The sequence below is a fragment of the Thamnophis elegans genome, chromosome 15 (genome assembly GCF_009769535.1).
Source record: "Thamnophis elegans isolate rThaEle1 chromosome 15, rThaEle1.pri, whole genome shotgun sequence".
In the NCBI taxonomy this organism is placed as follows: Eukaryota; Metazoa; Chordata; class Lepidosauria; order Squamata; family Colubridae; genus Thamnophis; species Thamnophis elegans.
In genome coordinates, this window is record NC_045555.1 from 42,505,667 (window position 1) to 42,648,209 (window position 142,543).

At 42.1% G+C, this 142,543-nt stretch overlaps 1 protein-coding gene across 2 annotated transcripts; it reads left to right on the forward strand.

The window, feature by feature from the left end:
* Nucleotides 1-58,066: 58,066 nt before the first annotated feature.
* On the forward strand, nt 58,067-121,683 carry A1CF (APOBEC1 complementation factor). Of its 2 annotated transcripts, none has more exons than XM_032232115.1 (12): nt 58,067-58,151; nt 78,338-78,481; nt 79,926-80,060; nt 84,618-84,748; nt 87,889-88,127; nt 92,913-93,077; nt 100,016-100,113; nt 102,098-102,368; nt 109,231-109,439; nt 113,368-113,504; nt 115,937-116,070; nt 121,457-121,683. In XM_032232115.1, the coding sequence occupies exons 2-12, from the start codon at nt 78,383-78,385 to the stop codon at nt 121,603-121,605; spliced, it is 1,767 nt and encodes a 588-aa protein (XP_032088006.1). In that variant the 5' UTR covers nt 58,067-58,151; nt 78,338-78,382; the 3' UTR covers nt 121,606-121,683. The 2 variants fall into 2 exon arrangements, with proteins under 2 accessions (XP_032088006.1, XP_032088007.1); XM_032232116.1 differs by having other exon boundaries at nt 109,255-109,439; nt 121,457-121,605.
* Nucleotides 121,684-142,543: the final 20,860 nt, after the last annotated feature.

A 142,543-nucleotide genomic window follows, 5' to 3' on the forward strand; every position in this document is an offset into this window, starting at 1 on the left:
CTGTTGCCTAGAGTCAGTGTCAAGCTGGACGGCCTTATAAATTTAAAGTAGGCAAATAAGTGGCATAATTTGGATCTATATGAATTAAGTTATGGTTATTTTTGCTTCAGAGCCTCATGCATCACTATGCACTTATATTTGGCTTTGACCATTTCATGGAGTTTGCAAAGATCTTTCCATGCCACTTTACAATCTAAATTTGGATTTTATAAGAACTTGGTGTCATCCAGAAACATAGCAACTCCCATTATTTACTCAGGGTGTACTAAGGTCACTTTTCTGAATCCCTGGCCTTTAAAGGACTTCTGACATTCAGAAACTACACTGTCTCCCCAAAAATAAGACCCCCTTGGGTAATAAGCCCAATCGGGCTTTTGAGCGCATGCGCTAAAATAAGCCCTCCCCTGAAAATAAGCCCTCTCTGAAAATATTGTAACACAGCAGCAGCCATGAGGTGACCACGTTTGCCACCTCCTGCACCTCAAAAATAATAAGACCTTCCCCCAAAATAAAGCCAAGCACTTGTTTTGTGGGGGGGGGGGTCAAAAGAAAATAAGACCCTATCTTATTTTCGGGGAAACACGGTACCAATGCAGATTTTCCCAACCTGTTTACTCATCGTTAAGTTCAGACCATAACTCTCCCTTTAATGACAAGGAATTCTGGGAACTGTAGTCCTAGTACTTTTGGATGGCAGCAGATTGTGTAATACTGAACTATAACATGGATGAAAGTAATGGGAAACCGCTTCCATATGATTAGAGTCAGGATGGACTTGAGGAAGACTTTCTTTTCAATAATGAGTAGCACCGTGACCTGACAAAAGGGCGAATGACAAACCGCGCCCGACTAAACTGCGTCGCTAAAACTGTGACGTCATTAACACGCCAACAACAGCGCACCGACAACAGCGTGGAGACAGAAGGGTGCTTTACAACAGCATGTCGACAGAAAGCCAATTTAACTTAAGGTAAGGATTAGGTTTCGGGTTAGGTTTCAGGTTAGGTTTCGGGTTAGGTTTCGGGTTAGGTTTCGGGTTAGGTTTCGGGTTAGGTTTAGGTTTCGGGTTAGGTTTAGGGTTAGGTTTAGGGTTAGGTTTAGCGTTAGGTTTAGTGTTACGTTTAGGGTTAGGGTTAGGGTTAGCGTTACATTTAGGGTTAGGGTTAGCGTTACGTTTAGGGTTAGGGTTAGGGTTAGCGTTACGTTTAGGGTTAGGGTTAGCGTTACGTTTAGGGTTAGGGTTAGGTTTAGTTTTACAGCGCGCTTCTGTTGCCGCGCTGTTGTTGGCGCGATTCAGCGCTCATTTGTTGGAGCGCTTTAGAACATGTGGTTTTGTCACTGTGGTTTAGTCGGGCGCGGTTTTGTCGTTCGCCCTTTTGTCGGTGAACCAAGTAGCACGTGTTCTATTGAGAGTGTTCATGTATTTGGCTTCATAATAGTCATTAAGTAAGAAGAATTCTGTTTCTGATGTATGTTAATTAATAGTATGCTTACCAAGTGGGGAAGATAAACAAGCAGGCATCTGCAGCATGGACCCATAATGAATTTAATACTCCATCTGAGATATATTTATTCAGAAGAAAAGTCCAGTGTGTTAAAAGAGGACTAATTCCCAAGCACGTTTGCAAAATTAGTAATCCTGACTAGATCATCGCCACAAAGGATTTCTATCTCCATTCAGAATATTCAAAATGAAGCCTCTTTTCCTCCCCCAAAAGATGTTTAAGTCTGTAATTTCTGTAGTTATGAACGTATAAGGATATACAGATTGTATGATTTCCAATTGTCCAGGAAAGAGTAGTCACAATTAAAATGCTGAAATGCACAATAACTCCACTTATGTAATTCTGAAGTGTTTTCTCTCTTTTAAATCCAATTAGATGGTCGATACACCACTGGGTCATGGTTCTGGAGATATTTCCTAAATAGAGAAGCAGAATAATCTTGGGTGGCCAGAAATAACAATGGGGGCGGGAGCGCCTTCCGACTTCCTGCCAGCTTCCCCATTGAGTTCCCTTGTGGGAAGCTGGCAGGGTGAGTCAGAAATCTTCCCTCATGCCTGCCTTCTTGCCCACCTTCTCTCACTCCCTCTTCTTTCCTTACTTCCTCACTTCCTTCCTACTTTCTTCTTTCCCTCCCTCCCTTCTTTGCTGTTTGTCTCTCTTCTCCCCTCCCTCCCTTCCACTCTCCCTTTCACCCTTCTATTCTTTCTTCTCCCCTCTCCTTCCATCTCTAGCTCCTTCCCTTCTCCTTTTCCTCTCTCTTCCTCCCTCCCTTCCTTACTGTTCCTCCTTCCTTTCTCCCTCTCATTCCACTCTTCCTTTCTTTTACCCCCCTATCTGTTTTCCTTCCTCCCTCCCTCTCTCCCTCTCTTTCTTCTTGCCCTCTGTCTCCTTCCTTCCTTTCCTGCTTCCATCCCTCTTTTCCTCTTTCCCTCCCTTCCCTGTCCTTTATTCCCTCCCTCTCTCTCCCTTTCATTCTGTGATTATTTTCCTTCCTTTTTTTTTCCTCCCTCTCTCCCTCCCTAAAAGCTTCTACCTTTATTTTGCTTGTGGGAAGCTTGCAGAGAGAAATCAATGGGGATCTGCGAGACCATCTTCTTCCACATACTTCCCAACGACAGATAAGATTGCACAGGGAGGGCCTTCTCCGGGTGCCGTCAGCCAGACAATGTCGGCTGGCAACTACCCGGGTGAGAGCCTTCTCTGTAGCCGCTCCGACCCTCTGGAATAAACTGCCCCCAGAGAACCGGACCCTACCCACTCTCATGGCCTTCCAAAAGGCTATTAAGACCTGGCTATTCCGGCAGGCCCCGGGCTGTTGAACTCACGATTGAGTTCCAGCCCCAATCAGACTGGGTGTATGTTGTGGTCTTTTTAATCTGTGTTTTTGTGCTTTTAACTTCTATTTTTAAATGTATTGTTGTAAGCCGCCCGGAGTCCTTCGGGATTGGGCGGCCTATAAATTTATTAAACATCAACATCAAACATCAAGCCATCTAGAAGTTGCAAATCCAAGACCTGCTTCCAAGTGGAGGAGAAGCCAGGGAGTCATAGGAGGGCAAATAAGGAATTGTGTGGGTTGGGGAATGTACGTGGGTAACAGTGGTGGGTTCCGGATCCCATTGCAACTGGTACGGTGTAATGGGGACGAGCGTCCACCACATGGGACATGCGTACTTACTGCCTGCAACGCTCCAGCTATTCAACGGAGCGTCACGCAGGCGCCATACGCTCTGTGTGCGTGCGCGGAAGCCTTGATCGGCTCAAATACAGGTGAGGGCATGTGTGCGGGTGGGCCCTCCGGAGTACCGGAACAGAATGGTACCTGGTGCACCCAGTAGGCACCTACCCATCAGTGGCGGTACACCCCAGTCATATCCCACCACTAATGGATAGGTAGAGCAGGAAGAGTGCCTATGTTTGCACAAGTGGTGCTATAAGAGTCAGGTAGGGTGCCGGGTGGGGTGGCACAGGTCAAGAAAGGTGTATGGAAGTCACAGGGTTGTGCAATAGGTGCCACGTAGGTCAGGTAAGGAGCACAGGGGGGATATTTAACATCTACATGAAGCCGCTGGGTGAGATCATACGACGGCACGGGATAAAGTACCATCAATATGCAGATGATACTCAATTGTATTTATCTGCCCCGTGCCAGCTCATTCAATTGTTGGTTATTATCTTTAAAGCCTTTCATGGCTTAGGACCAGCCTATCTGCGAGACCGCCTACTGCCATACACCTCCCAACGGCCAATAAGATCCCATAGGGTGGGCCTCCTTCGGATACCATCAGCGGGTCAGTGTCGGCTGGCGGGCCCCCGGAGGAGAGCCTTCTCTGTGGCTGCTCCAACCCTTTGGAATCAGCTACCCCCAGAGGTCCGGACCTTACCCACTCTCATGGCCTTCAGGAAAGCCGTTAAAACCTGGCTGTTCCGGCAGGCCTGGGGCTGTTGACCTTAATGTTAAGGTCCAGCCCCGATTAGAACGTATGTGTGTTGTGTATTTTAAACTATTTTTTTTTTACTTATTCTGCTTTTATTTTTTTCTTCTTTCATTGTAAGCCGCACGGAGTCCTCCGGGATTGGGCGGCCTATACATTTAATAAATGAAATGAAATGAAGGATATGCAGGCCAAGAAAAATGCATGGGGTTTCCAGGGTCATGGAATGTTGAAAAAGAAGATCATGTGACTGCAGCAGCCAGTTGAATTTAAGCTGCCATAACGTCCCCAAATTTCATTCCCCATGGATCTCGGATTTTGTACACATTCTTAAGAGTTAGTTCATTTGAGGTACTTTGGGTCAAAAATTATTGCCGTTCGATGCACCATTTCGCCCAGTTAAAAGTCATGACAATGAGAGTGTTAGCAGTTATATAGCTACCCTAACCTTGGCAATCTGCCTGGTTTATAAATACATTTAACCTAGAAATAAGTTTCACCAACTTATAGGCTCCATTCAAAATAACTGTGTTTAAATGCAGCATTTCTCTAAGCTGGAATTTTTACAGGAATAACCTGGATCCTTTAAATGTCACAGAAGGGTGTTGAAGCAAATTTAAATCAACACTGATCCATGCCTGTTCAGTTTTGAGTGTTTGTCTGTTTAAAACAGTTCTATATCTTACAACCGATTCCCAATCACAAATGAAGATAAATCTGATTTCATCCACACACTGCGCTAAATGATATAGTTTACTTTACTTTGGAATGATGTGGCGTTTTATATCTGATTTTGCAATTGTATCAAGTTGCTTTTCCTTATTTAAGAAACTTGAATGTAATGGTTGCATTTTGCAGAAAACCTGTTATTAAATAATTCTAACCTTTTAAAAAAATAAAGATGCAATTTTCACAGATGGCTAGAATCATATATATGGAGGCAACAGTTCAAATTTAATAGAAATGGCTATATGTTTTTAAAATCTGTTTTTTAAAAGTGGCTGTAGTTTTTCCCCCTCCATGCTTTCAAAGATTCCAAGAAAAGAAAACCAAAATTAAGGAATAAATTATGCCTATTTATCATCAAAATCAGTATGCAATTTTAAAATTATGCCATTTTCGCTTGTGAGTGTATTTAAGTATATTTGGTTTTGAGACAGAATGTAATGAAATTTCTGGTGAACATGACAATAATAAAATATGAGTTGCAAATTGGAGAAAAGGGATTTGGATTTTTCTTCCTGTTAACTGGTTTGTTTATTTATTATTTCATAATATAAAATACAAAAATACAAAAGAAAATAGGAGAAAGTTTGATGTGGGTTAAAGAATGGATAACATTAAGGAACACTAGATTATTGACTGGTGAAGGACATGATCTATTGCAGGGATGGCATGCCTTTTTATGGTACAAGGGAATCAAATCACAGGGGTATTTTAGAAGACATTATCTACTGGAGGCTTTGCTACTAAATTGGGAGAAGGTTAAAAGACAATACTATCTAAAAATTCCAGTCTGGCTATCAACCATTGAAGCTTTTTCATATTCAATAATATACAAAAAGGAACAAACAGTTAGATATGGTGAAATATTGAATGCAGAGGGTGAACTTAAATCTATGCAAGAGTTGGAACAAGAAGGAATAAAGATGAACTGGTTTTCTTATGTGCAATCTAGGTATGAGAAAGATCGTAAAGAGGAAGGTTTTTATGATAAAATGGTTCAGCTAGATAAAATTTTGACGGGTACTGATGAAAAAGTAATTTAAAAACTTTATGGACACTTATTAAAAGGAAGAAGAAGAACAAGTTAAAGGATCTATGATAGCTTGTGGGGGCAATTTTGGGCATGGGATTGAATTAGAGAAGTGGCAGAAATTGTGGTCCCAAAATTATAAAATGACAATGTCAACAGCATATAAAGAAAATTTGTATAAGATGTTTTACAGGTGGCATCTACCCCCGACAAGATAGCAAGAATGTTCAAGAATAAATCAGAAAAGTGTTGGTAATGTCATCAGACACCGGGTTTATATTACCATATGTGGTGGACTTGCGCAGAAGCTAAAAGATATTGGACTAAGATTCACACTTGGTTGGAGAAAATGACACAAAAACATATAGACTTAAAGCCAGATATTTTTTATTGGGAATTATACTAGAAATATATAATAGAGATTTCAAATATTTGATTGTAAATGTTTTAACAGCAGCTAGAATTGTATTTGCAAAAAGTTGGAAAAATGAGAAAATACCAACGCCGGAGGAAATTATTCAAAAATTATGGAATGTGCGGAAATGAGTTAAATTGACATTTGAAATTAGAGAACAAGAAGATGAAAAAAATTACAAGGTTTGGGACTTGTTCTATCAATGGTTAGATAAAAAAAATCATGGTAATGGAAAATGTTGGAGAACTTTTTATATTTTAAGAATGATATATGCAATACTTTAAGGGTTTAGCATTGTTAAACAGATTAGAACGATGTAATGGAATGATGTTGTATGATCTCAATATATAGAATATTCTGTTTAAAATGTAGAAATACTAACTGGAGATGAACCATTGATGCAAAATAATGTTGTATATATGAATTCAATACTTAGAAGAACTCATTTAAAATTAAGGGATAATAATTACAGTTGAATAATTGATATATAATGATAATAATGTACTTATATTTTCTCATTTTTCCAAATGAATAATTTGTGATTCGATACATAATGGTAAGTGGTGACCATGGAAAGGACGCACAAAATCTTGTATATGAAATGGAAGAAGGTTGTATGTGATTCATGTCTTTGTTTCTTTTTGTTTGTTTAAAAATTAAAAAAAATACAAAAATACAAAAGAAAATAGTAAGAAAATAAGGGAGGTTATAGGAAGGGAAAAGTGTAGGACAAAGGGAAAAAAGAAAGAAAAGGCATTCACTTCCAACTCCTTTTGGCGTAGCAGAATAAAATAATAGCTTCAAACCTCAACTTTTTACTTTTACATAATAATATAAACTAGCCATTTCTAGAAAAAGGGTTTTTTGAATTTTTTTTTCAATGCAAAGAGAATAAGTTGCGGCAAGGAATAAATGTGTTTTTTAAAAAATGTAGTGGAGCTGAGTATAAGCGAGGGGCAGGGGCTGAGGAGATGTGAAGAGAATAATACACTCATTTCCCCATAAGAATAGATAAGATAGACTAGATAATAGCAGTTAGACTTATATACCGCTTCACAGGGCTTTCAGCCCTCTCTAAGCGGTTTACAGAGTCAGCATATTGCCCCCAACAACAATCCGGGTCCTCATTTTACCCACCTCGGAAGGATGGAAGGCTGAGTCAACCTTGAGCCAGTGAGATTAGAACCGCTGAACTGCAGATAACAGTCAGCTGAAGTGGCCTGCAGTACTGCACCCTAACCACTGGCCACCTCGGCTCTATAAGTAGATAAGTAGATAAGTAGAATTCTTTATTGGTCAAGTGTGATTGGACACACAAGGAATTTGTCTTCGGTGCATATGCTCTCTTAGTGATAGTCATAGGATACTAAATAAGAACCTAAACCAAACAATATAAATTGTAAAGTTGTAAGCAACAATGTTAAAGGGACACAGTGGCTCAGTGGCTAAGATGCTGAGCTTATCAATCAGAAAGATCAGCAGTTCAGCGGTTTGAATCCCTAGCGCTGTGTAATAGAGTGAGCTCCCATTACTTGTCCCAGCATCTGCCAAACAGTTTGAAAACATGTAAAAACGCAAGTAGAAAAATAGGAACCACCTTTGGTGGGAAGATAACAGAGTTCCGTTAGCCTTCGGTGTTTAGTCATGATGGCCACATGACCACGGAGACGTCTTCGGACAGCGCTGGCTCTTCAGCTTTGAAACGGAGATGAGCACCGCTTCCTAGAGTCGGGAACAACTAGCACATATATGCAAGGGGAACTTTTACCTTTACCTAAGCAACAAAGTTATAGTCATAAGTAGAAAAGGATATAGGTAATAGGAAAGATGAGAAGAATAATCGTAATACAGCCTTACTGAAGAGTTTGACAGTGTTGCGGGAAATAGTTGTTTAGCAGAATGATGGGAAGTGTCCTCGTGCCTAGCTGTTCAGGTGTGCAATGTCCTATAGTGTCATTTTGAGGGCAGAAGTTGAAACAATTTATGCCCAAGATATGAGAGGTCTAAATATTTCCACATCCCTCTTTTTGACTCATGCAGTATACAGGTCCTCAATGGAAGGCAGGTTGGTAGCAATTTTCTTTTCTGCAGTTCTAATTATACTTTGAAGTCTGTGTCTGTCTTGTTTGGTTCCAGAGCCAAACCATCCAGTTATAGTTAGGAAGTTATATAGTTATTATGTCAGGAAAATAAAATAAAATAAGAAGAAATACATTGCATTGGCATCCTTCAGTTTCAAAAGACTATGGTATCGTGCTCTGGAAAGAGGTCAAAGCTGTTGTCCTCTCCAGCACAAGACCTGGGTAGAATAATAAGGAGGGTAGACTGTTACCCAAGCACCAGATTCCCCCTCTCCACATCGCTGAAATAGTCCAATGGAACGGCAGAGCTGATACGATTGGCTCCAGCAGTGTCTCAGGAGTTACCAGAACGTGGATATACACAGTCACGAACTGCTCCGGATTTTGCCTTGAGGTTGACTCAAGGCAATAGCCACAAGGCAATGGAGGTTTGTAATAAGAGTTTCCCTTCTCCTAGAAGACGGTTCTGCTGCTTTATCTGCCGTTGGGGCAAAGAGCCCTCTTCTGCCTTCAAAACCGTTGACCATCTTCTCCTGTAACCCTGGAAAAGGGCCCTTACGAGGTGCTAACAGCCGGGCCAGCTGGACCAAGGTTTTTTTTTAAGGAGGCGTTACAAAGAAATAAAATACTCACAAAACATATTTCCAAATTTAAAGACAGATTGTGAGAGTAAGCGAATAAGGAATTTTATTCTAAGGAATTTTTCAGGAATTTGATTACACGATATTGCATGTTCAAGGTGTGATTGGAACAACTGATGTTTGTCTGCAGGTCAACTTTGGTATGACGACACATCTGTCAGTCATCAAATATATGTTAGCTTGCTAGCAAATAGCAGAAAACATTTTTTTTAAAGAAAATCATCTATTTTGGCACATAAGACCATCTCCATCTCACTTCAAGTCAATTAGAATCCACACTAAGTTGTCCTCTTTTATTCTGGTTGCCAAGTCAAGGCACAATCTCGACAAGAAATAATTGGTCTCCTATTCAGAAATCAGTAACTGAAAAATTCAAGTAACATCCACAGAGCAATTAAGTTGATTAAGCATTTAACACCGCTTCAAATGAATCCAATTAGGTTGATTAAGCAAAGAGAAACTGGTAACACTATGCCTCTATCAGGCCCAGCATGAGGGTTGAGTCACTCTGTCACTGATCCTTTCATTTCACTCACCTGGTGTGTCTGTGTAAGAGGGGGGTGGGTTCTGCCCCTGCCCTCCCCACGTGCCCTTGATTTTAATCTTTGGTTTTAATTTATTTATGGCTTAATGTAGATATATATTTTTATGACTGTAAGCCGCCCAGAGTTACCTTATGGTAAGATGGGCGTCCAATAAATTTTATAAATATATACAGTTAGCTGCCAGTTTGTATTTGTATCAATGGTGGGTTTCAAAAATTGTTCAAACCTACTCTGTGGGTGTGGCCTCCTTTGTGGGAGTGGCTTGCCACCCATGTGACCGGATAGGAGTGGCTTGCCGCCCATGTGACCGGATGGGAGTGGCTTGCCGCCCATGTGACCGGATATGAAGATGCTGACGACACTTGTCAGAACCACCTTAAATTACCTCACACACAGCACTGGAATGCATAAGAATATGATGTAAACTTGTTTTTTAAAAGGCATCTTTGGTTTGCGTTAAAACAACTTCAACACACGCAATGTTCTGATCGCACCACAAACGCAGTAGTCATCCTTACCTTTCACAGAGGCACTGAGCTTTATAAATATGAGCATGATAGTGTAGAATAATCATATCCAAGGACCAGTGGTGGGTTTCAAAAACTTTTGGAACCTCTTCTGTAGGTGTGGCCTGCTTTCCGGGTCCACCGGTGGAACCTCTTCTAACCGGTTCGGTAGATTTGACGAACCGGTTCTACCGAATAGGTACGAACTGGTAGGGACCCACCTCTGATTTGTATGTAAGCTGGAACAATATCATTATATAACACAGTATATTCCTATCTTCCCATCTTTTAGTTCTAACCTTTACTTTTATTATGATTTTATATTTATTATGTATGGTTTTACTTTGATGTTGTAAGCCTTGGTCACCTTGCAGCGAGATGGATGGCAAACAAATTTGATCAATAAATAAACAAACAAAAAAACAGTGTTGTATAATGAGTAATAATTGTGTAATAATTACTGGGACGCAGTTGCTCAGAGGCTAAGACGCTCAGCTTGTCGATCAGAAAGGTCGGCAGTTCGAATCCCCAGTGCCGGGTAATGGAGTGAGCTCCCGTTACTTGTCCCAGGTTCTGCTAACCTAGCAGTTTTAAAGCATGTAAAAATGTAGAGTAGAAAAATAGGAGCCAGCTTGGTGGGGAGGTAACAGCGTTCTGTGCACCTTCGGCATTTAGTCATGCCGGCCACATGACCACGGAGATGTCTTCAGAGAGTGCTGGCTCTTTGGCTTTGAAACGGAAATGAGCACCACCCCCTAGAGTCAGGAATGACTAGCACATATGTGCGAGGGGAACCTTTACCTTTACCTTAATAAACTCAAACCATTGTGTATTTAACTTGAATAATTGTATATTTAATTCAGATTTTGCTATAAAAGGCTCTCTTCTTAACTGTGGGTCATCCTTAAGCCAGGATGTTCTTAACCCAAGGACTTGCTGTATTGACATTCAACATTTATTTTTCATAATCCAATGAGGATGAGCAAAGTGCTAGATTGCCACTGTCTTATATTTCACATCCAAATGAAAACAATGGTTTTACTGGCTCATTTATCATAATTATCTGGGGAAACGATTCATACATTGTTGTCATATAACTCCTTGTGTAGGTGTGGCGGTCACCCATGGCCCAGTGCATAACAGGGCATGTGCAGCCACGCTGAACCACACAGGAAAAAACAAGTTCCAAAAGATAAAACATCCTGACCAGGATATGACCATATATAGACAGAACTTCCCTGAGGAGTAGATTAGCAATTGTTGTTTGACAGGCTGTTTTAAATCACATACTGATTGCTCCTCCTGCCTTTGTCCTATCTCAATAAAAGGGGCTCCCAGACCCAAACCTGGGTCGCCTCATCCCGAGAAAGCTCGTGTCCGTGTCTTTTCTCAACATTGGCCTCATGAGCGAACCACGGGTACTTCACAATACATAACACTCTAATGGAAAAGCTAAAAAGGAGAAGACACCTTGATTAGCAGAGCATGAAATGCATAACTCTGGCGCAGTGAATACACTTTGGACTGGAGTAGAACTGGCTCCAGATGGAAATGTAGAATTTTGGAGTAGGTCATCTAAGAATATAGCCAGAAAGCTATATTTCACTAGTGAATTTACAATTAACTGATAAGGAATAGGGGACAGGGATAATTTCACATTGAGCAAATCCACAGAGATCCTTAGAAGGACAGTGCATTAACCATCTCCAAGGGAGGTGTCTACATACCACCAATTGTCTTTCATTTTGGCCTACAGCTACAGCAGTTTTTGAGATGTTCCATTTATCTGGAGTTGTAAAAGTAGTGTGTTTCTTTTACCCGACCTCCAGATGAATGTGGGCAGACAATTAAGGGCCTGAAGTTATCAGAATTCTATATTTAAAAAAGTTAAGTAACCAACGGTTTAGTAGAAAAGGGGGAAAAACCAATGTATGGAGGAACCACAACCCTGGGCATGCCAATTGGAAGAAATTTTCACAGGAGACAGGTGGAATTTCTGCCAACGCAACTGCCAATCGTGGCCCTTAAGGAGTTGCACACTGCTAGTGTATGGATACAATCAGGGGTGGGTTTCAACCGGTTCGCGGCGGTCCCCGCGAACCGGTTGGTCGGCAAACCCGAAAGTAAGTAACTTCCGGGAACGGCGAAGGGCCCAGCCACCCGCCCGCGCTCCTTACCCGGTTTTGACGAGTTCTGCGCTTCCACGCATGCGCAGGACACATACAGCACCTGCGCGATCCTCCAGGAGCAGCTGGAGCATCGCACAGACACTAGTACGCATGCGTGCACCGCGCGCGTGCACGAGGACGCCGCCGGCCCCGTTCCAACCGAACCGGTTGGAACGGGGCGAGGAACCCACCCCTGGATACAATACACAACTATTAGGGATACAACAGTAAGAATGGAGTGGATTTAGGGCAGGGGTCAGCAACCTTAAACACTCAAAGAGACACAAAGGTCCTTACCAGAAGCTCCCTGTACAATTCTGGAGCCAACCAGAAGCCCAGTTCCCCTACCATAGAGTCTCCTCCTAGCGTGGCGTCCTTTTTCCTCTACCTGTCCTAACCAAAATATCAATTGTGGAGCCGACTGGTGACAGGGAGCCACAGCAGAGGGATGAAAGAGCCACATGCGGCTCCAGAGCCACAGGTTGCTGACCCCTGATTTAGGATAACATGATTTCCTGCCAGTTCCAGGAGGAGAAGGAAAGCAGCTATGAGACAATGAGGCCAAAGTCAGATAGAAAAGTGATTTTCAACATTGGCAATTTGAATATGTGTGGACTTCAACTCTCCGAATTTCCCAGCCATCATGCTGGTTGGGGAATTCTGAGAGTGTTGAAAGCCACACATCTTCAAGCTGCCAAGGTTGAGAAACATGGAGATAGATAGCTTTGGCTGGACAATAATTTTTCTTTCCCATTTTTCTAAAAGGTAAAGGTAAAGATTCCCCTCAAACATATGTGCTAATTGTTCCCGACTCTACGGACGGTGCTCATCTCCGTTCCAAAGCCAAAGAGTCAGTGCTGTCCAAAGACATCTCCGTGGTCATGTGGCCAGCATGACTAAATACCAAAAGTGCACAGACGCTCTTACCTTCGCACCAAAGGTAATAGGGGAAAAAAAGGTTCCCTATTTTTCTATTTGCATTGTTTACATGCTTTCGAACTGCTAGGTTGACAACAGCTGGGACAAGTAACAGGAGCTCACCCCGTTACGTGGTGCTAGGGATTTGAACCACCAAACTACCGACCTTTCTGATCAACAAGCTCAGCATCTTAGCCACTGAGCCACCGCGGCTCCATTTCACTACTTCTTCCCAAATTCTGGGAACTGTAAAAGCATAGAGCGTTACCTCCATAAAATATATAAGGCTCTTCAAGAACCTATAATTATTTATGAAGCTTATGTAAATAGAAAGAGATTCTATTCCCTTTTTATTCTGATCATTGAGGTTCACAATAAAGTACAAATTCTTACCAAAGGACACAAAAACCAAAATATTGTAGACATGTGATAGGTATGCATTATGCAAGTACATCCGGCCTTGACTTACGACCATAATTCTGTTGCTGAGACATTTGTTAAGTGAGTTTTGCCCCATTTTACGTTTCTTGCTGCATTTGTTAAGTGAATCACTGCAGTTATTAAATGGGTAACATTGGTTATACAATGAATCTGTCTTCCCCATTGATTTGCTTGTCAAAAGGTCATAAAAGGTGATCACGTGACCCTGGGACACTCCAACCGTCATAAATCTGAATCAGTTGCCCTGCGCCTGAATTTTGATCATGTGACCGTGGGGATGCCACAGTGGTCGTAAGTGTGAAAAACGGTCATGTCACTTTTTTCAGTGCCACTCAGAGGTGGGTTCCTACCAGTTCACACCTATTCGGTAGAACCGGTTCGTCAAACCTACCGAACCGGTTAGAAGAGGTTCCACCAGTGGACCCGGAAAGCAGGCCACACCTACAGAAGAGGGTCCAAAATTGTTTGAAACCCACCACTGGTCCTTGGATATGATTATTCTACACTATCATGCTCCTATTTATAAAACTCAGAGCCTCTGTGAAAGGTAAGGATGACTACTGCGTTTGTGGTGCAATCAGAACATTGCGTGTGTTGAAGTTGTTTTAACGCAAACCAAAGATGCCTTTTAAAGAACAAGTTTACATCATATTCTTATGCACGCCAGTGCTGTGTGTGAGGTAATTTAAGGTGGTTCTGACAAGTGTCGTCGGCATCTTCATAGCCGGTCACATGGGCGGCAAGCCACTCCCATCCAGTCACATGGGCAGCAAGCCACTCCCACAAAGGAGGCCACACCCACAGAGTAGGTTTGAACAATTTTTGAAACCCACCACTGGTGCCACTGTAACTTGTAAAGTGTAGTAAGCCGAGAGCTACCTGTATTAAGAGAAAACAACTTTGACTCATATATTCCAAGTACACCTTTTGGAAAAAGCAGCAATGAAGATACGCAGGAAGCCCTTCTTAAAAGAGAATTTGGAAGAATTCTAGATGAAATCCATAGGAAGGAAATTCCCCAGTTACGGAGCCACTACTGAGAAAACCTTATTCTCTCTGCATACATATTTCCTATTTTTATTATACCAAGCAACTCTTTGAGTTTTGGTTAATTATATACAGTATGAGAGGGGGTATTTTTCCCTGGGTTTGTGTTGCTTTGGGGACATATGTCAATTTTCATTTTAAAGAGCAGAGACACCATGAAGTCAAAATAGCTCAGAGTCCCAGGAGGAAAGCCTAGGAGTAGTCAGAGTTTCTAAGTACTTTCTTTTTCTCTTTGGGATGCAAATTGAAGCACCACTTTGATGCAGTCCACCCAGAAGAAGGGAGGTGATCAAACCCAGATACAATAACAAAGATCTTTCAAGTTTGTCACTAATTTTCATCCTGGTCACTGCACAGCCTCAAAGTAACAGATGAACAGAATTGAAAGGGACCTTGGAGGTCTTCTAGTTTAACCCTCTGCTCAAGAAGGAGACTCTACATCTGTGGTGTCAAACCTATGGCACATGTGCCACAGGTGGCACATGGAGTCCTTTCTGTGGGCATGCGAGTTGTAGCCTCAGCTCAGCTCCACCTGCATTTATTTATTTATTTATTTATTTATTTATTCATTTATTTATTTATTTATTTATTTATTTGACTTATATACCGCTTCATAGGGCTTTCAGCCCTCTCTAAGCGGTTTACAAATTTTTTAGCAAATTGAGTCAGCAACTTGCCCCCACAGTCCAGGTCCTCATTTCACCCACCTCGGAAGGACGGAAGGCTGAGTCGACCTTGAGCTGGTGAGATTTGAACCGCTGAACTGCAGATAGCAGTCAGCTGAAGTGGCCTTCAGTACTGCACCCTAACCACTGCGCCACCTCGGCTCTTTGCGCGCACCTCCCACCAGCCAGCTGACCTTTGGGTCTCTGCTGTTCATGCATGGGCATGGAGTGGATGTAGAAGATACACACGCATGCACGGGGGGGGTTGTCACACACATATGCAGGGGAGCACGGGGGAGGGGGGGAAGCTGGGGTTTCAGTGTGTCCCCCCGCGGCCCATTTTTGGTCCCAAGAGGCTTCAGGAAGGCCTGCTAGGCCAAAAACAGCACATGCGTGTGTGGGGTGTGTGCGCATTGCATTATAAATGTGGGCATGCACACACTGCTGTGCACATGGATACACTTTCAGCGCACGGTGACAAAAAGGTTACCCACCACTGTTGTCCCGTCTCTTCTTAAAAGCCTCCAGTGGTGAAGCTCCCACAACTTCTGAAGGCAAGTTGGTTCATTTGTTAATTGTTCTCATTGTTAGGAAATTTCTCCTGAGTTCTAGGTTGCTTCTTTCCTTGATTAATCTCCATCCCATTGAAGGAGCCGAGGTGGCGCAGTGGTTAGGGTGCAGTACTGCAGGCCACTTCAGCTGACTGCTATCTGCAGTTCGGCGGTTCTAATCTCACCGGCTCAAGGTTGACTCAGCCTTCCATCCTTCCGAGGTGGGTGAAATGAGGACCCAGACTGTGGGGGCGATATGCTGACTCTGTAAACCGCTTAGAGAGGGCTGAAAGCCCTATGAAGCGGTATATAAGTCTAACTGCTATTGCTATTGCTATTGCTTTTTTTTGCCCTCTGCTACTTTGGAAAACAGGTTAATAAATCAAGGAAAGAAAGGAATCCTGCATTTAGTTGTTTGGAGGAAATAAGAAAGAATATAAATAAATATGCACATCAAAGGAGAGTTAGGAAGAGGGGAGAAAAGGATTTTAATTTGAAATAAAGATTATAAAACTGCTTATTATAAGAAGGCTGCTTCCCCCAAAGTTTCAGATTTAGTTTATGGTGCAGACTGCAGGGGCTAACATTCAGTGATATTATTACAGTGATTTTTCCTTACCAATATTTAAAACTGTTAAGGAGGCTGAAGGCTTCTCCAGAACCTAATCCTTCTATATTTATGCACTACAGGTAGTCATTTCATTTATTTCATTTCATTTATTAAATTTATAGGCCGCCCAATCCCGGAGGACTCCGGGCGGCTTACAACGAAAGAAGAAAAAAAGAAAAGCAAAATAAGCAAAAAAAATAGTTTAAAATACACAACACACATACGTTCTAATCGGGGCTGGACCTTAACACTAAGGTCAACCGTGGCATGACAAAACCACGCTCGACTAAGCCATGCCCGATTAAACCGCGTCGCTGATGTCATCAACAGGGCGACAACAGCCAGCGCGGAGAAAGAAGGGCGCTTTAAATAGCGCTTTGAAAGCAAGCCGATTCAACTTAAGGTAAGGGTTAGGTTTAGGGTTAGCTTTAGGGTTACCTTTAGGGTTAGGTTAAGGGTTAGGGTTAGGTTTAGGGTTAGGTTAAGGGTTAGGATTAGGGTTAGGGTTAGGTTTAGGGGGGTTAGGTTTAGGGGTTAATTTTAGGTTTAGTGTTTACAGCGTGCTTCTGTCTCCGCACTGTTGTCGCGCTGTTGATGATGTCAGCTACGTGGTTTCGTCGAGCGCGGTTTAGTCGAACGCGGTTTTGTGGTGGAACCAAGGTCAACAACCCCAGGCCTGCCGGAACAGCCAGGTTTTAACGGCTTTCCTGAAGGCCATGAGAGTGGGTAAGGTCCGGACCTCTGGGGGTAGCTGATTCCACAGGGTTGGAGCAGCCACAGAGAAGGGTCTCCTCCGGGGGCCCGCCAGCCGACACTGACCGGCTGACGGTATCCGAAGGAGGCCCACCCTGTGGGATCTTATCCGGCGTTGGGAGGTGTATGGCAGTAGGCGGTCTCGCAGTTGGGAGGTGTATGGCAGTAGGCGGTCTTAACCGTCCTCGATTTACGACCACAATCGCACCCAAATTTTCTATTGATAAGTAAGACAGTTGTTAAGTGAGTTGTGCTCCATTTAAGACCTTTCCTGCCAAAGCTGTTAAATGAATCACTGCAGTGGTTGAGTTAGTAACACTTAAGTGAATCTGGCTTGTCAGAAGGTCTCAAAAGGAAATTAGATGATCCTGGCAGCCTGTTGCAAATATGAATCAGTTTCCCAGTGACCATGGGGACACTGCAAAGGGTGTATGAAAAATGATCATAAGCCTCTTTTTTTTCAGTGTTATTGTTGCTTCGAACGGTCACTAACTGGACTACTGTAAGTCGAGGGCTACTTGTATACTTGGAAGAGTTCTTGAGGCCCTATGGCAAGGTTGGGCAAATTGTGGTCTTGAAGACGTTGCACCCTAGCTCCTGCCATTAGCCTTGCTGATTAGGACTGAGCTAAAGAAAGAAAGATACTGTATGGAGATAGGAATCTAATATGCTCACCCAAAATGCTTTTGTTACAACACTTAGGTGGGTGGAATTTTCCCCCTTTCATCTGCCTAGTTAAAACTTTCTTTGGAAACCTTGGTTCATCAAGGAAAACTAAATCAAAAACATCATCAAACAAGCACAACAAAGAACGTTCTTCCTGGGTCAACTCAGAAAGCTCAAACTGTCCAAGGAGCTGCTGATTCAGTTCTACAGAGGAATCATTGAGTCTGTCCTCTGAACCTCTATAAGTGTCTGGTTTGGTTCTGCAACCGATCAAGACAAACACAGGCTTCAATGGATAATTAGAATTGCTGTAATATGCTTAAGATTAGGAATAATCTAAACTGTTCAAAGTTTGTGCAACAGGAAGAAGCTGAGTTCAATGCAGAGATGTTATTGGCTTTCTTTTTTTAATTTCCTTTGTCTTAATATATTTTAGATTGTGTTTGTTAAAAATCTACACCGTGTACAGGCTCCGGGAAGTCGGGGGGGAGGGAGGTGGGGTCTTAGGGGGGAGGGGGGGAGGGGGGATATATAGTATGTGTTAGATTTTAAAGTAACGTGATTGCACTTGTATACTGTTGCTCTTTAATTCCAGTGTTAAAATAGGACAAGCTGAATATATTAATAGATAGTAGAAATACACCGAAGGGAGGAGTAGAGGGATAGAAGAAAGAGGGGGAGAGAGGGTGGGAGAGAGGATTGGAGGGAGGGTGAGAAGGAAGCGAGGGAGTGTATCGGGAGAGAGGTGTGGTAGAGGGGGAGGGGAAGTAGGGTAGAGGGGAATGATGGAGGGAAGAGGGAAAGTTGGAGGGGGGCGAAAGAAAGGGTGTATGGAGGGTCGAAGAGGTACATTGGGTTTCTATTTTGGGGGGTATTATTGACAAGAGGAATGGCTGTGTTTATTGTTTAATGTTATATGGCCCCGGTTCTGCACAGTATATATGTGACTGTACGAAAATGAAAATGGAAAATAAAAACACATTTACACCACAAAAAGAGGGCTGTGAAAATATCTACAGACCCCTAACATCCTGGACATAATTTTTTTTCAACTTCTACCTGCAAAGCAATGCTATAGACACAAGGACAGTTTTCCCCCGAATGCCATCACTCTGCTAAACGACTAATTCCCACATCACTGTCAAACTATTTAGTAAGGCTGTATTACAATTATTCTTCTCATCTTCCCTTAAGCAGGGGGTTGGACTAGAAGACCTCCAAGGTCCCTTCCAACTCTGTTATTCTATTCTGTTCTCTTCTAGTCTAGTCTAGTCTATTTCAAAATGTAACAATGGAAATGAATTGCAGAAGCTCCTCTTAGGTAGAATGACACAAAACTTCATTCACCATATCTATCTCACAGTTTTTCCCAGGAAATCTCTCTGGACTGTTTTCAAGCACTTTTTCTTATCCCAGCCAGACGGATCTTGGAAAATGATAGTGGAGTTGAGCAATAGTTAACCCTCTTCAGCAAACGTCTCACCCCCCCCCCCTCTAACTTGCATTCTCCCAGTAAATGTGTGTCTGGCAACATGCGCATGTGTTGGGCCCATCCTTCAGGGAGGGAGGCAACGAAGAAAGTCATTTGAGAACAGCAGCCTTTAAGCATTTGCCAAAAACAAATGGAGAAGGGGCAAGGAAGCATATTTAAAGAACATTCAGTGGGCTATTTAAAGAAGGGTTATTTTAAAAGAAAATGAAATATCCTGGGAAAAAACAGAATCTGTCCTTCAGCGATGGGTAGGAAGCATTTTTAATTATTATTATTTTTTTAAGTTTACCTACCCATAGAAAATCATTTCCCTGCGTGCTGAATGTTTTAAAACTCTCCAGTCAAAATATTTTAAAACTCAGCTCTGAGATTTCTTGGGCCTCCTCCAGGAAATGTTGAACATAAAATAATGAACTATTTTGGTGCTGGAAGCCAGTTCGGCCTCCACTCACCCCTCCTCTCCCAAATAGAGAGGTGACGAGAAAGCGACCCCAAAGAGGGAGAAATGTTGTGCTTTGTGTTAAATTTTGTGGAAGAAAAACAAATACAAGGAAAGCAGCACCCTCTGGCGGGCGAAAGCTCTTCCTTATCATCCCGTAGAAACCTATCCAGCTTCCCAGGACAGAAAACTAAAATGAACCTTGATGAAAGCTTTTTGGCAGGGTAACCATTAAAAGTCATGCTTGGCCTGGCTTCTTAGCTTATAGGCCAACCTGTTATTTTAATGGATGTTTCCAGAGAAAGTAACGATTTACAGTAGAACGAACTGGGGAGAAAGGAGAAAGAGAATGGAAAGGCAAGATGTTTCATTCAAGCAGTCCTCGGCATACAACAGTTCATTTAGTGGCCAAAGTTACGACAGCACTAAAAAAGGGACTGTTTTTCACACTTAAAGACATTACAGCATCCCCCATGGGCACGTGATCAAAATTCAGATGCTTGGCAAGTGGTTCATATTTATGGGGTCATGCAATCAACTTTTGTGTCCTTCTGACAAGCAAATTCAATGGGGAGTCCTGATTCAGAATCAGAATAGAACGGGAAGGGGACCTTGGAGGTCTTCTAGTCCAGCCCCCTGCTCAAGCAGGTGATCCACGTAGCAACCACATTACTAACTTAACAAATGCACGTAACAACTGTGGCAAGGAAAGTCTTAAAATGGGGCAAACTCACTTAACTCCGCCTGGAGTCCTACGGGATTGGGGCGGCATATAAATTTATTAAAAGTTAAAGTTAAGTTAAAGTTTCACTCAGCCACATAAATTTTGGTCTCAGCTGTGGTCCTAACTCGAGGACTACCTGTATTTACATGGGGCTAATCAACCTAGGCTAGATCATTTCTAGTCGACAAGAGTTAGAATTTTAAAGACTGACCAGATATTTGTAGCTGTACAACCTTCCATGAAGAGATGCAAGTTAAGCTCCAATAGAAGAAAAGATGAAACCAACTCAAAAATAAAGAATGCTCCAAAAGGAAAAATAATAATTTGGCTATACTAGCAGAGGAAACAGGCTGATGATTTACAGAGGCCTTAATCCATTTGTATTTGTATTGTATTGTATTTATTTGTCTTGTATGCCGCCCACTCCTGAAGGACTCCGGGTGGCTCACAATAGACAAGGGAAGGGGAAATAACTAGACAAAGACAACACTTTAAAAAAACGCAACATTCACAGTTTCCGCGGGGCGGGATGTTTCGCAAGCCCCCTGGCCTGCTGGAGCAGCCAGGACTTGGTGGCTTTGCGGAAGGCCGGAGGGTAATAAGGGTCCGGATCTCCATGGGGAGGTCGTTCCAAAGGGCCGGAGCTGCAACAGAGAAGGCTCTCCCCCGGGGAGTTGCCAGCCGACTTTGGCTGGCGGATGGAATCCGGAGGAGACCTAACCTGTGAGATCTAATCGGTCTGAGGGAGGTAATCGGCAGGAGGCGGTCTCTCAGGTACCCAGGTCCGATGCCATGTAGGGCTTTATAGGTAGTGACCAGCACCTTGAAGCGGATTCGGAGACCAATGGGTAGCCAGTGCAGCTCGCGGAGGATAGGTGTGACGTGTGTGTACCTGGGTGCAGCCACAATCGCTCGCGCGGCTGCGTTCTGGACTAACTGCAGTCTTCGAACACTCTTCAAGGGCAGCCCCATGTAGAGCGCATTATTGGATTGACAGGACTTGTCAGAAAATAAGCAACATCTGGATGTTCATCTCACCTAAGATAGGCTCTTGAGATCCACTTTGGGGAAGAGATAAATCCTGAGAACATTTGGGTTGGCTGAATTTTGAGAATCGATGCGATGATAAAGAAAGAAGCATGTCACAATAGCCGAGTAGCAGCAACTATGTTAGACAGGGGCAGAAAACAGTTTTGAAGCCAAGAGACGTTCGAAAAAACTAATAAACTTGCTTTTCAACATCTCTGAGGGTCCACAGTAGACATGAAAGTGAAGCAGTGATGTAACTGGAGGGAGGTAACAGAATTTGCAGTTTCTGCATTTTTTTAAATGGAGGGAAACTTCAATTTTAAAAAAATCGGTGGATCTATTGGATACTTAATGAATCTCTTACTATTCTTGTTAACCCCCTCCCCTTGACCCTCCCCAAGGATGATTCTGGCTTCTTCTACTGCTGGTTTGCTCAGGGACATGCTTTACACTCTTTACGCACATGATGTGTGCTATGCACGCATGCGCAGTAGGTTAAAAATGCTTCTGGGGATATGCAGAAACAAAAAATAAGATAGCAGTACCTATGGCGCTGCCGATAGAACCGGTTCGGGGGTGTGGCTGGCCAAGTTGCTACCTACTCAGCCGAATCAGACTGAACCGGTAGGAACCCACCTCGGCTTCCCCCACAACCCCCCCAAATGGGCTTGTTGTAATTCCTGTTATTTACCACCAAAGTAAGGTGGTTGACGATGGGTGGCTGTGGAGTTGGAGGACAAAAGATTTTGGGGAATTTTAATGAGTGTTTTGATTCACAAAATATAGGGGTGACGTGATAGCAGCGTTCCAATATCTCAGGGTTGTCACAAAGAAGAGGTGGGGGGTCAAGCTATTGTCCAAAGGCAGAACAAGAAGCAATGGTTGGAAACTAATCAAGGACAGAAGCAACCTAGAACTAAGGAGAAATTTCATGGCAGTTAGAACAATCAATCAGTGGGACAACTTGCCTCCAGAAGTTATGAATGCTCCAACACTAGAAGTTTTTAAGAAGAGATTGGACAACCGTTTGTCTGAAATGGTATGAGCAGTGGGACAGTAAGTTTCCTGAACATGGGATTTCCTGAGCAGGGAGTTGGATTAGAAGACTTGCAAGCTCCCTTCCAACTCTGTTATTCTGTTGTTCTACTCCGCCTACTTTGAGTGTGGTTGGGATTAAACGGAGCTCCAGATCAATTTCTTCAGATGGTTCAACATCCCATGCAGGAAACAGATATAATCTTTTTTTTTTTAATATTCAAAAGTTTTATTTCTTTTAAAACAAACATTTCATCATTTCTCAATCAGTAAGACATCAAAGTACAATTTTTTGTATGTCAAAATAATTCTAGTTTACCACCAAATTCTTGTCTAGCCTAATGCATACCCTTTCCTCCCACCACCCTCCCCCCCAACCCCCCTCCTCCTTCCCCCCCCCCTGATTTTCCAGAACCCGTACACGGTATGGATTTTTAACAAACACAGTCTAAAATCTGTTGAAAAAAAGAAATAAAGAAATTAATGACATTCTACATTGATATAATCTTTATGCCACAGAGGAAGTCCAGTATGATTAATCAGATGCAATCAATCGTTTTTTTTATTTTAAAAAAAACATTAAAATGGCTGGGATGTTGTTCTAAAGCTTAAGATCAGTTCTTTGATCAAAAATAAGTAATGCTATTATAAAACATTTTTTAAAATACACATAAAATAAGGGAAGGTGATTTTTTTTTTTGTCTCCATCCTTACAGAATCCTTTGCCATTCCATTTACATCTTACTGACGCTTGGGGAACATAATGTTCTAAGTTGAAATTTTGTACAATATCACATGCATTTTTAATAGTTTTCAACCATGTGCTTTTAGATCAAGCTTACCTTTTATGGTGTATCACTTGCAGGTCACTAACATCCAATCCTAACCATAATGTTTTGAAAGAATGCCACAGAAATGGCAAAGCTAAGTAATAAATATTTTCATGATTAAGATTGCAACCTTGTACACGATTTCTAAATCAATTGTGAGTAAATAGGATAAAGCCTATGCATAGTCTTTGGGTTGTAAACAGGGGCAGTATTCAGTCTTTGGACCGGTTCGTCTGAGCTGGTAGCAGAAATCACAGGTAGGCCCTCCTACCTGCCCACCCATCCCAGCTCCATGCTGTCCTATTTAGGCGCATTTTTGGGGCACAGAAGGTGTGTGCGCAAGCAAAGCGCATGTGCAGAAAGCCGGCGCATGTGCGGACAGGGCAATTGTGCATGGCAAACCAGTGGTAACAAATGTAAAACCCGCCGCTGGTTGTAAAGCTTCGTCTGAATCAAATAAATTATTTATTTTCTTTTTTAAAAAAAACCCCGCAAACAATTGGAATGTATTACCCAATATGAGATGTCGACCAAATAATTTTAAAATACGGCTAATGTAAAATGATTTTAAACTCAAGTGACTGCAATAAAGCCTTATTTATCTCCATCTTTCTATGATTTTAAATACTCTTTCCTGCTATTGCCTTCTAGGACCAACTGGGAAAATCAGCTATGCTCCTGCATACTCTATAAGACAAGAACAATTGATATGTTGAACACAATACATTTCCAGTACCTGTTTACCATTTTTAATTGGTGCAGATTGGCATACACAACATAACCCTACACAGTTTTGCCTGGAAATAAATTCAGTGTCTTTCAGGACAATCTAGAGCAGGGGTGTCAAACCCACGTTGTCACGGTGGTGTCATATGACATACCGAGACTTCCTCTCCTTCGTCAAACCAGGTGGGGGCATGGCTAGCATGCCATGCATCGGATCTGCGCACCATGAGTTTCATAGCCCTGATCTACATTCAAAGTAAATGAGTTATGGTAGAATTTGGGTTTTTATCTTATCTAAGGTAAGATTGGGAATTTCACTGGTACTTTTGAATAATTGCAAGAATTAAAGATACTATTTTATTGAGCATTTGTGTTGGGAGAAAATACCCATTTCATTAAAATAATGCCATTATTTTTAAAAAGTATCACTTTTTAAAGTATCACCTTTGGGTATTTTGGATTACAAATCTCACAATATTTTGTCTATACTAGCTGAGCGTTAAAGACTGAGCATTCGCTGGCTGGGGAATTCTGGGACTTGAAGTCCAGACATCTTCAAGTTGCCAAGGTTGAGAAACACTGGTTTAGAGTTAGGGTTAGGGTTAGGGTTAGGGTTAGGGTTAGGGTTAGGGTTAGGGTTAGGGTTAGGGTTAGGGTTAGGGTTAGGTTTACAGAGTGCTTCTGTCGGCACGCTGTTGTCGGCGCGCTTCAGCGCTCATTCGTCAGAGCGGTTTAGATCTCGTGGTTTTGTCACTGCGGTTTAGTTGGGCGCGCTTTTGTCGGTTGCCCTTTTGTCGGAGAAGCCTGGCAACTGTCCAGACTAGACCCTGCAGTTTTCTTGAGAACATTTTCATAAGCGGCTTGCGCTTGCTTTCTTCCTAGGTCCGAGAAAGCGTGAATGGCCCCAGGTCACTCAACTGGCTTTTTGCTTAAAGCAGAACTAGAACTCACAGACTCCCAGTTTCCAACTTCCTGTCTTTAATCATTATACCAGACCGGCTTTCCACATTCTTGATAACAGCTTTCTAAAAACAAAACAAAGTCCAACACCATCTGCTATTTATATTTGTCATCTTTGTTCCTATTTGTCTATCTCTGCGATGACTTTTAAAAGTGTAATCTCGTATAAATAGAGTGATTTAAAATGTCACTCAGGAAGAATTGAATGCAGGTTTTATCCCGAGCAAATGAACACCTAGGCATAATGTTCCTTAGTCTCACTTTCTTTCTCTTCCTCTCTCTCTCTCTCTAACAAAAAGTAAAACAAAAACCTATTATTTATTGCATTAAAAATGTGACTAGTAAACAGTCAAGGCACTTTCATAGATCTTAAAATTGAGTGGAATTTGCTGTGGTTTGTACTGTATGTGTGAGTGTGCATCGAGGTAAGCACATAGACACATCTTATTGCTAGAGCTAAATTTGCCTGCATTTAAGTGGCATTAAGATGAAGATGATGATGCCAGGATAAAAGGTCAAGGTTCCCCTCGCACATATGTGCTAGTCGTTCCCGACTCTAGGGGGTGGTGCTCATCTCCATTTCAAAGCCAAAGAGCCAGCACTGTCCAAAGACATCTCCGTGGTCATGTGGCCAGCATGACCTAAATGCCAAAGTCTCACAGAACACTGTTACCTTCCCACCAAAGGTGGTTCCTATTTTACTACTTGCATTTTTATGTGCTTTCGAGCTGCCAGGTTTGCAGAAGCTGGGACAAGTAACGGGAGCTCACTCCATTACGTGACGCTGGGGATTCGAACTGCTGAATTGCCGACCTTTCTGATTGACAAGTTCAGCATCTTAGCCGCTGAGCCACCGTGTCCCTCAATGCCAGGATAGTTTATGCCAAATACTTTCGTAGGATAAACTTTCTTGTGCAGCGTATCATTCAGTAGTCTTGATAGATTTATGAATGCAAGATAACATACCAGAAAAATATTCATATGCCCTGAGCTATCATAAAAGATATTTCCGGTAAATAAAATAAAAAATAAATAAAATAAAATAAATAATAGGATAAAATAGAACAGATTATGATAGATTTGTGCTTTCAAGCTAGTGTTGACTCCTGGACTAGTTCCTGCTATTTTCTTGGCAACTAATAATTTGCCATTCCTTCCTTCCTTGGGCTGACAGACAATGACTGGCATAATATCACCCAGATGTCTTTGTGCTGAGATGGAACCAGAACTCACAGTCACCTGATTACTAGCCGGTTACCTTTAACCACTACACTGAAATGGTTTTGTAATTTAAGAATAGTGCTTCCCACTCTCCCACAAACGGTTAGACAGATACTACTTATCTATTGGAGATGTGGTGACTCAGTGACTAAGATGCTGAGCTTGTCGATCGAAAGGTCGGCAGTTCAGCTGTTCGAATCCCTAGCACCATGTAACAGAGTGAGCTCCTGTTACTTGTTCCAGCTTCTACCAACCTAGCAGTTCGAAAGCACGTAAAAAATGCAAGTAGAAAAATAGGAACCACCTTTGGTGGGAAGGTAACAGCATTCTGTGCGTCCTCGGTGTTTAGTCATCCCAGCCACATGACCACGGAGACATCTTGGGACAGCGTTGGCTCTTCAGCTTTGAAACGGAGATGAACACCACCCCCTAGAGTCAGGAACGACTAGCCCATATGTGCGAGGAGAACCTTTACCTTTACCTTACTTATCCATTGTCATTACTATATTCTGAAGAATATAAGATAGCCATTCTATTTTAAAGAAAAATAAAATCTTTTTAGGTAAATACAATGTGACATCTTGTCATGTTCATAACCTCATTAATTTGTTTCTTATTTGAAAACATTCAAAAAATATCCTATCAAGTTCCTAGCTGGTTAATACATTACCAATAGGTTAAAAAAAATCAGAGTTGTCTACATTCTATAAACAATTCCAGGTAATTGAAGAGCAAATTCAAATCCTTTCTCCCCCTACTTTTAAATCTTGTGACAAATATGAGCCAGCAGTGTGCTGCAGCTGCCACAGAGGTCAACACAACCCTACACTGCATTAACAGAATGATAAAATTCAGATCACGTGAAGTGCTAATACCACTTGAAATATTGCATCCAGTTTTGGTTGCCACAGATAAAAAAGATGTTGAGACTCTAGAAAGAGTGTAAAGAAGAGCAACAAAGATGATTAGGGGACTGGAGGCTAAAACATATGAAGAACGGTTGCTGGAATTGGGGTTGTCTAGTTTAATGGAAAGAAGGACTAGGGGAGACATGATAGCAGTGTTCCAATATCTCAGGGGCTGCCACAAAGAAGAGGAAGTCAACCTATTCTCCAAAGTACCTGAGGGTAGAACTAGAAGTAATGGATGGAAACTAAACAAGGAGAGAACCAAGAACCAGAACTACGAAGAAATTTCCTGACAGTTAAAACAATTAATCAGTGGCGCTCCAACCATGGAGGTTTTTAAGAAGAGATTGGACAACCATTTATCTGAAATGGTAAAGGATTTCCTGCCTGAGCAAGGGGTTGGACATCCAAGGTCCCTTCCAACTCTGTTACAGGTCGTCCTTGATTTATGACTACAGTTGAGACCAAGATTTATGTTGCTCAGTGAGAAATTTGTTAAGTGACTTTTGCCCCATTTTACGACTCCTCTGGCGACAGTTGTTAACTGAGTCACTGCAGTTGTTAAATTAGCAAAACAGTTATTAAGTGAATCTGTCTGCTCCGTTGATTTTGCTGGTCAGAAGGTCGCAAAAGATGATCACAGGAACTGGGGACGCAGCAAGAGTCATAAATATGAACCAGCTCCCAAACGTCTGAATTTTTTGATCATGTGACCATGGGGATGTGGCAACAGTCATAACTGCGGAAAAAAGCCATAAATCTTTTTTTAGTGCCGTTGTAACTTCAATTGGTTACTAAATAAACTATTGTAACTGTTGTAAGTTGAGGACTGCCTGTATTCTGTTCTGTTCTGCTCTATTGTAGAACAGAGTATGATATTGATTCTTGATGGACTATTAAGACTGACTGATTTCATGTCTGATCCTCCAATGGGTATTGTAAGATGCAGTGGTAGATTCTGGATCCCGTTGCAACCTGTACGGTGCGACGGGGCCTGGAGTCCACCACATGCACATGCGTAGCACATGTGCAGCGCACACATGTGTACTTACCACCCGCGATGCTCCACCTGCTCGGCGGAGCGTCACACAAGCGCCATACTCTCCGTGTGTGTGCGCGTAAGCCCCGATCGGCTCAAATACAGGTAAAGAGGGCGGGCGGGCGGAGTGGATCTTCCGGAGCACCATACCGGAAAGGCACCTGATGCTCCCAGCAGGCACCAGTACGCCCATACCGGGGCATACCAGTCGTATCCCACCCTGGTAAGATGCATATTTTTGCATATATGCAAAAATATATGCTGACTTGTTTTGTAGATAATTTTTCTAATTTGTTGTTCTCTTTATCCTCTCCTTATCTAAACACGAGAGCCAGGTCTAGTAGTTAAAGCTATAGTAGAGATCACCGCTGGACACAGTGGTTCAGTGGCTAAGGCGCTGAGCTTGTCAATCAAAAAGGTCGGCCATTCGGAAGTTCGAATCCCTAGCATCGCATAACGGAGTGAGCTCCCGTTACTTGTCCCAGCTTCTGCCAACCTAGCTGTTCGAAAGCATGTAAAAATACATGTAGAAAAATAGGGAACACCTTTGGTGGGAAGGTAACAGCATTCTGTGCACCTTCTGTGTTTAGTCTTGCCGGCTACATGATCACATAGATGTCTTCAGACAGTGCTGGCTCTTTGACTTTGAAACAGAGATGAGCACTGCCCTGTAGTTTCAGGAACTTATGTGCGAGGGGAAACTTTACCTTTACCTAGAGATCAGGAAACCCTGAGTTAGGCACAAAACCAACTGTGTGACCTGGGACCATCACTTTCTCTCAGCCTTAGGCAAGGGCAAACTACTGAAAAACTTTGCCAAGAATACTGCAGGGACTTGTCCAGCCAGTGTCCGAGAATGGGACATGAATAGAATAGGAAATAAGAATGGAATAGAACACAACACAATAAAATACGAGAGGAGAGGAGGGTAGAAAAATATGAACATAACATTTCTTCTTCTGAAAAATACTTTTTTTTATTTTCCATTTTCATAACATATAATCACATGTATACTATTACATAGGCAATATCCTATTGTATTAAGTAGTAATTACATCAGTTCCTCTTGTCATCAACGCCCAGAATGATAAAAACCCATCATTAGCTCTTCTGCTCTCCATACACCTCTTTCGTCTACCTCTCTCCTACCTCCTTTCTTCCCTCCATCATCCTTTCCTACTCTACTTCCCCTTCCCTTCTTCTCCTCTCTCTTCATTCCACTCCTCCTTATCCTCCTCCTCTTCCCCCCTTACCCTCTCTCCTATCCCTCTCTTCCTATCTGTCTTCTCTCCGCTGTTTCCCACTCTTCCTCTCATTGGTGTATTTCCGCTTCTGAGCAAACTCCATTCTATGTTGATGGTATTTATACTTCCATATCAATATATGTAACATTTCTTAGTTTTAAAGAAAAAATAAGAGAAGACAGTATACATGTGCAATCATATTACATTAAAATTTAACACCCCTTGTCAGGCCTAATATGCATCCCTCCCTCCCTCCCACCCTCCCACCCCAACCTGCTCCCCCAGCCTTCCCTCCCCGACTTCCCAGAACCCATACACGGTATAAATCTTTAACAAAAACAGTCTAAAATATATTGGAAAAAAGAATAGAGCATTGATAACGTCTTTACATTGAGCTTAGCTCCTCCTTGCTAGGCTAACTTTAAACAATTTATATCATTCCTGATCTTAATCATAAACTATCTGGAATTTCTTAGTCCCATATTTATTTTGTTTATAACATAACATTTCTTCAAATCATTTTTAAGTTAGAAAACTGCTTGAAAAATCTGTCAATGCTCCGTTATTAAATTTCAATCCCCTATTGGCTGAATAGGGATGTCGATCAGAAAGGTCGGCAGTTCAGCGGTTTGAATCCCTAGTGCCGTGAAACGGAGTGAGCTCCCGTTACTTGTCCCAGCTTCTGCCAACCTAGCAGTTCAAAAGCACGACAAAAAATGCGAGTAGAAAAATAGGAACCACCTTTGGTGGGAAGGTAACAGTGGTTTGTGTGCTTTCGGCATTTAGTCATGCCGGCCACCTGACCACGGAGACGTCTTTGGACAGCGCTGGCTCTTTGGCTTTGAAACGGAGATGAGCACCGCCCCCTAGAGTCGGGAACGACTAGCACATATGTGCGAGGGGAACCTTTACCTTTACATTATGGGCTGAATATTAGTTTATTTTATTTTATTTTATTAGTTTTGTATGCCGCCCACTCCCGAAGGACTCCAGGCGGCTTACAATAAAACAGGGAAAGGGGATAAATAAAACAATACACGACAATACAACAATTTAAAACAAACAACATGCACAATTGAAAAGGGGCTGGATACTTCAACAGCAATATGTGCAAATTAGGTAAGTCCGCATGAAAAGGGAAACAGAAGCCAATTCTGCTCCATTCTATTATTCTCCTTTATTCTTCCTACTGATCATAGAAATAGCCTAGGGCATACAATGTATTTTCAGAGAGCCAAGAGCACTGGGGTATCTTCTCAGTGCGTATGAGAGGACTGATAGCCTATCTGTCCATCACTACCTGAGATTCAGTGGTGGGTTTCAAAAATTGTTTGAACCTACTCTGTGGGTGTGGCCTCCTTTGTGGGAGTGGCTTGCCGCCCATGTGACCGGATGGGAGTGGCTTGCTGCCCATGTGACCGGATATGAAGATGCCGACGACACTTGTCAGAACCACCTTAAATTACCTCACACACAGCACTGGCATGCATAAGAATATGATGTCAACTTGTTTTTTAAAAGGCATCTTTGGTTTGCGTTAAAACAACTTCAACACACGCAATGTTCTGATTGCACCACAAACGCTGTAGTCATCCTTACCTTTCACAGAGGCACTGAGTTTTATAAATATGAGCATGATAGTGTAGAATAATCATTTCCAAGGACCAGTGGTGGGTTTCAAAAAAATTTTGGAACCTCTTCTGTAGGTGTGGCCTGCTTTCCGGGTCCACTGGTGGAACCTCTTCTAACCGGTTCGGTAGATTTGACGAACCGGTTCTACCGAATAGGTGCGAACTGGTAGGAACCCACCTCTGCTGAGATTGCAGAGAAGAGAAATCAAAGGCTTGCCGGAAGAAGTGGAGCCTTGGTTTCCCATTCAAAATTCCCTCTGAAAAAAAAAAAATTGGGAGAGATCACTTTACAAGACAGAAGCATTCAGACATTACTCACGCTCTGGCGGCAGTTATCCATTTATGAACCTCCTGCCAGGAAATCTTTTCTCTTAGCTTTAGCTGAACGTTCAAAATACTTCAGGCAGGGTAAGGTGTGGTGGGCTGGAATCAATGAACTGGTCCACAGAGAATTCTATTTCCTTGAAATTATCTCCCATGTCCCAAAATACTTACTATTTCTGCTAACTGTGCCACGCAAATGGTGTGGTCTTCTTAAGCCTGGGCAGAACTTGGATTGGAAGGAGGCGAGGAACAGAATATCTGCCTGCAATTTAAAGCAATCGTTTCTTCTCCCGGGATTGGGCCGCTGCCTCAAAGTCTTGGAAAATATCATAAACCTTTCATAAAACTGTCTCCAGGGATTCCGGAAATGCTTTGATGCCTAGTTGGCATTTAACTATTGTGTGACTTGAAAAATCCATCTGTTTTGATCATGTTTAATTTAGACAGCCCCATCAATGGGCACAAAACAGAAATATACAAAACCCATTCTGAATCGCAACAGTCACTCATGCCCTCGTGACCTCAAGACTGGACTACTGCAATGCGCTCTACATGGGGCAGCCCTTGAAGAGCATTCGGAGACTTCAGCTCGTCCAGAATGCAGCCGCGCGAGCGATTGTGGGTGCACCTCGGTACACCCACGTTACACCTATCCTCCGCGAGCTGCACTGGTTACCGATTGGTCTCCGGATACGCTTCAAGGTGCTAGTCGTCACTTATAAAGCCCTTCATGGTATTGGACCTGGGTACTTGAGAGACCGCCTGCTGCCAATTACCTCCCAAAGACCCATTAGATCACACAGGGTTGGCCTCCTCCGGGTTCCGTCTATTAGCCAATGTCATCTAGCCACTACCTGGGGGAGGGCCTTCTCTGTGACGGCTCCGGCCCTTTGGAACGAGCTCCCCGCAGAGATTCGGACCCTCACCTCTCTCCAGGCCTTCTGAAAAGCCCTTAAAACCTGGCTGTGTCGGCAGGCCTGGGGTCGATGAGTTCCCTTCCCCTCTCGAATCGTGTGGCTGTTGGTTGTTTTAAATGCCCTGTACTTTTTGTTGTAGTTTTTGTGTTTTTCCCTTCCCCTCCTTGGGTTTGTGCGCCGCCCTGAGTCCCGCCGGGAATAGGGCAGCATATAAATAAAATGAACCTCGAACCTTTAATCAGGCTTCTATTTATTTATTTGTTTGTTTGTTTGTTTGTTTGTTTGTTTTTCATATTTATTTATCGATTTGTTCAATTCTTATACCCGCTCATTTCACCTTTGTGACTCTGGATGGTGTGCTTCATCAAAAACAATCAAACAACATAACCAATAAACAAAATGCAATGATCAACAGGAAAAAAACCCTCAATAACCCCTATAAACCCAAAATAAAACCAAATTTTAAACCAAAAAACATAATGCACAGGCAAGGGCAGTCATGCATCCATCAATACAACCATCTGGCAGGGCCCTGTTGTGGCCAGCCAGCGGCCAGCAGAACTGGCAGCAGATTCGGACAGCGAGGAGGTTGGGGAGGAACATGGGCCAGTCCTGGAGTCTGGAGAAGGCTCTGGTGAGGGCTCTGTGTCGGAGACAGATAGGGAGCCACGGTCTTATGCCACTTATCAGCTGCCTTCAGAGTCAGACATCGGTGAAACAGACGAACAGCTGGAGCCTGTTCCCAGTGTGCGCATGCGCAGAGTTGCCAGACGAAGGGAACAGCTAAAGAACAGGGGTTGACTTGTGAGTAAGGCCACAGGTGGACAATGAGGAGGAAATAAAAGAGGAGCAAAAGGGGAGTGGAGTTTGCAGGAGACAATTCGTTCACTTCATTGCTTTGTGACTCTCTGAGACTCCTTGCAAGTTTTGCAGATATCGGCCTGGCAGCTCTCCAAGCTAGATAAGGTCTGTGACTGTAAATACTCCCTTGAAAGACTTTGCTGTATGTGAATGAGAAGAATTCACAGTAAATTAATAAAAAGGAGTTTGCTTCATGCTGTTGGAAAGCCTCAGTCAGAACAGGTCCAAATTAAACATCTAAGGAACTGCAAATAGGTTTACATGGACTACAGTGATAGGATATGACCGATATGCCCCAGTACGGGCGTACCAGTGCCTGCTGGGAGCACCAGGTACTCTTCCAGTATGGTGCTCCAGAGGGCCCACCCACCTGTCCCCCTTACCTGTATTTCAGCCGATCGGGGCTTCCGTGTACGCGGCTCAAATACAGGTAAGGGGGACAGGTGGGCGGGCCCTCTAGAGCACCGTACTGGAACAGTGTACAGCACCTGTGTGATGCTCTGCCGAGCAGCTGGAGCATCACGGGCTATAAGTATGCATGCACACATGCTATGCATGTGCATGTGGTGGACCGTGACCCGACAAATGCGCGAACGACAAAAGCGCGCCGACAAAACTGCGGCGCTAAAACCGCGATGTCAAAAGCACGCCGACAACAGCGTGCCGACAGAAGCGCGATTTAAGTTAAGGTAAGGTTTAGGGTTAGGTTTAGGGTTAGGTTTAGGGTTAGGTTTAGGGTTAGGTTTAGGGTTAGGGTTAGGTTTAGGGTTAGGTTTAGGGTTAGGTTTAGGGTTAGGGTTAGGTTTAGGGTTAGGTTTAGGGTTAGGTTTAGGGTTAGGTTTAGGGTTAGGGTTACAGCATGCTTCTGTCAGCGCGCTGTTGTCGGTGCGCTTCAGCGCTCATTCGTCGGCGCGGTTTTGTCGGCGCAGTTTTGTCATCGCGGTTTAGTCAGGCGTGCTTTTGTCGTTCGCACATTTGTGGTGGAACTGTGGTGGACGCCCGGCCCCGTTGCACCATACCGGTTGCAAAGGGATCTGGAACCCACCACTGATGGACTAGAATGTTTTCCAGCATTTCAGACTTGGTTATGATTCTCCTGCAAGAGCATACAACCTGCATCTCAAAAAGTTTGTGCAACTGGAAAAAATCAGAAGGAAGGAGATACCATACAGTTGAAAAAGGGAAAGGAGGGAGAGAAATGAAAGAGCTAAGGTGAGCAAGAAGTAAATGTGGGGGGCATTTTACATGTATATAATCCCGATTTAGTTTGAAGAGCCAAGTCCCAAATTTCACACAAAGCTAAAGGCACTTCGAATGTGATAGCAAAGGCAAAACATTCAAAACTGAGATATAGGTCCACAAAGTAGCAACAACCTAACTTGGCAGGTTGAGTTTTTGCCAACTCAAACAAAACCTCAGAAGAGTCTTGTAATGCAAAATGCAGAATTAAAAAAAGATTAACCTTGTCCTCGTCTAGCATTAGTCACGCAATGACTTTGGAGGCTCTCAATGAGGCATTTTTAGCTGAAATTTCAAAGTAACCTAATGACACCGATGGCACCAAAGAGGCCAACTTGACCTCTTGAAATCCCTTTCTTCTTTAGAAACCCATTTGCTAGTCACCAATTCTACAATGGCGAATTGCCGAACTAATTGAATTTAAACATTTGAATTAATTTGAGTTGGGGGGGAGGGAAAGTGGCTTAGAACATTTCCTGTATAAAATATAAGTAAGGAAAGTCTTGTGACTCAGCAGAAACCTCCTGTGAGTTGTTTCGGGATGCTCACAGGAGATGTTAACGAGCAGCTGTGGCTCATTAGGATCTCTCCTCCTGCGGATAAAAATGACTGATGGTGACCCGCCCGAGTGGCAGAAGTCAATGTTCCGTTCGTTCCGTTCCGTGCCTGTCCTAGTCGAGTCTCTGTTTGTTTGCAATCATCAAGAAGAAGCACTTGGATAAGTGATTTGCTTTATATAAACCTGTTTTGCTGTAGTTTACTTTTGCCAGAGAATTTATCTGTGTTTATTTTGGGCTCACAGCCAGCAAGAGCCAGGACTGATAAAAACATTCCTTTGCAAGCTGTGTGTGGCTGTAGTTTCTGAACGGGCTAGGTGGGGGTCAGAACAGGAAAGTATACCCTCTCTGAGGGCCAATTTTGAGGGCCAATGCAAACCAAATGATGCAATTGTTGTGTGTGATTGTACAAAACAGAAGACCGACTCTCCTGGATTGTGATGCCATGTTGAGGCCAGAGAGGGTAGAAGTGGTCCTTTGATTTCTTTTTATTTCTCAGAAGACAAGTTGATTGGTCACTCAAAATATCTAGACTTTCATCTTACAGCATCCCTCAAGTGACAGGTGCCAAGATTTGGCTGCCACTAAAAGACAGCTTAAGGGATGCAGTGGCTCCGTGGCTGAGATGCTGAGATTGTTGATCAGAAAGGTTGACAGTTTGGCAGTTTGAATTCCTAGCGCTGTTTAATGGAATGAGCTCCAGTTACTTGTCCCAGCTTCTGCCAACCTAGCAGTTTGAAAGCCTATAAAAGTGCAAGTAGAAAAATAGGGACCACCTTTAGTAGGAAGGTAACCGTGACCCGTCAAAACCGTGCTAGACTAAACCGCGCCCGATTAAACCGCGTTGCTGACGTCATCAACAGGGCGACAACAGCCAGCGTGGAGAAAGAAGGGCGCTTTAAATAGCGCTTTGAAAGCAAACCGATTCAACTTAAGGTAAAGGTTAGGTTTAGGGTTAGGGTTAGGGTTAGGTTTAGGGTTAGGTTAAGGGTTAGGGTTAGGGTTAGGGTTAGGGTTAGGGTTAGGGTTAGGGTTAGGGTTAGGGTTAGGGTTAGGGTTAGGGTTAGGGTTAGGGTTAGGGTTAGGGTTAGGGTTAGGGTTAGGGTTAGGGTTAGGGTTAGGGTTAGGGTTAGGGTTAGGGTTAGGGTTAGGGTTAGGGTTAGGGTTAGGGTTAGGGTTAGGGTTAGGGTTAGGGTTAGGGTTAGGTTAAGGGTTAGGATTAGGTTTAGGGTCAGGTTAAGGGTTAGATTTATGGTTAGGTTTAGGGTTAGGTTAAGGGTTAGGGTTAGGTTTAGGGTTAGGTTAAGGGTTAGGATTAGGTTTAGGGTCAGGTTAAGGGTTAGATTTATGGTTAGGTTTAGGGTTAGGTTAAGGGTTAGGTTTAGGGTTAGGTTTAGGATTAGGTTTAGGGAGGTTAGGTTTAGGTTTAGGGGTTAATTTTAGGTTTAGGGTTTACAGCGTGCTTCTGTCTCTGCGCTGTTGTCGCCCTGTTGATGATGTCAGCGACGCGGTTTAGTCGGGCGCGGTTTTGTGGGTGAACTGAAGGTAACAGTGTTCCGTGTGCCTTCTTCAGACAGAGCTGGGTCTTCGGCTTTGAAACGGAGATGAGCACCACCCCCTAGAGTCGGGAACTTATACAGCTTATCGGGAGCTTATACAGAAAGCAATGTAGATGGCCTTTAATAAGGATCAGGCTGATTGACCTTGAGGAGATTATACGTAGGAAGAAAAAAGTGGGGGATAGGAATTGGACAATATGGTTTTAATAATGAACCTGGCTACCTCAGAAATATTTTTAAAAGTATTTGGCTCACAAAAGGCGTACTGAGCACCAAGCAACAAGCTTTTTTGTATTGGAATAATAATAATAACTCTGAATAAAACTGCTTTTAATAACCAGTGTTCTATGTATGGCATTTCTTGAACATTCTTTTCACTGACAAAATAAAGATTTGCACCAACCATGAAGATTCCAAGTGCCTTTAATCATATTCTACTTAATAAGGCTGGTCTAATCCTCTCCCTTTCCTCCCCAAATAACACCTGTAGGTACAAGGGCCTCTGTGTAAGTCTCACAGTAATTTTAGCAAGCATTGGTGAACTGCGCTTCATGAAAGAGTTACTTATGAAAACAGACATTTTTAAACCAAGGTGCTTGTCCAAGCTCCACCACGAGCTCCTTCAATGGAATTCAATAGCTGGCATGTTGCAAATTGAAGTCTGCTTCAGAGGAATGGAAACCTGGCTAAGAAGCTTCAAATCAAGTGAATGTTTGGGCATTCCTAAGAATGATGTTATTTGGGATATCCGGGTTAGAAAATGGGAAACATGACCAATGGACAATGTTTCCTTTTACATTTGTTTTTGTTTTCACAAACATTTCATGCCATCATAGTGCCCATCAAAACCAAGTTCCCAGGTTTTAAAATGAATTGTTTTGGGCTAAATGACATGGAAGAAGTGATTCTTTTCTTTATATACCTGTGTGTGTGTGTGTGTGTGTGTGTGTGTGTGTGTGTGTGTTGCATTTTCGCTGATAAATAAATAAAAGGAGGCTAGTATAGATCTATTTCAAGCTATTTAGCTCTCATCAGCTAGCCATAACCTTATTGAGATTCGAACTTGGACGGTTTTTACAAGTTAGGCAGTTATATTAGCCTCTAAGCCACAAGCTCTCCTCCCTTATCAGCTGAGCCAAGGGAATGATGAAGTGTTTTGTCAAAGCACCTGGTATGCCCAAATATGGGAGGGAGCATACTGCTTCCTCCATACTGGCAAAAAGGAAGCAGTGTGCTCCCTCCCATATTTTATATTAATAGATATAAATATAACTGCCTAACATGTATAAGCAGCCCAAGTTCGAAATCCAGTAAGGGTATGGCTAGCTGATGAGAACTAAATAGCTTGAAAAATACACAGACAGACAGACAGACAGACAGATATACACAACAATATAATACTTGGGTAAGGGCCAATTTTTCTTTCTTCTTTCTAGTTTTTCGGGTTTTTTATTTTGGGGGATTATTTTTCAATCATCATGTCCATTTGGCAAAAAGCCATGGAGGAAAATATGGATTATTACTGTGGAGAAAGGGGAACTTTGCAAAGAGCCTTGGTGACCATATAATGTAGTCTAGACTTTTCCAAATGGTCTTCTTCCACTTGGGTTGGGAACTCCTATGAAGCTGGAGAATTGTACTTCCAACTCAACAAGAAGATGTCACACCTGCTTAAGCCTATTACATTCAAGATATGCAATAGAGGGTCTTGCTACTTCATCCCTGATGGATGTTCAACCTAAGCTTAAATCTTCTGTAGTGAAAGAGAAGATGCTATTCTCTGTTTCACCAGAAACTTACACTTTTGTTTAGCTGGAATCTGTTTTTTTATGTCACTCCCACATCCACCATTGATTACACATCTGCTCATCCAAATGATGGATTTCAATGGTCTTTCCATTTATAACTGATGTTCTTTGAGTTAGAAATTAGGAAACCGTGACACATTCCGCATTTGTAACTCCCAGCTTTTAGCTTTCAGATTTGGAGGAAAATAGTGCACTTAACTATTTATTTTACTTTACTTGGTAAAGTAAATGGACCTTGCCAATAGGCAATTTTGTTAATATTTTTTGACCTGTGTTTGCCTGGTCAACAGAGTCTTCTGCTCAGGCTGTTAACCTCTGCTCACTTGAGCCAGGAAATATATACTCTTCAGATCTATTCTGGTGGCATTGCTCATTCTCAGAAAGTTTTCAGTGGAACATTGGTGTGTAGAGTTTAAAAAATAATATAGGGCATATTCTCTGTAAGGAGTGCAGTCTTTGGTTATTTCATTGTTTCTGTAAATCCTAGAATAAATGCACAATACAAGCTACCATGCTGACAGTGAAGAACGAACTCTGCTCCGAATTCCATCCGCTGGCCAGTGTCGACTGGCGACTACTCGGAGGAGAGCCTTCTCTGTGGCTGCTCCGACCCTTTGGAACGAACTCCCCGTGGAGATTCGTACCCTCACCACCCTCCAGGCCTTCCGCATAGCCCTTAAAATCTGGCTGTTCCGACAGGCCTGGGGCTAAAGATTCGCTGCCCCTATTTCGAATGGTATGACTGTTGTGCTTTTTAATTATGTATTGTTTTGTGTTGTTACTAAACTGTCTGTATCCCCCCTTCCCTTTTTGAGCTGTGAGCCACCCTGAGTCCCCTTAGGGAAAAGGGCGGCATACAAATGAAATAAACTCAAACTCAAACTCAAACTCAAACTCCTACCTATACGTTGTTTTTCAATGAATCGCTTTGCTGCAAAATATTTTTTTAAAAAAATAAAATGAAACACCAGGTTGTTGATAAGGAGAGGAGGATGTTAAAATTATACCAAAGCTGTATTATTTCATAATTTCTGTTGTCTAGATTTGGAATAGATATTCTTGTTATAACTAGGTGACGGGAAGAATTTTGTAAGGGTATCTGTGTGGAACCTTTCCAATTCAAACTTTATAGAAGTAGAATCAGAGAGCACTCGTCTGTCAAAACTCAGCTGGAGTTCAGAAATCAAATAAGTACAAAAACGCCGCTGAGTTTTAGATATATTTCAGGCGAGTTCTCAGTTCAAAGCAAGCAAAACTAGCAGGCAGTAAGGGGGGAAATCCTACACTTATATGATCTTCTCAGAGTATCCAGTCACCTTTTTTTTACTGCATGGTGAATGTTGAAAAGGATATTCTTAGACGTGATAGAGTGCAAGAATTTAACTTTTCAATGCTTGCATTGTATTTACGCTTTAAAAATGAAGATGAAGCAATTCTGGAAAATGAGCAGCTTCGTGTGAAAACAGAAACTAATATAAATCTTTCGATGTTGGGCATCCAGGCTGCACAACGCACTGATCAAATACAAAGAGTTACGGCTGCATTTAGTGTCACCGTATTAAATATTTATATATTTCAAATGTTTTACGCTTCTTCAAACTTCACAAAAGTGGCAAAGCTGATTAATGCTACAAACACAGTAAAATAGAATAATCCAAATAGCATCGAGGTGGCGCAGTGGTTAGGGTGCAGTACTGCAGGCCACTTCAGCTGACTGTTATCTGCAGTTCAGCGGTTCTAATCTCACCGGCTCAAGGTTGACTCAGCCTTCCATCCTTCCGAGGTGGGTGAAATGAGGACCCAGACTGTGGGGGCGATATGCTGACTCTGTAAACCGCTTAGAGAGGGCTGAAAGCCCTATGAAGTGGTATATAAGTCTAACTGTTATTGCTATCTTTGGTACAATTTACTTCCAAATCTTGAGAGTTATACAAGTGCCTAAAATTCTGAGTAAATAATGAAAGAGGACCATATCTTCCAATTTCCCTTGGAGCAAATATAACTATGATCATAAATTTCTCTCTTATTCCATGATTACACAAAAAAGCCCCACCCCTCACTTTTGTCTATGATCGCCAAAAAATTTAATCATCAAACCTATAAGTCAAAAGTGCATTTGTTTCTGTTTCATGCTACTCAAAATCTATCAGGGGATTCTAATCAGCCAGAAATTGAACTATTATCTTTTTTCTTTGATTCAAAGGTATGAATTAAGCCATCTCGGGACCTTCCATTATTGTTTATCCATTGTTGGTATTCTTTTTGAGCCTATAATACTCTCACTGCAGCTGTCATACATGAAACAAAAAAGTTCTGTGAATTCTTTCCAATTGTTTATCCATTAGTCCCAAAAGAACAGTCTCTGGTTTAGTTCTATCTTAACCTTTAATATCTTCTGAATAAATTAATATATTTTTATCATCTTTTGGGGGGGGGGGGCTTTCTTACATGTTCCCCAAACATGTTGTTCACATTTCCAGGAATGTCTCAAAATAGCTTTATACATTGTAGACAATTTCTCTGGTGGGAAATATCAATTATACATCATTTTATAAAAAAATCTCTTTGAAGCTAGAACATAATATAAATTTCAGTCCTTTCAACAACATATTTTCCCGTTGATCCATTTGTATATTATAGCCAAAAGATTTAGCCCATTTGATCATACTTTCTTTCATCCACTGGATTTTTTTTTCAGTCTCATTATTTCAGCAAATGTTTATTCTTTAGCAATAATATGTTTGTCATTAGTACGTAATTCTATTTCAAACTCAGTCTTACTTTATTCAAAACACCCAACCAATTAAACAATTGTCCATAAGAAAACCATTGACAAGTATATCTTTCTGTCGTCAAAGCTTCTCTTGTTTTCATTTTGCAATCAAGTGAAAGAATTGAAAAATATAGTTGGAAAACTCTCTTTTCAGGTCTTATTCCCTTTAAGCATACGGTAGCTATGGTAAAGGTGGTTAAAATCAGAATATAAGTATAAAGTTTGTTTTTTAATTATAAAATCAACCTATGAGTCAGAAATGCCCTTTGAGAGTAGATCAGAGGAATAAGGCATAACCACAGATTAAATACATGTAGACTTCAAAAATAGCTGAAAGACGATGACAGCTTGCTTTATATAATGGGTTAGATCCAGATTTGGTTAAAGTTAGAGCAGACTCAATCAAATCAATGAAACTTGGAGTCCTGGAGTTAGCCTGCTGCCAATTACCGCCTGCTGCCAATTACCTCCACCAGACCGATTAGATCCCACAGACTAGGCCTCCTCCGAATTCCATCCGCCAGCCAATGCCGACTGGCGACTACCCGGAGGAGAGCCTTCTCTGTGGCTGCTCCGACCCTCTGGAACGAACTCCCCGTGGAGATTCGCACCCTCACCACCCTCCAGGCCTTCCGCAAAGCCCTTAAAACCTGGCTGTTCCGACAGGCCTGGGGTTAAAGATTCACTGCCCCTATCTCGAATGGTATGATTGTTGTGCTTTTTAACTATGTATTGTTTTGTGTTGTTGTTAAACTGTCTGTATCCCCCCCTTCCCTTCTTTGAGTTGTGAGCCGCCCTGAGTCCCCTTAGGGAAAAGGGCGGCATACAAATGAAATAAAACTCTAAACTCTAAAACTCTAGTCATAGTTAATTTCAGCAGGTTTGTTAAAACTATACATCTTTCCATTCCAATTCCAATTTCAATACTAATTCTATTATTTTTTTGACCATTATTTCTAATAAAGAAAAAAAATATTTGCTTGTATGTAGCTCTCTTCTCTTCGCTGGCTTAGCTTCTTCCCATCAGTTCCATGATAATTCAGTTCTCCTTCCTTCCTTCCTTCCTTCCTTCCTTCCTTCCTTCCTTCCTTCCTTCCTTCCTTCCTTCTTTCCTTCCACAACCTCATGGGGATTTCCCTATGTCACCAAAAAGAAGAAAATACATGCTTAGCATTTCCATGGAGTGAACGTGGCACGGTAATTGATTTTTGACTATAAAGGGAAGCAATTTTGCAATTTTCTTACAAGTTTATGAAAGAGGTTTGACATTGAATTCTTTCAGTGTGTTTTCCAGTCTCCAACTTCAGCCAAAAGCCCTGATATCCTCCAATGAGCTCCCATTCAAGTGTCAATCAGTTCTAATGCTCTTCAGCTTCCAAGCCCCCAGACAAAGTGGTTCATATCTCAAAGATGCTTTTCCAAAGAGAACTGGATTTTGGAAAAACACCTTTGGGGCAACCATGATCTGGATGACTGAAAATCTCCATAGACAAGTGGATCATATGTTGCCAAATGCTAAGATGGGTTGAATAATATGAATGACTACTTTTTAAAATTCCATTCATCTTTATATAGAACGGTCACCATCCAATCAGAAAGAACAAAAGTTTAAATATTCATGCTAATGGAAATGGATTTATACATAGCCAACTTCACCACCTCCGAAACATTCTCAGATTCTTGCTTGTGTTCTCCTTCCTCATAGCTGTTGTAAAGTTGCTTGGAATGAACCGCTATGTTCTCCTGATAGCTGACCAGAAATCAATCATGGCTGGTGATCCTTTCCTGGACCTTCATCTTTTGTTTTACCATATTGAAAATAATTGTGGCCCGACAAAACCGCGCTCGTCAAAATAGCGGTGCCAAAACCACGTCGCTAAAGCCGCGACATCATCACCGCGACGTCATCACCGCAGCGACAACAGCGCAGCGACAGAAGGGCGCTTTAAAACAGCGCGGCAACAGAAAGCCGATTTAAATTAAGGTAATGGTTAGGATTAGGTTTAGGGGTTTGGTTTAGGGTTAGGGTTAGGGTTAGGGTTAGGGGTAGGGGTAGGGGTAGGGGTAGGGGTAGGGGTAGGGGTAGGGGTAGGGGTAGGGTTAGGGTTAGGGGTAGGGGTAGGGTTAGGGTTAGGGTTAGGGTTAGGTGCTGAGTGCTTCAGAAGGCGCGGATTTGCCCTCCGCGGTTATGTCGTCATGCTAGGGTCGCCTTTTCTCTTAGCGCTTCGGACAGCGCGGATTTGCCCTCCGCACTTATGTCGGCGCGGATAAGGGCTTCGCGGTTTTGTTGGTGAACCTCAACAAGACCACCCCGGATAATAAGCCCAATCGGGCTTTAGAGTGCATGCAGTAAAATAAGCCTTCCCCTGAAAATAAGCCCTCCCCAAAAATATTGCAACACAACAGCAGCCATGAGGTGACCATGCTCACCGCCTCCTGCACCTCAAAAATAATAAAACCTCCCCAAAAATAAAGCCAAGCACTAATTTCCGGGGTAAAAAGAAAATAAGACCCTGTCTTATTTTCATGGAAACACAGTAACAAGTGGTACCACCTAGAAAAAATTCCCTGTAATCTATAATGGAGTCACAGCTGAAGTAACAAAGGTTGCCTACATCACGTTTTGCTGTTTAAGTTTTTCCATAGCTGAGCTAGAAAAACTTAGGTGTCTTATTGGTGAACCAGAGATAGGTTCCTGCCAGTTTGGACTGGTTTGGCCAAATAGTAGTAACTCAGCCAGACACGTGACCGTACCGGTTCTATCCTGGGTGCCGCCATCTTTATTTTCTGTTCTGCACATGCACAGAACCATCTTCATTGAAAAAATGTAATTTTCTCCTTCTTTTAATGGTGTGCGCACGCGCAGACCTTTTTAAGTGGAAATGCGCACAGAGCACTGAACCAGTAGTACTTGAGAGACCGCCTGCTGCCAATTACCTCCCAAAGACCCATTAGATCACACAGAGCAGGCCTCCTCCGGGTTCCGTCTACCAGCCAATGTCATCTGGCTACTACCCGGGGGAGGGCCTTCTCTGTGGCAGCTCCGGCCCTTTGGAACGAACTCCCCACAGAGATTCGGACCCTCACCTCTCTCCAGGCCTTCCGAAAAGCCGTTAAAACCTGGCTGTGTCGGCAGGCCTGGGGTCGATGAGTTCCCTTCCCCTCTCGAATCGTGTGGCTGTTGGTTGTTTTTAAATGCCCTGTATTTTGTAGTTTTTGTGTCTTTCCCTTCCCCTCCTTGGGTTTGTGTGCCGCCCTGAGTCCCGCAGGGAATAGGGCGGCATATAAATAAAATGAAACTCAAACTCAAACTAATGCCGGCAGGAACCCACCCCTTTGGTGAGTCCCTTGTTGTGGAATTAAGCACAGAAGTGGCACTAGGCCATTATGAAAAGGGTAGCGAAGCTCAAGGCGAAATGCTGTAAGAGTTAATTTTGTGTTAAATTATCCTTATGGAAATCACAAAGTCCATAGCTTAAGTATCTCCCACGATCAAAAACGACGATTAAGGTTTCAAAAATAATGGGCACAAACGTTTTCTGAGATATGAGCAATTTTTAGTTTTTAATCATGGAAGCATCAGAATGTCACTCACTCTCCTGGGGTTCAGAAAGCTCTTAAGACCTGGCTTGGTTCCCAGAGCTGAGGTTAATTTGTTTGTGGGGAGCCTTGTTGTCTTTCTATTGTTAGGACTGTTTTCATTCCAGTGTGTCTGTTTTCTTCCTTGTTTAGAATTGTTTTTATTGTGTGTTTTTTTTAAATTTTGTAAGCTCTGACAAATCTACCGGAGAGAGTGATCATAACAAAATTATTTTTTTCTTCTTTTTCATCATCATCATCATCATCATCATCATCATCATCAATCATGTTGTAGTTTCTCTTCCCTTGCTTAGGGAATTTATATAAATATATAAAGTATGTATAGGTATTTATGTATTGGATCTGGGTACTTGAGAGACCGCCTGCTGCCAATTACCTCCCACAGACCCATTAGATCTCACGGGGTCGGCCTCCTCCGGGTGCCATCTACCAGCTAATGCCACCTGGCTATTACCCGGGGGAGGGCCTTCTCTGTGGCAGCTCCGGCCCTCTGGAATGAACTCCCCGCAGGGATTCGGACCCTCATCTCTCTCCAGGCCTTCCGAAAAGCCGTCAAAACCTGGCTTTGCCGGCAGGCCTGGGAGTGATGAGTTCCCTCCCCTCTCGACATGTATGGTTGTGCGACTGTTGTCTACTTTTATTATTTGTATTTTGTCTTTTTATATTCCCCCTTTTTTCCCCCTTGAATTGTTTGCCGCCCTGAGTCCTCCCGGAGAAGGGCGACATACAAATAATAAAATACAAATACAAATACAAATGTACATGTTTATATGCAGAGGTGGGTTGCTGCCAGTTTAGCCAGGATTGGCTGAACCCTTAGTAGCAGCAGCAGGAGGCTCCGCCCACCCACCCAAATGCTTCTGTGCATGCATCACAAGGGAGCAAGCGCGGGAGGGCTTCCGAACTTGTAGTAAAAGCATTAGCAACCCACCTCTGTTTCTATATATATACGTATTGTCTGTCCCCAGTGATAATCCCAAATTCCTCAGTTCTCATGGGCATCTGGAAATGAAAATTCTCATTTCCCATGCAGGAAAGGATGACCTTCCACACTTTCTCAACATTACTAGCCAGAACCAAAACCTTCTGCCAGTGACAAGCACCGTGAGGTTTGAGGTACAAACTGGTGATTCCAATCTCAGAGATGTCCATTATGTAAACGAAGAGTTTCAGGATCACCAGTTCATGCACAAAGTATCTTAATAAATTCAGAATGACAGCAAGAAGAAGCCACAAATTTAATACCAAAATACATAAATGCCATTTATGTTTCCTCACCAGCAATGGGCAATCAACTATTGGGTAGGTTTTATTCTTGCCATCAATAACTGAAGGGGAAAAGCAAAGTGGACAACTCTCACTTATTATTCAAAATTTGGATTTGGAGAACTCACCCCCCAGGAGCACTCTACAAGCCTCCTAAAGGCTATTCATGCCCTTTTTTAAAAAAAATGGGTCTGTTTTTGTGAAAAAAGGGCCGTTTTGGGAGGTCTGCAGAGTGCAAAAACTTTTTTTTTTAATTTGCCTCTTCAAAACCTCAGTGCATCTTACACTCCGGTGTGTCTTATACTCCGAAAAATACAGTAGTTTATTTTATTTTAATCACAATGATTTAGGTCAACTGCATTCAAGAACGGGCTGTCAGACTCTTTAGGAAATGCCAATTTTGACTCACCATTTTTAGAGTTGCAATTACCATCTTAATTGTTCTGTAAAGGTATGTCAGAAGGGAAGTTGAGATGGTTGGATCAAAGTTCTACCAACCTCTATGTGTATCACATTTGAAAAACACATAAACATGTGGAATTTCAATTACCTTGTCCACACCTGCCATCTTGACCTGCCATTTTTTAAAACATGCTTTGTTTAAGGTTTAAGGTTTATTGTATTGATATGCCGCCCTATTCCCAGACGGACTCAGGGCGGCTAACAAACCCAGGGTGGAGGGGTGGTAAACAAGAAGGAAATACAATAAACAAGGTACAAAGAGAATTTTAAAAGACAGTCAACAGTCACACGATTCGAGAGGGGAAGGGAACTCATCAACCCCAGGCCTGCCGGCACAGCCAGGTTCTAACGGCTTTGTGGAAAGCCTGGAGAGAGGTGAGGGTCCGAATCTCTGCAGGGAGTTCGTTCCAAAGGGCTGGAGCAGCCACAGAGAAGGCCCTCCCCCAGGTAGTAGCCAGATGGCATTGGCCAGTAGATTGAACCCGGAGGAGTTCCATCTACTGGCCAATGATGGCCTTGTTGACCCATCTGGAGTTTTTTGTTCTGTTGCAGGGGATCTACAGGGAATGTTGCTGGTCCCATTTCCAAGGGAGATACACCCGGTGGTACCCAGAAGAAGGGCCTTCTCTGTGGTGGCTCCCTCCCTCTGAAACATCATTCCCCCAGAGATTAGAATGGCCCCCTCTCTAATTCTCTTCAGGAAGGCACTGAAGACCTGGTTCTGCCAGCAGGCCTGGAGAACCCAGAGCATGGTCGAGCCCATTAAATGGCTCGTGTGATCGGCTATCACTGGGGCGGGAGGTGAGGATGATTTTATTACATTAATTTATTTGATTTTTTAATTAGTTTTACAGTTTTTAGATGTGGTTTTGATATTCTGTAAGCTGCCTTGAGTTGCCATTGTTTTAATAATAATAAAACGTTAAAGAAAAATCAATTCAAATGTAGTGTCTATGGATGTACACATACATATGCATTTCTTGGCTATAACTAAACATTTAATTAGTGGGGGAAACAAAAATCATTGCTCAATCGTTTTGCCTATCAAATTCTAAAATATCTTTCAGAACCAGGTTCCTAAATCCTAGATCCTATTTTCTAGATAGATTTTATAGGAAATGAGATTTTGAATGAACACAAAAAGTTTATTCAATGTTTGAATTAAGAGCCAAGGTGGCGCAGTGGTTAAATGCAGCACTGCAGGCTACTGCTAGATCAGCAGGTCAGCGGTTCAAATCTCACCGGCTCAGGGTTGACTCAGCCTTCCATCCTTCCGAGGTGGGTAAAATGAGGACCCAGATTGTTGGGGGCAATATGCTGACTCTCTGTAAACCGCTTAGAGAGGCCTGAAAGGCCTATGAAGCGGTATATAAGTCTACTGCTATTGCTATTGCTATTGAATTATCACTATTTTTTAAGACGTTGAGGAAAGGATTGGAAAAAATACAGATATGGCTTGTTTTTTTAAAGTAACATTTTTTAAAAAAAGAGGAAAGTTTGAATAGCAATAGCAGTTAGACTTATATACTGCTTCATAGGGCTTTCAGCCCTCTATAAGCAGTTTACAGAGTCAGCATATTGCCCCCAACAACAATCCGGGTCCTCATTTTACCCACCTCGGAAGGATGGAAGGCTGAGTCAACCCTGAGCCGGTGAGATTTGAACAGCCGAACTGCAGAACTGCAGTCAGCTGAAGTAGCCTGCAGTGCTGCATTTAACCACTGCGCCACCTCAGCTCAGTAAGATCTAAGTTTGGCTCCTTTTTAAATGATTTTGCTTCACGAGTCAACATTTCAAAATAGTAGCATTTTCCAGGCATCCTTAGGCTATACCATGGCAGTGGAAGCAAAATACCAATAATTCTAGAATTTGCGTTAAGAGGATGGAACAAGCTTTTGATGTTATGAAGATTCAATAGTATTTCAGTGTCACCTAAATTGATGGAAAATTTTAAAGCAAATATTGCGGTTGAATTGAAAGTATTAAAATAGTACCATCCTGGCCACACAAGACGTGAACTGCTCCATTCCTTGACGTGTATTATCTCAAATAATTGCTACACTAACAACACAAGAACATGTCTAAAAATAATTATCACTGCTTTTGCCTCAAAGACATTTTTTTTACAAGGAAGCTAAATCCAAAATAACAAATCAGTCATTCTCCTGAACCAGTTGTTGAACCTGGATCATAGACAATTTCGGATCACATCACCTTATGGATGGCTTGCTTCTATCAAAAGACCAAGACTTCCAGATGGTCTGTACAATAATATTTGGTTCAATACGATAAAAATGAATGACTTTTAATCCTACAATAAGCAGATTATTAAAAGCAATGGATAAAATTGAACAGATAAAACTTTGCATAATTCAAGAATCTGTATTTTATTTTTCCAGAAATATCCTCAAGAAATTGCAACTTAAATCAATCATAAACATTTTTTCTTCTTCTTCTTCTTCTTCTTCTTCTTCTTCTTCTTCTTCTTCTTCTTCTTCTTCTTCTTCTTCTTCTTCTGCCTTATCTGTCATCGGATGTTGGCGATCATGTTGTCAATCCTACTTTTATCAACAGCCACATGAAAAAGTGCTACTGGGTTTTGTCCAAACCCGTCCCTTAGATTTTGAAGCCATAATGTTCTTCTTCTGCCTGAACCTCTTTGTCTTCCATCTTTCTCTGGAGAATTAAGTGAAGTATGATATATTTTTTCAAGTGTCACATCACATGTCCACAATTTTCCCTTGGTTTCCCTTGGCTTTCCCAGGTGGCTTACCACTATACAGCCCTCCCGAGCTCCATTTTTAGAAGATTATAGGAGGCCACCACAGCTGAAAATGGAGCTCGGGAGGGACGTATAGTGGTAAACCACCTGGGAAAGCCGCCATAGGTGCCCCAACATAAGTGATGACCCTGGCCACACCCACCTTGGCCCCCCAAGGTCAAACACAACCCTGATGCAGCTCTAATTGAAATTGAGTTTTACATCCCTGGCCTATACTACTGAAACTGATGAAAAAGTAAACAATTTTATTTTGCTTTCATCATAATATTTTCCTCTACAAGTCATACAATAATTATCAAATTTTGCATGTAATAGTCGAGGGAGAGAATAATCACATGTTTGTTTCTAACTGTGCAATGCACATCTGGCATTGTACGTTTGTTCCGAAGTCGGTTCCACTGAATTTAGCGAGAAAGACACAGGGTAATTTTTAGAAGATTGGCTTGTTTTCATACTCCACTGCATCATTAATGACAAGTCGATAAGCCTAAACAAATGGTATTAATCAAGGAGGATCTTAACCAAACTGCAAAATACAAGTCTTCTTCATCCTCTGCACAAATAGCATTTTTCCCCTCCGAGGAGCTGGAATAATAAGCACTCTTGCAGGAAACTGGAAGGAAACTTCACAAATGCTCCTCTCAAAATTAACTTATGAGAATTTGTTATCGTGGGTAGTCATAGAATGCTAGATGGTTACTGAAGGATGAACGTTTATCTTGAAATCTGACTGGATGTTTAAATAGGAGCACTGCAGATTTATTTATTTATTTATTTATTTATTTATTTATTTATTTATTTATTTATTTATTTATTACTACGATCTTTAGGCCGCCCAATCCCGGAGGACTCCGGACGGCTTACAACGAAGAAAAAAAAAGTAATAAAAAATGAAAATAAAAACAGGTTAAAATCGACACACATACATTCGTTATGATCGGGGCTGGACCTCAACAGTGAGGTCAACAGCCCCAGGCCTGCCGGAATAGCCAGGTTTTAACAGGTTTCCTGAAGGCCATGAGAGTGGGTAAGGTCCGGATTTCTGGGGGTAGCTGATTCCACAGGGTCAGAGCAGCCACAGAGAAGGCTCTCCTCCGGGGGTCCGCCAGCCGACTCTGTCTGGCTGACGGCATCTGAAGGAGGCCCACCCTGTGGGATCTCACCGGCCGTTGGGAGGTGTGTGGCAGTAGGCGGTCTCGCAGGTATGCTGGCCCTAAACCATGTAGGGCTTTAAAGGTAATAACCAAAACCTTGAATTGCGTCCAGAGACCAATAGGTAGCCAGTGCAGCTCGCGGAGGACAGGTGTAACGTGGGTGTACCTAGGTACACCCAATATCGCTCGTGCGGCTGCATTCTGGACTAGTTGCAGTCTCCAAACACTTTTCAAGGGTAGCCTGAGCTGATTCTTTCTTCCTTTCCTTCCCTTTCCCTTCCTTCCTTCTTTTCTTCCTTCCTTCCTTCCTTTCCTTTTGATAACAAGAATCAGTTTGGTGACAGTTCTACCAATATTAGTCCAATAGTCAGATTGTTGTAAGTGAAAATGTTAATAATAGTCAAAATCCTATGTAAATTCCACTTATGTAATGAATGCTTGGACACGTAGCCCAAATTCAGAAGGAAGGGCCTGAAGATTATGGTTCAAAATGGAATCTTGAACTTGACATTTCTTGCCACCAATCTTCTCTTTTTTCTTTCCTTTTTCTGTCCTGTTTCCTGCTTCTTCATCCAAGAAGATTAGATTATTAGGGGGAGCCATGTGGGTCAAAGATAAATATATTCAAATAAGCTATCCAGCACAGCAAAGAGATATCCTTCAACAATGGCCAGGCTCCAAGAGAACAAGTGGATTTACAGGTCGTATTGCTATCATGACTCTTTCTGGCTAGTCATTAAGGTAGATTTTCTCCTCACAAAAAAAAGTGAAGGAGATCCGATTTGTTGTCATACAGACATTATCTAAGTGACTCTAGATGTCTATGGAGATTCTCAGTCATCCAGGTCATGATTGTCCTAGATGTGCTTTTTTAAGAGGCAACTGGACTTTCTGGTTTTTCTCTGAAGATGTTTCGCTTCTCATCCAAGAAGAGCTGAAGAAGCTTCTTAGATGAGAAGCAAAATGTCAAGTTGCCTCTTGAAAAAGCACCTTTGGGAAGAGACTCTAGACTTATTTTATCACAGTTCTTTTTGTTCTTTCTAAGCCAGGGGTCAGCAACCTTAAACAATCAAAGAGTCACAAAGTTCCTAACCGGAAGCCCCCCATTCAATTCTGGAGTCGACTGGAAGTCAGGTTCCCCCACCATAGAGTCACCTCCTAGCACGGTGTCCTTTTTCCTCTGCTGACAGGAAGTCGGGGTTCCCCAACCATAGAATCTCCTTCTAGCACGGTGTCCCTTTTTCCTCTACCTGTCCTAACCAAAAGTCCAATCACTTGTGGAACCGACTGGTGACAGGAAGCCGCAGCAGAGGGATGAAAGAGCCACATGCGGCTCCAGAACTGTCGGTTGCTGATCCCTGTTCTAAGCAAACTGTGGTAAATCGAGAACTACCTGTATTTATCCTTGATATGCAGATTTTTAATTGTGGGTCCCTCTTATTCCAGAGTGTATTTCAAAATTCACTGCCTGAATTTGTTACCCGCAGTGTAAGACCATCCAAGAACTATAATCTTGTGTATAGGTAGTCCTGAATTTACAAGTTCATTTACTGCGAATGCTCAGAGTTACAATGTCATTGGAAAAAGTGACTTATGACCATTTTTCACACTTACAACCATTGCAGCATCCCCATGGTCATGTGATCAAAATTCAGATGCTTGGCAACTGACTCATATTTATGATGGTTGCAGTGTCCCGGGGTCATGTGATCACCTTTTGTGACTTCCTGACAAGCAAAGTCAATGGGGAAGCCAGATTCATTTAACTACCATGTTACTAATTTAATAACTGCAGTGATTCGCTTAACTGTGTCAAGAAAGGTCGTAAAATGGGCAAAGCTCACTTAACAAATGTTTTGCTTAGCACAGAAATTGTGGGCTCAGTTGTGGTCCTAAGTGAAAGACTACCTGTAATCCACAACATTTTATCTTCATGGTCATCTGACTAGGCTTATACAAAAACCTAGTGGCTATAGGCCCAAAATATTAATGTACCTATTATTATCTGTCTTTTATATGATTGCAAAAGTAAAATGAGCCAATGAAACAATTAGCATCCGTTTAAGATGCCAAACAGCCCCTGCCTCCCGGGAATACATGAATAAAACACAAATAAATAAATAAATAAAAATATATTTGCAAAGTTCCAGATGTTCTTTCTCACATAGATTTTAGTTAATTACACAAAATCAGTCAGAGGGTTTCCAGGCTTCAGTCCAAATTCAGTCCAGTTAATAAGTGAATCCGTGTGTGTGTGTGTGTGTGTGTGTGTGTTCCAGCATAACTCTGGAATGCCTTGAGCAATTTCAACCAAACTTGGTACACAGATGACTTACTCTCTGGAGAAAAATACTGTGGGGGTAAGACACCCCTAACAACCCGCGGGGTGTGTGTTCTGTTAAGGTACAGCCTGTTGTGCCGTACTGCTGTACTGGTTTCTACTGTACAGTGCAGTGAAGTTGCCATGGTAACTGCTTCACAGTACTCCACAAGGCGGCGCCCTCTGTTAAAGGGGAAAATCCAACATTAGAAATTATGTTTGGTCCAGACATTTTCCCCAGAGGTGGGTTGCCAATCTTTTTACTACTGGTTCAGGCACCACTTCTGTGCATGTGCAGAAGTGTCCAGACGGGTGGGCATTGCCTCCCGCCACTGCTACTACCGGTTTGCCTGATCCGGGCCAAACCGGCAGCAACCCACCTTTGATTTTTCCCCTATAAATAAATACCCGGGCAACACCGAGTTATCCGTTAGTATCTTTTAAATATACCCCGCGGGGGCGTGCTGTGTATGTAAAAAACGCATATAACCCGTGGGTTATATGGGTGAAAATACGGTAATGAACATTTAAAGTTACAGTAGTGCTGAACCAGTCCTTGAAGTCCTGGCCATCTCAGCACCTCTGCAATCACCGGCACATGATTTGTGTCTATGGTTATGCTTATGAACCCCATGTCAATATTGGAAGAAGGAAGAATTTAGGAACCCTGTGTCCTGATAACTAATTAAGACTGTGTCCTGTTTAGAAAGCATAATATGAGACACGAACAAAAGAAATTAGATTCCTGTCTGAGAACAAAAATAGATGCTGTGCTCTTGGAGTTTCCATTATCTAATATCCCTACAGAAATAGCCTATTTCTCTGAAACAGCTGAAATAGAAACTAGATGATAAGTCTTTATTCCATGATACTTCTACTGATTACTAAATTTCCCAATGGCAACTACCAGGCATTTCCTCCTTCCTAAAATTTAACATTTTTAAAAGCCGTATATTTTTTTTTAAAAAAGTGGGGGATGCTGGCATGTACCAACAGAGCAGCCTTTGTTGTTACTTTTATTTCCAAAAATGCCCCTGAGCCTAAATTGATCCCTAAACTTTTGTTAGAAAATAAAAAAATGATACTATGACTTTGGGTATTTTGAGATATCCCTTATGCAGAAAATAGCAATAGCAATAGCAGTTAGACTTATATACCGCTTCATAGGGCTTTCAGCCCTCTCTAAGCGGTTTACAGAGTCAGCATATCGCCCCCCACAGTCTGGGTCCTCATTTCACCCACCTCGGAAGGATGGAAAGCTGAGTCAACCTTGAGCCGGTGAGATTAGAACCGCTGAACTGCAGATAACAGTCAGCTGAAGTGGCCTGCAGTACTGCACCCTAACCACTGCGCCACCTCGGCTCGGCCGAGGAGCAAAGGTTAAGAAGGCAGCAGGACTATCCAAGATGGAGGTAGTAAAAAGAAATCAAGATGGCGGTGGCTGCAATTGAAAAATTGGAAGTTCCACCCACTCTGTTCTGTTCCAAAGAGATCAACCATCTCGCCAAGCCTTTAAGCAAGGTAAGACAAAAACAGCTTTAAAAGAAGAGGGACAGCATATTAAGAACGAGTCAAAGAAGAAAATATTGCTTTGCTCACACTCTAAATCAGGAGTGTCCAATCTTGGCAACTTTAAGACCCGTGGACCATGCTGGCCGGGGAGTTCTAGCCACAGGTCTTAGGTATTTAGGTATTTATTATACATTTATAGGCCGCCCTTTTCCCTGAGGGGACTCAGGGCGGCTTACAATAAAAGGGGAAAGGGAGTGTAGGACAAATACAAAAAAAAGTGTGAACGAGAATAAATTAAACAGTAAAACAGTTGCACAGTTAGAAACAGTAAAACACAACATTCACTCAACATTCGGGACACGCCTTCTCTAACTGGTTTTGTTCATCATGCTGAAATTAAAAACATTAGAGGGGGCATCTCCACAGCATAGCCAGTTTATTAAAGACAGCAATGTGTTTAACCTGGTTTCTGTTACTGCAATAACAGTGTGTGTGTGTTTGTGTATGTGTGTTGGTTTGTTTGTGTGTGTGTGTGTGTTTGTGTGTGTGTGTGTGTTTGTGTGAGCACTGGGACCGAGTTTGTCGGAAGAGTCAGTATGAGGAGATGACAAATATTAGTGCTAGGAAACAAATTACTTTTGATTCATTGAAAAGGAAGTCCTTAATCCAATCCAATAGCTATAAGTTAGACCAGAGGTGGGTTCCTACAGGTTCGCACCTATTCAGTAGAACTGGTTTGTCAAATCTACCGAACCGGTTAGAAGAGGTTCCACCAGTGGACCCGGAAAGCAGGCCACCCCTACAGAAGAGGTTCCAATTTTTTTTTGAAACCCACCACTGGTCCTTGGATATGATTATTCTACACTATCATGCTCCTATTTATAAAAATCAGTGCCTCTGTGAAAGGTAAGGATGACTACTGCGTTTGTGGTGCAATCAGAACATTGTGTGGGTTGAAGTTGTTTTAACGCAAACCAAAGATGCCTTTTAAAAAACAAGTTTACATCATATTCTTATGCATGCCAGTGCTGTGTGTGAGGTGATTTAAGGTGGTTCTGACAAGTGTCGTCGACATCTTCATATCCGGTCACATGGGCAGCAAGCCACTCCCATCCGGTCACATGGGCGGCAAGCCACTCCCACAAAGGAGGCCACACCCACAGAGAAGGTTCGAACAATTTTTGAAACCCACCACTGAGTTAGACACTATATTTTTTATGTGTATTGGATGAAGAGGGCATGTAAAACAGTGCTTCACTCACGTAGGCATAAGCACCATCTTGCCTTTTTCAACCACCCCCTCCCTAACCCAATAGGTTCCTATGGCTGGGTAAGTTGGAGAGAATGGCAATAAATCTGATTAATTATTATCTTTTAGGTCCACTGCCATTTGCAAATGGGCAGGTCCTACAACAGTTATTTTGCATGAACCCCCAGATATGCCAAATGCTCTCACATTTCCTCAAAAGTTGTGGATTCCTGATTAATAATTGGTATGTACAGTATATTTATTTTTCCTTTGATTACTTTTTGAGTGTTGGGTTATAGGTGTGGATGTGTTCAATCATAAATTCCATATCGTATTTTCCCACTTCTGTAACCTAAAACATAGACATGCATTGGTGGATATTCATTTGAATAACTAGATTACTGTAACGCGCTCTACATGGGGCTGCCCTTGAAGAGTGTTCGAAGACTTCAGTTAGTCCAGAACGCAGCCGCGCGAGCAATTGTGGGTGCTCCCAGGTACAACCACGTTACACCTATCCTCCGCGACCTGCACTGGCTACCCATTAGTCTCCGGACCCGCTTCAAGGTGCTAGTCGTTACCTATAAAGCCCTACATGGCATCGGATCTGGGTACTTGAGAGACCGCCTCCTGCCGATTACCTCCCATAGACCGATTAGATCTCACAGGTTAGGTCTCCTCCGGATTCCATCTGCCAGCCAATGTCGGCTGGCGACTCCCCGGGGGGAGAGCCTTCTCTGTTGCAGCTCCAGCCCTCTGGAATGACCTCCCCGTGGAGATCCGGATGCTTACTATCCTCCCGGCCTTCCGCAAAGCCACCAAGTCCTGGCTGCTCCAGCAGGCCGGGGGGCTTGTGAAATATCCAACCCCACGGAAACTGTGAATATTGCGCATTTTAAAGTGTTGTTTTTGTCTATTTATCCCTTTTCCTTGTTTATTGTGAGCCGCCCGGAGTCCTTCGGGAGTGGGCGGCATACAAGACAAATAAACTAAATAAACTAATTAGTATTATTTTTGAACTTAAGAGCCATTTCTTACTTTTTAAAATAATTAGTTCAGTGAATAGCAGATATCAAAACAGGTTTATAATGTAATAGACGTATATTTCATAGACCTACAGAAAACATAACCTTGCTAAAGATTTAAATGGAGTTCAAGTAGTTTGGGAAGGATTATGATTTGTCTTGTGTTTATTTAAAATACTAATATTTAGAACTGTGATATTGATGTTAAGGTTTTTCCCCTAGGGGAAAAGGTTTACCAAATTTTCAGATCGATGACAGGTAGATGCAGTGGTGGGTTCCTACCAGTTCAGCCTGGTTTGACCAAACCGGTCGTGGTTTGGGGACCTGGGTCACTGGAACCGGCAGTGACCCAGGCCTGCAACACTCCTGAACCGGTTCTTCCGACAGCACCGTAAGTGCCGCCATATTGTATGCCGCCATACTATTTTTATAGTACTGTGCATGTGCGCATGTGCTGCGCAACCATGGGCGAACTGGCAATAGCGGCTGCCAGAATCCACCCCTGGATGGATGGATGGATGGATGGATGGATAGACAGATAGATAGATATGAGAGAGAGAGACAGACAGACAGACAGACAGACAGACAGACAGAAAGAGAAGTAGTCTACTTCTCATGGGAGAAATAGCATGAGAAGGAAGGAATCTTGATTTTGGCAATAGTAATTATCAAGGCTCCACAAATCTTTTGGAAGAAGTGCTTCATATTGTTTGGGAGTGTGTATAATGCATCTCTCTTGGAAAACTCATTAAAGCAGCTCCATCTCTATCTCAATCCAGAGCTAGATAGCTGCTTCAGTAGCATATCTGTAGTTCTATGTGAACTCCTCTGGGAAACGGCCCATGTGTTATGAAGTGTTTCTTTTAAAGATTTTGCATAGTTCTACTAATGATGTACTACTATTCCAATGATCTACTAATCATTGGAGAATTGCTGGATTTTTTGTCTTCTGCAAAAGTTGATTCGCTAGACTGTGTATAGAGTATAGAACTTACAGTGAAAACTTTTTATACTGGTGCAAAAATATTTTTGGTGATAACTAGATTAATTTTTCTTTTGAAATGATGTACTTCTGTTTATATTTCAGTTCCTTATCTGCCAACAATGGCAAACGCCTCCTCACCATATGCCAATATGTGCCTTACTCCAAATTGTTACCTAGGATAAAATTGAGTTTACAAAGTAGACATTATAAGGATCTAACCCGCAGGGGTTTTCCTGAAGCTCTGAAGACAGTCCGCAGGGAGTTATTCTACTGATAAGATAAAATTAGGTTGGAGTAGATTTCTGTACCTGAACATTTTCCCAGGTAATCCAGCTGACCAATTTTAAAATAATATTCTTCTCACCTCATAGACCAGTGTTTCTCAACCTTGGCCACTTGAAGATGTCTGGACTTCAACTCCCAGAATTCCCCAGCCAGCATTCGCTGGCTGGGGAATTCTGGGAGTTGAAGTCCAAACATCTTCAAGTAGCCAAGGTTGAGAAACACTGTCATAGACATCTATTTAGCTCCACTATTGACTTGTGACTTGCGGGTTTTGTAAACAGATTTTGTAGAGAATGAGCAGCAGTGACCCAGCTATCTGGTCAAAGGGCTGCACAGAGCAGAGAGATAGGCCAGTTAAAGTTTAACTTACAGAACTGTAAACCAACCTTTGGAGCTTGATATAATGATTAGAGAATAACCAGAGTGACACGTTGCAAGTTCGCCATAATCAAGGAGAACTTTTCCAGGTGGTGGTGCTCTGAAATTGCTCAGGTATGATGTATGCAATTTTCCACCATAGGCTGCGGTGCGGGGAGGTCAGTAATAGGTATATAGCATTTGAGTTGATCAATGGGTTGTACTGTCTGTTACTAGAATCTGTAAAGAAGATTTTAATATTAGTGTTTTCTGAGCTAGAAAGCTTTCAAACGTCAAAATCCAATTTTTGGAGTCTGTAGCTCCTAAGGTTATTATCAGCCACATCTGAAATGGGAATTTCTCCATGTATTGTTCCGTAAAGTTAGTATCACAGACAATTCAATGTTGTTTTCCCTCGTTTTCAAGGAGGTTAGTTGCTGAGAGAGTCATGGGATTCAGTTAGTAGATAGCTTACCTTTTTTGCTATTTAACTGTTGGCTTGTTGCATTTCTACCTTTCTATCAGCACAATGAAACATTTATGACAGGTTTATGCAAACCGAAATGAAACAATATATTGCTTTCATTTATTTAAAGCAGGCTTTTAAAAAGAAACGTTCTAGTTGTTCCCATTCTGACAATTAATTTTAGATTTGCTGAAGCACAACTTGCTGTGGCTAATCATTATACACGTCTTCATTTTTCCTTTACAAAACAGCTTTTCATTTCAATACATATATGTTTTCAAATAGAAGTTTAGGTTTAGATCGTTTTGCACAGATAGATTTTTTTGAAGGGGGGGATCGACAGAGGTGTTTTCAGATTTTGAAATACTTAGCCAAGTGTCACTGAACGGTAATAACAATGAGATAAAAAGGGTGCACATTAAATAATCTACATGTCGGTGTTTAATGTAAAGGAGATCAATAGCAGCCAATGTATCTGTACTGGTGTTCTCCTCCTTCATTTTTAAAATATGAAATTTTGTACGTGAGAAAATGGAAGACAGTAAACTTTGTAGATTCCCTCCCTATCCTTGTTCTTAACACTGTCCACATAGAACTTTTCTCTATTCATGGAGCTTCTCCACCCAATATACTATTAAAACCCAATTTTCCAGGGTTCTCAATGGCACAATAGCAGAGTTTACACTGTGCACACTTACACCCAAACTGAAATAGCCTATACAAATATATAGCAAGTACGTGTGTTGTTTCTATGTAAGATAACACTCTTCTAAAATATGAATGCTTCATATTCCTGGGAGAATTATAGCAGGCAGATCATGGCAATGAACCATAAATCCATGTCATTGTTCAACCAAAGCCATTTTAAATAAATTATAATTTTCCACCAAATGAGAAAAAGTCACTTTTTAACATTGGTATTATCCTGTTTATGTTTGAAGGTAAGGATTAAGAGGCAATAAAATATTTACACAATGGAGGCAGAACCATTGCAATAATAATTGCATGTACTTCAGTGGTGGGTTACCAATTTTTTTACTACCTATTTGGGTGCGCTTGGGCGCTCTTGCGCACAATGCTTCTGTGCATGCGCAGAAGCATTGGGGAGGGTGGGTGGAGCCTCCCACCGCCACTACTACCGGTTCTCCCGATCCGGGCCGAACCGGGTGCAACCCACCTCTGATGTACTTGCTATATATTTGTATGTGAGAATGCGGTGAAAGAATTCATATATTTTGTATTAACGTTGCTTTATATACTATGGATTGTTTCTTGTCTCAGCTCATCTACATTTCATGATAGATAGATAGATAGATAGATAGATAGATAGATAGATAGATAGATAGATAGATAGATAGATAGATAGATGATAGATAGATGATAGATAGATAGATAGATAGATAGATAGATAGATAGATAGATAGATAGATACTTTATTTGTATGCCGCCCTTTTCCCTGAGGGGACTCAGGGCGGCTCACAATTCAGGGGGAGGGAAGGACAAACAGTTTACAAACATGAAGACAATACATCATTAAAAAGCACAACAGTCATACTATTCGAGTGGGGTTGAAGTCTTTAGCCCCAGGCCTGTCGGGACAGCCAGGACTTAAGGGCTACGCGGAAGGTCTGGAGGGTGGTGAGGGTACGAATCTCCACGGGGAGTTCGTTCCAGAGGGTTGGAGCAGCCACCGAGAAGGCTCTCCTCCGGGTATTATAATATTACCATCAAACTCATTTACCATGTCAAGCTTAGCCCTTTAAAAAACAGCTATTGGTTGCTGCTTTGAGTTCATTTTTTAAAAAATTGATATTTTGGCCCTTTTGAAAAGAACATTGCATGAAAATCAACGTGCCTGGAACTGTAAGCTGTAGTATTTTTTGCTCTTCATTCCGTAATTCCGTGTTGTTTTCAAATACAGGGCTTACCGTTGAAATATGGCTTTGTTTTAGGTGTCTCTGGTAACGCAGTATTTTCCAGTGAGTTGCTCTATTGATCCGCAAAAGACAAACATCATTTTTTTCTTATCTTCATGTAAACAGTAACTAAGCTTCAAGAGAGGGCTGCTAACAGGCAAGCCCCAGAAGGCAAAAGGCACAGATGGTGGGAAAGTAATCCAGTGGCAACCTGCCTTTCCGTCAGATTAAGAAATTCCAGGGGTTTTTTTTGTTCTTTGCAATGAAGAGGAAGACAAATGTGCTGGCGAAGATGGCAGTGGGATGTCAGGGGGGAAGGGGTGAAGATAGACTTACTTAGTGTATGAAAGTGAATATTGTAAACACTCTCAACAAAGTGGTGGAAAGCTAGAAGTAGCAATCAGAATTAGAATGCGTTGTTCACCAGTTAAATGCTCCTAGATAAGAATTTCAGGGATCAGGATGTTAGGGTAAATAAAATATATATTTAAATATTTCCTATTATTATATTATATTATATTATATTATATATATATATTTATTTATTTATTTATTTATTTATTTATTTATTTGGCATATGGGTCCTATTATTGCACAATATTTATTTATTTACTTATTTACTTATTTACTTATTTACTTATTTACTTATTTACTTATTTACTTATTTACTTATTTACTTATTTACTTATTTACTTATTTACTTATTTACTTATTTACTTATTTACTTATTTACTTATTTACTTATTTACTTACTTACTTACTTACTTACTTACTTATTTATTTATTTATTTATTTGACCTATATACCGCTTCATAGGGCTTTCAGCCCTCTCTAAGCGGTTTACAGATTTTTAGCAAATTGAGTCAGCAAATTGCCCCCCACAGTCTGGGTCCTTCATTTCACCCACCTCGGAAGGATGGAAGGCTGAGTCAACCTTGAGCCGGGGAGATTTGAACCGCCGAACTGCAGATAACAGTCAGCTGAAGTGGCCTGCAGTACTGCACCCTAACCACTGCGCCACCTCGGCTCTAATTATCACAGCATAATTATTTTACAAGAAAATAACAATAAGAAAACTCTGTTATGTCCACAATTACTTCAACAATGTCCTTAAAAAAACTTCTTCCTGTTACTGTCAAGAAAATCTACCCATTGCCCATTAGAAGGAACTACTCGTAGTTTTCAACTTGTAACCAAAATGGAGCCCATTGATGACAGTCATAAGTCATGATGGCCGTAAAACAGGTTATTACATGGCCAACATGATATTATTATTGTCAAGTTTCCGACAAATGCGAGTTGACAATTATTTCTTTTTGTGGTGGCCATTAAACAAGCCCCATTGTTCACTAGGACGCCTTTTTTGCCAAAAACCAAAAGTAAGCACTAGTTTTAGTGCTTAAAATGTTGTAAATTAGACACCTAGAGCCGAGGTGGCGCAGTGGTTAGAGTGCAGTACTGCAGGCTACTTCAGCTGACTGCAGTTCTGCAGTTCGGTTGTTCAAATCTCACCGGCTCAGGGTTGACTCAGCCTTCCATCCTTCAGAGGTGGGTGAAATGAGGACCCAGATTGTTGTTGGGGGCAATATGCTGACTCTGTAAACCGCTTAGAGAGGGCTGAAAGCCCTATGAAGCGGTATATAAGTCTAACTGCTATTGCTATTGCTATTGCTAAATTGCTGAGCACCCAAAATGCAGTCAAGTGACCATGGGGGACAGCTATCTGAACTTTGGAACCAGGTCATAAGTACCTTTGGGGGTCCATTGTAACTTCAAGTGGTTTCCAAGCAACAAAACATAAGTTCAGAACGAATTGAATATCTAAACAACACAGAATTTAAGAGGCATCATTTTCAATTTTTTATTTTGGACAGTGTTTCATATTGGTATATAACACTGTGCTCAACAGAGTGGTGGTTATAGATCAAAAGGGCCGGTCTGTTTGCAGTCTTGAAATTTACTTTGGACTTTATATGGAAGGGAGAAGATATCTAAGCTTCATAGAGAAAGGGCAAGATAAAAATAAGCAAATAAGCCACATAAACAACTATATCCCATTCTCTTTAAGTCAGGAATGGAAGAACTGCGTGAAACAGTCCTCCACAAAAGAACATATCATATTGTGAAAGCCGTACATTAAATAGCACTTAATATTTAAATAATTAATCTGGAAGGTAAAGGTAAAGGCTCTCCCGCACATGCGTGCTAGTCGTTTCTGGCTCTAGGGGGCGGTGCGCATCTCCGTTTCAAAGCCAGAGAACCAGCGCTCTCCGAAGATGTCTCCCTGGTCATGTGGCTGGCATGACTAAACACTGAAGGCGCACGGAATGCTGTTACCTTCCCACCAAAGGTGCCCCCTATTTTTCTACTTGCATTTTTACGTGCTTTCGAACAGCTAGGTTGGCAGAAGCTGGGACAAGTAACGAGAGCTCACTCCGTTAGGCGGCACTAGGGATTCGAACAGCTGAACTGCCGACCTTTCTGATCGACAAGCTCAGCATCTTAGCCACTGAGCCACCGCGTCCTATTAATCTGTACTTCACCTTCTATTATTTTTCCAAAGAACGCAGGGTGATGAACATATCCAACACATCTCCCTCCTATTTTTTGCACAGCAACAACCCTGTGGGGTGAGTTCCTGAGCCAGCTGCTGGCATGGCTAAGTTGGGACTGGCATTTGCAGTATTTTTCCAGCCTGGTGCCTTAACCAATACACCAAACTGGCTCTCAAATATATATTAAAATAATGTATATAGAAGAACTAATTAAATCTGGCAATATAGACCTTTGAAGGGTTTATTTCCTTCAAGTAGCATGCCAAGATTGGAGCCGTTCAAAGCGAGCCAAGATTGGAGTCCTCCATAGAAATATACAGCATGAAAAATTAGCCTTTCTCTCTATTTCAGTATTTCTCAGCCTAGGCAGCTTTAAGATATGTGGACTTCAACTCCCAGAATTCCCCAAACAGCAAATCCCCAGAGTTGGCGCTCACACATCTTAAATCTGTCGAAATGGGGAAATATTTGAAAAGACAGTTTTTATAAGATGTTGAGTTGTTGTTTGTTCATTAAAAAGGCTCCCACTATCGGATTTAGGGAAATTATTCTTCAGAGGATTGAAGAGAGTCTGTAAGGCGCCTCTTTCTCTTGCTGATCCAAAAATGCTAAATTTGCAATGTCATTCAGACTATTGCTCAAGATTATCTGATTTCCCACTACTGTTTCAAACATAGTCATTTTTAGCAAATGAAATTGAATGGCTTCCCAGAGACTGTTTCTATTCTACTTCTTTAAAAAAAAAAAATCTTGTTTTCTATAAAGTGTTTATGTCTACATCAAAACTATATTTGAAAGGAAGATTTAAAAGACTAGATCAAAAGACCTAATATTGAAAGCGTACGCTTTGACACTGCTTTTTGATTGGGAATGGAAATAAGATGCAAACTTAAATATAGTTATTTTCTTTTTGAAATGGTACTGATAGTTTCATGCCATAACAGAATTAAGAAATAAGATCTCTGCAGTATTCTGATAGCAGATAATGAACTGAGGTCCCTCTCCACATGTTAGAAGCAAAGATACCTTTCCCCTACAGTCTTCTACAATCTGACAGTAAGGATATAATCCTACAGCCTATTAGTTTGTCTCCAAAAATGTGTAGGTTTTGTGGGACTGCCATTCCATTCCTTGCAATGTTCAGAAGCCCTTCCAGAAATGTTGGTTCCACCACAAAACCGCGGTAGACTAAAGCACGCTCGACGAAAACGCGTACCTGACGTCATCACAGCGCGACGAAAAGATCACACTGTGAGCGGTAAAGTTAAAATTAACGCGAAAACCTTACCCTAACCCCCCCAAACCTAACCCTAAACCTAACCCTTAACCTAACCCTAACCCTAACCCTAACCCTAACCCTTAACCTAACGCTAAACCTAACGCTAACCCTTAACCTAACCCTAAACCTAACCCTAACGCTTAACGTAACCCTAAACCTAAACCTAACCCTAAACCTAACTCTTACCTTTACGTGAATCGGCTTGCTTTAAAAGCGCTTTTTAAAGCGCCCTTTTTTCTCCGCGGTCGTATTTGTCGCGCTGCTGATGACGTCAGGTACGCGCTTTAATCGGGCGCGCTTTAGTGGACCGCGGTTTTGTCGTGCCACGGAAATGTCCACCGACAGAGGTGAGCCTTCCATGTGTAGAATTGGAAAGATCTTCATTTGTCTACTTTCAGAAAGGTTCTCAAAATTATACTTGGCGGTATGGACAAATAGTTTTGCCTACAATAGTCTCATCGGCTTGTCCCAAAGGTGCTTTTTTTCAAAAGGCAACTGGACTTTGTATTTCCTTGAAGACGTTTTGCTTCTCATCCAAGAAGCTTCTTCGGTTTTGACTAAATGGTGGAGGATGGAAAGATTTATATTCCTTGCAGTCGTCTAGTCTAGTGTTTGAAGACTCCAATTAGTCCAGAATGCAGCCGCACGAGCGATTGTGGGTGCACCAAGGTACACCCACGTTACACCTATCCTCCGCGAGCTGCACTGGCTACCTATTAGTCTCCGAATCCGCTTCAAGGTGCTGGTCGCTACCTATAAAGCCCTACATGGCATCGGACCTGGGTACCTGAGAGACCGCCTCCTGCCGATTACCTCTCTCAGACCGATCAGATCGCACAGGTTGGGTCTCCTCCGGATTCCATCTGCCAGCCAATGTCGGCTGGCGACTCCCCGGGGGAGAGCCTTCTCTGTTGCAGCTCCAGCCCTCTGGAACGAGCTCCCTGTTGAGATCCGGACCCTTACTACCCTCCCGGCCTTCCGCAAAGCCACCAAGTCCTGGCTGTTCCAGCAGGCTGGGGGGAGCTGAGAAGCACCTACCTCCACGGAAATTGTGAATGTTGCGGTTTTGTTTTTAATATGTTGTCTTTGTCTCGTTTCCCCCCTTTCCCTTGTCTTTTGTGAGCCGCCCGGAGTCCTCCGGGAGTGGGCGGCATACAAGACAAATAAATAAATAAATAAATAAATAAATAAATAAATAAATAAATAAATAAATAAATAAATAAATTAAATGAATGAATGAATAAATAAATAAATAAATAAATAAATAAATAAATAAATAAATAAATAAATAAATAAATAAATAAATAAATAGTCTTGGATGAGAAGCAAAATGTCAAGGGGAAAAAAAAGTCCAGTTGAATAGCAATAGCAATAGCAGTTAGACTTATATACCGCTTCATAGGGCTTTCAGCCCTCTCTAAGCGGTTTACAGAGTCAGCATATCGCCCCCAACAATCCGATAGATGATAGATAGATAGATAGATAGATAGATAGATAGATAGATGATAGCAATAGCAATAGCAATAGCAGTTAGACTTATATACCGCTTCGTATGGCTTTCAGCCCTCTCTAAGCGGTTTACAGAGTCAGCATATCGCCCCCAACAATCGGGGTCCTCAAAAAGCACCTGTGGGACAACCATGATCTGGATGACTGGGAATGTTTCATCTGCTTCCTTGAAGTTTACAACATGACCTAGTTTGCATATATGAACAATGAAATGTCTAGTTAGAGCTCGGAAATGTAGGTAGTTCTTGTTTAGCAACCCCAATTGAGGCCAGCAACAGTGAAACTGGGACTGCATTTATGATCTTGCTTCAGTTTTTCTTTGCTGTCGAGACCTACAAAGATAATGAACGTGAGGATTAGTCATAAAGCTATTTCATCACTATCATAGCTGCAGATTGTCCCTAAATAAAAACTCCCTATATTCCAGCCCTGCTGCTAGAAATAATGCCAAAATGGAGCAGGTAATTTCAGGGAATGGACTAGACTAGACTAGACTAGACTAGAATAGAATAGAATAGAATAGAATAGAATAGAATAGAATAGAATAGAATAGAAATAATAGGAATGGAATGGAATGGAATGGAATAGAATAGAATATTTGATTTTTGATTTTGATTTTGATTTTATTAGTATTTATAGGCCGCCCTTTTCCCTGAGGGGACTCAGGGCGGCTTACGTAAAATAAGGAAGGGAGGGTACAAGACAATAAACACAAAACAATACATAAAAGTAAAATAGTAAACAACATTCATTCATCATTCGGGTGGGGACAGATTATCTTTATCCCCAGGCCTGACAGGCTAGCCAGGTCTTAAGGGCTGTGCGGAAGGTCTAGACGGTGGTGAGGGTATGAATCTCCACGGGGAGATCGTTCCAAAGGGTCGGAGCTACTACTGAAAAGGCTCTCCTCCGTGTGGTTGCCAGTCGACACTGACTGGCAGATGGAACTCGGAGGAGGCCTAATCTGTGCGATCTAATTGGTCGCAAGGAGGTAATTGGCAGGATGCGGTCTCTCAAGTACGCAGATCCACTACCATGGAGGGCTTTATGAGTGACAAGTAGCACCTTGAAGCGCACCCGGAGATCAACAGGTAGCCAGCGCAACTCGCGGAGGATAGGTGTTATATGGGCGAACCGAGGTGCGCCCACAATCGCTCGCGCGGCCGCGTTCTGGACTAGCTGAAGTCGCCGGATGCTCTTCAAGGGCAGCCCCATGTAGAGCACATTGCAGTATTCCAGCCTAGAGGTCACAAGGGCCCGAGTGACTGTTGTGAGGGCCTCCCGGTTCAGGTAGGGTCGCAACTGGCGTACCAGGCGAACCTGGGCAAATGCCCCCCTGGTCACAGCCGTCAGATGGTGGTCAAAAGTCAGCTGTGGGTCCAGGAGGACTCCCAAGTTGCGAACCCTCTCTGAGGGGTATAAAATTTGACCCCCCAGCCTGAGCGATGGAACACTGGTCGAATTATTGGGAGGGAAACACAACAGCCACTCGGTCTTCTCCGGGTTGAGTACAAGCTTGTTAGCCCTCATCCAGTCCATAACGGCCTCAAGACCCCGGTTCATCACGTCCACCGCTTCATTGAGTTGGCACGGGGCGGACAGATACAACTGAGTATCGTCCGCGTATTGGTGGTATCTTATCCCGTGCCTCCGAATGATCTCACCCAGCGGTTTCATGTAGATGTTAAATAGTAGGGGGGATAAGACCAAACCCTGCGGCACCCCATATGTTAGGGGCCTAGGGGTCGATCTCTGCCCCCCCACTAACACCGACTGCGACCTGTCCGAGAGGTAGGAGGAGAACCACTGCAAAACAGTGCCTCCCACCCCCACCTCCCGCAGTCGTCGCAGAAGGATACCATGGTCGATGGTATCGAAAGCCGCCGAGAGGTCAAGGAGAACCAGGATGGAGGCATGGCCTCCGTCTCTGGCTCTCCAGAGATCATCGGTCAATGCGACCAAAGCGGTTTCTGTGCTGTAACCGGGTCTGAAGCCCGACTGGAAGGGGTCGAGATAACTTAGAATAGAATAGAATAGAAATAATAGGAATAATAATAGAAGAGAAGAGAAATAATAGGAATGGAATGGAATAGAATAGGAATAATAGAAATGGAATGGAATGGAATAGAATAGAATAGAATAGAAATAATAGGAATAATAATAGAATAGAATAGAAATAATAGGAATGGAATGGAATGGAATAGGAATAATAGAAATGGAATGGAATGGAATAGAATAGAATAGAATTACAGAGTTAGAAGGAACCTTGTAGGTTCTCTAATCCAACCCCCTGCTTAGGAAGGAAACCTTATAGCATTTCAGACAAATGGTTATCCAGTCTCTTTTTAAAAACTTCCAGCGTTGCAGCATTTACAACTTCTGGAAGCAAGTTGTTCAACTGGTTAATTGTTCTGTCAGGAAATGTCTCCTTAGTTCTAGGTTGCTTCTCTCCTTGATTAGTTTCCACCCATTGCTTCTTGTCCTGCCCTCGGGTGCCTTGGAGAATAGCTTGACTCCCTCTTCTTTGTGGTAGCCCCTGAGATATCATAACACTGCTATCATGTCACCCCCCAGTCCTTCTTTTCATCAAATTAGACATAGCCAATTCCAGCAACTGTCCTTTATATGTTTTGAAAGACAAGATGAAAAAACAATTGTGAAATGAGAATTTCCTTCCTGCAGAATCCTACCAGAGGTGGGTTGCTCCGAGTTCAGCCTGGATTGACGGTGGCGGGAGGCTCTGGCCGCGCATGCGGATACTTCTACACATGCGCAGAAGTGTTGTGTGCGCACAAGCGAACCAGTAGTAAAAAAAATTAGAAACCCACCACTGAATCACACATACAGTGATTCTGCTAGTATGCAAAGCCTATCACTATTTTTCGGCCAGTTATTTATTTATTTATTTATTTATTTATTAGACTTATATACTGCTTCATAGGGCTTTCAGCCCTCTCTAAGTGGTTTACAGAGTCAGCATATTGCCCCCACAGTCTGGGTCCTCATTTCACCCACCTCAGAAGGATGGAAGGCTGAGTCGACCTTGAGCCGGTGAGATTTGAACCGCCGAACTGCAGATCACAGTCAGCTAAAGTGGCCTGCAGTACTGCGCCCTAACCACTGCGCCACCTCGGCTCGGTTCTCTCAGCTCTGCCTTGCTTAGTTTTGTGGGGGAGGAAGGTGCAGAAAAAACCCACCATGGAGCAGAAAGCAAAGTTCATTGATCACTCATTATCAAACATGAGCCTCAACTATATAATTTGGTTCAGGAATCAAGTCAGCAATTTGGAAACTGACTGAATTCACCTTGATTAGGAAGAGCAAGTTTTCTAGTGAACGTATTTAAGTATTTAAGTATTTAAGTATTTAAGTATTTAATAAATTTATAGGCCGCCCAATCCCGAAGGACTCCGGGAGGCTTACAGAAATACATTTTTTTAAAAAAATATATAGAATTAAAAAAATAGAGAAAAACAGATTAAAAAGATCACTTCATGCACTCAATCTAGGCGGGGTTGGACTTCATTCATGAGGTCAACAGCCCCAGGCCTGCCGGAAAAGCCAGGTTTTGGTAGCCTTTCGGAAGGCGGTGAGAGTTGGAAGGATCCGGATCCCTGGGGGTAGTTCATTCCATAGGGTCAGAGCAGCTACAGAGAAAGACCTCCCCCGAGGAGCCGCCAGCCAACATTATCTGGTCGACGGCACTTGGAGAAGGCCCACCCTGTGTGATCTTATCGGCCGTTGGGAGGTATGCAGCAGAAGACGGTCTTGCAGATATCCGGGTCCTAGGCCATGTAGGGCTTTAAAGGTAATAACCAGCACCTTGTATATCTCAATTTGGAATACGTGGAAGCAGATACATGCCTATTTTTAAAATGTGTGCAGATAGCCAATTATTAATCCTGCCAATGATGAAATAAATAAGCACAGTGGTTCTGGTCTATTTTTTTTTTAATTAAACATTTGTCCCATTTAAAGGAATTACTGAAACCTACCTTACAGCATGAGTAGATAAAATTTGTAAGTACCTCATCTATTGATTCAAATTGATCAAAGCAGGACGGACTTGTGAAAGAATAAAAATCTAGGTTTCAGGTGTTTAAAGATAAATGTGTCTTTTTTTTTAGTGGACAGTGATTATAAAAATGGCATACAGATTAAAAATGATTAAGAAGATGGCCTCAGAAAAATAACTTGAGAATTTTGAGACAATAGCAATAGCAGTTAGACTTATATACCACTTCATAGAGCTTTCAGCCCTCTCTAAGCGGTTTACAGAGTCAGCATATTGCCCCCAACAACAATCTGGGTCCTCATTTTACCCACCTCGGAAGGATGGAAGGCAGAGTCAACCCTGAGCCGGTGAGATTTCAACAGCCGAACTGCTGAACTGCAGTCAGCTGAAGTAGCCTGCAGTGCTGCATTTAACCACTGCGCCACCTTGGCTCTTAGACAAATAGTATCAGGACAGTCGTTTACTTCTCCCTCTTTCTCCACTTGGCAATTTAGAGGAAAGTGATGGATATCATAATATCCTTTTAGACCAGAAACCCAAAAATAAAAATCAGTGGTTGTGTGGTTTCCTTTAATGAATGGCAGACAGGTGCTCTGCTCAGGTGAGGCTGAACGCAATAGTGAACAGGTGCGAAATGCAATGATCAATGGTGAGGCCAAATATGCTCTTTCACAAACGCTTTCCAAAGTAAATACAACGCTGAAGATTTAAAAACAGGGGTTCGTCAGGTTGGAAACTCATTCACTGCTTATAGTACCTTCTACACATTCTATGCTTAGAGAAATGCCACGATGCCCTTTTGCAGCATTTTCAAACCAGTGCACTAATCAATAAATCAAAAGAGGCTTCCTCCCCCCCGCCCCCACCCCCGCTTTCTGAATAAGAGCTAAGTTGGAAAACAATAGCTTTTACGGCCAAGGTTGGAGAAGGGGTGAAAACTACATTCAGAAGTCGTAATTCTCATTGCAAAAGCAGGTAAAAGTTACATCATATCTGAAAAGTCAACTGTCAGGTTGATGCCAGGGAAGGGACAGCACAAGCTATGGGCAACATTGTATAAAGCCTATATTAGACTCTGTAGACTTGAAATTACTATCGTGCGCATGCTAGGAAATATTTTGCAATACAACTGGAAAAAGAAACTGATGTTTAAGAAGGGATTAGGCAGCCATTTGCCCAGGATGGAATTGTGCCATGATGGCGAACCTATGGCACCCATCCCACAGATGGCACACAGAGTCCTCTCTGCAGGCACACAAGCTGTCACCCCAGCTCAGCCCCTCTTCGCATGCGTGCGCACCTTCCATCGGCCAGCTGATTTTTGGATCTCTGCAGCGCATGCGCAGGGACAGGGCGCATGTGGGAGATGCTCGCAAATGTGCAGAGGCATGGGGAGGATGGGGGGTTGTGCCCAGAATGGGGTGTGGGAGTCATGCGCGCAGGGGTGGGGAGAGCATGGGGGGCTCATGCATGCATACGCAGGGAGGTGGGGCATGGGGGGGTTCTCGCACATGCATTGCATTATGGATGAGGGTGCATGTGTGTGCTATTGTGCGGGCGGGCATGCACTTTTAGCACACAATGACAAAAAGGTTATCCATCACTGGTATAGTATCTCCTGCTTGAACAGGAGTTTAGACTAGAACAGCATTCCTAAACTTCTTGGGCATCAGGGACCAGTTCCATGGAGAGACGTTTTTCCACAGACCAGAGGTGACGTGGTTTTGTGTGCTGCCTGAATCTGATGGATGGAGCTTCGGTTGTTTGCGTGGACTGGTTTCTGGCATGCCGTGGACCAGTCCACAGATTGCAGGTTGAGGAGCCGTGGACTAGAAGAGTTCCAAGGTCCCTTCCAACTCTGTTGTTCTGTTATTCATAAAGCATGAATCAACTTCTGTGGGAAAGATACTGTTTTGTTGATCACTGAAAAGTCAAGACCTCAATAAAAAGAATATTTAGTCCATACTATCAAGAACCATGGTGGCGCAGCGGTTAGAATGCAGTATTGCAGGCTAATTCTGCCGACTGCCAGCAGCTCCATTCTCACCAGCTCAAGGTTGACTCAGCCTCCCATCCTTTGGAGGTCAGTAAAATGAGGGTCCTGATTGTTAGGGGGAAATATGCTGACTCTGTAAATCACTTAGAGTGGGGTTGTAAAGCACTACAAAGTAGTGTTGTAGTATTGCAGGCACACAGATAGCCAGGGAAGTGATTGAAGCCCAAGAAACGGACCCTTTGTCAATTAACAGGAGTGCTGAATTACCACCAGTTTATCAAATACTTTGGAGCCAGTGGTTGGCCACACGAGGTAACAACAGCCAATCACCAGCCATCAACACACCCATCAGCCAATAGGAAGGCACCACATAAACACGACTCACAGAACAGCCCAAATCACGTATTCCAATAGAGAAATTCCCTGAGGATCGACTCCAGTCTGAAAGCTTGGAAAAGTACATTTCTGGCCCTGGTAACTGATCCAAATTCAATTTTGCAATAAAAATATTGCCTTTCTGTTTGGAAATAGATGAAGGGAAAGGTCCTCACGAGAGTTTTCAAGCTGAGGAAAAAGATTTTTTTATATATTACAGCAATGAGGCAAATAAAGACACTCTATGCTTTCAAGTGGCTTGATCAAATCTCATTCCCTAGTGATATATTCAGTGCTCTGAGTAGCTTCTGCTTTCTCTTTGGGTTTATAGTACCACACTTTTTTATGCAGGACGAGATTTCAGTATTTTTCTTCAGCAGTATGAATTATTACAGAAGTGGTTTATCCAACAATGACTTGATTTCCCCCCCTCTCCATTCGTGATGATTTCTTTCAGTATTATTCAGAAAATATCCATTAGCTTTTATTTAATGTTTGCTAAACATTCAAAATCCACCGACGTGCTGTGGAAGATTATTAAGGAATACGGATTATTAGGAATATTAGATAATATTAGAATATTAGATATAGAATGGAAAATATTAAGAAAGGAATGCTTTTGAATACATTCATCAGTGGCTGAATCCTTTGATCTTCCCACTCATAATATGATACTGTATGCTTGATAATTTAGCCTTGGACAGAATTCTGAAAGTCATCTTCAATAAGAAATCCCTTCTAAATTTCTGGCTTTGCATACGTGTTGAATAACTAGGATTTTTCAACACTGCTCCCGGGTGCCTAGTGCCAATTCTTCTATTTATAAATATTTCATATTGAATGGAATGAAGAAGAATAAAAGGAAAATCTGACAAAGTTCAAACTATCAGCTATTAAGACAAATATCAATCTCTTATTCATAATTAGAAATATATTGTAACGAGAGAGAGAGAGAGAGAGAGAGAGAGAGAGAGAGAGAGAGAAGTTAAAAGATAATTTATACTTATAATTGCTGCAAAGAATATCAGAAGCTACTTCTTTTATATTTTATCTTTCCTTTCTACTTTTTCTTCAACTTTTTTTTTGCACTTTTTGTTTTTTTCTTTGATTTTTTTTCTTTTTCTTACTTCATATCATTGTTTTAGTTTTTATCTCGTTTAAACTTTTTAATAACATTATGTACAAAAAGACAAATATCAATCTCTTGATTTGAGCTAGGAGCGTCTCTTTGCCTGATATGAAATATTTACTACTTGAAGATTTTTGCTAAAGAGCATTTTGGACCAGTAATTTTGTGATAGGAACTATTTTTATAACCTGGCATGGAGTAGTCAAAATGTTCAAGTACTAAATAAGTATTTGGATGATGATGATTGATGATGATGGTGATGGATGATGGTGATGATGATGATGAGCCGTAAAGGCAGCATCAACTCTTATCAACCCCACAGAAACATCTTGAAGATGATCCTTGAGGTCCAACAACTGGTTATTCCTTTCTTCTCTTTCTTTCATCATTCCCAGCCTTATTGCTTTCTTTAGAGCAGTGGTTCCCCAACTTGGCAACTTTAAGACTTGTGGACTTCAACTCCCAGAATTCTCCAGCCAGCTCTGCTGGGAGTTGAAGTCCACAAGTCTTAAAGTTGCCAAGTTTGGGAACCACTGCTTTAGAGAGCTGGGTCATCTCATAATATCTGATTTAGATTATCTAAAGTATGATAATTTGATTCTGGTCCTTTGTAAATCATCTGGATTAATTTATTGAATGTATCTGTTCGTTTGTTTTCTTGGCTGTCTGTGGTATTCTCAGGAGTCTTCTTCAGCACCAAAGTTCAAAAGTTTCCATATACTTTCTTAGCCTGTTTCTTCAAAGACCAACTTTCACTTCTGTTGATTGTCACACAAAAAACCAATAATACATTGGGTTCCTTGGCTTTTTGAAATGGCATTTCTCCTTCCATGCCGGTTTCTAACCTGTTTTGTTCTGATCTAACAAGTTGTTGCTAGTGTGTGACATTAAGGATATTGGATAATAGTTTTCTGTTCTGTCCCCCCTTCGCGGCTCGTTACAAACGGCAAGCAGGCAAACTTAAAGGGAAGTCTTTTTATCAGTTCTCAGTTCAAACTGGCTTCGAGCCCAAAAATAACATAAATAAACTCTCAGACTAGATCACAGAATACAAAACACTCTTACAAGCAATGCACTTCTTCCAAAGTCTCCACGAATCAGGTTTACATAAAACACCAAAGCACTTATCCAAGTGTAACAAGCAATGTTGTACGAACCAAGAAACCCACGAAGGAACGTATGTTGACTCCTGCGACTAGGGCGTGGCAGCATCCATCCTTTTATCTCCAAACCTGCCTCTCACAAGCCCCAGCTGCATAATGAATCTTGTATCCCGAAAAGACTCACAGCAGACATCTGCTGAGTCACAACAGTTTTCATACTCTGTTAAGTCTACTACCTTTGGTATTGGTAAGTAGACTTTTCCAACCTGTTGGCCAATGTTGGCCAGCTTTGTTGGCATATTCGAATAGAATCTGTACTTCTTCTTCTGTTGCTATCCATATTTCTGTCAATCCATGTATTCTTCCAGTCTGGTAGTGATCAGAGTGCCAATCTAACTTCGTTTTCTACTCTTAGAGGTTCTTGTATGTTTGGGGTGCAACATTTAAAAGGCCTATTTTAAAAGACCTTTAATTATTACTAATAATGTTGAGAACCTACACAGAGGCAAATAATATTATTCATTAAAAAAAGTAAATTCATGTGACACTTGCTGAACACGTAAAAAAAATGTGTACAAGGAAAATATTCAATCCCCTCCCCATTTTATATATTCACGGAATTTCTGAAGATGACCTGAACTGGATGGCTGAATCTTATCCTGATATCCCTAGCAAACATATATTTGGTTTTTGTGCAGTCAGTACTTCCATGGGTATTAGAATGGAAATCCTTTCATCAGCAACTATCTAAATATTTAAAAAACAAGGGGTATTTCATACATGTTTTAGATAATTTAGGGTACTTTTTAAAATATCGTGTTTACATGCGTAGCAAAGCGGAATGACTTGAAATGAAGTTCCCATACATTTGAAATGTCTCTGAAATCAAGCTGAACTCCTGGTGTCTACATTTTGATAGATCTCATAAACCATAATTTTTCATCCTACCATCAGGGTGGATAATAATGATGATGTTTACTTTGTCAATATTCAGGCCTGCCACAGACAAAGAGGCTTAGGGTCAATAGTGATCTGTGAGAATAACCTTGAGAAGTAGGGGAAGGAGCTGTCCCACAAAAGATACCTTCTTCTTCTTGTGCCATATCCATCATCGGACATTGGCAATCATGTTGTCAATTCTATTTTAATCAACAGCTGCACGAAAAAGTGCCGTTGAGTTTTGTCCAAACCCGTCCCTTAGAATTTGAAGTCATGATGTTCTTCTTCTGCCTGGACCTCATTTGCCTTCAATCTCTCCTTGGAGGATTAAGTGAAGGATGCTGTATTTTCCTGGGTGTCACATCATATGTCCAAAATATTCAAACTTTTGCTATTTTTATGGTTTTGATGATTTCCCAGGATACCACAAAAGGTATCATAGTCCACAAAAGAAAAAGAGGCATGGGAAGAACATCAGAAGAAACTCTTCCTAGTATTTTGGAGAGTGACATAAAGGGAGGGGGAGAAGTGCTTTCAGTCTTGCAAGGTTCTGTTACTGTAATTTTACAATAAAGATAGTATTCACGGTTGGTGCTTCTTGTCTAAACTGCCTTGAATTTGGATTGGATTGGATTTGGATTTATTACATTTATATGCCGCCCTTTTCCCCGAAGGGGACTCAGGGTGGCTCACAATTCAAGTCAGGGAAGGGGGTACAGACAGGGGATAAAAAAGACGAACATAGCAATACACAATTTAAAAGCACACAACAGCCATACCATTCGAGGAGGGGGGCAAAAGCTCTTTAGCCCCAGGCCTGTCGGAACAGCCAGGTTTTAAGGGCTTTGCAGAAGGCCTGGAGGGTGGTGAGGGTTCGAATCTCCATGGGGAGGTCGTTCCAGGGAGCAGCCACAGAGAAGGCTCTCCTCCGGGTAGTCGCCAGTCGACATTGGCCGGCGGATGGAATTCGGAGGAGGCCTAATCTGTGGGATCTAATCGGTCTATTGGAGGTAATTGGCAGCAGGCGGTCTCTCAAGTATCCAGGTCCAATACCAGGACAAGGACAAACAGGGTCTGGTTAGGTATAATGATCCATAATGTTGAAGTGGGTAAGAAACATTGGCCACAAAAGAGTGATGAGATTCACTCAGAGATGTTTGAAAATCATTTAAAGCAGGGGCGTCAAACTCAATTTCATAGAGGCCCGCATTAGGGTTGTATTTGACCTGGTGAGGTGGGCATGGCCAGCTTGATGTCATTGGTCTCAGGGGCACTTGTGGTGGCCCGAGTGCTCTGCCAGCCAAAATGGGCTCCCAAGCTCCATCTTCGGCTGCAACGGTTTCCTGCAACCCTCTGCCAGCAAAAACGGAGCTCAGGAGGATCATCTGCAGCCTTTGCAAGCTCCATTTTTGGCTGCAATGGCCTCCTGCAGCCCTCTGCTAATGAAAATGGAGCTTGTGAGGGTCGTGCATGGCCCTCCCAAGCTCTGCTTTCACTGGCAAAGGCACTGCAAGCAGGTCCTTTGCCTTTTCCAAGGCAACCCCACAGGCCAGATTTAAACAACTCGCGGGCCATATCTGGCCCCAGGCTTTGAGTTTGACACCCTGATTTAAAGGAATAGAGGACATTTCAAACAACACAAGCTAAAGCCAGGCATTGCTTCATATAAAAGCTTTATACCAAGGGTCCCCACCTCTCAGTCCATGGAGCAGCACTGGAATGCGGCATTCCAGAGACTGGGCTGTGCAAACAAGTGAAGCCCCATCTTCAGGAGGTAGGCAATATGTAAAACCACGTCCCCTCTGGTCTGCAGAAAAGCCTCTCTCCAAAGAACTAGTCCCTGATGTCCAAAAGGTTCAAGACCGCCTGCTGCCACATACCTCCCAGCGGCCAGTAAGATCCCACAGATTGGGCCTCCTTCAGATGCCGTCAGCCAGACAGTGTCGGCTGGCGGGCCCCCGGAGGAGAGCCTTCTCTGTGGCTGCTCCGACTCTCTGGAACCAGCTCCCCGCGGAGATCCGGACCATACCCACTCTCATGGCCTTCAGGAAAGCTGTAAAAACTTGGCTGTTGTGGCAGGCCTGGGGCTGTTGACCTCATTGTTGAGGTCCGGCCCCGATTAGAATGAATGTATGAGGGTGTTGCTGTTTTAAACTGTTTCTTTTCTTGTTATGTGTTTTTTTTCCCTTTTTTTCTTATTTTTGTAAGCTGCCCGGAGTCCTTTGGGATTGGGCGGCATATAAATATATTTAATAAAAATAAATAATAAAGGTTGGAAGCCGCTGCTTTATACATTATTTTGGAGTGGACCAGAGGTGGGTTCCTACCAGTTTGCACCTATTCGGTAGAACCGGTTCGTCAAATCTACCGAACCGGTTAGAAGAGGTTCCACCAGTGGACCCGGAAAGCAGGCCACACCTACAGAAGAGCTTCCAAAAATTTTTGAAACCCACCACTGGTCCTTGGATATGATTATTCTACACTATCATGCTCATATTTATAAAACTCAGTGCCTCTGTGAAAGGTAAGGATGACTACTGCGTTTGTGGTGCAATCAGAACATTGCGTGGGTTGAAGTTGTTTTAATGCAAACCAAAGATGCCTTTTAAAAAACAAGTTTACATCATATTCTTATGCATGCCAGTGCTGTGTGGGAGGTAATTTAAGGTGGTTCTGACAAGTGTCGTCGGCATCTTCATATCCAGTCACATGGGCGGCAAGCCACTCCCATCCGGTCACATGGGTGGGCAGCCACTCCCACAAAGGAGGCCACGCCCACGGAGTAGGTTCAAACAATTTTTGAAACCCACCACTGGAGTGGACCATCTGAACAATTTCATGTCTCAAAGTCCTCACAAATCTTCTGAAATAAGAAGATTCTCAGCCTGATTCTCTGTCCTTTCTGAAGGTGTTGGATTTCCAGTTCTGTTTTCTAATTACTCTGAGTGATTCCTATACAGACCTTCCTCATTGCTGTGATGGAAATTTCCTTTACAGAACTATTTTAATTTGCTTAATTTATCTTAAATTTGATTGCAGTGAGTACTCCTAATTAACCTGATTTTTTGGTGGTAATCACACACAATGGAATCAAATAAAAAATCCGGGGATGGATTGACCGGCACACAGAAAGAAGCTGCCCTACGCACTTTAATTCAGCGCACAGGATATAGTTTGATTCAGGTAGGAAATTCCCTGTCCCCCTAAATATAACTTTTAGGTTGCTAATTTGAAAGTAAAACAAGGAGATTGATGCACGCTTCCCAATGGCTTTCACCAGAAGTTCTCCCCTAAGTAATATCTTTTGTTTTTTAATGAGGATCTAATGATACATAGGTTTTCCAGTGCCAGAGACTTCCGTTCTGATAACCTTGCTACCAGGGATGTTTCTGTGAACTGCCAATTCACATTGTAGCCCTGCATTTGACATATCAATGTGAACTGAGGATTCGTCAGAGGGACAATTAGGTCACTGATAATTGGTCTTAAGTTTTTTTCCAATCAGTTGTTCATTCTCTTACCTTCCATGCAGATTTATGGCCTTAAACTACACACAGAGAGAGACAAATTGAATGTGTTCTCATGCACATTTCTCCTAAATATACTGTATGCATGAGCTAATATGTTTGCTTTTTACATAATATACATAGCTTTCTATACAGCTTCCTCTAGTAATGCATTGCAACCTAACATAATGAGGGACAAATATACACACAGAGAGACACAAACATGCACTCTCTCGCACACACACCAGAGGTGGTATTAGCAATAGCAATAGCAGTTAGACTTATATACCGCTTCATAGGGCTTTCAGCCCTCTCTAAGCGCTTTACAGAGTCAGCATATCGCCCCCACAGTCTGGGTCCTCATTTCACCCACCTCGGAAGGATGGAAGGCTGAGTCAACCTTGAGCCGGTGAGATTAGAACTGCTGAACTGCAGATAACAGTCAGCTGAAGTGGCCTGCAGTACTGCACCCTAACCACTGCGCCACCTCGGCTCTTTCTGACCAGTTCTGGAGAACCGCTAGTGGAAATTTTGAATAGTTTGGAGAAACGGTAAATGCCACCTCTGACTGGCCCCACCTCCATCTTTTCTCTGCCTCCCAAGTCCCAGCTGATCAGGAGGAAATTAGGATTTTGCAGTATCCTTCCCCTGGAGTGGGGAGGGAATGGAGATTTTGCAGTATCCTTCCCCTGCCATGCCCACCAAGCCACACCATGTCCACCAAGCCACGCTCACAGAACCGGTAGTAGAAAAATTTGAATCCCACCACTGACACACACATTTAATTTACCATAATGATTCAGGAAGTATATATTTGCAATTTGAATGAGACAATGAAATACAAAATGAACCAAGTTTGTCTTCATTCTTGCACAATTCCAGCCATCTTTATATGGTCTTTCCTCATGACTTGGTAAGTTCCTTATTCACTTGAGAGGTAAACAGAGATTCTAAAACATATCTAATGGAGTCAGGACAGAACCAGAAGCAAATAATAAAAGGAGGAGAAGGTTTAAGTGAAAAAGGTATAACTATAGGAAGACAATTCAGTGAAATGACTAGGGATATAAGCAATGTTGAAATTCTATACAATTCAAAAATTTTGTTTTTCTTTCATTAAGGAAAATGGTCAACGAAAATATGGAGGGCCACCACCAGATTGGAATGGACCACCCCCAGAACGAGGTTGTGAGATTTTCGTTGGAAAACTTCCCCGAGATCTCTTTGAAGATGAACTTATTCCATTATGTGAAAAAGTAATAATATAATTTAGTAGGTTTTCTTTTCTTCAATATTCAAAGGAATGAAGTTATTGGCAGGACTTGTACCTAAAGCAAGTAAAATTAAATGAACGTTTCTCTGCAGTCCCGGTGTCTGGATTTCTCAGGAGAAATTGGAGATCTGAATGTATTTTTGTGGATGCAACACATTTCTTTGGATATTTTTTTTCTCTAGAACAGCACCACATGTTAGACAGAGGCTCTACCACAGCAGCTCAGATGTTACATTTTCTAACATCTCATAGGTCATAGTCAAAACCTTGTTGGGCTCCCCAGAGCAGTGGGTTGCCAGGTGTAAACCTTATCCTTCAATGTATCCATGGTCCACACAACACAGCACTGCTCTGTCTCCGTTTCATTCACTTTTAATAATTGCACCACAAATAACCCACTTTTAAATATTGACTGGAGATAGCCAATTTGCAATTCCCAGTTAAGTGTAATGTTCCCGTGGTTCGTCCATGAGGCCAATGTGGAGAAAAGACAGGACACAATCTTTCTCGGGATGGAGCAACCCAGATTGGGGGTCTGAGAGCCCCTTTTATTGAGATAGGACAAAGGCAGGAGGAGCAATAGCATGTGGTTAAAAACAACCTGTAAAAGTACAATTTCTAATCCACTGCTCAGGGAAGTTCTGTCTATATATGGTCAAATCCTGAGCGTCATTGATAGGGCACATCTCAGGATGTTATGTTATGAACTATCAGGATGTTATGGAGTTTTAGGAGTTTGTTTTCTCCTGTGTGGTTCAGCGTGGCTCTGCATGACCCGTTATCCACTGGGACATGGGTGACCGCTACGCCTACACAAGGAACTATATTACAACAGTTAAGCATCCCATTTTGTAAGTCCACGTGTAATCTTTAAATGTGATTTTACTCAAATATCTTTGTGGCAGCCTCTATCATTTCTAAGTAGCGTTCTGGAGACACAATAATCTTCAAGATGACACAGGATTTTTTTTTATTTTATTTATTTATTTATTTATTTATTTATTTATTTATTTATTTAGTCAAACATGTACAAGATAGCAGGTATAAATATGAACATGGACACGAACAAAGGAAATGAATACAAATAAATGGGGATAGTAGAACAGGGACGGTAGGCACGCTGGTACGCTTATGCACGCCCCTTATGGACCTCTTAGGAATGGGGTGAGGTCCACAGTAGACAGTTAAAGGTTAAAGTTTTGCGGGTTTGATGATCTAACAATGGAATCAGGTAGAACATTCCAGGCGTTGACCACTCTGTTGCTCAAGTTGTATTTTCTGCAACCGAGTCTGGAGCGGTTTACCTTGAGCTTGTATTGATTGTTTGCCCGTATATTATTGAGGTTGAAGCTGAAGAAGTTGTTGACAGGTAAGATGTTGTAGCAGACAATTTTGTGTACTGTGCTTAGATCATACCACAGGCGTAGCAGTTCCAGATTGTCCAAGCCCCAAGTCTGGTGGCATAAGGGATTCTATTGTGAGTAGTAGATTTAGTGCTGTTCTTAGACAAATATGTCTACTATTCTGTATATTACTCCCTATATTACTCCCAGAGCCAATGTAATACTTTAACCACTCTTGAAGTGGTTAAAGTATTACATTGACTAATCCACATTCATTTAGAAGCCGTTAATTTCTAACTAAAATGGTGCTCATCAATGCAGATCCAACTAAGGAAACATATCAGAAATAACTAAAAATCCATAATTTGGGGATCCTTTGTAATAAGTATAATGATACCATGACCCTGGGACACTGCAACCGTCATAAATATGTGCCCGTTTCCAGGCTTCCGAATTTTGATCATGTGACCACAGGGATGCCGCAACAGACATAAATGTGAAAAAACGGTCATAAGTCAGTTTTTTCAGTGTCATTGTAAATGGTCCGTATTGAATTTCCACCCCAATAATTTTAACCACCATGGCCATTGGCCACTGCTGGCTAGGGTCTACGGGAATTGAAATCAAACACATTTGGAAGATAGCAATTGGAAGATAGAAAATTATTCTTCAGAGTATACTCAATGTCTCAGTGAGGGCTAAGTATACAAAAGCAGCCACCTGTCTATTTATTTTCCTTAGGCTTATATGTCACTTCATTCATAACCGAGCCGAGGTGGCGCAGTGGTTAGGGTGCAGTACTGCAGGCCACTTCAGCTGACTGTTATCTGCAGTTCAGCGGTTCTAATCTCATCGGCTCAAGGTTGACTCAGCCTTCCATCCTTCCGAGGTGGGTAAAATGAGGACCCGGATTGTTGTTGGGGGTAATATGTTGACTCTGTAAACCGCTTAGAGAGGGCTGAAAGCCCTATGAAGCGGTATATAAGTCTAACAGCTATTGCTATTGCTATCTAATAATGGCCAAAGAAAATGGCAGTAGATAAGAGTCAATGGAATTCAAGGTGGGCAGGACTTATATCTCTTGTGGGCGGGAAGGGACTTGAGACTGATGATGCGTTTGATCTCTCTTTCAGGCTCAGCCTGATCATCTCCTATAGCAGTGGTGTCAAACTCAATTTCATTGAGGGCTGCATTAGGGCTATGGTTGACCTCGGGGGACTGGGTGGGTGTGGCTGACTGGGTGGCCAGTGGAACTCCACTCCCCAAACTGCTGGCACGTTTCCTCTTCACCCTGGCTTGTAGTCTTGTATGAGCCGAGGTGGTGCAGTGGTTAGGGTGCAGTACTGCAGGCCACTTCAGCTGACTGTTATCTGCAGTTCAGCGGTTCTAATCTCACCGGCTCAAGGTTGACTCAGCCTTCCTTCCTTCCGAGGTGGATGAAATGAGGACCCAGGCTGTGGGGGCGATATGCTGACTCTGTAAACCACTTAGAGAGGGCTGAAAGCCCTATGAAGCGGTATATAAGTCTAACTGCTATAACCAACTTTAAATGGCTATCCTCAGCTTGTAGAATAGAATGGAATTCTTTATTGGTCAAGTGTGATTGGACACACAAGGAATTTGTCTTTGGTGTATATGCTCTCAGTATACCTAAGGAGAATAAAATATATTCATCAAGAATAAAAAGATACAACACTTAGTGATAGTCAAGGTTACTAATAAGCTATCAAATCGTATTAAGAAACAAATAAAAACAATATAAATTGAAAGATACAAGCAACATGGTTAAAGTAATAAGTTGGAAGAGATAGATGATACTAAGGAAGAGAATAATAATAATAATATTTTCCCACATTCATATGCAACGAAATTTCACTTTAATGTATGCCAATTGGTGTACATTCAAAATGACAATAAAGTTATTCTAAGTGTCTAAATGCGAAAAAAAACTCTTTTACTTGTACTGCTTTGACTAGGGAACTATTTTCTGCCAAATTTGTACTGAAGTTTTTTTCTCAATGCATACAATTCAGTGCAATAATATTACCGTAGATTTTATAGTATATTCATAATGAAAATTTAGTATTGATTTCATTAATTTATTATTACAACTTAAGTTAAAAACCAAGAAGAAACATATTCATTCAAGATAATATGACTTAAATTTAAATCAGTGTTTCTTACCATGTTTCCCTGAAAATAAGACAGGGTCTTATTTTCTTTTGACTCCCGAAATAAGCGCTTGGCCTTATTTTCAGGGAGGTCTTATTATTTCTGAGGTGCAAGAAATAGCGAGTGTGGTCACCTCATGGCGGCTGCTGTGTTGCAATATTTTCTGGAAGGACTTATTTTGGGGGAGGGCTTATTTTAGTGCATGCGCTCTAAAGCCCGATTGGGCTTATTATCCATGTAGGTCTTATTTTTAGGGAAACGGGGTAGATTTGAATCAGTGTTTCTATGGTTTCTTAAGGGGGGTTCTCCATTCTTTCAGGAGCCCTCAAAAATCAAAATCATTTGCCAGCCTACGTAGAAAAATAACACCATATCAAAATCCTACCAACCATGATAAGTAGTAGCAGCAAAAAAAAGTGTTAATATTAATTTTTAATATAATAAATGTCAAATAACCCAACTCACACAAACAAAAGTTATTTGGGGGTCATTCATAATTTTTAAAAGTAGGAAAGAGACTTGAAAGGGAAAAATGTTTAAGAAACACAGAGGTTTCCTGAAACAAGTCTATTATAATTGGAATTTGTTAATAAAGATCTTTACTAACTTCCTGAAGCTTCAGCATATGCCTCTTGGGTTGGTTGGTTGGTTGGTTGGTTTGATTGATTGATTGATTGATTGATTGATTGATTCAAATGTATATGTGAGTCAGAAAACAGATCTCAAATAAAGTCTATTGCAGTGTTTCTCAACCTTGGCCACTTGAAGATGTCCGGATTTCAACTTCCAGAATTCCCCAGCCAGCTATGCTGGCTGGGGAATTCTGGGAGTTGAAGTCCAGACATCTTCAAGTGACCAAGGTTGAGAAACACTGGTCTATTGTAAGGCAACCTGTCCTAAAATGAAACAGGTATGCACTCAGAATTGTGAGGACAACAGACCTTGATAAACTGTTATGCAGGTAACAATTCCCTTTCTTTAAAAAGAACCAAAAACCTATGGAACTTTGTGCTTGAATTTTCCAGATTGGTAAAATCTATGAGATGAGGATGATGATGGATTTCAGTGGAAATAACAGAGGATATGCCTTTGTAACATTCTGTAACAAGCAAGAGGCAAAGAATGCAATCAAGCAACTGAACAATTATGAAATTCGGTAAGCTGACTTGGCTAATTTTTATTTAATGGGTTGGTATTTTGCCTTCAGAGACCATAAAATTTAACAAATGGTGTAAACTTCAGTGCCTGGAAACCATGGCACGACATAACCGCGGTAGACTAAAGCGCGCCGACAACACCGCGGCGATAAAACCGCGATGTCAAAAGCGCGCCCACAACAGCGCGCCAACAACAGCGCGCCGACAGAAGAATGATTTAACTTAAGGTAAGGCTTAGGGTTAGGTTTTGGGTTAGGTTTAGGGTTAGGTTTAGGGTTAGGTTTAGGGTAGGTTTAGGGTAGGTTTAGCGTTAGGTTTAGGGTTATTTTTAGGGTTATGTTACAGCGCGCTTCTGTCAGCGCGCTGTTGTCGGCGCGCTGTTGTCACGCGGTTTTGACGGTGCGGTTTTGTCACCGCGCTTTAGTCACACGCGCTTTAGTCTACTGCGGTTTTGTGGTGGAACCCCTGGAAACAAGGCAACACAAAATAAAGCAACATCTGTAAAAAAAATGGATGGATGAAACAAGACCATATTTTTCTTCAAATAGGACTTTGTAAGTCTGATGCCTTCCTACAACTTGCTGCTGAGAATGATAAAAATTTAAGGCTTTTACAGAATTCCAAATATTAGGCAACATTTACCAAATATTAGTTAAAATTCCAAATATTTTACAGAATTCCAAATATCAGGCAATATTTACCAAATATGAGGTAAAATTCCAAATATTTTACAGAATTCCAAATATATAAACAACGGTTGGAGTTAGTATTCATTTCACATGTCTTTCTTCATTCCTGTTTCCTCTCAGTAATTTGTTCTTTTCTCACAAAAAAAGTAAGAGTTAACTGTACACACCTCAGCTTGAAACCACATTTTTGAACTTAATTTCTCTTATACCACATTTCTGTTATATTAACTTATTTGTGAGAAGTAACTTTGTAACTTTACTTTGTAACTTTAATAAAATTTAGGGACTCTGGGCGGCTCACAACAAAGCAAAGACATAGAATATTAAAAGTACAATTATTTAAAACAAAATCACCATTCAGTCACGTGGGGCTGGAGTATTACTCAACAGCCCCAGGCCTGCCGGAACAGCCAGGTCTTAGTCGCTTTACGGAAGGCCGGGAGAGTGGTGAGGGTCCGGATCTCCACGGGTAGCTCGTTCCATAAGGCCGGTGCAGCTACAGAGAAGGCCCTCCCTCGGGGGGCTGCCAGCCGGCATTGTCCAGTCAACGGCACCCGGAGGAGGCCCAACCTGTGCAATCTTATTGGTCGTTGGGAGGTAAATGGCAGGAGGCGGTCTCTCAGGTAGCCAGGTCCAGTAGCATGCAACTTATATTGAAGTCAGTATTAGCAAAGCCACATCATCTTCATTTCTAAAACAACATACAAATGAACAAATTCACAGCACGGATCAATAAATTAAAATCTCCAGATCAAGTCCTGAAAACAATATGCACGTGGCTGGGAGGAACTAATATTTGTGGGAAAGAGATTTTGAGAAGCCAAGGTAGAGATTGACCTCAAAGACTTTTTTCATACTCTAGAGTCTAGAATTTAGCATTTTGTTGCCTACCTAATTTTAATAATTTGAGACAGAGAACAATGGTCAACTGGTCAACTAGTGAATAAAAAAAAAAAGGAAACACTCTCGGGTGCTTCGAATTCCCAAAAGTAACATTTTATTGGATACACCATTTTGGTACTGAAGAATCAAAACCAGCTCTGGTCTTCCTGTGCAATTGCTTGCCTGAAGAGGGTAAAACTTACCTTTTCAACCTTCTTACGTTACCTACCATTAATTCCACCTTTTTAAAATTTACACAAAAATATATATTTAAAGAGAGGATGTTGGAATTATGCTCCTAGATGTCTCCTACTGATAGCACTATGAACCATCAATCTAGAAATTCCTTTAATTTAACAAAGGAGAAATAAAATAAACATCTGTGTAAAACTTTATCTTGTCATTTATCCATTTGTGTGAAAATAGTCATTTCTCCCACAAAAGCTGCATTGTATTGTTAATGAAGCATTTGGTAAACTATTGTTTTTTTAAGTTCAAAAGTTTTATTTGTTTTAAGACAAACATTTCATCATTCCTCAATCAGTAAGACATCGAAGTACAATTTTTTGTATGTCAATATAATTCTAGTTTACCACCAAATTCTTGTCTAGCCTAATATATACCCCTCCCTCCCTCCACCCTCCACCCCAACCCCCCTCCTCCTTCCCCCCCCCCCGACTTCCCAGAACCCATACACGGTATGGATTTCTAACAAACACAGTCTAAAATCTATTGAGAAAAAAAAATAAAGAAATTAATAACATTCTACATTGACCTTAGCTTCTTCTTGCTGAACTAACTTTAAACAATTTAAATCATTTCTGATCTTAAGCATAGGCTAACTGGAATTTCTTGGTCCCGTATTTATTTTGTATATAGTCAATCCATTTTTTCCAGTCTCGTTTATATCTCTCATTTGAGTGATCTTTAAGATATGCCGATATTTTAGCCATCTCGGCTAAGTTTGTAACTTTCAATGTCCATTCTTGAGTCGTAGGCAAGTCTTCCTTCTTCCAGTATTGCGCCACCAACAGTCTTGCTGCCGTTATTAGATGCAGAATCAAGTTAGTCTCTACCACTGTAAAGTCAGTACATATACCTAGTAAGAATAGCTGAGGAGTAAACTTTATCCTTCTTTTAAAGATATTTTGCATGATCCACCACATTTTTATCCAAAATGCTTAACCTTTTGACAACTCCAGCATTTGGTAAACTATTGATCCCTTGTCCCAGTGTTTTTTCCAAAGGACAACTAGATTTTCTTTTGTGTTTTTTTCCTTGAAAACATTTTACTTCTCATCCCAGAAGCTTCTTCAGTTCTAGAAATTGAAGTTCAGTTCAGAACTGAAGAAGCTTCTTGGGTGAGAAGTGAAACATTTTCAAAGAAAAAAAAAGTCCAGTTGCCTTTTGGGAAAAAAACACTGGGAATCTCCATAGACATTTACTGGTCATTTGATTATTTGTGTTACTCACACCATTCGCAAAACAACATAGGTTCTACATCATATTCCCGGCCAAGATTTTCCAGGGAGTTTCACTCCACTCAATGAAATTCTCTTTTCACACAGGGACGGTCGGTTACTCGGCGTTTGTGCCAGTGTGGACAACTGCCGTTTATTCGTGGGAGGAATCCCAAAAGCCAAGAAGAGGGAAGAAATTTTAGCCGAGATGCGGAAAGTGACGGAAGGTGTGATCGATGTCATTGTGTACCCCAGTGCAGCCGATAAAGCAAAAAACCGGGGATTTGCATTTGTGGAATATGGAAGCCATCGAGCAGCAGCTATGGCAAGACGGAAACTGCTCCCAGGTAGGGCCCCAAAAAATTCCAAACCAACATGTAGCCAAACCAACCTCAAGCTGCAATTGGGAGGGAGAGGGTAATTGGGAGGGAGAGGGTAAGAGCCGAGGTGGCGCAGTGGTTAAATGCAGCACTGCAGGCTACTTCAGCTGACTGCAGTTCAGCAGTTCGGCTGTTCAAATCTCACTGGCTCAGGGTTGACTCAGCCTTCCATCCTTCCGAGGTGGGTGAAATGAGGACCCGGATTGTTGTTGGGGGCAATATGCTGACTCTGTAAACCGCTTAGAGAGGGCTGAAGGCCCTATGAAGCGGTATATAAGTCTAACTGCTATAATGAAAAAGCAGCAAATTACAAGTTACTTATTGATTTGACTAAGGGGTCTGTGGGCTTATCCCCAATACCAGTAGTTACTGTATTTTTTGGACTATAAAATACACCTGTGTATAAGATGCACACATATTTCAAAGAGGTAAGTCAGGAAAAAAGGTTTTTGTCCTCCCAGGCCCCCAGGAACACTCTGCAGGCTTCAGCAGGGCTGGGAGAAGGCAATTTTCCCTTCCCCCAGCCCTGCTCAAGCCTGCAGAATAGCAATAGGAATAGCAGTTAGACTTATATACCGCTTCATAGGGCTTTCAGCCCTCTCTAAGCGGTTTACAGAGTCAGCATATTGCCCCCACAGTCTGGGTCCTCATTTTACCCACCTCGGAAGGATGGAAGGCTGAGTCAACCTTGAGCCGGTAAGATTTGAACCACCGAACTGCAGCTTAGCAGTCAGCTGAAGTGACTGCAGTACTGCATCTAACCACTGCGCCACCTCAGCTCTGGAGGGGTGGGGAAGGCAAAAATAGCCATTTTTCACAATGCAGAGGAGGGGCTTCAGGAGGCCAAAAACAGCTTTATTCAGTGTATAAGACGCACCAACATTTCCACACTCTTTTAGGGGGGAGGGTGCATCTTATACTCCAAAAAATATGGTATTTTAAAAATAAAATAAAAATAAAAAACCCAAAGATTGATCTCCAGTTCAATCGTATCGTTCTTAATGCTTTTGTCAAGCTTTTCATGCAAGAAACATGAGACAGGGGTCACAAAGTTATCCTTATTCCCTTACCTTCCTTCTCAGTGTGCAGAACTCTCCCCACTGATCAAATTATTTTACCACCTGAGGCAGGAAAAAAGAATCCCCCACTTTCAACAGTGGAAAACCTCTGGCCCTCCTTCCCTCTTTCCAGTATGGCCTGGCAGTTTGCTAGCTATTTTGCATCTTTGAGTGCCTCTGACGAAGGGTGTAAAGTCTGTGTGGGTTTTAAGAGAGCTGAGAAGTTGACCAGAATAGATGCTAAGCATTATTAAAATGGTTGTTGTTGTTGCTAGTTGTGAAGTCATGTCTGACCCCTCATGACCCCATGGACAATGTTCCTTCAGGCTTTCCTGTCCTCTGCCATCCCTGGAGTCCATTTAAGCTCACACCGACTGCTTCAGTGACTCCATCCAGCCACCTCATTCTCTGTCATCCCGTTCTTCTTCTGGCCCTCAATGTTTCCCAGCATTAAGCTCTTCTCCAGTGAGTCCTTTCTTCTCATTAGGTGGCCCAAGTATTTGAGTTTTATCTTCAGGATCTGGCCTTCTGAAGAGCAGTCAGGGTTGATCTCCTCTAGGACTGACCGGTTTGATCACCTTGCAGTCTGAGGGACTCACAGGAATCTTCTCCAGCACCATAGTTCAAAGGCCTCAATTCTTTGGTGCTCAGCCTTTCTTTATGGTCCAACCTTCATAGCCAACCTTCACAGCCATACCTTCACAACCATTAAAATGGTTAAGAAACTAGAAAGGTTGAGTTTACTCTATACCAGCATTTCTCAAACTTTGCAACTTGATGTTGTGTGGACTTTAACTCCTAGAATTCCCCAGCCAGACTGAGGAATCTGGGAGTTGAAGTCCACACATTTTCACATTGCCTAGGTTGAATGACACCGCTCTATATAGTAAACATGGGCAGGCATTCGGAAGGTCAGGAGATTCAGATTCAGATTCAGATTCAGATTTAGTTTATTTGTATGCCGCCCTTCTCCGGGAGGGACTCAAGGCAGCGAACAACTCAAGGGGGGGGGAAAGGGAACATAAAACACAATACACGTGATTAAAATAAACAAGAATCATACACCCATACAAGTCGAGAGGGGAGGGGAACTCATCAACCCCAGGCCTGCCGGCACAGCCAGGTTTTGACGGCCTTCCGGAAGGCCTGGAGAGAGGTGAGGGTCCGGATCTCCACGGGGAGTTCGTTCCAAAGGGCCGGAGCTGCCACAGAGAAGGCCCTCCCCCAGGTAGTAGCCAGGTGGCATTGGCTGGTGGACAGAACCCGGAGGAGGCCGACCCTGTGTGATCTAACGGGTCTTTGGGAGGTAATTGGCAGCAGGCGGTCTCTCAAGTACCCAGGTCCAATACCATGAAGGGCTTTATAAGTGACGACTAGCACTTGGAAGCATATTCGAAGACCGATTGGTAGCCAGTGCAGCTCGCGGAGAATAGGTGTTACGTGGGTGTACCGAGGTGCACCCACAATCGCTCGCGCGGCTGCATTCTGCACGAGTTGAAGTCTCCGAATACTCTTCAAGGGCTGCCCCATGTAAAGCGCATTGCAGTAGTCCAGTCTTGAGGTCACGAGGGCGTGAGTGACTGTTGCGAGTGCCTCCTAGTTCAGGTAGGGACGCAACTGGTGCACCAGGTGAACCTGGGCAAATGCCCCCCTAGTCACAGCCGACAGATGATGTTCTAAAGTCAGCTGTGGGTCCAGGAGGACTCTCAAGTTGCGAGCCCTGTCTGAGGGGCATAAATCCCTCTTTGGAGGGAGCTCCAAAGAATCTTCTGATATTTTGGAGATCCCCAGCAGGATGCCCAGGAACCACCACTTGGAAAAGGGATTAACTGTTCAGTTTGTTTATGTGATTGATGTTACTGAGATGTGGGTGAAAATCAGATTTGGAACCTCTTTGAGGCTTACTCTGCCCATCCAATCTTTAAAACATTGAGCCCTGGTAACAGCTTGAAATCATCTTGTCAAAATTCACACCCATTTCCCCACTGAATATTGGTATCTCAGTGATGGGAAAGAGCTGGATGCTAAATCTGATTCAAGGAAATCACACTTTCCTTTAATGCAGGGGTCAGCAACCTTAAACACTCAAAGAGCTACAAAGGTCCTAACTGGAAGCTTCCCATTCCTGCTGACTGGAAGTCCGGTTCCCCCACTATAGAGTCTCTTCCTAGCGCGGCATCCTTTTTCCTCTATGTGTCCCACCCGAAAGCCCTATCCATTGTGGAGCTGACTGGCAACAGGGAGCCGCAGCAGAGGGATGAAAGTGCCACATGCGGCTCCAGAGCCGTGAGTTGCTGACCCCCTGCTTTAATGTAAGATGTGAAGCTAATTAGAATAGCAACATGTTAACAAAATCCAGTTCCCAAGCTTCACAAGGTGAAGAGTCACAGTAGCAAAACTGTTTCAAACAATATTACAGGTAGTTCTCGACTTACCACCACACTTGAGCCCAAAATTTCTGTTGCTAATTGAGACATTAAGTGAGTTTTGCTCCATTTTACAACGTTTCTTGCCCCAGTTGTTAAGTGAATCACTGAAGTTGTTTAAGTTAGTAACATGGTTGTTAAGTGAATCTGGCTTCCCCATTGACTTTGCTTGTCAGAAGCTCTCAAAAAGTGATCACATGACCCCAGGACATCATAAATACATTTGAAGAGTCCAAACTTTGATCAAATGAGCATGGAGATGCTGCAATGGTTGTGTGAAAAATGGCTATAAGTGGCTATTTTTCATTATAGCACTTAGCAAGAGCATTTAGGCTTATATACTGCCCCATATTGCTTTACAGCACTCTCTGGGCAATTTACAATGTCAGCATATTGCCCCCAACAATCTGGGTCCTCATTTTACCAAGCTCAGGAGGATGGAAGGCTGAGTGAACCTTGAGCCGGTGAGAATCAAACTGTTGTCATTCAGCAGAATTAGCCTGCAATACTGCATTCAAATCACTGGGTTCACCGACAAAAGGGCGAACGACAAAACCGCGCCCGACTAAACCGCGGTGACAAAACTGCATGTTCTAAAGCTCTCCAATGAATGAGCGCTGAATCGCGCCGACAACAGCGCGGCGACAGAAGTGCGCTGTAAAACTAAACCTAAACCTAAACCTAACCGTAAACGTAACGCTAAACCTAACCTAAACCTAACCCTAAACCTAACCCTAAACCTAACCCTAAACCTAACCCTAAACCTAACCCTAAACCTAACCCTAAACCTAACCCTAAACCTAACCCTAAACCTAACCCTAAACCTAACCCTAAACCTAATCCTAAATCTAACCCTTACCTTAAGTTAAATTGGCTTTCTGCCGATGCGCTGTTGTAAAGCACCCTTCTGTCTCCGCGCTGTTGTCTCCACGCTGTTGTCGCCGCGCTGATGATGTCGCGGTTTTAGCGACACGGTTTAGTCGGGCGGGGTTTTGTTGTTCGCCCTTTTGTCGGGTCACGAAATCACTGCATTACTATAGCTCTTATAATTTTGAAACAAATGGTTGTAAGTCCTGAATGGACTCCTAGAAGATTCAGATTGATGGTTAAACTATATACTATAAGGAAAGGTTTTAAAAATCAACAGTATCTTTTACAATACCATAAATTCAGTTTACCAATGCAGCTCTTCAACAAAAACGTTCTTACCTCCTTCCATAAAGATGCCATCACTTTTTACATTTATCTTCATTACATTTACATTGCAGGACGGATACAATTATGGGGGCATCCGATTGCTGTAGATTGGGCAGAACCAGAAGTTGAGGTTGATGAAGATACAATGTCATCTGTTAAAATCCTCTACGTGAGAAATCTTATGTTAACTACTGCTGAAGAAACAATTGAAAAAGAATTCAACCACATTAAGCCAGGTAAAAAAAAATATGTCAATATTTTAGTAAACTCAACGGTTTAATAAACTAATCCATCATTTATCTAAAAAAAAAACACTAATTCCAATTGAAATATTTTTAATTTGTACAAATGTCAAAAAAACTTAAAAGTAAGAAAAAAACAATTTATTGTCCACAAACAATATTTGTGTTGAAATAAATTACACCTTTAGTCGAACATACTGACTGTGGGTAATAGATAGTCCAACATATCTGGATTAAGACAGGCTCGAAATGCAGTTAACTATTTAAAATTGATCTAAAGCAGCAGTAGTGTTTGCTCAAATGAACATCAAAACCAACTTTTAAGTGGTGCATTCCAGAATTCTTAAATAAATCTGTTCTTTAAGACTAGAAAACCATTATTTCACTATGCAAAATGGAAGTTCATTAACCAGCCACATCACCAAGGTGTACATGATTTCTTCTTTCAAATCTCCCTCACTGGGAAATGTCAACCGCAAATAATCTTCTACTCTAACCAACCTCATAGGTATGTTGTATGCATTTTTAAAAAAACCAGTGCATTGTATTGAGTTTCCTGCAAGAAGACAAGATAATCAAGCTGTCACTCAATAAGCATTATGGTACATTTCCCAAATTCTTAAAATTATGGTCCAAGTCATGCTGTGGAACAATTGCTATCGCAACAAATGTGCAGTGATATAAGGGGCAGTATCAAAGTTAGTTGGGCTTCACACTGATTGAACTATAGCATAGCCAGAGGCATGCGATTTCAAGCAATTTGGAAATCTCCTTATACTACAGAATCTGTATGTGCAGATACACTTTCAAAAAAACAAATGCTTTATTTGTGAATCATTTTTGTACGGTTGCTCATATATACAGTGAAAGCCTGGATAGTGAACATAATAAAAAACAACCAGTTATAAAACTATTCAAAAGAAACGCAAAGAAATAAGTTCAAGCCTCCCACCCATTCACCCCCCAAAATCTCAAATCAAATAGAACAGGGGTATCAAACTCAAGACCTGGGGGCTGGATCCGGCCCACGTGGCACTTAGATCTGGCCCGCGGGGCCGCCCTGGAAGCAGCAAAGGACCAGCCCACAATGCTTCTGCAAGAGAAAACCGTTTTAGGCTGACATGCCTCCTGCAACCCTCTGCCAGTGAAAATGGAGCTTGTGAGCCTGTTTTCACTGGCAGAGTGCTCAAGCCACCACAGGCGCACCCCAACAGAAGTGATGTTGAGCTGGCCATGCCCACCCTGGCCACCCCCCCCCCCCCAAGATTAAACACAACCCTGATGCGGCCTTTAATGAAATTGAGTTTGACACCCTTGGTATAGAATGTGCTTGCACACAAACCAGAACACCCATAATGAACAATCAGAGATTAAAACCTGAAGGTAGATGAAGGATTTCCTGGACTTCCCAAAAACAGGATTGAGGCCTCCATATTTCTGGAGGGCAGATGCCAGGTGCTTCCTGGGACTCAGCGGGTAACACTGTTTCACTAAGGGGACCTGGGGATGCAAAATCTAGCAAGATAGATAGAGAGTATCAGAGATAATTGATAGTTGACTGACTCCCTACCTTGTGGACTTCACATCTGAAAACACACATCTTGAATTGCATCCAGAAGCATATGCACTCCACAAAGCCGAAGTTTACAAGAGTGAAGCATAGTGCACTCAATACTGCAGATTGAACAATATATGCGCATTCTTAGGCTTCCTTGGAAGTATGTCTTTCTTTTAGCATTTTTTCTCCACTTGGATTAAATAGGAGCCAACAATGTGCAGCAGCAGCCAAAAAAGCCAACACTTTTGCTAGAGGATGCATTGCTAGAGGCTTCATTGCAGAGGTAGGGTCCTACCAGTTCGCACCTATTCGGTAGAACCGGTTCGTCAAATCTACCGAACTGGTTAGAAGAGGTTCCACCAGTGGACCCGGAAAGCAGGTCACACCTACAGAAGAGGTTCTAAAAATTTCTGAAACCCACCACTGGTGGGTGTGTAATGCCCCGCAGTTATCTACGCATTAATAATGATCTAATAATATTTTCTTATACATTTTAGGGACCTTTCCTTACATAATTGGTGTTTTCTTTCATACTTTTGGATTTCTAATTTCTGTTTCCGTTAGTTGGCAATTGTTAAAACCAATCCCACGTGAAAAGGTATTCAAAGCCTTCTTGATTTTAATTGTCAATTTATTTATTCCTGCACATTGTAATATTTATTCATTTACATATCTCTGTTTTTCCACTATTGCGCAAACACAATTCTAGCAGCTGCTAACATGTGTAAAATTAAATATATATTATACTCCCTTTCAAATAGCCAACAAAATATTTCTGGTTTTAATTCCATATCTTGCTTTATGATTGCTTCTAACCACTAACTTCTGAATAGCTACTTGGACCGACCTAAGTACTAATTCATAATTTCATATCCGGTCACATGGGCGGCAAGCCACTCCCGTCCGGTCACATGGGTGGCAAGCCACTCCCACAAAGGAGGCCACACCCACAGAGTAGGTTCCAACAATTTTTGAAACCCACCACTGCTTCATTGATGGATAGAATCAAGATCACATGAAGTATTAGTACCACTTTACAAAGCCTTAGTAAGACCACACATGGAATACTGAATCCAATGCTGCTCACCATGATATACAAAAAATGTTGAAACTCTGGAAAGAGTGCAGAGGAAAGCAAGAAAGATGATTAGGGGCCTGGAAGCTAAAACATATGAAGAATGATTGCAGAAATTGGATGTGTCTACTCTAGTGAGAAGGACTAGGGGAGACAAGATAGACAAGATGTCCCAATATTTGAGGGGCTGTAACAAAGAGGGGGGGACTATTTTAACAGTGAAAACAATCAAGCAGTGGAATGGCTTGCCTTCAGAAATTGTGGGTGCCCCCTCACTGGAGGATTTAAGAAGAGACTGGACAGCCATTTGTCTGAAATGATATAGAATCTCCTGCTCAAGCTGGGGGTTGGACTAGATGACCTCCAAGTTCTCTTTCAACTCTGTTATTCTATGTTCAATGTATCTGCATTTAAATTTCAACCTGGTTCCCCGTAATAACTTCTGTCTACATAGCAACTTAATTCTGAGGCCTGCGTTCACAGAGTTTGGAAACACGAAAGTGTTCTGTCCACACGGTCATATAATGTTGTGAATTCAAAAGCATCAAGAATTTCCTTATATTCACACATTTAAAGAATATCCACAAATTTTCAAACGTTAAGAGTATTTGAAATTTTTAAGATCCAATGCCAATACTTTTCTTTTTTTAAAAAAAAGTTTTTATTTAGATAAACATTAAAAACATTGGACATAGTGTGACATTTCTGGCATAAATGTTTCCATATAGTGATTAGATCTTATAATGATTACATTTTATATCCATTACATAGATATGTGTAGTCAGACAGATGACCTGTTGATCCTTTCTTTTATATAATTACTAACCATACAAATACATATCCAATTCCTACCTTCTTAATACCATATTTTCCAATTCTTAACTTGTCTGTGTTTTTCTTTCCTGGCCTTTTCCCCTCATTTCTAACCATCGGTACCATTTGTCCCAGATTTCGTGATATTCCGTCTCACCCTTATCTTTGAGCTCTAGACTCAGTCTGTCCATTTCTGCGCACGTATCTTATTTATTATTTCTTGTTCCGAGGAGTCTCTTTATTTTTCCATTTTTGTGCAAAAAACCAGTCTTGCTGCTGTTAAAATATACAGCATTAAATATAGTCCACCTTGGCCATATTTTTCTTTTGTTTTTTTGTTTTTTTTAAATGAAATTTTATTTTATTAATTTCATCTATACATTCACAATTATATGATCTCATAACTGTTATTAATAATATGTATTTATAACAATTTTTCCCTACTGTTAACAATATACTTGAAGATTGCTTTTTTAACATCCCATAGATCCATCTTATCTTACAACGGTCCTACTTCTTCCCTCCCTCCCTCTTTCCTTCCCTCGTTTCTTCTCTCCTACTCCCCTTCCTTCCCCCCTCCTTCCCCTTCCCTCCTTCTCTCCTTCCCTCCTTCCTTCCCTCCTTCCTTCCTTCCCCCCTTCCTTCTCTCCTTCTCTTCTTCCTTCCCTCCTTCCTTCCCTCCTTGCTTCCCTCCCTCCTTCCCTCCTTCCTACCCCCCTTTCTTCTCTTTCTTCTCTCCTTCCTTCCCTAATAATGTGATCCCTAATAAAAATAATTCTGGTCTCAACTCCATCCTTTGATTTAGCAGCTCTTCCAAATACTTTCTTGTTTGGTGCCAAAAAAAACCCTAGCTTTCCTGCACTCCCACCACATATGGTAGAAGGTCCCTAATGCAGCATTACATTTCCAACATTGTGGCGATAAGTTTTTATTAATTTTAGCTAATCTTGTGGGTGGGATGTGCCACCTATAGAACATCTTACACTGAGCCGAGGTGGCGCAGTGGGTAGAGTGCAGTACTGCAGGCCACTTCAGCTGACTGTTATCTGCAGTTCAGCGGTTCAAATCGTACCGGCTCAGGGTTGACTCAGCCTTCCATCCTTCTGAGGTGGGTGAAATGAGGACCCAGACTGTGGGGGCGATATGCTGACTCTGTAAACCGCTTAGAGAGGGCTGAAAGCCCTATGAAGCGGTATATAAGTCTAACTGCTATTGCTATTGCTGTTGCTATCTTGTATACGTTTTCCTTATACAAGGTGGCTGAAGTTAACTTTCTATTTCTTTCCCATAGTCTTGCCAATTGTCCAAATCTTTGCTGTAACCAAAGTTCCTACTCCATGCTAACATGGTGTCCTTCACCTGCTCTTCCGCCATTGTATGAGCCAATAGATATTGATATAATTTTTAATCATTTTTAATTGATGCCAAAACTTTTCAAGCACTTCTTAATGAATGTCTGGCACCAGACTCCTTTTGAATAAAAGTAGGCAAGTGAGGGAGATATGGGGGAAGTGCCAATTTTAGCTGGTAAGCGTAAATTGCCTGGAAATTGGTTGTTACTCAAAAGGTGAAAAGAAAAAGTAACAGAATAAGCCAGCAATTATAAGGTAGTTGTGTTGGGTGATTTTTGCTCGTCCCTTGGACTATTGTTAAACAGAGTTCAGATCTGTGCACACTGTGCTGTTTAACATCTACAAGAATGGCTGAAAGATTCTCAGATCCAGATTTAAACTTCATTGCTATCAATATATGGATTGCATCAAGTTCTAACCTCTCCTGTCCATCACTTGCCAGGAAAGCTCTGACATTTCCAAACCACCGAAGTCAGAAATCAATAAAGCTTTTGCTACTACTCAAGTTTCTTTCAAATAAAGGGCTTCTAGAGTTATCAGAAAGCTGCCATGTGTAACTACAGGAGTCCTTCCTTCCACCTTCATTAGATGTTTTTCTGGAAATAAAAATTACCCCAAAAGTGATGAAAAAATTTCCAAATGCAATACTGTTTATGGGCTCCTAATATTGTGTCAATGATGCAAAACAATTGCCTACCCTAACAGGCACATCACAGCCTGGTAACATTGGGGCAGCACAGGTATTTCTCAAGTTATGACCAACACTGAGCCCCAAAATTACGTTGCTAAGTAAGTCTCAAGGGTTCCACCACAAAACCACGGACGACAAAATCGTGGTCAACGAAAGCGCGCATTTGACGTCATCACAGTGCGACGAAAACATCGCACTGTGATTGAAAAATGTAAAAATAAAGCGAAAACCTTACCCTAACCCCCCCAAACCTAACCCTAAACCTAACCCTTAACCTAACCCTAAATGTAACCCTAAACCTAACCGTTAACGTAACGCTAAACCTAACGCTAACCCTTAACCTAACGCTAAACGTAACCCTAACGCTCTAAACCTAACCCTAACCCTTAACCTAACCCTTACCTTTATGTGAATCGGCTTGCTTTAATTTAATTTTTATTTCAATTTTTAATTTTTTTCATCGCGCTGTGATGACGTCAAATGCGCGCTTTCATCGATCGCGCTTTTGTGAACCGCGGTTTTGACGGGTCATGAGTCTCAAGTGAGTTTTGCCCCATTTGCCACAGTTATTAAATGAACCATTGCAGTTGTTAAGTTAGTAACATGGTTGTTAAATGAATCTGGCTTCCCCTTCATTTTGCTTGTCAGAAGGTTGCAAAAGGGGACTTCATAACCCCAGGATACTGCAACCGTCATAGATATGAGTCAGTTGCCAAGTGTTTGAATTTTAATCACATGACTATGAGGATGCTGCGATGGTTGTAAGCCTGAAAAAATGGTCCTAAGTCACTTTTTTCAGTGCTGTTATAACTTTGAATGGTCACTAAAAATTGTTGTAAGTTGAGGAGTACCTGTATTAGGTTTTAGCATTGTTCCTTAATGGGAAAAAAAGAGATTGCCATCCCTGTCATTTTTTATTTTGTTTTAGTGCATTCGTTTATTTAACTAAAATATTTACCCCAGTAGTGAAATTCAAAATTTTTTACTCCTGGTTCTGTGGGCATGGCAGGGAAAGGATACTGCAAAATCTCCATTCCTGCCCTACTCTGGGAGCAGCCACTAATGAAACAGCATAGTAAAAATAATAGAAAGTGTGCAGTGGTGGGTTTCAAAAATTTTTGGAACCTCTTCTGTAGGTGTGGCCTGCTTTCCGGGTCCACTGGTGGAACCTCTTCTAAGCGGTTCGGTAGATTTGACGAACCGGTTCTACCGAATAGTTGTGAACTGGTAGGAACCCACCTCTGAAAGTGTGGCAGGCCAAAGATGCTAAAAGGAATATGACTGCAGGCCTGACATAGGGTTTATATTGCTAGGATTTAATGCAGCAGAGAAGCCGTAATTTAAAATTAAAGTGTGAGATCTAAAAAGCCAAGCGTAAAGCTATGCCTTTTATTATACAAATATGCACATGAGAAACTTTTATCCTCCGTATCTCTTCTGCAGGTTCAGTGGAACGGGTGAAGAAAATTAGAGACTACGCGTTTGTGCACTTTAATAATCGAGAGGATGCGGTGGAGGCCATGAAAATCTTAAATGGGAAGGTAATGATGGATTAGTTCTGCAGTTGCTGGAAGGCAGACCAAGAGTTGCATGCATGTTGCATAATATGATTTGTAATGTTGCTTCTAGTACCTGCTATGCTGCTATCGGTGCAATGCTGCTATCGGGGTAGGGTGGGGGCATGTGTGTACCAAATAATGTGCCCTATAACAGCCCTGGCAGAGAGTTTAAAGGGAATGGCTTCATTTTGCACTCCAGCAGTTTTTCTGCTATGAAATATGTGGTTCATTGTTGTTGGGATTTTGAACTGCCGGATAAATCATCAGAGTCAACCAAAAGCAACTGCATTATTTATAATCCCATAAATGTTCAACTAGCAAAATACCAGTCTAAACTAGTCAGTTTTAATGGTGCGCAATTTGCTTTCAAAAATACCAAGTGGTGTGTGTGTGTGTGTGTGTGTTTTGATGCACCTCTCCTGCTGGTCTTCAAACATCCCTGCACATGTATACTGTTTTTCTCTAATTTTTCTTTAAAAATAGGATAAGCCAAATACATTAACATATAATGGAAATACACCGAGGGGAGGAGGAGGAGGAAAGAAGAAAGATGGGTAGAGAGGGAAGGTAGAGAGGGTGGGGGGGAAGGCGAAAAGGAAGGGGGGGAGCGGATCTGGAGAGAGGAGTGGTAGAGGGCGAGGGGAAGTAGGGTAGAGGGGGATGATGGAGGGAAGATAGAAAGTTGGAGGGTGATGGAAGAAAGAGGTGTATGGAGAATGGAAGAGGTATATTGGGCTTTTATTTTCTGGGGCATTGTCGACAAGAGGAATTGATGCAATTATTGTTTAATACTGTATGGTGTATACACGTGAGTGTATGAAAATGAAAATGAAAATAAAATATATTTTAAAAAAAACATCCCTGCATGTTTTGCCCCACTCATGTAGACAATTTTCATACAGGGATACCAAAATTCTATGCCAGTAAATCCAGATTTACGATACAGGTAATCCTTGACTTATAACAATTTCTTTAGTGACTATTTGAAGTTACAGTGACACAAAAAAGTGACTTATGACCATTTTCACACTTAGCAGCATCCCCATGGTCATGTGATCCAAATTCACTTGGCAGTTGACTCATATTTATGACGGTGTCCCAGAGTCACGCGATCCCCTTTGTGACCTTCCGACAAGCAAAGTCAACAGGGGAGCCAAATTCACTTAACAACCATGTTACTAATGTAACAATTGCAATACACTTCACAACGGTGACAAGAAATGTTGCTAATGAGACATTAGCAAATGTCTCCCTTAGCCACAAAAATCTTGGGCTCAGTTGAGGTCATCAGTCAAGGACTGACAAGGAAAGATTTTAAGAAATTGCAAATAAGCCTTGCGTCAAATTGCAAATAAGCCTTGCGTCATTCCTTTAATTCCCATGACACATTGGTATAGATATGCATGTATGCGTTAGTTAAAGGTAAAGGTTCCCCTTGCACATATCTGCTAGTCGTTTCTGACTCTAGGGGGCGGTGCTCATCTCCGTTTCAAAGCTGATGAGCCAGCGCTGTCTGAAGACGTCTCCGTGGTCATGTGACTGGCATGACTAAATGCCGAAAGTGCACGGAATGCTGTTACCTTCCCACCAAAGGTGGTTCCTATTTTTCTACTTGCATTTTTACGTGCTTTCGAACTGCTAGGTTGGCAGAAGGTGGGACAAGTAACGGGAGCTCACTCCATTATGCGGCGCTAGGGATTCAAACCGCTAAACTGCTGACCTTTCTGATCAACAAGCTCGGCGTTAAGAGGACGCGGTAGCTTGTGGGTTAGTTAGTATTTTATAAATTATTTATTTTTCTCATCCTATATCTCATATATAGGATGAGATATAGCTCAAGAAGTATTGGTTGGAAACCTGCAGAAGAGGCCTTCACCCTGCAGTGGATAAACAATGGCTAGGATGATGATGAAGAAGAAGAGATGGTATCTCATATATCTTCCATGTGTTCTCTTCCGTCTTCAAGGTGTTGGATGGCTCTCCCATTGAAGTCACCTTAGCAAAGCCGGTTGACAAAGACAGCTATGTTAGATACACCAGAGGTACAGGAGGTCGAGCAGCAGCGTTGCCAGAATTTACCTACACCTTTGGCCATGTCTACGATCCTGCCACAGCTTACCTAGGAGCTCCAGTTTTTTATGCGCCACAAGCCTATGCTGCCATTCCTGGCTTCCATTTCCCTGCTGCTAAAGGCCATCTCATCAACAGAGGCATTATTAGACCTTCAACCATTAGAGGTAATTGTTAAGTAAGCTCCCCGTTGGGAGAGCGAGTGCGTTCAGAGAAGCGTTGTGAGAGTTGTGTTGGAGAACACACAAACCAGCCTACAGAGACACTGCAGTTTAAATAGGCTTTTACTTTCGTGGAAATAGAGGTATCAGAGTCCATCAAACAGTCCAAGTCATACACGGATAAGACAGTCAGTCATCAACGTCTTTCAGTTAAGGGATAATCCAAATAACATAGTCCAGTATCATATAATCAGTTCAGTACTCAAAAGTTTGCTAACAGTTGCAAAACTTACAATAGCTCACGGCACTTTCTAACAGCCAGCTTCCGAAAACACTCAGATCAGATCAGCCCAGCATCTAACAAACAGAGAGCTAACAGTCATTCTGGCTCCCTCTTATGGCTGATTGAGGAAAACAGCAACCAATCGCATTTTACAGTATGATTTAAAGAAACAGGTACAACATTGTTACATGATTTATATATTGCCAACCCAACCGTTAGATTATATTCCTAACAGTAATTCTATTGAGCAATGTGGAATATGTCAATGTTCTTACTTGTTCTTACTTGCTTTGACTTGGTACATTATTTTTCTTTTGGACAGGTCTCTTCTGATATGGAATGGGTCACTTTAATAAATAGCCATGTTCTCTTGCCCATTTTAATTAAAGATCTTTAATGAAACCTGCATTGGTCTTCAAAATAAAATTAGCCCAACTAATTGTCATGTATGTGAATGAAATATATGGCCAAAAGAATCTTAGGTGATGGGATTATCACTTTTCTCCAATCTGGTATATTTAAACTATGTTAGAGTATAGCTCCCAAATTTTCAATCAATAAGGGTTGTAGTTCAGTATATTTGGAAGGCACAAAGGCACAAATTATAGAGAGAAGGCTAAAATATGTGGATGAAATTTGATTTAAGAAGCTTATTTCAGTCAACATTCAGAGTATACGTTTTTATTCTAGAGTTTTTTAATTTTTATTCTCTTACATACCATTTTAAGTATACATTCACATAATTATTATTATTCTTTACATTTGTCATTCTTATACATTTATTATTTCATTTAATAAGTTATAATATACAGTTTGGGTTACTTTATTTACCATCCCTTCCTCCTGTTGTAACACCACCTTATTTTCTCTTTCTTTTCTCCCTCCCTCCCTTCTCTACTTTCTTCCTTCCTCCTTTCCTTCCCCTTCCTTCTTCCCTTACACCTTTCTCCTACTCTTCCTCTTCCCCTCCCTGCCCTCTCTCCTTCTCTTCCTCTCCCTTCCATCCTCCTCTCCTTACCTCTTTCTTCTTTCCTCTGTCTTCCTTTCACTCTCTTCTCCTCTCTTCCTTTTCTTTTCTATTGTTGTAGGTGTCTCTTTCAGATCTCAGTTTATACTTCCTTGGGATGGTATTTCGGCAAACCCAAATATAATTTGGTATCATTTCTTATCCCATTACCTTTGCTAATCTATCCTAACCATATTCCCTGCCTCTTTATATCTCGCTCTTGGATATATACTTATATATTTAATATGTTCTTTTCTGGTTCCCCCCCCCCTTTTCCATTTAACAGTGCATCGTCTGGGTTCTATATCTTCTCCCAACTTTCTTTTCTAGTTTCCTTTCTCTAATCAATCATAAAATCTTCCCCATGTCTTGAAGTACTCTGGTTCCTCTTTATCCTTTATTTTAATTGTCAACCTATTCATCATTCAGAGTATAAGTTATGTTGCTTACAGGGATATTGAATGAAAATCCGGTCCATGAAGAACTCATAACAGTGGGGGAGAGGAAGTGGAAGAATAAAAGGGGAAGGAGAGGAGGAAAGAAGAAGGTAGAGAAGAAGAGAAGAAGGGAGGGAAGGAGAAAAGGGGAGGGAAGAAGAAGTAGGGTAGTTGCAATTCGCAATTCGCAATTTAATGAGCTTATATGCCGCCCAATCCTGGAGGACTCCGGGCGGCTTACAAATACGAAATAGAATAAAATAACATATAGGGGAAAAGAAACATACACAGTTTAAAAAACACACAACATACATTTGGCTTAACTGGGGGTTGGACCAGATTTTAAAAAATCAGCAACCCCAAGCCTGTCGAAACAGCCAGGTTTTGGTGGCTTTTTGGAAGGCCACGAGGGTGGGAAGGGTCCAGATCTCTGCTGGTAGATCGTTCCACAGAGCCGGAGCAGCTACAGAGAAGGCTCTCCCCCGAGTGGTCGCCAGCCGGCATTGTCTGGTCGACGGCACCCAGAGGAGGCCTAGCCTGTGAGTTCTTATCGGATGTTGGGAGGTGTGTAGCAGGAGGCGGTCTCTCAGATATCCAGGTCCAATGCCATGTAGGGCTTTAAAGGTAATCACCAGCACTTTGTAGCGCGTCCAGAGACCAATGGGGAGCCAATGCAGCTCGCGGAGGATAGGTGTAACATGGGTGTACCAAGGTACACCCGATATCGCTCGCGCGGCTGCATTCTGGACCAACTGTAGTCTCCGAACACTCTTCAAGGGCAGCCCCATGTAGAGTGTGTTGCAGTAATCGAGCCTTGAGGTGACGAGTTGCAAAACTAGGTGGGTGTATGGAATGGCAGGAAAGCAATCTTGATTATATCTTTAATCTTAGGAGGAGAAATGAATTGTTATAAATGTTAAAAAATAACACATAGTGTTAATAATAGTTATGAGTATGTATATTTCTGAATGTATGTATGAGAAATAAAAATAAAAACCTTTTTTTTTCCAAAAAAAGAATTCATAACAGAATTCTTATGCAACTCTACAAACAAGTAGCAACTGTATTGAGCAATAGTATTTAGGCCAGGGGTGTCAAACTCGGTTCCACCACAAAACCTCGCTCGAATAAACCGCGCTCGACTAAACCGCATAGCTGACGTCATCAACAGGGCGACAACAGCGCGGAGACAGAAGCATGCTGTAAACCCTAAACCTAAAATTAACCCCTAAACCTAATCCTAACCCTTAACCTAACCCTAACCCAAACCCTTAACCTAACCCTAACCCTAACCCTAACCCTTAACCTAACCCTAAACCTAACCCTAACCCTAACCCTAACCCTAACCCTAACCCTAAACCTAAACCTAACCCTAAACCTAACCCTAAACCTAACCCTTAACCTAACCCTAACCTTAAACCTAACCCTTAACCTAACCCTAAACCTAATCCTAACCCTTAACCTAACCCTAAACCTAACCCTAAACCTAACCCTAAACCTAACCCTTACCTTAAGTTGAATCGGCTTGCTTTCAAGGTGCTATTTAAAGCACCGTTCTTTCTCTGCGCTGGCTGTTGTCACCCTGTTGATGATGTCACCAACGCGGTTTAATCGGGCGCGGCTTAGTCGAGCACGGTTTTGATGGGCCATGGCGAAACTCATGGCCCGGGGGCCAGTTCCAACTGGTGGGGTGCTTAGATCTGTCCCGTGGGGCTGCCCTGGAAACAGCAAAGGACTGGCAGTGCCTCTGCCAGTGAAAACACAGCTTGCGAGGGACACGTGTGGCCCTCCCCGAGCTCCATTTTCACAGGCAGAGTATTGCAGGAGGCCATTGCAGCTGAAAACGGATCTCAAGATCCTGTTTTCGCTGCTAGAGCACTCGGGCCACCACAGGGCCCCCCGATATGAGTGATATCAAGCTGACCACACCCACCCCAGCCCCTCGAGGTCAAACACAACCCTGATGCAGCCCTCAATGAAATCATGTTTGACACCCCTGATTTAGGCCTTTTGCAACACTCTCTGGAAACAATGTTGAAGTATTATTTGCGTATTTCCCCCAGCGCTCCGGGTCCTCATTTTACTGGCCTCAGAAGAATAGAAGACTGACTCAACCTTGAGCAGCATCAGGATTGAACTCCAAGTTGTGGGCAGAGTTTGCCTGCAATATTGCATTTTAACCACTGCCCCACCAGGGCTCCTTCTTAGATTTGGGTCATTTGATAGCGCATGATGCTTTTTTTTTACATAAAGGAATGGAGCAGACTGGTTCAACCACAAAACCGCGCTCGACTAAACCGCGTCCGACTAAACCGCGTACCTGACGTCATCAACAGGGCAACAACAGCGCGGAGACAGAAGCACGCTGTAAACCCTTAACCCCTAAACCTAACCCCCCCTAAACCTAATCCTAAACCTAACCCTAAACCTAACCCTTAACCTAACCCTAAACCTAATCCTAAACCTAACCCTTAACCTAACCCGAAACCTAACCCTAACCCTTAACCTAACCCTAAACCTAACCCTAAACCTAACCCTAAACCTAACCCTTACCTTAAGTTGAATCGGCTTGCTTTCAAAGCGCTATTTAAAGCGCCCTTCTTTCTCCGCGCTGGCTGTTGTTGCCCTGTTGATGACGTCAGCGACGCGGTTTAATCGGGCGCGGCTTAGTCGAGCGCGGTTTTGACGGGTCACGGAGCATACTATTCTCTGTTGACCTAGAGCACTACTGATTTGCCTTTGATGGAAACCTTAAGGAACTAAAAATTGCCCACAGTGTGAAACCAACGATGCCTATAATTGGCTTCACAAGTGCAACATTCAAATCAATTCAAATTTTTATTGTCAGAATACAACATGTGTACAATGAGATTGTCTGAGCCTCCTTTTGGTAGTTTTTTTTCTGTAGACTAATAAAATCAGCAAGGAAATATCAAAAGTGATATACATGGATGGGCGAACCATCCTAAAATGCCCACAGAAATGAATTAATTCTGATGTGTGATTGGGATGAGGTTGGTAAAACTACAGTGTCAAAATTATACATTAAAACTGAAAAGCTTAACCTTAAAACCTCTTTTAAAAAAAATAAATTCCTCTCTCTATAGCAATTGTGGCTTAGGAACCCCTACCTATAAATGATAATCCTCTTAGAATTGGCTTCTAGAATTGAATTAGAATTGAAAATAATAACTGCAGAGAACAGAAGGAAGATAAGAAAGTGATTTAGAATTAGTCCAAGATATTCAGTCACTGAGTCTTCTTCAGGCATTTAATGAAATGGAAAATGGGAAGGCCCGTGTTACATGAATAGTGACATAATTAGAATGCAGTGCAGAAAGAGTACAATGTATAAAATTATATTGTGATTGATCCTTGCAAAGGTTTGCAATTCTCAGTTCAGTGTCTTTTTTTGTTAGTGGTTTTCTAGGTTTCCTAGAAACCTAGGAAACCCAACATCTATGAGGTGAATTTCCAAATACTAAAAAAATTTAGAAGCCCACAGGATTCCTCCCAGTCCCCGGTTCACAATAAAATCCTATTGGTAGCTGTGCACATTGCTGTGAATTAAGACTCTTCATTTCAAAGGCAATAGTTTGTTCATTGTGTACTGCTATTTCTTAATGAAGTATTTTCTATTAACATAGCTAAAGAAATGTTAATGTCAGGAGCTGAACCTCTCAGTCTTATAGTAGACTAGCTGATAAGCCGGTGTTGCCCCCTTCTCAGAAGTAGCTCCCTTGCTTTTTGTTTGTTTAAGAACCAATCACCCGTACTAGAGATGAATGGACGAATAACCCCTTGTGGAGTACAGTGAAGCCATTACCATGGCAACGCCACTGTGCTGTACAGTAGAAGCCATTTTAAGGCACAACAGGCTGTATCCTAACAGAACTTGAATCCAAAATGCACACTATCATTGTCAAAAGTACTGTGATTTGACATTATAGATATAATTCATTGCTTTTCATTTCAGTGGCCCAGGCATTCCAGAGTTATGCTGGAACACACACACACATAGACACACACACACACACACACACACACACACACACACCGAGGGGTGTTAGGGATGTCTTCCCACCCCCACCCTCCAGTACTTGTTTCCAGAGAGTAAGTCATCTGTGTGTACCAACTTTGGTTGAAATTGAACACACACACAAATGGTTTGTAACTAAAACTCTGCTGTGTTCTGCAGAATTTTGCTCTCTTGAAATATGTATCAATGGTGTCACCTTTAAGATAGATAGATTTCAACTCCCATAATTCCCTTGGAGAATTCTGGGTACTTGAAATCCACACATGTTAAAGTTGGCATGATAGAGAAACACTGGTCTAAATAAACACTGTTCTAAAGAGCTGAAGAACCTTCTTGGATGAGAAGCTAAATGTCTTCCAAGAAAAACCAGAAAAAGTCCAGTTGGCTCTTGAAAAAAAGTCCCTTTGGGACAACCAAGACTTGGATGACTGAGACTCTCCGTAGACACTGGTCTAAATAGTTTATAGAACTGCTGCCTGATGCTGCAGATTCTTGGTTCTTCTCCTGGCCTCTTTGAGACTCAGCAAAAGGTGACTTTTCATTCTCGCATCAAAACTCGGTTCCACCACAAAACCGCGGTAGACAAAAGCGCGGTCGACGAAAGGGCGTATGTGACGTCATCACAGCGCGACGAAAAAGATCGAAAAATGTAAAAATAAAGCGAAAACCTTACCCTAACCCCCCCAAACCTAACCCTAAACCTAACCCTAAACCTAACCCTTAACCTAACCCTAAACCTAACCCTAAACCTAACCCTTAACCTAACAAAAACCTAACGCTAACCCTTAACCTAACGCTAAACGTAACGCTAACGCTCTAAACCTAACCCTAACCCTTAACCTAACCCTAACCCTAACCCTTACCTTTATGCGAATCGGCTTGCTGTAATTTAATTTTTATTTCAATTTTTCGATCTTTTTCATCGCGCTGTGATGACGTCACATACGCGCTTTCGTCGACCGCGCTTTTGTGGAACGCGGTTTTGACGGGTCACGCAAAACTCCACGTTAAGCCTGCGTGTGCAATCAAGCCTTCCCATACTGTAAGAATCGGGAAGATTTCCCTGTGATTTGATTCAGTTCAATGCCTTCTTACATTCCTAGAAATTTACATGAATGTACCTGTAGGGGCTGCTGGAATTAGAGGAGTAGGCGGTCGAGGCTACTTGGCTAACCCTGCCCTGGGTCGCGGATACCAGCTTAAAGGAGAAAAAAGAGGGGAGGACAAACTCTATGATCTTTTGCCGGGAATGGAGCTCACGCCAATGAACCACGTCAGTTTAAAGCCACAAGGAATTAAACTTGCTCCACAGGTGGGTAGAACAGATCTTGTTTACTGCCTACCCCATTTCTATAAGAAATCTTTGCAGACTGGGCATTGTTTTTTGTTGTTATTGTGGTTTATTCTATTTGATTTCACTACATGGAGTTTTGACACAAAACAACATTCCTACATTAGTAATATTTTTTCACAGCTGCCTTCATGAACCTGTGACACAATGAGATTATGCTGGACTTACTGTCGGATTATAGGAAGTCATCTGTGAAAATGCACTGTTTTCTGTGCACACCAGGGGTGGGTTTCAACTGGTTCGCGGTGGTCCCCGCGAACCGGTTGGTCGGCGAACCCGGATGTAAGTAACTTCCGGGAACGGTGAAGGGCGCACCCGCCCGCCCGTGCTCCTTACCCGGTTTTGACGAGTTCTGCGCTTCCACGCATGCGCAGGACACATACAGCGCCTGCGCGATCCTCCAGGAGCAGAGACGCTAGTACGCATGCATGCACTGCACGCGTGCACGAGGATGCCGCCGGCCCCGTTCCAACCAAACCGGTTGGAACGAGGCGAGAAACCCACCCCTGGTGCACACAATGCCATGCTATGAGCTAAGAACCCAAATAGCTTGCAGGAAAGGATAGTTTGCACAGATCTGAAAGCTATTTGCCGAAGGTCAAGGTATTTGTGCTTGGCAGAGAATATGGAGCAAATGCTTACAAGGTTTTTCTTTCATTTTGTTCATTGAGTCAATTTTGAGTCCAAATGAATTTATCGAACTGTCCGTGCAGTTTTCTTGACAAGATTGCAGTGATCTTGCTACTGCATTGCCTTTTTCCAAGATGTTTTCGGGTTTCCCAGTTTAATGTTGAAATGGACAGACTGGGCCACATCCAGAGGTGGGTTCCTACCAGTTCGCCCAAGTAGGTAGTAACTTAGCCTTCCACGCCCCTGAACTGGTTCTATCGGCGGTGCCATCTTGGTTTTTTTTTTCCAGTACTGCACATGCGTGCGTAGCACACATCAAGCATGCATGGGGCGCATCCCTGAGCGAGCCAGCAGTGGCAGAAGCTGGAACCCACCCCTGCCCAGGTCATACTGTTGGTTTTCATGCCTATAGAAACATTGGAACTGAAGTCTTCCCAGGGGTGGGCTGCTTGGAGTTCGCACTTGATCGGGCGATCCTCTACCTAGGATTCTGCACAGTTCAGCAAACTCCCAAATGCCACCACTGGCTGGCCACGCCCAACCCATCCACCCCACCCAGCCTCTCCCAGGAGTCTCCACATGGCCCGTTCATTATGCCAGATAGGTTCAGGGGCCGTGCAGAGGCTCAGGGAGGTGGGGAAATGAGCCTACTGAAGATTTCCAGAAGTCCAGAAGCGGGTGTGTTTCCAGCCTCCAGAGGGCCTCCAGAGCCCAGGGTAAACAGTTTTCACTCTTCCAGAATCTCGAGGAAACCCTCCGGAGTCTGGGGAGAGTGAATCTCCCTTCTGCCATGGTGCAGGAGGCCAACTAGGCCATGACCACCATGACCACGCCCACCCAGTAACGAGGCAGCGAACCCATTTCTGCGATTTTTAAGACCCACCCCCTCCTAATCCAGCATCTTAACCACACTGGTCTAGCTCTTAAAATTAAGCAAGTGTCTTTAAAGCAAGTGATGTCTTTTAGTTATATTTTTTTAAATACAACTCTGCTAGCTCCATTCTATTTTCCAGACTCCACCCCGCAAGGAATTATGGGGTTGCTAAAAGATGAGGATTCAAACAGGTAGGTGGGTGGGAGCTGGAGCAAATAACCGGAGCTCGCTGATGCCTCAGGTTTTGAACTGGGCTGTCAGGCCTGGGGTTGATGAGTTCCCCTCCCCTCTCGACTTGTATGGCTGTATGACTCTTGTGTATTTTAATTACGTGTATTGTGTTTGTATCCCCTTTCCCCTTTGGAGTTGTTCGCCGCCCTGAGTCCCTCCCGGAGAAGGGCGGCATACAAATAAATTAAATCTTAATCTTAAATGTTTTCATTGGTTTTATTGTAATCCACCTAAAATCACTTCACTGTGAGATGGGCCGCTACATAAATAAGCTATATTAAATAAAATAGGTGAAGTTGTTTATCTTGACAGAATATTGATTAAAGATGAGAACATGGGTGAAGAAATCTTAAAGAAGGTTGATAGGCTGCAGACAGTATGTAGACTTCTGTGAATGCTTACACGGCTTGCTTCTAACCCCTTTGTTATATGGAAGTGAATCTTGGGTGTATCAGGAGAAATGAGATGGGCATGAGGGTCTTAGCAAACATATGTGATAAAAAAAATGAACGAATAAGGCCTAAATGAAAGTACATGGAGTACAGAACAGAATAATCAATACAAGAGAAGCAGGTTAATAGCAATAGCAATAGCAATAGCAGTTAGACTTATATACCACTTCATAGGGCTTTCAGCCCTCTCTAAGCGGTTTACAGAGTCAGCATATTGCCCCCAACAATCCAGGTCCTCGGAAGGATGGAAGGCTAGTGAGATTTGAACAGCCGAACTGCAGAACTGCAGTCAGCTGAAGTATCCTGCAGTGCTGCATTTAACCACTGCGCCACCTCGGCTCAAAATAGTTTGGACCAGAAAATGATTGATGCTTGAATTTCCAAGCAAATATATGAAGGAATCAGAATTGATTAGAGCTGGAAAGCAATCTATGAATCAAAGTATGGATTGCCTGGAAGAAGAATAGCTTGCCCAAATAGAAAAGTATGGGAGAATATAGTGTCAAGTACACTTCTCCATAATTTTATATACAGGGAGTACAATGATTAAAGATGCACAGTGGTTAATGATGCTGACCTCATCAGCTGAAAAGCTGACAGCCCAGTTCAAAACCTGAGGCATCAGCAAGCTCTGGTTATTTGCCCCAGCTCCTAACCACCTCCCTGTTTGAATCATCATCTTTTAGCAACCCCATAATTCCTTGCGGGGTGGGAGTCTGGAAAACTGAATGGAGCTAGCAGAGCATTTCATGGCCGGATGCCCTTCCTGTTGCCAATGTGAACCTTTGTTCAGCAGATATATTCTCATTGTGGCCAGAGAGAAAAATATCTGCCTCAAGCTAGGCTTGAACTCACAGACTCCTGATTATGAAGCAAGAGCTCCACCTCTAGGCCACTGCACCATTCCCTGAAAGCATTCAAATGTGATTTGATAAATAGGTACCTCTTCAGTACGCCTCAACATATAGTCATGCTGGCCATATGGACCATGGCAAGGTCCTTGGACAATGCTGATTCCCTCAGCTAAGAAATGGAGATATGTCAGATACAACTGGACAAAGGAAATCTTTACCTTTACCATTATCTCCTGCCTGGAATGTCTGTTTGTTAGGTAAGCTCCCCGTTGGGACAGCGAGTGCATTCAGAGAAGCGTTGTGAGAGTTGTGTTGGAGAACACACAAACCAGTATACAGAGACACTGCAGTTTAAATAGGCTTTTACTTTTGTGGAAATAGAGGTATCAGAGTCCATCAAACAGTCCAAGTCATACACAGATAAGCCAGTCAGTCATCAGTGTCTTTCAGTTAAGGGATAATCCAAATAACATAGTCCAGTATCATATAATCAGTTCAGAACTCAAAGTTTGCTAGCATTTCAAAACTTACAATAGCTCATGGCACTTTCTAACAGCCAGCTTCCAAAAACACTCAGATCAGCCCAGCATCTAACAAACAGAGAGCTAACAGTCATTCTGGCTCCCTCTTATGGCCGATTGAAGAAAACAGCAACCAATCACATTTTACAGTATGATTTAAAGAAAAACAGGTACAACATTGTTACATGATTTATATATTGCCAACCCAACCGTTAGATTATATTCCTAACACTATTGCTCACTACTTCTGTGATTTGCATACTGTCACTCCGTAAGAGATGCTTATGCACGTATGGAAATATCATTACTTTCATTTGATCATTATAGATATTAGAAGAAATCTGCCAGAAGAATAACTGGGGACAACCTGTTTACCAACTTTATTCTGCTGTTGGACAGAACCAAAGACAACTCTTCTTATATAAAATCACTATACCTGCCCTTGTCACTCAAAATCCTACAATGTAAGTAGCTAATACAGCCAGAAGGGCTTAACTGGGGTTATGGGGCTTTGTAACTAAGCCATAACAATACTTATTGTTGAAATTGCAGAAGAATGAGAAGGCCGTGGGAAAGGAGTTGCAGTAGCCTCCATATTGAAATTCCATGAAAAAGACCAAAGATTGTTGATGTTTAGGTTTCAAAATAAATAAAAATGAATTTTGGTACATTGATGCATGTACATGTATCTACAATGTGTGTGTACATACATACCCTGTTTCCCTGAAAATAAGACCTCCTCGGATAATAAGCCCCATTGGGCATTTGAGGGCATGCGCTAAAATAAGCCCTCCCCCAAAAATAAGCCCTACCCAAAAATATTGCAACACAGCAACAGCCATAAGGTGACCACGCTTGCTGCCTCCTGCACCTCAAAAATAATAAGACCTCCCCGACAATAAGGCCAAGTGCTTATTTTGAGATCAAAAGAAAATTAGAACCCTGTCTTATTTTCGGGAAAACATGGTACATATAGGCTTGGAAGACTGGACAAGAGTATAAATGACATTTAAACAGCAATAGCAATAGCAATAGCAGTTAGACTTATATACCGCTTCATGGGGCTTTCAGCCCTCTCTAAGCGGTTTACAGAGTCAGCATATCGCCCCCACAGTCTGGGTCCTCATTTCACCCACCTCGGAAGGATGGAAGGCTGAGTCAACCTTGAGCCGGTGAGATTAGAACCGCCGAACTGCAGATAACAGTCAGCTGAAGTGGCCTGCAGTACTGCACCCGCCTTTTTTTTTTTAATTTTATACACATAAACACATCAACAGAACACATAAACCCATTAACAAAAATAACCACATGACTTAAAAACAACATAGGAACAATAAGTTCCATCGTATCTCATACAGCGGTTCCGAATCGGTTTCTTTGCAGTTAGTGTTTTCCCTTCTATACATTTCTATCTTGCGTTCGTAATCTCGTTATTCATTATCCATTTTTATATACATTTCTTTATTTATTTATACTTAGCTACTTATGATCAGGTATTATTTATCTATATTGTGCTTTATATTTTTACTGTCATTCATTCTCTTACATACAGTTATAGGTATACATTCACATAGTTATTCTTTTTCTTTGCCATTCTTATATTATTATTATTCCATTTAAAAGGTTATAAGGTATAATTTGGAATGTATTGTTTACCATCCTTCACACCTGCTATGACACCACCTTATTTTCTCTTTCTTTTCTTTTCTCCCTCCCTTCCTTCTCTACTTCCTTCCTTCCTCTTCTCCTTCCCCTTCTTCCTTCCCTTCCTTCTCTCCTACTCCTACCCTCTGTCTTCTCCTTCCTATCCTCTCTTTTCTCTCTTCCTCCCTCTTCTCCTTCTCTTTCTCTCCCTCCCACCCACCTTTCACTACCTCTTTCTTCTTCCCCTACCTCTCCTCCACATCTCACCTTATTTTCTCTTTCTTTGAGGATGTGCCTTTTAATAGCCCAACATGGCCAAAGACGAAGGATTTTGGACCTAACTAATATCTGACAGTCCATATGTTCCCCATAAAATCTAAAAACTACACAGCCAAATGGCTTCTCGGAGTGCCAAGAATCCTACAATGCTAAACTAATTCTGCATAGTTTGGTATCAATGCCTTGTAGCCTGATAAGCTGAGCCATATGGATTCCCCAAGGCTATTTATGTAGAAATAAGACTCCTACCTAAACGGGGAATTTTTCTCCTCATGGTTGGGATTCTGGCACACCATCTTATTTGGTATCTAATTTTACTGTTCGGTGGAATTCCTAATCCCACTAAATGCTACGTTTATGATTAAAATACCATACAACGAGGTCTGCAGAAGCCACAGTGGGTGAAAAATAAGCTTTGACATAATATTCCGTTCCCACTAACTCTTCCCACAACGAAAAGGCTTTGAAAGCAGCCAACACTGAGAAGAGAAACACTTACCAGAAGTGCCAATGTTGACTAAAATCCAATGCATTTCAGGAAAAACATTTTTTTTCCTTCCTTAGCAATAGCAATAGCAGTTAGACTTATATACCGCTTCATAGGGCTTTCAGCCCTCTCTAAGCGGTTTTACAGAGTCAGCATATTGCCCCCAACAACAACAATCCGGGTTCTCATTTTACCCACCTCAGAAGGATGGAAGGCTGAGTCAACCCTGAGCCGGTGAGATTAGAACCGCTGAACTGCAGATAACAGTCAGCTGAAGTGGCCTGCAGTACTGCACTCTACCCACTGCGCCACCTTGGCTCTCACTTCCTTAGCGACATTCCAAAAGTGTACGTAAAAATATGAAAGGACACATTTACATTTCATGGTGAAATCATTTACAAGCTGGTATCTGTATCGCTTCTTTGATTAATATAGGATGATATTAAATTATTGATTAATATAGGATGATATTCAATTATTTTACAGGCATCCCTTCACCCCACCAAAGCTAAGTGCATATGTAGATGAAGCCAAAACATATGCAGCAGAATATACTCTTCAGACATTGGGAATTCCCACCGAAGGAGCAGAAAACTCTGGCACTAATGTACAATTTCCTGGTATGTAATGCTTGTATTTTGCATTGGACTAACTTAAATTAAACTAGCAAAGTTTAGCAAAGAAGCCTCTGCATAAAATCATCTGAAACTCTGGTACCTCCTGAATATTACAGCATGGTGGGGCATGAGGAAAATAATTGAATGCTAAAGTTTCTTTTTGGGGAATCTACACATTTCCCCCTCAGGGTAACGAAATGTGATCCTATAAATTGTCTGTTCATAAGAAAATTCTGAAGGAGTCTGCTTTTAGAAGAATGGGTACAGGTTTGCAGCCGGAATATGCATTTGAAGGTAGCAAAAATCACAGTCACGTTGAATTCTTGCACCTTTGCGAGAATTTAGCTACTTCTCATTACGATAGTTCCGTTTTTAAACATCACTCTTTCTTTCTCCAATTCACAGCTTAGCTGAGCTGCTACGTACTCAACTACAAATAGAAGTAACTGCACGTAATCAAAATAAGTCTTGAGGAGGGCAAATTAGTATACAACTAATTTGAAATTCAGAGCTTGAATTAACACTTTTGGGTTATTCTAGTAAATGGCCTTTTTGCTATCATACACACATTTTTTAGAGCCGAGGTGGTGCAGTGGTTAAATGCAGCACTGCAGGCTACTTCAGCTGACTGCAGTTCTGCAGTTCGGCTGTTCAAATCTCACCGGCTCAAGGTTGACTCAGCCTTCCATCCTTCCGAGGTGGGTAAAATGAGGACCCGGATTGTTGTTGGGGGCAATTAGCTGATTCTGTAAACCGCTTAGAGAGGCCTGAAAGCCCTATGAAACGGTATATAAGTCTAACTGCTATTGCTATTGCTATTCTTTAAGTTTTGGCAGCCAGGGGCAATAACACCTACAAAGTATGGATGTGGGTTTTTGTTTTTTTCGTTTTGTTTTGGGGGAGGGCTGTAAATCAATTGACTCATTCTCCAGTTTTGCAAGTCACAATTACACATCACAAATAAGAATTAGTGCCAACATGCAAACAACGGTTTCTGTGTTAGGGGAACTATTTTTTCGGAGTGAATTAATGAATTTAGAGATTTCAATAAAGCCTGAGAAATATAACATAGGAACAAGAGTTATTTACCATTTTTTCACAATTACTGGGAAGCTAGCTAGGGCGAGGGAGGAATCATATTTGGGAATGCAAGGTATGGAAACACCTAGAAGCCCCCAACAGCAATGTCCACCAAGCTTTTGGGCACCAGGGACTAGTTACATGGCGAAAGGGTTTTCCGCAGACCAGAGGTGGTGTGGTGTTGTATGCTGCCTACTTTCCACGGATGCAGCTTCACTTGTTTGCGTGGCTCGGTTGCTGGCATGTTGTGAACCAGTGCCACGGAACAGCAACCCCCTGCAACCTTACACCCATAGATATACAAAGATACATACCAGTGGTGGGTTGCGGGCAGTACACCCCAGTACGGGCATACCGGAGCCTGCCTGGAGCACCGGATACCGTTCCGGTATGGTGCTCCGGAGGGCCCACCCGCCCGCCTGGGCTCCTTACTGTGTTTTAAAGCTTTTGGCGCTTCCGCGCACACTCATGGTGCATACAGCGCCTGCGCAACGCTCCGCTGAGCAGCTGGAGCATTGCAAAGGCTTGTGGAAGCGTTGTTTGCAGCTACAATGCATGTGCGTACTGCACGCGTCTGCACGCCGTACGCGTCCATGTGGGCGACGCCGGGCCCGTTTCCACCGTGTCGGTTGGAACGAGATCCGGAACCCACCACTGATACATACACGCTTTAATCAGGACAAAGTGATAGTTCTTCTAATGCTAATATATAACTTCAGGTAGTCCTTGATTTACAACCACAATTGAGCCCAACAATTTTGTTGCTAAGCGAGACAGTTGTTAAGTGACTTTTGCTCCATGACCTTCCTTGCCACCGTTGTTAAGTGAATCCCTGTCAAGGTTAAGATAGTAACACGGTTGTAAAGCGAATCTGGCTTCCCCATTGACTTTGCTCATCAGAAGGTCGTAAAAGGGGACACTGCAACCGTCATAAGTATGAGTCCGTTGGCAAGCATCTAAATTTTGACGCCATGACCATGGAAAAACTGCAAAAGTCATAAGTGTGAAAAATGGTCATGTCAGTTTTTTTCCAGTACCGTTGTAACTTCGGTCACTAAATGAACCATCGTAAGTTGAGGACTGCCTGTAATCCTCAGAAAGTTATTGAGCAGTGGTATGGGAAGGCAGGGAAGCCAAGATGACAGCTCTCATTGTAACGTCAAGGCTGCCATCGTGACTTTTTAAACCCTCCCAGATGTCCCAGATGTTGGGATCTGATCCTTTATGTTACCATCTAAAAACCTGGAATGGTTTGATGGAGGAGATGCATCCATAGAAAATTACTGTAGGGTTAAAATTACCTTGCAGTTATGCTGACTATGATAAAGAAAACACGGTAATATAGGGTTATATTACACCCTAGAACAGTGATGGCGAAACTTTTTGGCACTGAGTCCCCAAACTGGAACCCATGTGCATGCCTGTTTTTGGCTGGTTTTCAGGCCATTTTGGAGCTGCTTTCAGGCCATTTTCCAAGCCGTTTTTGGTCCCCCAAAACAGCCCGAAAACAGCCGAAAAATAGCCAGAAAATGGCCTGTTTTTCAGGCTGTTTTCTGCTGCTCCGACACCTGCAAACACCAGCTGGTGACTGTACATCAGAGGTGGGTTCCTACCAGTTCACACCTATTCGGTAGAACCGGTTCGTCAAATCTACCGAACCGGTTAGAAGAGGTTCCACCAGTGGACCCGGAAAGCAGGCCACACCTACAGAAGAGGTTCCAAAAATTTTTGAAACCCACCACTGCTGTACCTGTGCCCGCAGAGAGGGCTCTGTGTGCCACCCGTGGCACGCGTGCCATCACGGCCCTAGAAGATAGCCTCCAGATCCAGATGGATCTTAACAGACTTGAACACTAGGCCCTATCTAACGAAATGAAATTTAATGTAGAGAAAAGTAAAGTCCTACACTTAGATAAGGAAAACCAAAAGTACACATATAAATTGGGTGAAACCAGGCTTAATAGCAGTCACTGTGAGTGGGATCTTGGAGTCTTACCAACCAGATAAATATGAGCCAGCAGTGTACAGCGGCAGCCAAATAAAGCCAATGCAATCCTAAATTGCATTAACAGAGGGATAGAATCAAGATCAAGTTAGGTACTAATATCTCTCTATAAAGTCCTAGTAAGACCAACCTAGAGTTTTGGTTACCTACACTATAAAAAAGATGTTGAGACTCTAGAAAGAGTGCAGAGAAGAACAACTAAGACGATTGTTCCAATATTTGAGGGGCTGCCACAGAGAAGAAGGGGTCAAGCTATTTTCCAAGGCACCCGAAGGCCAGATAAGGAATAATGGATAGAAACTGACCTAGGAGAGAGTCAACCTAGAAATAAGGAGGAACTTTCTGACAGTGAGAACAATCACCCAATGGAACAGAAGTTGCCCTCGGAAGTTATGGGAGCTTCATCACCGATCATCACCGTCTGCCATTTGTCAGAAATGGTGTAGGGTCTCCTGCTTGAGCAGGTGGTTGGACTAGATGACCTACAACTCTTTTAATCTGTTAGACAGCCAATTGCTAAATTCCTTATACTTATTATTTTGTACCTATTTATACTATTTAATATATGGGCGCACTTAATGAGAACCAAAACATTCTGGATTCTACTTGTATACAGTATATCTTTCACGTTAAATTTCTCTCTCTCTGCCTCTGCCTCTGTCTCTCTGTCTGTCTGTCTCTCTCTCTTTTACATTACTGGAAACACAGTATACATACCAGTCATTCCTTTTGATTAATACCTGCAAGGAATCATTCAGAAGCATCAGGGCTTTTTAAAAAAATTTAAAATCCATCCCGTTTCCTGCCACAAAGAAAAATCAATTTGTCTAGGCCTGCTCGAGCTTCCGCATTATGTAAGATACACTGATGTTTTATTGAACTCAGCACCATTTACTGCTTAATTACAATGACCTTCCACTGCGATTGTTCATTTAGTTGGAGAGCTCTGAAACATTTTATCCTTTCAATTCAGGTGAACCTAATAGTCCAATAAAAACGGTATTGGTTAGGTTCATCAGAGCTGATGTAAAATGCATCATTATGAACTACCTCACTCTCTCCAGCTGTCCTTGAATAGGAGAGAGTCTGGGCAAAATAAAATATATCTGTAGCAAGGAAAGGCACGTAACAGAGTAACAGAAAAAGGAAGGGACCTTGCGGATCTTCTAGTCCAACCCCCTGCTCTGGCAGGAAACCCTATGCCAAGGGTGTCAAACTTGATTTCATTGAGGGATACATTAAGGTTGTGTTTGACCTCAGGGGCATGGGGGGGGGGGTATGGCCAGCTTGATGTCATTCATGTTGGGGGTGCCTGTGGAGACCGAATCAAAATGGGCTCCCGATCTCCGTTTTGGGCTGTAACAATCTCCTGCAACCCTCTGCTAGAGAAAATGGAGCTTGCAAGGGCCGCATGCAGCCCTCCTGTGCTCCGTTTTTTGACTGCGACAGCCTCCTGCAACTGTCTGCCAGTGAAAATGGAGCTTAGAAGGCCACACGCGGCCCTCCTGAGCTCCTTTTTCGCTGGCAGAGCCACCACGGGCTGGTCCTTTGCTGTTTCCAGGGCAGTCCCATGGGCCAGATGTAAGCACCCCACAGGTCAGATCCAGCCCACGGGCCTTGAGTTTGACACCCTTGCCCTATGCCGTTTGAGTTGCTACATGAGGCAGTCAGTAAGTGAGGGCTATCTGAACACATATAGCATTGGATTATATTGGCATTGCTGAGTAAAAGTGCTGGGACTTGTTGAAGAAAAGGCATAACAGTACTGTGTGTATCACTGCAGATGAACATCACTAGTCAACAAACATAGTCAATATTGCACATTGCTGTAGATAAAGTAAGAGTTGCAGCAGAGATGGTATTCTGCTGGTTCGCACCGGTTCGCCACTGGTAGTGGCAGTGGTGTTAGGCTCCACCCACACACACTGACATCATCGAGGACCTTCTGCGCATGCGCTCCCGCTACAGAACCGGTAGCGAAGATAAGAGGATTTCTTGCCTGAGTTGTAGGTAAAGGTGGAAACTAGGGTGGAAAAATCCAGATGACCACTAGATGGCCGGAAAAAAGATCTTTGCTGCCAACTAATGGGCATCTGAATGTTTACATCCCAGCCTGCTCCTGTAATAATTTATTCCCTTACTGATTAGCCAGGAATGGCCACATCCATGCATTGGGTTTTAAAAGCATGCTTTGAAAACAATGTTTTGGTGTGAATATTATTGTAGACTAAAATTATGCATAAAGGATTGTGTCAATCTCTACCGTTCTGGTAAAAAAAGTTTTCTTTCTGAATTTTTCTCCAGGATATATTGCTAACACAGCTGCCACTGTCGCAGCTACCCAGCTTAAGCAAGCAGTGAATCTAGGACAAGATTTGGCAACCTACACAGCTTATGAAGCTTATCCAGCCTTTGCGGTAGCTACTTGTAATGATGGTTATGGAGCCTTTTAAATATACACTATATATATATATATTTAGAGTCACAACCCCTGGTAAGCCCCAATTATGGGAGGAAGCTAACTGCTTCCATCATCTGTCAATCGGCTCGTCACAAGAGTCCATCACGACAGAAACCCAATATTTTTACTGTTGCCTTTGTTATATATGTGTTTTTTATTTGTGCTGATAAATAAATAAAGGGAGACTAGTATAGATCTATTTCAAGCTATTTAGCTCTCATTCCCAGTAAGGGTATAGCTAGCTGATGAGAGCTAAATAGCTTGAAATAGATCTATACTAGTCCCCCTTTATTTATTTATCAGCACAAATAAAACACACACACACACACACACACACACAGACATACACATACACAGACATACACATACATACATACATACATACACATACACACACACAAACACACACACACACACACATGCATACAGTACATACCTTCAGCTTTATTTAAATATCTCTTTTTTATTTCTTAAGCTGTGACTGGAATAGGAGCTATTCCAGGTTAATTTTAAATCACCCTTAATTATTCTCAATTGATGGTAAGGCATAATTTGATATGGCAAGAATTCCTTGCTTTAGTTTAGCAAGGTAAATATTGGTTGACAGTGCTGTACTTTTTTTTAAAAAAGCCTTTAAGGTGAGGAAAAATTACCATAACTAGAAAGGAAAGAAAACTTTCTCAGAGGTGTGTCTGTCTCTATGTGTGTACGGTATTTATAGGCATCCTTGATGGCAATTTTCAACAATTACCACTGTCAGTAATACTTTTAGTAGTAGCATTGCTTGTAATTGCTTGTAATAGCTTCATAACCTCAAAGTCTTTACACTTTTAGGAGTGGAAAAATCTTTGAAGTTGTGAAGCTATTACATTTCTGATTTTCTTGTTGCAAAATGTTTTGTACAGCTACAAAATTGGAATAGCTGGATTGCCGCAATTCTAGGAGCATAGGGTTAGAACAGTGGTTCCCAAACTTGGCAACTTTAAGACTTGTGGACTTCAACTCCCAGAATTCTCCAGCCAGCTCTGCTCTGTTGGCTGGAGAATTCTGGGAGTTGAAGTCCACAAGTCTTAAAGTTGCCAAGTTTGGGAACCACTGGGGTAGAAAATATGTGAAAGCATTTACAACGTCGTTCCCAATGTTAGGCTGATATTTGGCAAGATCCCCCATGTAGTGAGGATAGGGACACACAAACGTACTTACTTCTTTAATTGTTTATTTCCATTTTTACATCTTCTAGTGCCATTTTCCTCTTATTTCTTGTTCAGTATAATGCATATGTATTAGTAAAAGAGTTGTCTGTTTTTCCTAAAACAGCACACCTTGCAAATAATGGATTCAGTTTCCTTTTTCACATGCTGCAATTATCCCTCTTCTATAATTTGCCTTTTTACAGAAGCATATTATGTGCAAAAACATATTTTAAGTCACTTGAAGTTTGACTCAGCAGTTAACCTAACTTAAGGATAATTCAAGTTGTAGCCATCTGCCCTCGTCACAACCAATAACAAAATCTAGAGCACAGTCCTATACATATCTTTGCAGGTATACATCCTATTCATCCAAAAAGTCTTATTCTCAATATCAACACATTGAAATTTGTGTTTTTAAGTGCAATTAACTTAGAGTTGGGTTGGGACCACTGTTGATTAACAAACTATAACCTCTCACCTAAAATAAGCTAAGGTGAATTCAGTGGGACCTGCTTCTAAGTAGGCATATTAAAAAATGAACAGTTTCTAAAAAGTGGTGGAAAACTGCCATTACAAAGAATAGTTTTCTGTCTGAGTTTTGAAACTGATCATTTTTTAAATCTAAAAATAATATTTCTGCCATTATCTTAAGACCAAAAAAACTGAGCTTAAAATATGACAACAGAACTGAAGACAAATAAATTCTAAGAATTCATAATTATTTTTTGGACTAAAATGAAAAATATTTTGGAATGATAGTTTGAATATCCAAGGGAGTCACACAAGTGCATCTTTATTCTGAAGCAAATCCCAAGTATTCAGTTATAGTTACTAGAAAGGAATTATATCGAATTTCCATTTAGGCTGCCATTACAAGTTATCTTTTAGTTGAATTTTGGAGTATGCGTTTCATTTTAATATCGTAGTAAACCAGATGAAAAAAGTTCATCAACTAGATTGCATATCTGACGTAAAATAGTTCTATTTTCAATCTCATTTAGCTACCGGTAGCTTATTTGCATATGGATTTCAAGGAAAGTAAAAATTTCTGTATCTCTCAGCGAAAACCAAAGCAGACTGAAAAAATGCCAATACATATGAAATTTTGAATTTTGATGTGATTGAATTTTGATGTGAATTATAACAAACATGATTCATACACACAACCCACATTTTTTCCAAATTTTATACCTAATTTGACTCTTTTTTTTCTGTTCCTAAAATATATTCATGAAAAGTCGCAAATTATAAAAGTTTATTCCTTTCTCGTGTTATTGCAAATCATCATGAGAATAGGAGAAGCAACTTGATGGGTTCTTAGCAAATCTGCCATGTCAAAGTGATTTTTTTTTCTAATCAAAGCTCCAGCAATGCTCTTTATTGCTGGCTTGGCACATATTCCACTTGGCAAGTTCTTGGCTCATTTCAATCTCTCTTTTTGTAAATGATTCTTCTTTATGATTGAGTTTGAAGAGTCTCTCTCTCTTTCTCCCTTCAAGATACGTGAATTACAACCAGTGGTGAAATTCATATTTTTTTTGCTACCGGTTCTGTGGGTGAGCTTGGTAGGTGTGGCAGGTGAAGGATACTGCAAAATCCCCATTCCCACCGCACTCTGGGGCCAGCCAGAGGTGGTATTTGCCAGTTCTCCAAACTACTCAAAATTTCCACTACCGGTTCTCCAGAACCTGTCTGAACCTGCTGAATTTCACCACTATTATCCAGCTGATTGGGGAATCTAAACTTGTATCTTGACCTTCTCAAATCAAAGGTCAACATAAACAACTACTGATACATAAATATAGTTTAGTCCTCAATTGTTCCTTACGTCGGTCAGCCATTCTCCTGCGTGCATCCTGAAACAACTCACAGGAGGTTTCTGTGTCAGCCTCTTTTGTCTCCTCCCCACTGATCCAAGGCTCAGTCATTACCTCGAGTTACAACCATAACTGAATCGGCTAAGTGAAACATTTGTTAAGTGAGCTTTGCCCCATTTTGTAACCTCTCTTGCAACAGTTGCTAAGTGAATTGTTGCAGTTATTAAGTTAGTAACCCAGTTGTTAAATGCTTCCCCATTGACTTTGCCCCCCAGAAGGTGGCAACAGCCAATCACAGGACACTGCAACCATCATACATGTGAGACATTTGCAAGCATATGAATTTTGATCATGTGACCCTGGGGCAGTGGTGGGTTTAAAAAAAATTTGGAGCCTACTCTGTGGGTGTGGCCTCCTTTGTGGGAGTGGCTTGCCGGCCATGTGACCTGGTGGGAGTGGCTTGCCGGCCATGTGTTCGTTCTCTCTCTCTCTCTCTCTCTCTCTCTCTCTCTCTCTCTCTCTCTCTCTCCTTCCTTTTGTCTCTCTGTCCCTTTTTCTTTTTTTCTTTCATCTCTCTCACTTTTTCTTTCTTTTTTCTTTTTTTCTTCCTTTCTCTTTCTCTCTTTCTCTCTCTCTCTGTCAGTCTGTCTGTCTATCTGTCTCTCTCCTTGTGTGTGTGTGTGTGTGTGTGTGTTTGTGTTTGTGTGTGTGGCAGTGGTGGGTTTCAAATTTTTTTGGAACCTCTTCTGTAGGTGTGGCCTGCTTTCCGGGTCCACTGGTGGAACCTCTTCTAACCGGTTCAGTAGATTGGACGAACCGGTTCTACCGAATAGGTGCGAACTGGTAGGAACCCACCTCTGCCCTGGGGATGCTGTCCTAAGTGTGAAAAATGGTCAAAAGTCATTTTTTCTCAGTGCCGCTGTAATTTTGAATGGTCGCTGAATGAACTGTTGCAAATCGAGGACTCACTAGCTGCACTCACCTGCTATAATCTTTAATCTGCTCTTGTCCAGATATCTCCAGATTATAATACCCAAATTTTCCAGGCTAGTTTATCCGGATCCCTTTTCAGCTTGACTGCAATTGACTTTTTAAAAAAAAAATTATGCACAGCTAACCTTTAGATATTGCATACAAGAGCTCAATATAAACAAAAGGGGGTGGAAGATAAATGACAGGCTTTCAGCAATTCCTAGATACAGTAAATAACACAATAAATATCGTATTCAGAAGCAAGCGTTTCATTCATAATAAATAAAGGGAATATTGTACAGTGTAGAGTAGAAAAATCTATTTTAGAACCGAAAGGCAAGGAATGGTGAAGTTTTTGCAAGTGATGTGATACCTCTCTCTCAATACGTATTCTTGGTGCAAGCAGAAACCGGCCTCAAATATATGACTGCCATAGGTTGTATTAGAAGCCGAGGTGGCGCAGTGGGTAGAGTGCAGTACTGCACACCACTTCAGCTGACTGCTAGTTCAGCAGTTCAGCGGTTCAAATCTCACCGGCTCAGGGTTGACTCAGCCTTCCATCCTTCCGAGGTGGGTAAAATGAGGACACGGATTGTTGGGGGCGATATGCTGACTCTGTAAACCGCTTAGAGAGGGCTGAAAGCCCTATGAAGCGGTATATAAGTCTAACTGCTATTGCTATTGCTATTATCAGTGTTATTCCAGGGCTGTAAAAATTACAGCTTACTGGTTCCTTGTTCACGCTTTAAAAATATGCTCACTCTATGTGCATGATAATGCTTAGCTGCACTTATCAAACTTAATGCATTGTCCATTCCTTTTCTGGTTCCTGGTTCCAATTTGGAAATTTCTGTGATTTTAAATTTGCGCCAGACAACAGAGGATGGTTTAATATGACACCAATATTGCCCAATGGTTTCAATTTTATGCATATTTTATATTGCTTTAATCTTGGTCTCAAGGCAACCTTGAGCCACGATGGCACACCGGTGAGAATGTAGTACTGCAGGCTAATTCTGCTGACTGCCAGGAGTTCAGTCCTAACTGCCTCAAGGTTAACTCAGCCTTCCATCCTTCCGAGGTGGGTAAAATGAGAACCCGGATTGTTGTTGGGGGCAATAGGCTGACTCTGTAATCCACTTAGAGAGGGCTGTAAAGCTCTGTGAAGCTGTATATAAGTCTAAGTGCTATTGTTATTGCTAAATGTTATCAGTTCTTCACATGTCAATCTCTGAAGTCATGCCAATGCAAATGGCAATGACTTATCTAGGTCTCAGATAAGAAGATTCTTTTTTTTAAAAAAAAACAGTCCATGGTTTAGAGACCTTTTATCCCCAAAAAGGAAGAGTACCAGTGATCTATTTCAGATCTTAACCTTTCCTATATTGGTATGAGTCATTATGATCTTGACAAAACTATCATGATCCAAATGCCTGACAAAACTGTCTAACTCAGAGGTATCAAACTTGTGTCATGATGGAATCATCATGTGACGTATCGCGACTTTCCCCCCCTTCACTAAACCGGGTGTGGGCATGGCCAGCCTGTGACACATCCAGCCTGCAGGCCACGAGTTTGACAGCTGTGGTCTAACTTGTTTGATGATTCATGAGTAAACCCATCATGTAGGTTGCCATTTTGTTTTCACATGTGTTTGTGGCATGGAGCATTTGTGGCAGTCTGAAGAACCACGGCTTTTTTTTAACACTTCACTGTGTGGACAAAACACAATGTGGGTCAGTCTCAAAGTTGTTTTACATCAGTCTTACTAATTATACACTTATCAAAGCTTCCAAGGATTACTGAATTCTCACATCTGATGTGTAAACATAAAATAGGTCTATGGAATTAAAATTGCTTCATACTTCTGTTAACTATATTATTCGTCAGTTTCCCCATGCACATTATTTATATACAGTAAGATAAAGCTGATACCAACAACACAGAAACAGTATTAAAAGTGTACATGTAAAAAGCACTTATATTTTCATATTTGTATTACAATCTTTGTATAAAACTATAACGCTGTAAAACCATACATAATTACTTTGATTTGACATAAGTTGTTTTTCAAACAGAGTTTACCAGTCACATCTTGAACTGTAAATAATTAAGGAAAAAAACTTGTCAAATTACAATCTATTACTTTTTTTGTTAATCAAACGGATGTTAAGAAATAATTAAACATTCTTATGTAGAAGTGTTCGACCCTTTTATACTGTGTGGTTAGAATGATATTTCAGTGTTACCATCCTTGAAGCTGTTCCTAGAGATGGATCAATCAACCTACATTGTCCATGACAATTTCTTATATATGAAGTATTGTTTCATTGTCATCAATTTTTTCCTTTCCAGTTTAATTTGTTAAATCTAGCCATGCATTCACACATACCCATTTCTTTAACTCATGCACAGGGCCGGATTTAGATGAAAAGAGGCCCGAGGCTATTCCACTTATGAGGCCCTTTCACCTCCCATTTTTAAGTTTGTAAATTACATGAGAGACAATAAAATACATCATTACTGTGATATATCTCAATATATATCAATATATATAGCTGGCCTCCCGACGGAGGGCGGCTCTGCTCTGCGGCAAAGGCAGCGAGGCCAGCCACCTCCCCTGCTGCGCTCAGCTGCCCGGCTCGGCCCCCTCGCCCTCACCTGCCTGGCCGCTGGTGGGCTCCGGGTCGACGGGGCAGCTACTGGGAACGGCCGTGCCTCTCGCCCGACCGCCGGTGCCGGGAACGTGGGTGGGCTCCCCAACTGCCGCGGCGCTGGAACGATCTTAACCAGTACATTTTTATGTTTGTTTATTAGTCATATGCGTAGAATTTCTCCTTATTTTCGGTTCAGTGTTTTAGTGTTCACTGTTTTTAGAATAGTGTAATTTTAATTTTGCTAACAATTTGAATGTAGGCCCCTCTTGATCCTGAGGCCCTAGGCTGAAGCCTAGTTAGCCTATAGGAAAATCCGGCCCTGCTCATGCATTTAGAACACAAAATTATATAATCTATCTTTTTTTCTGTACGCACATTTTGCCAGTTTGTGCATATTCGTTCACAGATTTTCTTAATTTATACCTTTTGATGCGGTTTTCAACAGGTCCATTAGACTGCAAGGTTTGGAAAGGATACAAACTATAGAATAAGAAGTTCTGATTTGCATATTCCATAATTATTGTGTTAGCTTGTTTAAATCGAATCCTTCACCTCTCTAACCTCAGCCATATTTAATCTTTAGCATTAATCTTTAGCATTTAGCGTTATCTCTTCTACTTCCATAGAAACCATTTGTCCTAGTGTTCATCTGCATATAAACTAGGTTTTCTTTCCTGAGACTTGAAACCATGCCAGCCAACATGTCACAGTGGAAAACAGGAGCTCTTATTTATCAATAATGTACTCATCTTAGATCACTGACAAGTGCTAAGCTTTGTCCTTTCTCCACTATTACATACTGCTAAAGAGATTCTGCCTACTTTATGCTGAATTCATTTATTTTACAGTAGTCCCTCGATGGCAAACCTATGGCACGCGTGCTACAGGTGGCATGCAGAGCCATCTCTGCGGGCACGCGAGCCAGCATCCCAGCTCAACTCCACCGTGCATGCATATGCACCTCCCGCCAGCCAGCTGGTTTTCGGGTCTCTGCCGCGCATGCACTCTGGGTGGGGCTCATGCGGGACATGTGCACACATGTGCGGGGGTGGGGCACGTGGGGGGGGGTCACATGTGGATTGCATTACTGCACTTTTGGCCCACAGCTACAAAAAGGTTAGTCATCCCTGCAATAGTCTATTCCATTTTGGCTTTTAAAACACATAAAAAAAGAGAAAGGAAGCACACTTTTTGGAAGGCTTAATGGCGTCTGAACCTTACCCCGTGTCCCCTCCCCTCTGGTTGACGTCATTAATCACATTCTCCAACAGGACGTTATGGCAAGATTCTGGATATGCGCATTCACATTCCAGTACAGAAATATGAGACTTTTACTCTGGCCAAAAGTATGCATGGTATTTCCTCCCTTCCTCAAGTTGATAGTAGTCATGGAAATGCTTTAGACGTTGACACCTGGCCACATCCACCCCAACACCCCGAGGTCAAACACAACTCTGGTGCGGCCCACAATGAAATCTAGTCCAACCCCATGTTCAGGGCAGGAGCCTTATCGCATCCCAATCAAATCGTTGTCCGGTGTATTTTTTAAAACATCCAGTGATGGCGCACCCACAACCTCCGGAGGCAAGCGATTCCGTTGATAAATTGCTCTCACTGTCAAAAAAATTATCCTTACTTTTACGTTGGATCTCTGACAAACTTCCACCCATAACTACTTGTCTTGCCCTCTGGTGCTCTGGAGAATAAGTCAATGCCCTCTTTAAAAGGCTACCATTTAGCTGGGTTTTGACATTTGTACATTTCCTTCATGTTGCATTCAACTTTAAAGGCCAAGGAACATGATTCACTCTAGACTTTGTAATATAAAAACAAATCTTAGCAGCCTCTGCTTACAGTCAAGGCTTCTTCAAAGCACGACAAAATTGTGTTTCGAAATCTATCCAGCCCGGACCTCTTATGAAGTTGGAGTACAAGAAACCTCTCTTAAGAGCCGAGATGGCGCAGTGGTTAAATGCAGCACTGCAGGCTACTTCAGCTGACTGCAGTTCTGCAGTTCGGCTGTTCAAATCTCACCGGCTCAAGGTTGACTCAACCTTCCATCCTTCCGAGGTGGGTAAAATGAGGACCCGGATTGTTGTTGGGGGCAATATGCTGACTCTGTAAACCACTTAGAGAGGGCTGAAAGCCCTATGAAGCGGTATATAAGTCTAACTGCTATTAATGTACTATTTGGTTTTCATGAACAACCAAATAACCTAACTGTAGGGTGTGGGTTTTTTTTGCAAAACTCTTTCTAACTCAGCCATCCAACCTTCTTTGTCTAGCTCAGACAACAGACTAACACTAAGATAAGATAACCTTTAGTGTCCCTTTTTTTCTGTGAACACACTGGCAGAGATTAAAAAATGAAATTCTGATGCCCACTCTCAAAAGAAAACACGTATACCAGGGGTGGGTTCTGGTAGGCACTACTGCTGGTTCACTCATGTGTGCTTCACGTCCATGCGCAGTGGAATTAAAATTGTTCTGGGCATGCGCAGAACCAAAAAACAAGATGGCAGCACCTATGGCGCTGCCCAGAGAACCAGTTCAGGGGCGTGGCAGGCTGCCAAACCACTACCAGTTCGGCACACACACACACACACACACACACGTACTAATCGCAATCCATTTTGAATACACAACAGACAAAAGAGACTTGAGAGTTAACAAGGTTGATACTACGTGGTGTAAAGCTATTGCAGAATCTAGTAGTTCTGCTTCAGCTATTGCAGAGCTTCCTCCCAGAAGGTGAACAAAGAAAAGTGGCCCTGGAGAGGATGTGTAGTGTCCCTGACAATACTGAAGACCCTGGTCAAGCATCGCTTACATGCCGTGTCCTGGATAGAAGGAAATGAATTTCAAGTCACATTTTCTGCAGTCCTCACCACTCTCTGCAAAGCTTTCCTGCCTGAATTCACCCACTATCTATCACTGATGGATGAGAAGCATAAATATATAGCTTCTAGAGAAGATATGGGAACAAAGTGGAAACAAGCAAATCCCTCAGGATGAAATACCTAAGACAATTGGGCACTTATCTCTCAGGGCTACTGCATACTGATTTGTATAAGAAGACTACATTGCTTTTCAAATTAAACCTTTCCCAAGAATGTACACAGTTGCCCTTTTAGACTGGGGAAAATAATAATAGCACTTAGACTTATATGCCACTTCACAATGTGTTACATCCCTCTCTAAGTGGTTTTACAGAGTCAGCATATTTCCCCCAACAATCTGGGTCCTCATTTTACTCACCTCGGAAGGATGGAAAGCTGACTCAACCTTGAGCCTGGTGGGATTTGAACTGCCAAATTGCAGGCAGCCATAGTCAGCAGAAATGGCCTGCAATACTGCGCTCTAACCACTGGGCCACCGAAGCTCTATAATTCATGCCACACAATAGTAAATGTTATCCCTAGCAGTAACAATAGCATTTAGGCTTATATACCACCCCATAGCAATAGCAATAGCAATAGCAGTTAGACTTATATACTGCTTCATAGGGCTTTCAGCCCTCTCTAAGCGGTTTACAGAGTCAGCATATTGCCCCCAACAATAATCCGGGTCCTCATTTTACCCACCTCGGAAGGATGGAAGGCTGAGTCAACCCTGAGCCGGTGAGATTTGAACAGCCGAACTGCAGAACTGCAGTCAGCTGAAGTAGCTTGCAGTGCTACATTTAACCACTGCGCCACTTCGGAGAGAAGTGCTTCAGAGAATGAGAATGCTTTATAGCATTCTCTGAGCAGTTTTCAGCATTATTTACATACTGTACCCAACAAACTAGGTCCTCATATTATTTAACTTGGAAGGATGAAAAGCTGGCTTGAGCTCCATCAGGATCAAACTCCAAGCTGTGGGCAGAGTTAGACTGCAATACTGCACTGTAACCACTGTACCACTAGGGCTCCTTTCACCAAAATTTGAGCGCTCAGCTGTGCTCCAATCTAAAAAAAGATTGTGTTTCTGCATCATTCCCATGTTCTTCCATCCTAGATGGCAACATTTTCACTGGAATCATGACATTTTTCTGGGCAGTGAGAATGAAACCAAGAAAACCTCCCCTCCAGATAAAGGCAAATGTCTGGGTGTGGTGTTTGATCCTTTCTCCTCACATTGATGAGATGAAAATTAGTCTCGCATAACTTCCACAAGCTATGTTTCATAGTACCCTAAAACCATCAAGATGATGGTCAGAACTGTGTGATTGAAAGGCTGCCCCTTCGTATGTGAATTGTGCATGTGATTGCATAGTCGCATTTTGATTATTTTGGTCTTCCCCGTGGATTATTTTACTACTGGTTCTGTGGGCATGGTTTGGTGAGCATGGTAGGGGAAGGATACTGCAAAATCTCCATTCCCACCTCACTCTGGGGCCAGCCAGAGGTGGTATTTGCTGGTTCTCCAAACTACTCAACATTTCCACTACCGGTTCTCCAGAACCTGTCAGAACCTGCTGGATTTCACCCCTGCTTTCAAACTGAAAAAGTAGGCACTGCATCTTTCAACTCAAAACAAACATCAGAAAGCTTATTGACATAGGCTCCACACTAATGTGTGTACATTACAATAATACCTCCCTCAGACCGATAAGATCTCACAGGTTAGGTCTCCTCCGGATTCCATCTGCCAGCCAATGTCGGCTGGCGACTCCCCGGGGGAGGGCCTTCTCTGTTGCAGCTCCAGCGCTCTGGAACGACCTCCCTGTGGAGATCCGGACCCTTACTACCCTCCTGGCCTTCCGCAAAGCCACCAAGTCCTGGCTGCTCCAGCAGGCCGGGGGGCTTGTGAAATATCCAGCCCCACGGAAATTGTGAATGTTGCGCCTTTTTTAAAAAAAAATGTTGTCTTGTCTATTTATCCCCTTTCCCTTATCTGTTGTGAGCCGCCCGGAGTCCTCCGGGAGTGGGCGGCATACAAGACAAATAAAATGAAATGAAAATGAAATGAAATAATATACAGGCAGTGCTCGACTTACAACAGGATCCAATCTGGGCCGGTAACCAAGACCAGAGTCTTCCAAGCTTTTGAGCTTCTCTCTAGTAGAGTTGACTTAGAACAGTTCATTTAGTGACCATTCCAAGTTACAACGGTACTGGGAAGAAGTGACTTATGGTCACGTGATCGAAATTCAGACGCTTGGCAAATCGTTCATATTTATGACCGTTGCCGTGTCCCAAGGTCATGTGATCATCTTCTTCAACATTATGACAAGCAAAGTCAATGGAGAGTGTTGGATCGGGTAATGGAAAGACACACAAGGCTAAAGGCAACAACAGCTCTTAATTAAGTACAACAAGTGAGAACAATCCAGCAAAGGTTGAGTCTGACAGCAGCCCTTTTATAGGGAGCTGTCAGACCTTTCGACCAATAGGATTAAACCTCTGTTCCCGCTGGAACAGAGGATCTTGGTGGAAACCACTGTAGTTGAAACAAGTATCTAACAGGGAAGCCAGATTCATTTAACATCCCAGATGTTAAATTCCCAGATTCATGGGGAAATCCCATTCAAGAAAATTCCACTTAGGGTTAGCATTCCATGAATTCACAGAGGAAAACGGACATCGCCATTGGATTCAGAGCCCATTGTTATGGTTAAGAAGGTGGCACACCTTTTGAGCCAGCCTTATGTACATTTCCTGGGAAAATACATGGGAAAATCCCATTCGGGAAAATTCCACTTAGGGTTAGCTCTCCATGAATTCACAGAGCAAAATGGACATTGCCATTGGATTCGGAGCCCGTCAGTATAGCAATAGCAATAGCAGTTAGACTTATATACCGCTTCATAGGGCTTTCAGCCCTCTCTAAGCGGTTTACAGAGTCAGCATATCGCCCCCACAGTCTGGGTCCTCATTTCACCCACCTCGGAAGGATGGAAGGCTGAGTCAACCTTGAGCCGGTGAGATTAGAACCGCCGAACTGCATATAACAGTCAGCTGAAGTGGCCTGCAGTACTGCACCCTAACCACTGCGCCACCTCGGCTCTCCAACTTTGTGTAACTTTGCACAGTCACTAAATGAACTGTTGTAAGTGGAGGACTACCTGGACACAGCTGAGCATCATTTCTTTAATACCTGATACACATGAATTCCACTTAAAATTTTCTCTGCATGTGACCACTCCTTGTGGAAAAATTCAGTCAGTCTTATTTCAACGTGCTTTAAAAAATATCCTCATTTCAAGACCATCTGAAAGGCACAGACGAGAAATAAAAGAGGACTAGAATGGCCATAAACAATAGGGAGGCGGCAGGCAAAAGCGTGCACCACCTGTTTTGTGATTATATTTCTACTCTTAATCGGATAAATAGGTTTTTTATGTTTATTTTTTAAAAATCAATCAGCCCATTGATTTATCATGTCCGTCACTGGCTCTGCTAACTGGCAGAAAGCTCTTTTTAAAAAAAAAGTTCTTTGCTAGCACGCTACTCAAGATACATTAATTGGAAAAGTTCCCTATTGATTCTGATCCTTCCTTGGCTCAAAGAATGAATAATAAGTTACGATACCTCAAGAAGGTGCGAGTGTGACCTGCAACCAAATATTCACAAATTTATCATCTTCTAACCGTAATCTTCCATTCAAGGTTCCAGACAGTCTAGAATGTTAATTTATTTTTTTTATAATACTATGTTTTCTTTCTGGGAAATAAATTAAAACAAGCTTGAGTACAAGAATTTCAGTAATAATAAAGTAACAATGGAGCCTTTAAAAGTCTCCTTTGAGCTGACCTCAACTCCTAGGGATTGTATGGATTTGTTTATGCAGGCCAGCGATGGTGGTTTGGCATTCCCAGGGATTTCCTGATGCTCTCTATCCAAGTACTAACCAAGCCTGTTTCTTGCTGAGCGTCTCAAGAACAGCATGTAGCCTAATATATTCCAAAAAGTAAAAAATCTTCTAAAAGGCTGACCTAAATATTTTCCCCCAAAAGCAGAATGCATTTTTGGTATCTCCAAGCTCTTTTCAGGTGCAGCCAGCTTGCCCAGATCTTAGCAGATTTCTCAAACTTGAGTACTCTTTGGTGAAGGCAAGCTCTCTCACGGATCAGGGTGTTTTGGTGCCAAAACGTTTAGAAAGATAGCAGCAGGAGTGGGATTCAAACCGGTTCAGGTGAAGCAGTAGCTGCGACAATCAGCTGGAAGCGAACTGGCTCGCTCTGATGACCAGCTAGGCCTGCCCACCTGCCCCTGCTCTATCCTGTCCTTTATTTCCTGCTTTCTAGCTCATCTCAATTGCTCGGCACAGCTGATTTTCCCCCCACCAGCTGTTTTACTTACTGTTGCTAATTTGTAAGGTAAGCAGCTGAGCTTCTAAATCAGGGCTGAAATTCAGCAGGTTCCGATAGGTTCTGGAGAACCGGTAGAGGAAATTTTGAGTAGTTTGGTGAACCGGCAAATACAACTGCCGAGGTGGCGCAGTGGTTAGAGTGCAGTACTGCAGGCTACTTCAGCTGACTGCTAGTTCGGCAGTTCGGCTGTTCAAATCTCACCGGCTCAGGGTTGACTCAGCCTTCCATCCTTCCAAGGTGGGTAAAATGAGGACCCGGATTGTTGTTGGGGGCAATATGCTGACTCTGTAAACCGCTTAGAGAGGGCTGAAAGCCCTATGAAGCGGTATATAAGTCTAACTGCTATTGCTATTGCTAACTTCTGGCTGGCCCCCGAGTGGGGTGGGAATGGAGATTTTGCAGTATCCTTCCTCTACCACGCCTACCAAGCCATGCCCACAGAATCGGTAGTAAAAAAAATTGAATTCCACCACTGTTCTAAACGCTTCATTTTCAGCGCTGTGCATGGACATAAAGCACACATGTGCGCAAAGCAAGAAGCAACAAAGGTGACAGATTTAAAAGTTAGTTTTCCTAATTGTTCCATAGTGTAAACTGTAAATGATGTTCTGAGGAGCTGCCTCACCCTAATGGGATTGGTCCACCTCACTCATTCCAGTGGATGAGGCTTGCTAAGGACTTACCTATCAAGGAACTTCACCTGGCAGGGTTGAAGAGATGAGCTTTTTCTGCTGTGGCCCCCACCCTCTGGAACATTATGCCACCAGAGGTGAGGTATGCCCCCATCTTTTTTGGGATTGGCCTTCCCAAAGGGGCTTAAAACCTGATTTTGCTGGCCAGATTGTGTCTCCAATGGGGATGCTTTTTGGTGGAGAAGGTTATCAGGGTAATAGAGAAGAGCCATCCCTGTGTCATTCATCCCTTTGGTTTTTAGTTCTTATCAGTCTTAATAATTTTAACTTTATATATGTATCTTTTTACTACTTTGTAAGGCACCTTGCCCAAACCGGGGCAAACCGGATGAATCCCACCACTGGTTCAAATCGTATGTAATAAAAGTTGAAAAGCTAAAGACCTACCAGAGCCGAGGTGGCGCAGTGGTTAGGGTGCAGTACTGCAGGCCACATCAGCTGACTGTTATCTGCAGTTCAGCGGTTCTAATCTCACCGGCTCAAGGTTGACTCAGCCTTCCATCCTTCCGAGGTGGGTGAAATGAGGACCCAGACTGTGGGGGCGATATGCTGACTCTGAAAACCGCTTAGAGAGGGCTGAAAGCCCTATGAAGCGGTATATAAGTCTGACTGCTATTGCTATTGCTATTGTTATCTGTAGTTCAGTGGTTCTAATCTCACCGGCTCAAGGTTGACTCAGCCTTCCATCCTTCCGAGGTGGGTAAAATGAGGACCCAGACTGTGGGGGCGATATGCTGACTCTGAAAACCGCTTAGAGAGGGCTGAAAGCCCTATGAAGCAGTGTATAAGTCTGACTGCTATTGCTATTGCTATTATAAATAGCTCAGCCTACTTCCTTTCTGTTGGTACAATTTGTTAAATTATTCTATTGGGTTGCATCTTACCTGGAAAATGTTTGCATATATCTTATACCTATGTCTCAGGCCTGCAGCCATATTCTTCTTCAATCCTTGGCCTGCCACACTTTCTGTTATTCTATTATGTCTTTTCCATTGTGGGAAAATAGAAGGTAGGGTTGTATGGAGTAAATGCTATGTAGATATAACAATATTCTTTCTAGAAAGCCAAGGTCATACTTTGTCTCTGCACCTGACCAGAACTGGATGGGTGGAACTGCCAGCATGGCAGTGGAAGATTGGACCATGTGATGAGCTGGTGGGTGTGGGGCAAGATATTGAACTTTCAATTGGGTGGGGAAAACTGGGAAGCTTTCAGATTCAGGTTTTCCCAGATGTGCCAACATGGCTCTCTTAATAAACTGGAACTTGGAGCAATACTTTGCCTTGGACTCTGATTTAATTTCGGACGCTATTTGGAACCCTGACAATATGGACAGGTGCAGGTGTTTTGTCTATCTGAGGAACCCTAGAGCATTTCACACAAGATTTCTCTGGAGTTTCAATCAAAGCTATGTTTTAGATAAATTGGATAAGTGCTATCTATAACACTCATTAGGGATTTCTACAATTTTCAACCATATGTTATAAAGCAGGCCAAGGTAGAATGTCCAAGCATGAAGACCTCTTGTTTCTCAGCCAGAAAGCTCTTCTGCTCCAGCCCATCCCAAAGTTTCTAAAACAGATGCTAAACATCATTCACTTATTGTACCCAAGAGTTTTATAAGGTAGTAATTAGCAGAATCCACCTTATTGCCTTTGGAAAACAGGGATAACTGCTAATGAGCACCATTTTAGGGATGGAGGTAAAAAGTAAAGCCAGTTTTTGGTTTAATTAGCATAGCTGAAATGTAAAAATAGGGTGTTTCGCCAGCTAATTTATTTGGTTTTGAAGCTAGGCAAGTGAAAGAGCTTGGCATTCAGACAAATGACCCTTAAATACTTTTGTGGTCATCCTGGACTCATTTAAGCGGCATTTGTTTATTTATGGACCAAAACCATCCTAAAAAAGAAAAAAAAGAAGAAATATGGCTAGCATAGTGAATAAAAAGGATAAAATTACATGAAAATCCTGAAACAACTCATAATTGAAGAGATACCCTGTCCATTTCAAAAACATGTTGTGATAGATAGGCACTGGGGAATCTTCTTAGAGATTCGTTGCAATGATCTCAACAAAGAAGAGCAGTAAACTCAGAATTGCAAGAGCAATTGGAGTTTGCTCAGAAGCGGAAATACACCAATGAGAGGAAGAGTGGGAAACAGAAGGGAGAAGAAAGATAGGAAGAGAGGGATAGGAGAGGGTAAGGGGGGAAGATGAGGAGGATAAGGAGGAGTGGAATGTAGAGAGAGGAGAAAGGAAGGGGAAGTAGAGCAGGAAAGGATGATGGAGGGAAGAAAGGAGGTAGGAGAGAGGTAGAAGAAAGAGGTGTATGGAGAGCAGAAGAGCTAATAATGGGTTTTTATGTTTTGGGGCGTTGATGACAAGAGGAACGGATGTAATTACTACTTAATACAATAGGATACTGGCTATGTAATAGTATACATGTGATTGTATGTTATGAAAATGGAAAATAAAAAAGTATATTTAAAAAAAAAGAATTGCAAGAGCAATTAAAAATGCTGACAATTGGAAGAAGGAACTTTGGATGTAGGTAAAAGTAAAGGTTCCCCTTGCACATATGTGCTAATTGTTACTGACTCTAGGGGGTGGTGCTCATCTCCGTTTCAAAGCCGAAGAGCCAGCGCTGTCCGAAGACGTCTCCGTGGTAATGTTGCCAGCAAGACTAAATACCGAAGGCACCCGGAACACTGTTAGCTTCCCACCAAAGGTGCTCCCTATTTTTCTACTTGCATTTTTTACGTGCTTTCGAACTGCTAGGTTGGCAGAAGCTGGGACAAGTAACGGGAGCTCACTCCGTTTCGCGGTGCTAGGGATTCAAACTGCTGAACTGCTGACCTTTCTGATTGACAAGCTCAGCATCTTAGCCACTGAGCCACCGTGGCCCTCTATTGGGTATATAACAGGCATCTTAGGAGATACAGAATGACTAGGAATTGTAGAAACACAATCTCACCATCTGGCCTAGTTCAGATGTTTTGCTGCTTAGCAAATGACAGGTTTATTACCAGTGTATTTTTTCAGATCCTGCCATGTTTGTTTAATCTGCAACCATACACAGTAGAGAAGTGTGTCTGTGTGTGAGAGAGAGGGGGGGAGGGAGGGAGGGAGGGAGGGAGGGAGGGAGGGAGAGAGAGAGAGAGAGAGAGAGAGAGAGAGAGAGAGAGAAATGTTTGGACTTAAGTAGGCCCACCACAGCTGAGTGGGCATGTCAGGAAATAGACTAGACTAGACTAGACTAGACTAGACTAGACTAGACTAGACTAGACTAGACTAGACTAGACTAGACTAGAATAGAATAGAATAGAATAGAATAGAATGAGTTGGAAGATACCTTGGAGATCTTCTAGTCCAACCCCCTGCTTAGGCAGGAAACCCTACACCATTTCAGACAAATGGTTATCCAATCTCTTCTTAAAAACTTCCAGTGTTGGGACATAACTCATACTTGGAAGCAAACATATCCAGTGCACCGTTTATTCTGTTATCTATCTTACTAAGCCTAGTATTCAGTTCTGAACAGTATCCACCAAGATCTGTCTTGTTGATGGGAATGTTTCTGATGGGAAACAAAACATTGTCGTTTATTAAATAGTTAATAAAGGAAATCTCTAATTGATTTGTCAATGTTTGTTTAGCCAGTAACTTCCAGTTCTGGAAGGTGCTTTTCAGCTGCTCGGCTAATGATACTCCATGAGCTGAAGGAGCATTTTTTTTTTTGTAAAAAGTTTTTTTTATTTTTTAACATACATATAATCCAAAGAATACCATTACATCTTAACAAACTTAAAAAAAATCAATATTATATATATATATATATATATACATCAGTTCCTCTTGTCATCAACGCCCAGAAAGAGAAAAACCCATTATTGGCTCTTCTGCTCTCCATATACCTCTTTCTTCTACCTCTCTCCTACCTCCTTTCTTCCCTCCAACATCCTTTCCTACTCTACTTCCCCTTCCTTTCTCCTTCTCCTCTCTCTACATTCCACTCCTCCTGATCCTCCTCCTCTTCCCCCCTTACCCTCTCCCTCTCCCTATCTTTCTTCTCTCCTCTGCTTCCCACTCTTCCTCTCATTGGTGTATTTCCACTTCTGAGCAAACTCCATTCTATGTTGATGGTATTTATGCTTCCATATCAATATACTTAACATATCTTAGTTTTTTTTAAAAAAGAAGACAGTATACATGTGCAATCATATTACATTAAAATCTAACATTCAATATTATATTAATTCCTCTTACCAGCAAGCCACATCAGCTTTCATTTGCTCTTCTGCTTTCCATACACCATATTATAGTCTGTTTCATCTTCAACCTTTCTCCTCTCCCTCCCTCCTTCTTTTCTCCCTCTGCCATCTCTCTCTTCTCTACTTCCCTTTGTTCTCTCCATCTCCTCTCGCTTCTTTCCACACCTTCTCTCTCTCCTCTTTACCCCCCTAAGCTGAAGGAGCAAATTGATGGGGATTCTAAACCTCATCCTAAAATATGTTATTCATTACAGAACTCGGCTGTGCACAGGATTTGCAAGGGAATGCCCAGGAGAGCAAGAAAAGTTATGTGGGAGACATTCAACATGATAAATTGCTAGTAAAGAAAGCCCATTTAGGGTACTTAGTTGATGGGACAATGTGCAGATAGGAGCTTTGCAGAAAAAAACAGAACTCCAGTGCATTTTGTTCCCATTGAGGACAAAAGGCCCAGGGAGTAATTTTAGATGCACATTGGGGAAATCAACAGAACAACTCCCAGTTCTACTACTCTCTCTGTCCTTTTATAAAGCACAGAGCACCCGTGGTGTGATCAATACAATCCAATTTGCACCCCTTTTGAACATGCAGGTGTCCTAATGCAGCAATTTCACTGCTATTCCCTAATTGAGGAAAATAGGACAAAGATTATTCTAAGCTACCTGAATATTTATAATTTCCCATCTTGCCTTAATTCCGAATCCTACAGAGACCCATGTTACACTTTGATCTCTCCAGAGGGAGAAAAATATATCACGAAAATGTAGGTTTGGACTGCCTCCTTAATGAGGTATTCTTTATTTATAGTAGATATATTGTTCTCTGTCAAATAGGGAGACTCCAGTCATGTCTACCAATTCTCTGACTGGGGGATTTTTAAAAAGCAGAAAAATTGGGGAGAAAAACAAGCAAGGATCAACTCTTTCCAATGGGCTGTATGAAATGTGTCTATTTACTTAAAATGTACATATAGGCACACAGTGAAGTACTAGTACCATTTCATAAAGCCTTAGTTAGACCACTCTTCAAATACTGTATCCAGTTTTGCTCCTCGGGGAAGAGCCGAGGTGGCGCAGTGGTTAGGGTGCAGTACTGCAGGCCACTTCAGCTGACTGTTATCTGCAGTTCGGCTGTTCAAATCTCACCGGCTCAAGGTTGACTCAGCCTTCCATCCTTCCGAGGTGGGTAAAATGAGGACCCAGACTGTGGGGGGCGATATGCTGACTCTGTAAACCGCTTAGAGAGGGCTGAAAGCCCTATGAAGCGGTATATAAGTCTAACTGCTATTGCTATTGCTAAAAAGGTGTTGAAACTCTGGAAATAGTGCAGAAAAGAGCAACAAAAATGATTAGAGGGCTGGAGGCTGAAAACATATGAAGAATGGTTGTTGGAATTGGATTGTGTGCTTTGTGAAAAGGCGTAGGGGTGACGTCACAGCAGTCTTCCAATATTTGAGGGGTTGCCACAAAGAACAAGGGGTCGTCCTGTTCCCCAAAGCACCCGAAGGCAGAAGAATGAATGGAAACCATGGATGGAAACTAATGATGGAAAGAACCTATTTAGAACTAAGGAGGGACAGTGAGGACAATTGTGAGGGAGCAGGGAGGGAAATGAGGTGGTTGGGTCCCTGGGTGGCAAAAACAGACTGGGAGAGGGGAAGTAAAGGTAAGCCAGATTGTAGTGTCCTATGTTGGTTTGTTATGATGGTTGGGGGGGAAAAAAGAAATCCAAAGAATACACCTTGTATGGTGCAGGCAAGTTGCAGAATTGAATCTCTAGAATCTGCAAAAAAAAATTTAGCCACCCTGAGTCTTTCGGGAATAGGGCGGCATACAAGTCAAATAAAAACTTAAACCTTAAACCTTAAACAATTAACAATTAACTACTACTTCAGAAGTAGTGGGTGCTCCATCACTGGAGGCGTTTAAGAAGAAAGAGGACAGCGACTTGTCTGGAAGGATATAAGGTCATGATGGTGAACCTATGGCCCGTGTATCACAGGTGGCACGCGGAGCCATTTATTAGGGCATG

Excerpts from the sequence above, each read along its gene's own strand:
- A1CF (XM_032232115.1), top strand. The coding sequence starts at position 78,383 with ATGGAATCAAATAAAAAATCCGGGGATGGATTGACCGGCACACAGAAA. Across the intron at positions 80,061-84,617 it reads TTATTCCATTATGTGAAAAA|ATTGGTAAAATCTATGAGAT; the intron begins GTAATAATATAA and ends TGAATTTTCCAG. Across the intron at positions 93,078-100,015 it reads ATTCAACCACATTAAGCCAG|GTTCAGTGGAACGGGTGAAG; the intron begins GTAAAAAAAAAT and ends TCTCTTCTGCAG.